This window comes from Phyllobates terribilis, unplaced genomic scaffold, assembly GCF_046119375.1.
Source record: "Phyllobates terribilis strain yellow unplaced genomic scaffold, ASM4611937v1 Scaffold_11__3_contigs__length_659146591, whole genome shotgun sequence".
In the NCBI taxonomy this organism is placed as follows: domain Eukaryota; kingdom Metazoa; phylum Chordata; class Amphibia; order Anura; family Dendrobatidae; genus Phyllobates; species Phyllobates terribilis.
In genome coordinates, this window is record NW_027362771.1 from 581,604,452 (window position 1) to 581,748,630 (window position 144,179).

Consider the following 144,179-nt stretch of genomic DNA (forward strand, 5'->3'; position numbering starts at 1 on the left):
AGGCCCCATACGGAATACTGGCCCCAATATAAGGCCCCATACGGAATACTGGCCCCCATATAAGGCTCCATACGGAATACTGGCCCCCATGTAAGGCTCCATACGGAATACTGGCCCCCATATAAGGCTCCATACGGAATACTGGCCTCCATATAAGGCTCCATACGGAATACTGGCCCCCATATAAGGCTCCATACAGAATACTGGCCCCCGTATAACACTCCATACAGGATACTGGTCCCCTTATAAAGCTCCATACAGGATACTGGCCCCCATATAACGCTTCATACAGGATACTGGTCCCCTGATAACGCTCCATATAGAATACTGGCCCCCATATAATGCTCCATGCAGGCTGTTACCCCCCACATAATGCCCCATACAGGCTGTCCCCCCCTTATAATGCTCCATGCAGGCTGTTACCCGCCACATAATGCCTCATACAGGCTGCCCCCCCCACTTATAATGCTCCATGCAGGCTGTTCCCCCCACATAAAGTACTATGCAGGCTGTCCCCCCCCCCCTTATAATGCCCCGTGCAGGTTGTTCCCCCCCCTTATAATGCCCCATGCAGGCTGTCACCCCTCCTCTTTATAATGCCCCATGCAGGATGTCACCACCCTCTCTTTATAATGCCCCATGCAGGATGTCACCCCCCTCTCTATATTATGCCCCATGCAGGATGTCACCCCCTCTCTTTATAAGGCCCCATGCAGGACGTGACCCCCCTCTCTTTATAATGCCCCATGCAGGATTTCACCCCCCCTTTATAATGCCCCATGCAGGATGTCACCCCCTCTCTTTATAATGCCCCATGCAGGATGTCACCCACTCTCTTTATAAGGCCCCATGCAGGATGTCACCCCCCCTCTCTTTATAATGCCGCATGCAGGCTGTCACACCCCCCCTTCATAATGCCCCATGCAGGATGTCACCCCCTCTCTTTATAATGCCCCATGCAGGATGTCACCCCCCTCTCTTTATAATGCCCCATGCAGGATGTCACACCCCCCCTTTATAATGCCCCATGCAGGATGTCACCCCCTCTCTTTATAAGGCCCCATGCAGGATGTCACCCCCCCATATAATGCCCCATGCAGGATGTCACCCCCCCATATTATGCCCCATGCAGGATGTCATCCCCCCCCATATTATGCCCCATGCAGGATGTCACCCCCCCTCTTTATAATGCCCCATGCAGGATGTCGTCCCCCCCCCCCCATGCCTCCATACATTAAAAAAAAAAATCAAATACCCACCTCCCTCCTCCTCACCTGCTGCAGCAGCTCGGGTCCGGACTCCAGCGTCGCCGGTATCTTCCCGCTCTGCGCTCCCTGTGACGGCTCAGGGGAGCGCGCGGTGGAAAGACGTCACCACGCCCTCTGACCTGAGACGTCACAGGGAGCACACAGCAGGAAGACAGCGGATCTGCGGAGGCATGGGGAGAGGTAAGTATCCGGCTGCCGGGGCCCTGAGCAAGCGGGAGAGAAGGGCGGGCGCTGGCACCGCTCTCCTCCACCCATAGCCCGGCGGGGTGCGCGACCGCCAGTGGGCCCCTCTGCCTGATCAAGGCCCCGGCACTTGTCCGGGTACGCCGGGTGCTGACGCCGGCCCTGGCAAGTGGGGTCCATACACACATTAGCAGTTGCCGTGATGAAATTCACAAATTGAATCTACTTGTGTTTTCAAATATTTACTTTGATTTTTTGGTGACACTGTTGGGGATTTATTCAAAATTGAAGGCATACTGAACCAGCATGGCTACCACAGCATCTTGCAGCGGCATGCTATTCCCTCCGGTTTGCGTTCAGTTGGACCATCATTTATTTTTTACCAGGACAATGACCCCAAACACCTCCAGGCTGTGTAAGGGCTATCTGACCAAGAAGGAGAGTGATGGGGTGCTACGCCAGATGACCTGGCCTCCACAGTCACCAGACCTGAACCCAATCGAGATGGTTTGGGGTGAGCTGGACCGCAGAGTGAAGGCAAAAGGGCCAACAAGTGCTAAGCATCTCTGGGAACTCCTTCAAGATTGTTGGAAGACCATTTCCGGTGACTACCTCTTGAAGTTCATCAAGAGAATGCCAAGAGTGTGCAAAGCAGTCATCAAAGCAAAAGGTGGCTACTTTGAAGAACCTAGAATATAAGACATATTTTCAGTTGTTTCACACTTTTTTGTTAAGTATATAATTCCACATGTGTTAATTCATAGTTTTGATGCCTTCAGTGTGAATGTACAATTTTCATAGTCATGAAAATACAGAAAAATCTTTAAATGAGAAGGTGTGTCCAAACTTTTGGTCTGTACTGTATATATATTATATATATTTGTGTGTGTGTGTGTATGCAAATGAGCGTGTATAGGAATTTCTGTACATACAGTACTGTGCAAACTTTTTAGGCAGGTGTAGTAAAAAATTATGAAAAGCAAGAATGCATTAAAAATAGAAATGATATTTTATTTTTATCAATTAACAAAATGCAAAGTGAATGAACAAAAAAAGAAATCTAAATCACAGCAGTATTTGGTTGACTGCCCTTTGCCTTCAAAACAGCATCAGTTCTTCTCAGTATTTGTCACTTTTCCACAGTTCTTGAAGGCGCTCGGCAGGAGGTTGTGCCAAACATCTTGGAGAACTGACCACAGATCTTCTGTGGACGTCACTTGCACAAATCCTTCTGTCTCTTCATATAATCCTAGACAGAAGGATGATGTGAGATCAGGGCTCTGTGGGGCCCATTCACCACTTCTAGGACTCCTTATTCTTCTTTACACTGGAGAAGTTCTTAATGAAGTTGGCTCTATGTTTGGGGTCCTTTTCCGGCTACAGAATACATTTCAAACTAGATGCTTCGCTTATGGTATTACATGATGGATAAATATTTGTATTTCTCAGCATTGATAACACCATTAATATTGGCCAAATTTTCAACTGTTTTTGCTGCAATGAAGCCCCAAACTTGCATGGACTCTCCCCTATACGTCACTGCAGCCGGCAGACCCTCATTATTGTATCGTTCTTCAGGGAACAAACATTTTGACTCGTCAGTCCAGAGCACCTGCTGCCATATTTCTGCACTCCGGGTCCTATGTTTTTGTGTATAATTGATTCGATGGTACTTGTTCATATGTAGAAGGTTAGGTTTTTGGCCATAATTCTTCCAAGAAGACCACTTCTGGCCAGACGCCTCTGAAGAGTAGATGGGTGTAGCTGGGTCCCCCTTGTTGCTGACAGTTCAGAGTTAATGGCACGGCTGGACATTTTCCAATTTTGAAGGGAAATAAGCATGGTGTGTAATTCATCTGCTGCACTAAGTTTCGTTGGCCGACCACTACTTCTATGGTCTACAACATTGCCTACATCTCCAAAAAATTTTGAATAACACATCTTGCGCTGTGGTTCTGGGCTGAAATCCCACCATGGACATCTACAAGGAGTTTGTTCTCCCCGTTTTTTCGTGGTTCCCTCCGGGTTCTCCAGTTTTCTCCCACACTCCAAAGACATACAGATATGGAATTTATATTGTAAGCCCCAATGGGGACAGTGATGATGATGTCTCTAAAGTGCTGTGTAATCAATGGCGCTATATAAATGAGTAAGAAAAATATTAATAAACCTTGAAACCCCAGTCTGCTTTGAAATCTTTGCCTGGGAGACACCTTGCTGATGCAGTATAACTACCTTGTATCTTGTAAGGCCATGTGCCCACGATGCAGAAATGAAGCAGAAAATTTCTGCAGCATTTCTGCATCTCCCTGGCAGAAAAAAACGCATGCAGATTGTGCATGCATTTTTCCTGCAGAATACATGCGGATCCACATGCAGATTCACATGCGTTTCTGCATGCAGATTGACAAGCGCTTTCCAGGCGATAGCATCACTTGGAAAGTGCTTGACAACTAGGTCACACTATATAATTCCATGCAAACGGCATGGATTTATACAGTGTGAACCGTAAAAATTAAAACAAATAAAGCTATACTCACCCCCGATGCCCGGCGTGGCTGCAGCGCTGCTTCCTGTCTGCCGGCATCTCGCGAGACACAGCGGTGAAGGGCCTGCGGTCACATGACTGTGACGTCACCGCAGGTCCTCAAGCGATGCCGGCATTCAGAGACAAGCCGCCGGACAGGTGAATATAAACTTTATTTGTTATTTTATTCTTTTTTTACAGGTACAATGGTACCCAGGTCTGGATGAGAGTCTTCTCTCCTCCAGAACTGGGGACCATCCGCACATAGAGACGCATAGAAGCCGCTTGTAAAAATGTACAGTCGCGGTTTCTATGCGTCTCAATGCAAGTCAATGGCGGGAGTTCCGCTGCGCTTCCGCAAAATTAAATGACATGCTGCGGATTTTTGTACGCAGCATAAACGCTGCGGAAAAATCCGCAGCATGTGCATAGAACATGCGGAATCCCCTTGGGGACCATGGGGTGCGGATTGCCTAGCGTTTCACAAGCGTTTATGCTGCGGAAATTCCGCAGCATAAACGCTTGAAAAACGCTACGTGGGCACACAGCCTTACTGTGCTTGTGTATGAACGGTGACATGAAACTGTTTTCCACAACCTCACCTTTGTAGCAGAGATTGGCTGTACCTCACCCAGTTTTAAGCCTACTTCACAGCTATTTCTGTTAATGACTGTGTTTCCACCTACATATGAGAATGATGATCAATATCACCTGATTGGAATAATTATTACTCATACAACTGTCACTCCAAACATTGATTATTTAGATTTCTCTTTTGTTCTGTATTTTTGTACCTGTAATTATATGCACACATCGTATATTGTGAGTTTGTGTGTCTAGTAAAATCTTGCACATTCATAGGCATCGGTGATACACGCAGGTTACATAAGCTCCTCTCTCTCTGCCGTATCTGTGACTAGAGAATATTATATTACACCCACACAGTCAGATCCATTGTGCCGCGGACAGATATAGGGTGTAGGCTTACCTGTGCTGAACCCATACTTGTGTGTTAGGGATTATAGGAGTACGACTTACCTACGTTAAGTCTATAAAGCCCCCTGTTTATGAGCGCTCTGATAACAGTCAGGCTGAGTTCCCATGAGCGTATGCACAAATAATCCGTTTTACGCCCCCTCCCCTAAAAAATGGCGATTTTTCATCCACATGCATTCATGCTGTACATCGTTTTTCTTCATGAACAATTTAATAGAGGTCAGGTTTCCAATCTTTATAATTGTAAGGTGTCCGTGAAATCCGCATGACCCGTATATGATCTATTTCTTTTATGCGCCAGTTGACTTATAGTCAGCCATTTTTTACACACAGACCATGGGCTCGTGTGTAATAATGTATATGTGAAATACCACAAAGACTTGCATTACAGTCTTTATTCTGCTAATAGGGACAATGAAAGGACTGCGATTTTTCCACCGCTGATGTTACTGGGTTACTGTAATGGGTCTGGGAGGCGGAACCTCTGAGCTACTATACAAGGGGGCGGTCCTTGTAAGGGAGCGGGTGGCGACCAGGGAAGAAGGGCAGGCAGTCACAGCAGGTGACCGGGACAGTCTCTGAGTGAACGGGCTGGAGGTCACGGCAAGTGACCGGGACAGTCTCTGGATGAACGGGCAGGAGGTCACGGCAAGTGACCGGGGCAGTCTCTGGATGAACGGGCAGGAGGTCACGGCAAGTGACTGGGGCAGTCTCTGGAAGAACGGGCAGGAGGTCACGGCAAGTGACCGGGGCAGTCTCTGGGTAAAGGGTAGGTACGACCTGTGATGGCTGAGCCTCCAGTTAGGCTAGCAGGCAGATGGTAGATGTGTGCTCCCAGGTGGGCAAGCGAGAGTCTCTGGATAAACGGGGGGTCACAGCATGTGACAGCGGAGCCTCCAGGTAGGCCAACAGACAGGCAGCAGATGAGCGCTCCCAGGTGAGCGGGCAGGAGTCTCTGGAATGGCAGGTGGTCACAGCACGTGACGGCGGAGCCTCCAGGTAGGCTAGCAGACAGGTAGCAGATGTGCGCTCCCAGGTGAGCGGGCAGGAGTCTCTGGAATGGCAGGTGGTCACAGCACGTGACAGCGGAGCCTCCAGGTAGGCTAGCAGGCAGGTAGCAGATGTGCGCTCCCAGGTGAGCGGGCAAGCTGGTCCATAGACAGACTGACAGGAGTAGGAAGGCAGACCGTCGGACCTCAGGCTAGCAAGCAGGTAGGAGGAATGTCAGGCAGGAAACAGACAGCAAACTGGCAGGTTTCTGGCAGGTAACTGGCAACAGGACCTGAGGGCTGAAGCAGAGTAGTGAACAGTGCAACAACATTGCTCGGGCACCTCCATTTTGGAGGAGGTGCCTTATATATGGTGAAGTCCTCCGGCCATTGGCCGGGGACTCCTTAGGACGGCGCGCCATAAGCACAGCGGCCGGGAAGGAGCGCGCGCTGCCAGCAGAGCGGGAGGAGGACGCCGGGCTCGGAGCAGAGGGGTGAGGGGAACAGCGTCCCTGCCTAGCAGAGGGCAGGGACGCCGGCGCTACAGTACCCCCCCCTTTAGGCCCCCCCTTTTTTAGGCCAGAGAGAAATTTAGCTAGGATGAGAGGGGCATGGATGTTCTCCCGGGGCTCCCACGTTCTCTCTTCAGGACCAAACCCCTTCCAATCTACTAGAAAAAAGGTCTTCCCTCTTACCCTTTTGGTGGCCAGAATGTTCTCTACCTCAAATTCGTTTTCAGCGGAAACCGGAGCAGGAGGCGTACCTGTAGACTTGGAAAAAGAGTTAAGTACCACAGGTTTGAGGAGAGATACATGGAAGGAGTTAGGGATCCGCAAGTTGGCCGGGAGTTTCAATTTATAGGCCACCGGGTTGATCTGACTGATGACCTCCAGAGGACCGATGAACCGAGGCCCTAACTTATAGGAAGGAATCTTGAGCCGGACATACTTGGACGAGAGCCAGACCTTATCCCCTGGACGGAATTGAGGAGGATCCAGACGTTTTTTGTCAGCATGTCTTTTCATACGCTCGGATGACAGAAGGAGTGCGGATCGGGTACTCTCCCATATGGAGGAAAATTTGTTAACAAGAGATTCCGCAGCCGGATTGTCCACCGAGGTGGAGACGGGAAATGGGATCCGAGGATGCTGACCGAAGACAACAAAAAACGGGGATTTGGAGGAAGATTCGCTCTCGTGATTGTTGTAAGAAAATTCGGCCCATGGCAGGAGATCCACCCAGTCTGAATGGTGGGCATTAACGAAGTGCCGGAGGTAACTGGTCAGGTTCTGATTGATCCGCTCCACTTGACCATTAGACTGTGGGTGGTAAGCGGAGGAGAAGTCCAGGGTGACGTCTAGCAGTTTACAAGTGGCTCTCCAGAAGCGTGAGGTGAACTGTACCCCACGATCCGACACGATGTGGAGGGGCAGGCCATGAAGACGGAAGATGTGGCGGATAAAGTCTTTAGCCAGCTCGGGTGCAGACGGGAGGCCTGGCAGGGGAACGAAATGAGCCATCTTGGAAAAGCGGTCAGCGACCACCCAAATGACCATACAACCGGCAGAGACGGGGAGATCAGTTATAAAGTCCATTGCTATATGCTGCCAGGGGGCAGCAGGTACTGGGAGCAGAAGGAGGCGACCGGCTGGCAGATGTCTCGGAACCTTGTTGCGGGCGCAGGACACACAGGCAGAAACAAAGTCTATTACGTCCTTGTGCAGGGTAGGCCACCAGTAGTGCCGGGTAATAAGCTGGAGGGTCTTTTTCTGACCGGCGTGGCCAGCTAGTTTAGACGAGTGACCCCAGTGTAGGATCTTCTCCCGATCAGGTACTGATACGAACGTCTTACCGGGAGGGAGACGATTTAGACTCACGGGAGCCACCTGCATTACTCTGGCGGGATCGATGATGTGTTTCGGTTCTTCCTCGAGATCAGACACCAGAAAGGATCAGGACAAGGCGTCCGCCTTGATGTTTTTGTCAGCCGGGCGAAAATGAAGAATAAAATCAAAGCGAGCAAAAAACAAGGACCACCGAGCTTGGCGCGGGTTAAGTCTCTGGGCATGCTGGAGGTAAGCCAAGTTCTTGTGGTCAGTGTAAATTATTACAGGGTGAAGAGCCCCTTCGAGCAGGTAACACCACTCCTCCAATGCCAGCTTGATGGCCAATAACTCTCGATCTCCTATGGAATAGTTGCGCTCAGAAGAGGAGAAGAGTTTGGAGAAGAAGCCACAAGTTACCATTCTCCCGGAAGATGATTTTTGGGTAAGTACCGCTCCAGCTCCAGAGGAGGAGGCGTCAACCTCCAGGAAGAACTGCTTGTTGCCATCTGGGCGATGCAGCACCGGGGCGGAAGAGAAGGCCTGTTTTAAGGAAAGAAAGGCCTCCTCTGCTTCGGGCGGCCACTCTCTGGGATTAGTGCCCTTACGGGTTAGCGGGGAAATTGGGGCAGTCCGGGAAGAGAAGTGCGGTATGAAGAGGCGGTAGTAGTTGGCGAAGCCCAGGAACCGCTGAATGGCCTTCAACCCCTCCGGTCGGGGCCATTTCTCGATGGCAGACAGTTTCTCTGGATCCATTCGTAGGCCGGTCTGAGAAATAATGTAGCCCAAAAACGGAAGCGAGGTCTGCTCAAAGAGGCACTTCTCATATTTAGCGAAGAGGTGATTCTGCCTGAGCCTGAGCAGGACCTGACGAACGTCTCTCCGGTGAGTCTGGAGATCCGGAGAGAAAACCAAGATGTCGTCCAGGTACACCACTACGCAGGAGTAGAGAAGGTCCCGGAAGATGTCATTGACCAACTCTTGAAAGACGGCAGGAGCGTTACAGAGACCAAAGGGCATTACCAGATATTCATAGTGGCCGTCCCGGGTGTTGAATGCAGTCTTCCATTCATCCCCTTGACGGATACGGACCAGGTTGTACGCCCCACGGAGGTCCAGTTTGGTGAAGATTCTAGCCCCCCTCAGACGATCAAATAATTCTGGAATGAGCGGAAGGGGGTACTTATTCTTCACCGTGATCTGGTTAAGGCCTCTATAGTCTATACAGGGACGGAGAGAGCCGTCCTTCTTTTTTACGAAAAAGAAGCCTGCTCCCGCCGGGGAGGTAGATTTCCGGATGAATCCCCTGGCCAAATTCTCCTCAATATATTCGGACATCGACCGGGTCTCAGCAGCGGACAATGGGTAAATACGCCCACGGGGAGGCGTAGCACCGGGTAACAGGTCGATAGGACAGTCGTATGGTCTATGAGGGGGTAATGTCTCTGCCTCCTTTTTATTAAAGACATCAGCAAATGACCAATAGGGAATCGGAAGTCCAGGTAGATTAGTTGGGGTAGGAGAAGGACGGGCGGGATGAACAGGAACCAAACAAGTCTTATGACAGTCCTGTCCCCAGCGAAGGACTTCTCCGGTCTGCCAGTCAAGCACGGGTGCATGTCTCTGGAGCCAAGGTAGACCTAGTAAGAGGGCGTGAGAGAGTCCAGGCAGAACATGAAAAGAGATGCTCTCAGAATGCAGCATTCCCATCTGCAGAGTTACGGATTCGGTGATGAGTTGGATGGGACGTGGTAAGAGGCCCCCATCCACAGCAGCGACAGATAATGGTATAGCCAGAGGTTTGGTGGGAATGCGGTATTTTTCTACCAGGGCCTGTGAAATAAGATTCCCGGCCGCTCCAGAGTCAAGTTGGGCTAGTTCGAAATAACGATTCTCCCCGCAGATAATTGAGACTGACAGCAGCAGAGATGGAGAGGATTTATTCTTGTCTAGGTCGACCTCTCTGAGCGAACCTAGACACAGGCGTTTCCCGACCTCTCCGGGCAGGTACGGATCCGGTGCTCCTTACTGCCACAGTAGAAGCAGCTCCCCTCGGCACGGCGTAAGTCCTGACGGGTTTTGACCATCTTGGTCTGGTCGACCTGCATAGGCTCAGGAGAGTGTACCTGGGGAGAAACGGAGGGAGTGACGGATTTCTGAAAAGTAGGAGCTAGACGTGGAAACCTCCTCTCACGGGTGACTTCTTTGGCACGCTCCTGGAACCGTAGGTCAATCCGGGTGGCAAGAGTTATTAGGTCATCGAGAGTGGTAGGAATGTCTCGACCGGCAAGTTCATCTTTAATACGGCCGGACAGACCCTCCCAGAAGACAGATACCAGAGCGTCGTTATCCCAGGCCAGCTCCGAGGCAAGGGTACGGAACCGTATGGCATATTGGCCCACGGTGAGACTTCCCTGACGGAGGCGTAGCAGAGATGATGCGGATGAGGTCCTCCGTCCAGGTTCGTCGAAGACTTTCCGGAAAGCCGTGAGAAAGGCAGGCAAGTCGGACACCAGGGGGTCTCCTCTCTCCCATAGAGGATTTAGCCAGGCCAGGGCCTCCCCGGTGAGATGGGACATGATGAAGGCAATTTTGGCCCGGTCGGCGTTAAACTGGTGGGACAGGAGTTCAAAGTGCAGGGTGCACTGATTTATAAAGCCCCGAGCCTGAGCGGAGTCGCCTCCGAAGCGAGGAGGTGCAGAAAGCCGGGGTCCGGGGTAGGATACCATAGTATTGGTGGGCAGCGGAGCTGCCGGATTGCGAGTCATGGCACTGGCGGTGGATGCTGGTGGAGCAGTCAGAGTGTCCAGGCGAGAATTGACATTCCGCAGGTGACCCAGGATGGACTCCTGTTGGGACCTCTGACGGGACAGTTCATGACACAGGTCCGAGAGTGAGGGAGCTTGTGTGCCACCGGGTTCCATGGCCCGAGCAAACTGTAACGGGTCTGGGAGGCGGAACCTCTGAGCTACTATACAAGGGGGCGGTCCTTGTAAGGGAGCGGGTGGCGACCAGGGAAGACGGGCAGGCAGTCACAGCAGGTGACCGGGACAGTCTCTGAGTGAACGGGCTGGAGGTCACGGCAAGTGACCGGGGCAGTCTCTGGATGAACGGGCAGGAGGTCACGGCAAGTGACTGGGGCAGTCTCTGGATGAACGGGCAGGAGGTCACGGCAAGTGACCGGGGCAGTCTCTGGGTAAAGGGTAGGTACGACCTGTGATGGCTGAGCCTCCAGTTAGGCTAGCAGGCAGATGGTAGATGTGTGCTCCCAGGTGAGCAAGCGAGAGTCTCTGGATAAACGGGGGGTCACAGCATGTGACGGCGGAGCCTCCAGGTAGGCCAACAGACAGGCAGCAGATGAGCGTTCCCAGGTGAGCGGGCAGGAGTCTCTGGAATGGCAGGTGGTCACAGCACGTGACGGCGGAGCCTCCAGGTAGGCCAACAGACAGGCAGCAGATGAGCGCTCCCAGGTGAGCGGGCAGGAGTCTCTGGAATGGCAGGTGGTCACAGCACGTGACGGCGGAGCCTCCAGGTAGGCTAGCAGGCAGGTAGCAGATGTGCGCTCCCAGGTGAGCGGGCAGGAGTCTCTGGAATGGCAGGTGGTCACAGCACGTGACGGCGGAGCCTCCAGGTAGGCTAGCAGGCAGGTAGCAGATGTGCGCTCCCAGGTGAGCGGGCAAGCTGGTCCATAGACAGACTGACAGGAGTAGGAAGGCAGACCGTCGGACCTCAGGCTAGCAAGCAGGTAGGAGGAATGTCAGGCAGGAAACAGACAGCAAACTGGCAGGTAACTGGCAGGTAACTGGCAACGGGACCTGAGGGCTGAAGCAGAGTAGTGAACAGTGCAACAACATTGCTCGGGCACCTCCATTTTGGAGGAGGTGCCTTATATATGGTGAAGTCCTCCGGCCATTGGCCGGGGACTCCTTAGGATGGCGCGCGCGGCCCCTTTAAGAGGGAGGGAGCGCGCGCGCGCCCTAAGCACAGTGGCCGGGAAGGAGCGCGCGCTGCCAGCAGAGCGGGAGGAGGACGCCGGGCTCGGAGCAGAGGGGTGAGGGGAACAGCGTCCCTGCCTAGCAGAGGGCAGGGACGCCGGCGCTACAGTTACATATGGCCAAAGGGAAAATCCTTTAAGTATAGAAGCAGGGCCGGCTTAAAATTGGTGGAAGACTCCATCATATCTCCAAGACCCCAGTTGACCTCCTAATTGGATGGGTGACCACGTATGGACATGGCTCTTTCCATTAACTATAGTTCTTTTATGGGGAAAGTGACTCCCTTATACTTCAATAGAGAGAGCCACATGGTTTCGGCTACACAGGGTCACCAAACATCCACCTATGTAAATCGTGACTACCAGCTCTACACGAAAATTAGGCTGCAAGCTAGAATTAGCCTAGAAGGTGATTGGCACATAAGGCAAAAGTCAAAACTGTGCCCTTTTCTTCAACACCTTACATGTTCCTACAACATACTTGCCACCTCTCTCTACACAGGGTGGAGGTTCTGGGATAAAGGGGTGAGGCCTCCAAATTTCTGGAAGAGTTGGCAGATCTTCTGAAAGCATGAGAAAGTCTACTAAAACCTCTGTCATGTGTCTGGGTTTGAACCCTTGATCCTGTGCTTTGTGGTCGGTTTCTCTCTCTGATGAGCTACAGCAGATACTCCTTTTCTCTGGGTGATTAGTTTCTGCTATCCTTGCTGCAGTCTTTTTAGGGTAACAGGTGTTTTCATTTACTCATTTGTCTGCCCTATCACCTTTCGGATGCGGCTTTATATACATTTCCCTTGCTGGTATTTTCTGCTGGTGATAATCTCTTTTTGATGTCCAGCCATACTGCTGTACTTTAAGTCAGTCAGTGAAAGACAAGCTAGGGTTTATATATCTGCTGTTTATGTTCTTTAACCTGCACCTATCTTCTATTTCTTTGGGAAGTAGGCGGTTTACTTTCTAACAGTACAGATTTAATCCCTTTGTATTTTTGGTTTGTTTTACTCACTTTGGGATATTTTCTTTTTTTCAGCACACTTTCCCTTCAGCAGGTGATTTGCACTCTGCTCTGCCCTCCGGTTCTTTAGGAGGAACGTGAAGTGCTCGACGGCCTTTCAGGCAGCATAGGTCCGAGTTGCCATCGTCTAGTCTGTGGTTAGGGCTATCCCAGCTCACACAGGAAACAATAGGGACTGCGGGGTCAGGATCTATAGTCTGTACAGGAGCCGGTAGGGTGAATGGCAGTTTTTAATGTGTTACCTATTTTCCCGAGTGAGTTGCTACACTATCATAACAACCTCCTTGAAAGCCACACTTCTGGAAAATTTCTTGTGTGCGACGCCAGGAGGCTTTGTCTGAAGACATTAAAACACGCAATTAGGGGGTCTAAAAGAAGCATAAAAGGGAGTGGAAGAGGTATTTAGAGGCATGGTCTAAAAAAGGGGCTACGGCTATTTGGAGAAAGAAAATTGACAGCTGCAATCAACAACCTTAAGGTAGGGAATTCCTTTAAGTGTGCACCCCAATACCCTGTGGTCCTGATCCTAGGAAGATGCCAGTGCAGGTGGAGATCCTCACAACTGAACTACTTGCCCCCATTTGAAAGTTAGATTGGACAATCAGGTATCCATGAAGAGGAATGGGCTATTTCCCATGTGTATCCAAATATAAATATTTTTGTCCACATAGAATTGGAGGGAGGGTCACTTTTCCATTTTTCTTCCAGAAATCCTATAGCACTGTGGCTGCCGTCAGCTGGTACTTTTACGGGCCCTTTTCACACCTTGTCCTGAAGACAAACATAGGGGTAACACAGGCGACTTTGAAGTTATTATCTCATTCACATTTTTGGACCAATTCACACATTCCTGGTGGTAATACATTGACTTTTCAAGGGAAGTCCTGAAATCCTGGAGTCGGAAGTATGAGAAATATAGGGACAATGTTGAGGTCCTCCTGGCCGTGTTAGAACATCAATGTTCCTCTTCACTTCTAATTGGAGAATGGCGGCATATCTTTATGCTAGACAACTCTCTTGAACATTTAAGAGGCTCTCGGGAGAAAGGTTCTCAATTTTACCAGCAGCCACCATAGTCTCTTTAAAGGGGTTGTCTGATATAGGGACAATGTTGAGGTCCTCCTGGCTGAGTTAGAACATCAATGTTCTTCTTCACTTCTAATTGGAGAATGGCATATCTTTATACTACACAACTCTCTTGAACATTTAAGAGGCTCTCGGTAGAAAGGTTCTCAATTTTACCAGCAGCCGCCAAAGTCTCTTTAAAGGGGTTGTCTGTTTAAGACAAGTTATCATCTATCCATAGGATAGGTGATAACTTATTGATTGGTGGGGGTCTGACTGCTGGGATCTGCACCGATTGTCAGACGGGAATTTTTATCTCTAATGAGTAACTTTTATATATGGAAATCATGCCGAATGTCGCTATATTGATTCTCTATGGGCTACAAGAAAAATTTGAGTGCATCGAACTGCTACTTCATTCTGCCGATCGGTGCTTGTCCCAGGGACCAGACCCCCATGATCAATTAGTTATCGCTTCTCCTGTGAATATATAACGTGTATAAACTGAACAACCCCTTGAAGAATATCTTGGAAATCAGCTCTTCCAGGTCTCCTGTATGATGCCGTGACGCTATGTAATCAGACAGAGCCCCAGCATGCACACATTTAGGGGCCATAAGATAACAGGTTCCCCTAGGTAAAGCAGAGGGCAACCTTATTTTTTTTTATCATTCCTTTTACAAAATGTAGAACCTAAAAACTAAGAAAAATGGGGATGTCTCCCGGACTTCTGGAAGAGGCGGCAGCATCACCTTTATTTTCTCCCTGGATGCAGTTGGCCTTCCCCGAAGCCAATTATAAAAGAAGGACTCAATATGGCAGCGGTCGGAGCTACAGAAAACCCTACTCTGCTGCGCTATAAAGGAAATGGCGTAATGATATAATTGCGCCCCTGGCATCAGATCTAGCACCAAGTGGCTGCAAAAAGTGCTGAGACTTGTTGTGCTTCATAAATGGAAGCAGGTGACAGCGGCCGCCTCATCTGCTCTAATTAAGAAAAATAAAGTGTTCAGGTGAAATGGATGTTTTTCTTAAATGCCACAGTCAAAATGGCTATGAAGAAGCATAGGAGGCAACTGACCACACAGGTCTATTGTCATTGGCCACATAATGTAAGTAGAGGCAGGGACTGTTCACCAGGACTCATCACATAAAGGGGAGAACATCCAGGAATTAATGACATCACAGAATACAGCCTCTCCAGAGGGATTATTACTGATTACTTGTGAAAGCAGAAAATACCTGGGGCATTGTGTAATGCTAACAACAGGAAAATGTATTTGCTGTAATAAACACGGCTGTCACTAGAAAGGAAACACATGTGCGTAAGAAGGCGACATCTCTACCACAAGTCACTGCAACTATAACCATAATACTGCCCCCCCCAGTACAAAAATATAACTACTATAATACTGCCCTCAAAGTACAAACATGTAACTACTATAATACTGCCCCCTATGTACAAGAATATAACTACTATAATACTGCTCCTATGTACAAGAATATAACTACTATAATACTGCACCTATGTACAAGAATATAACTACTATAATACTGCCTCTATGTACCAGAATATAACTACTATAATACTGCCCCTATGTACAAGAATATAACTACTATAATACTGCCCCCTATGTACAAGAAGATAACTACTATAATACTGCCCCTATGTACAAGAATATAACTACTATAATACTGCTCCTATGTACAAGAATATAACTACTATAATACTGCCCTCAAAGTACAAACATGTAACTACTATAATACTGCCCCCGATGTACAAGAATATAACTACTAGAATACTGCCCCGATGTACAAGAATATAACTACTATAATACTGCCCCTATGTACAAGAATATAACTACTATAATACTGCCCCTATCTACAAGAATATAACTACTATAATACTGCCCTCTATGTACAAGAATATAACTACTATAATACTGCCCCCTATGTACAAGAATATAACTACTATAATACTGCCCCCTATGTACAAGAATATAACTACTATAATACTGCTCCTATGTACAAGAATATAGCTACTATAATACTGCCCCCTATGTACAAGAATAAAACTACTATAATACTGCTCCTATGTACAAGAATATAACTACTATAATACTGCCCCCTATGTACAAGAATATAACTACTATAATACTGCCCCTATGTACAAGAATATAACTACTATAATACTGCCTCCTATGTACAAGAATATAACTACTATAATACTGCCCCCTATGTACAAGAATATAACTACTATAATACTGCCCCGGATGTACAAGAATATAACTACTATAATACTGCCCCCTATGTACATGAATATAACTACTATAATACTGCCCCCTATGTACAAGAATATAACTACTATAATACTGCCCCCTATGTACAAGAATATAACTACTATAATACTTCCCCCTATGTACAAGAATATAACTACTATAATACTGCCCCTTCGTACAAGAATATAACTACTATAATACTGCCCCTTTGTACAAGAATATAACTACTATAATACTGCCCCCTATGTACAAGAATATAACTACTATAATACTGCTCCCTATTTACAAGAATATAACTACTATAATACTGCCCCCTATGTACAAGAAAATAATTACTATAATACTGCCCCCTATGTACAAGAAAATAACTACTATAATACTGCCCCTTTGTACAAGAATATAACTACTATAATACTGCCCCCTATGTACAAAAATATAACTACTATAATACTGCTCCTATGTACAAGAATATAACTACTATAATACTGCCCCCTATGTACAAGAAAATAACTACTATAATACTGCCCCATTGTACAAGAATATAACTACTATAATACTGCCCCCTATGTACAAGAATATAACTACTATAATACTGCCCCTATGTACAAAAATATAACTACTATAATACTGCCCCTATGTACAAAAATATAACTACTATAATAATGCTCCTATGTACAAGAATATAACTACTATAATACTGCCCCCCATGTACAAGAAAATAACTACTATAATACTGCCCCTTTGTACAAGAATATAACTACTATAATACTGCCCCTATGTACAAGAATATAACTACTATAATACTGCCCCCTATGTACAAAAATATAACTACTATAATACTGCTCGTATGTACAAGAATATAACTACTATAATACTGCTCCTATGTACAAGAAAATAACTACTATAATACTGCACCTATGTACAAGAATATAACTACTATAATACTGCCCCCTATGTACAAGAATATAACTACTATAATACTGCCCCTATGTACAATAATATAACTACTATAATACTGCCCCCTATGTACAAGAATATAACTACTATAATACTGCCCCCTATGTACAAGAATATAACCACTATAATACTGTTCCTATGTACTAGAAAATAACTACTATAATACTGCCCCTATGTACAATAATATAACTACTATAATACTGCCCCCTATGTACAAGAATATAACTACTATAATACTGCCCCTATGTACAAGAATATAACTACTATAATACTGCCCCTATGTTCAAAAATATAACTACTATAATACTGCCCCTATGTACAAAAATATAACTACTATAATACTGCTCCTATGTAAAAGAATATAACTACTATAAAACTGCCCCCCATGTACAAGAAAATAACTACTATAATACTTCCCCTTTGCACAAGAATATAACTACTATAATACTGCTCCCTATGTGCAAGAATATAACTACTATAATACTGCCCCCTATGTACAAAAATATAACTACTATAATACTGCTCCTATGTACAAGAATATAACTACTATAATACTGCTCCTATGTACAAGAATATAACTACTATAATACTGCCCCCTATGTACAAGAAAATAACTACTATAATACTGCCCCTTTGTACAAGAATATAACTACTATAATACTGCCCCCTATGTATAAGAATATAACTACTATAATACTGCCCCCTATGTACAAGAATATAACTACTATAATACTGCCCCTATGTACAAGAATATAACTGCTATAATACTGCCCCTATGTACAAGAATATAACTACTATAATACTGCCCCTATGTACTAGAATATAACTACTATAATACTGCCCTCTATGTGCAAGAATATAACTACTATAATACTGCCCCCTATGTACAATATAACTACTATAATACTGCCCCTATGTACAAGAATATAACTACTATAATACTGCCCCTATGTACTAGAATATAACTACTATAATACTGCCCCCTATGTACAAGAATATAACTACTATAATATTGCCCCCCATGTACAAGAATATAACTACTATAATACTGCCCCTATGTACAAGAATATAACTACTATAATACTGCCCCTATATACAAGAATATAACTACTATAATACTGCCCTTATGTACAAGAATATGACTATTATAATACTGCCCCATGTACAAGAATATAACTACTATAATACTGCCCCCTATGTACAAGAATATAACTACTATAATACTGCCACTATGAACAATAATATAACTACTACAATACTGCCCCATGTACAAAAATATAACTACTATAATACTGCCTCCTATGTACAAGAATATAACTACTATAATACTGTCCCTATGTACAAGAATATAACTACTATAATACTGCCCCTATGTACAAAAATATAACTACTATAATACTGCTCCTATGTACAAGAATATAACTACTATAATACTGCTCCTATGTACAAGAATATAACTACTATAATACTGCCCCCTATGTACAAGAAAATAACTACTATAATACTGCCCCTTTGTACAAGAATATAACTACTATAATACTGCCCCCTATGTACAAGAATATAACTACTATAATACTGCCCCTATGTTCAAAAATATAACTACTATAATACTGCCCCTATGTACAAAAATATAACTACTATAATACTGCTCCTATGTACAAGAATATAACTACTATAAAACTGCCTACCATGTACAAGAAAATAACTACTATAATACTGCCCCTTTGCACAAGAATATAACTACTATAATACTGCCCCCTATGTGCAAGAATATAACTACTATAATACTGCCCCCTATGTACAAAAATATAACTACTATAATACTGCTCCTATGTACAAGAATATAACTACTATAATACTGCTCCTATGTACAAGAATATAACTACTATAATACTGCCCCCTATGTACAAGAAAATAACTACTATAATACTGCCCCTTTGTACAAGAATATAACTACTATAATACTGCCCCCTATGTATAAGAATATAACTACTATAATACTGCCCCCTATGTACAAGAATATAACTACTATAATACTGCCCCTATGTACAAGAATATAACTGCTATAATACTGCCCCTATGTACAAGAATATAACTACTATAATACTGCCCCTATGTACTAGAATATAACTACTATAATACTGCCCTCTATGTACAAGAATATAACTACTATAATACTGCCCCCTATGTACAAGAATATAACTACTATAATACTGCCCCTATGTACAAGAATATAACTACTATAATACTGCCCCTATGTACTAGAATATAACTACTATAATACTGCCCCTATGCACAAGAATATAACTACTATAATACTGCCCCCTATGTACAAGAATATAACTACTATAATATTGCCCCCCATGTACAAGAATATAACTACTATAATACTGCCCCTATGTACAAGAATATAACTACTATAATACTGCCCCTATATACAAGAATATAACTACTATAATACTGCCCTTATGTACAAGAATATGACTATTATAATACTGCCCCATGTACAAGAATATAACTACTATAATACTGCCCCCTATGTACAAGAATATAACTACTATAATACTGCCACTATGAACAATAATATAACTACTACAATACTGCCCCATGTACAAAAATATAACTACTATAATACTGCCTCCTATGTACAAGAATATAACTACTATAATACTGTCCCTATGTACAAGAATATAACTACTATAATACTGCTCATATGTACAAGAATATAACTACTATAATACTGCCCCCTATGTACAAGAATATAACTACTATAATACTGCCTCCTATGTACAAGAATATAACTACTATAATACTGCCCCCTATGTACAAGAATATAAATACAATAATACTGACCTCTATGTACAAGAATATAACTACAATAATACTGCCCCCTGTGTACAAGAATATAACTACTATAATACTGCCCCCTATGTACAAGAATATAACTACTATAATACTGCCCCCTATGTACAAGAATATAACTACTATAATACTGCCCCCTTTGTACAAGAATATAACTACTATAATACTGCCCCCTATATACAAGAATATAACTACTATAATACTGCCCCATGTGTACAAGAATATAACTGCTGTAATACTGCTCCTATGTACAAGAATATAACTACTATAATACTGCTCCCATGTACAAGAATATAACTACTGTCATACCGCCTCCTATGTACAAGAATATAACTACTATAATACTGCCCCCTATATACAAGAATATAACTACTATAATACTGCCCCCATGTACAAAAATATAACTACTATAATACTGCCCCCTATGTACAAGAATATAACTACTATAATACTGCCACTATGTACAATAATATAACTACTACAATACTGCCCCCTATGTACAAAAATATAACTACTATAATACTGCCTCCTATGTACAAGAATATAACTACTATAATACTGCCCCTATGTACAAGAATATAACTACTACAATACTGCCCCCTATGTACAAGAATATAACTACTATAATACTGCTCCTATGTACAAGAATATAACTACAATAATACTGCCCCCTATGTACAAGAATATAACTACTATAATACTGCCTCCTATGTACAAGAATATAACTACTATAATACTGCCCCCTATGTACAAGAATATAACTACTATAATACTGCCTCCTATGTACAAGAATATAACTACTATAATACTGCCCCCTATGTACAAGAATATAAATACTATAATACCGCTCCTCTATGTACAAGAATATAACTATTCTAATACTGCCCCCCTATGTACAAGAATATAACTACTATAATACTGCTCATATGTACAAGAATATAACTACTATAATACTGCCCCCTATGTACAAGAATATAAATACTATAATACTGCTCCTCTATGTACAAGAATATAACTACAATACTGCCCCCTATGTACAAGAATATAACTACTATAATACTGCCCCCTGTGTACAAGAATATAACTGCTGTAATACTGCTCCTATGTACAAGAATATAACTACTATAATACTGCTCCCATGTACAAGAATATAACTACTGTCATACTGCCTCCTATATACAAGAATATAACTACTATAATACTGCCCTCTATATACAAGAATATAACTACTATAATACTTCCCCCTATGTACAAGAATATAACTACTATAATACTGCCACTATGTACAATAATATAACTACTACAATACTGCCCCCTATGTACAAAAATATAACTACTATAATACTGCCTCCTATGTACAAGAATATAACTACTATAATACTGCCCCTATGTACAAGAATATAACTACTACAATACTGCCCCCTATGTACAAGAATATAACTACTATAATACTGCCCCTTATGTACAAGAATATAACTACTATAATACTGCCTCCTATGTACAAGAATATAACTACTATAATACTGCCCCCTATGTACAAGAATATAAATACTATAATACCGCTCCTCTATGTACAAGAATATAACTACTATAATACTGCCCCCTATGTACAAGAATATAACTACTATAATACTGCCCCCTATGTACAAGAATATAAATACTATAATACTGCCCCCTATGTACAAGAATATAAATACTATAATACCGCTCCTCTATGTACAAGAATATAAATACTATAATACCGCTCCTCTATGTACAAGAATATAACTACTATAATACTGCCCCCTATGTACAAGAATATAACTACTATAATACTGCCCCCTATGTACAAGAATATAAATACTATAATACTGCTCCTCTATGTAGAAGAATATAACTACTATAATACTGCCCCTATGTACAAGAATATAACTACTATAATACTGCTCCTTTGTACAAGAATATAACTACTATAATACTGCCCCCTATATACAAGAATATAACTACTATAATACTGCCCCTATGTACAAGAATATAACTACTATAATACTGCCCCCTATGTACAAGAATATAACTACTATAATACTGCCCCTTATGTACAAGAATATAACTACTATAATACTGCTCCTTTGTACAAGAATATAACTACTATAATACTGCCCCCTATATACAAGAATATAACTACTATAATACTGCCCCCTATGTACAAGAATATAACTACTATAATACTGCCTCCTATATACAAGAATATAACTACTATAATACTGCCACCTATGTACAAGAATATAACTACTATAATACTGCTCCTTTGTACAAGAATATAACTACTATAATACTGCCCCCTATATACAAGAATATAACTACTATAATACCGCTCCTCTATGTACAAGAATATAACTACTATAATACTGCCCCCTATGTACAAGAATATAACTACTATAATACTGCCCCTATGTACAAGAATATAACTACTATAATACTGCCTCCTATGTACAAGAATATAACTACTATAATACTGCTCCCTATGTACAAGAATATAACTACTATAATACTGCCCCTTATGTACAAGAATATAACTACTATAATACTGCCCCCTATGTACAAGAATATAGCTACTATAATACTGCCCCCTATATACAAGAATATAACTACTATAATACTGCCCCCTATGTACAAGAATATAACTACTATAATACTGCCTCCTATGTACAAGAATATAACTACAATAATACTGCCCCATATGTACAAGAATATAACTACTATAATACTGCCCCTTATGTACAAGAATATAACTACTATAATACTGCTCCTATGTACAAGAATATAGCTACTATAATACTGTTCCTATGTACAAGAATATAACTACTATAATACTGCCTCCTATGTACAAGAATATAACTACAATAATACTGCCCCCTATGTACAAGAATATAGCTACTATAATACTGCTCCAATGTACAAGAATATAACTACTGTCATACTGCCTCCTATGTACAAGAATATAACTACTATAATACTGCTCCTTTGTACAAGAATATAACTACTATAATACTGCCCCCTATGTACAAGACTATAACTACTATAATGCTGCCCCCTATGTACAAGAATATAATTACTATAATACTGCCCCTATGTACAAGAATATAACTACTATAATACTGCCCCCTATGCACAAGAATATAACTACTATAATACTGCCACCTATGTACAAGAATATAACTACTATAATACTGCTCCTATGTACAAGAATATAGCTACTATAATACTGTTCCTATGTACAAGAATATAACTACTATAATACTGCTCCTATGTACAAGAATATAACTACTATAATACTGCTCCTATGTACAAGAATATAGCTACTATAATACTGTTCCTATGTACAAGAATATAACTACTATAATACTGCCTCCTATGTACAAGAATATAACTACAATAATACTGCCCCTATGTACAAGAATATAACTACTATAATACTGTCCCTATGTACAAGAATATACCTACTATAATACCGCCCCCTATGTACAAGAATATAACTACTATAATACTGCCCCTATGTACAAGAATATAACTACTATAATACTGCCCCCTATGTACAAGAATATAACTACTATAATACTGCCTCCTAATAATAATAAAACTATTAATGAACTGGATATTTTGCATTTAGACCTTAGGTACGGTATAAATGTGTCAGGATAGAAGCTCCGGACCCGCTCGGTGGCGGTCTCTGACCATCTGCTGCCCGCCTCCTCACCTCACACACATGTAGTCACTCATGTATGACAAGTATTGGTTTAGGTTCCAGTTCTGAGTTCCTGTGCTGTATCCGCACTGAGTGCAGTACGTCCCCCGCCATCTGTATACTTTTGCCCTATTTTACAGAAAACAAGTTGATCAACATGATCAATGGCGTCCATCCGCGAGGTTCTCTGTAATCTGAGGACGGGGAGCTCAATCGTTGCTCCAGTCATTTTGCACAGTAGTGCCGTAGGTGGCCGAGTACATCCCTCAGCAGTCAGACTGCTATACTGATGTATGTAGGGTTGACTTCGTGACTGTATCAGTCAATAACGCTGCAGCCAATCACTAGTCTGAATGGTGTTGATAAAGTCAGCATAAGCTATTGAGCCCAGTGTGACGTCACCACTGCAGCTTGTCAGCAAAGACCGGCGAGAGCGGTGGACAGATATTACCGGAGCTGCGATGCGTGGAACATAGCAAAAATATTTGATTTTGGAAAATCCCTTTAAGCAGAACTCATGTTGGGACCTGTGGATGAGAAGCGTTGTAGACAGAGGCAAACACAGGAATCAGGGGTCCACGGTAAAGTCACAGTATAACGCCGGGGTCACGGTAAGAACAATCCTAAGACTCGGCCGGGGGATGAGCCGAGCTTTATTCTTACATTCACTCTGCGATAAAAACGCCCGAGGAGCTCGATCTACAGGATGGAACGAACTGCAAAACTGAACGCCAGGACCCGAGATACCAGCAGGCATCGCCCCATCACTCTGCCCCCCGGCTCGTCTGCCCCCACACGGCAGCCTGGTGTCATCTTTGCCGCAGGTAACGGAACCGGCCGTCCTCATCTCTGGGATCGGCAACGATGGAAAGGTCTTCACTGAGCAAAATATGCCGTACACTATGAGAGCCCTGCGAGAGCCGTATACCGGGAACATCCCACAAGACCTGCCGTATACCGGGAACACCCCACAAGGACCACCATATACCGGGAACACCCCACCAAGACGTGCCGTATACCGGGAACACCCCACAAGTCCTGCCGTATACCGGGAACCCCCCACAAGACCTGCCGCATACCAGGAACACCGCAGAAAACCTGATGTATACCGGGAACACCCCACAAAACCTGCCGCATACCGGGAACACCCCACAAGACCTGCCGTATACCGGGAACACCACACAAGACCTGCCGTATACCGGGAACACCACACAAGACCTGCCGTATACCGGAAACACCCCACAATACCTGCTGTATACCGGGAACACCCAACAAGACCTGCCGTATACCGGGAACACCCCACAAGACCTGCTGTATACCGGGAACACCCCATAAGACCTGCCGTATACCGGGAACACCCCACAAGACCTGCCGTATACCGGGAACACCCCACAAGACCAGCTGTATACAGGGAACACCCCACAAGACCTGCCGTATACAGGGAACACCCCACAAGACCTGCTGTAGTCACTGACAGCAGCAGAGGTGGTGAGGATGGTGATTAGAGCGATGCAGAGTGTATGTATGTATGTACAGTACAGACCAAAAGTTTGGACACACCTTCTCATTTAAAGATTTTTCTGTATTTTCATGACTATGAAAATTGTACATTCACACTGAAGGCATCAAAACTATGAATTAACACATGTGGAATTATATACTGTACAAAAAAGTGTGAAACAACTGAAAATATGTCTTATATTCTAGGTTCTTCAAAGTAGCCACCTTTTGCTTTGATGACTGCTTTGCACACTCTTGGCATTCTCTTGATGAGCTTCAAGAGGTAGTCACCGGAAATGGTCTTCCAACAATCTTGAAGGAGTTCCCAGAGATGCTTAGCACTTGTTGGCCCTTTTGCCTTCACTCTGCGGTCCAGCTCACCCCAAACCATCTCGATTGGGTTCAGGTCTGGTGACTGTGGAGGCCAGGTCATCTGGCGTAGCACCCCATCACTCTCCTTCTTGGTCAAATAGCCCTTACACCGCCTGGAGGTGTGTTTGGGGTCATTGTCCTGTTGAAAAATAAATGATGGTCCAACTAAACGCAAACCTGATGGAATAGCATGCCACTGCAAGATGCTGTGGTAGCCATGCTGGTTCAGTATGCCTTCAATTTTGAATAAATCCCCAACAGTGTCACCAGCAAAGCACCCCCACACCATCACACCTCCTCCTCCATGCTTCACGGTGGGAACCAGCCATGTAGAGTCCATCCGTTCACCTTTTCTGCATCGCACAAAGACACGGTGGTTGCAACCAAAGATCTCAAATTTGGACTCATCAGACCAAAGCACAGATTTCCACTGGTCTAATGTCCATTCCTTGTGTTCTTTACCCCAAACAAGTCTCTTCTGCTTGTTGCCTGTCCTTAGCAGTGGTTTCCTAGCAGCTATTTTACCATGAAGGCCTGCTGCACAAAGTCTCCTCTTAACAGTTGTTGTAGAGATGTGTCTGCTGCTAGAACTCTGTGCGGCATTGACCTGGTCTCTAATCTGAGCTGCTGTTAACCTGCGATTTCTGAGGCTGGTGACTCGGATAAACTTATCCTCAGAAGCAGAGGTGACTCTTGGTCTTCCTTTCCTGGGACGGTCCTCATGTGAGCCAGTTTCTTTGTAGCGCTTGATGGTTTTTGCAACTGCACTTGGGGACACTTTCAAAGTTTTCCCAATTTTTCGCACTGACTGACCTTCATTTCTTAAAGTAATGATGGCCACTCGTTTTTCTTTACTTAGCTGCTTTTTTCTTGCCATAATACAAATTCTAACAGTCTATTCAGTAGGATTATCAGCTGTGTATCCACCAGACTTCTGCACAACACAACTGATGGTCCCAACCCCATTTATAAGGCAAGAAATCCCACTTATTAAACCTGACAGGGCACACCTGTGAAGTGAAAACCATTTCCGGTGACTACCTCTTGAAGCTCATCAAGAGAATGCCAAGAGTGTGCAAAGCAGTCATCAAAGCAAAAGGTGGCTACTTTGAAGACCCTAGAATATAAGACATATTTTCAGTTGTTTCACACTTTTTTGTACAGTATATAATTCCACATGTGTTAATTCATAGTTTTGATGCCTTCAGTGTGAATGTACAATTTTCATAGTCATGAAAATACAGAAAAATCTTTAAATGAGAAGGTGTGTCCAAACTTTTGGTTTGTACTGAATATATATCTATATATATCTATCTATCTATATATATATATCTGTCAGCTGCTGTCACTGGATTCCCCCTGATTTACATGAGGTGGCTCCTGACATCATTACACGCTGCTCAGATTTAAAGGGCATGTCCAGCTGAGCGCACACAGGCGGGAATCCCGGGGGTGGAAGCTCCTCTCATCCCTTCTCTATAACGATCACGCTTCTAATTACCGCTCCGGTAATTCTTGTCAGATAATTCCCGGGACTTCAGGCTCCGCCCACACGGCCGGAAGACATCACGTGGTCCGCTCCTCCCTGGCCCCGTACCATGTGACCCATCCGCAGCTTTCCTTCATGTGCACACACCCTCAAGCCAATCATCAGCGACTAGTAGGAGGCCCCTGCGTGGTGATTTCTTATTGGTCAATCACTGGGCCAATCAAAACAAGCCATCTGGGTGCTTTGAATGGCAGAAAACTGTGTCCAATAAAATGCGGACACCGGTACTGGTTCGGCCAATAGAAACGCATAGGTGGGGCGGGAGCGCTGACAGCATATAAGAGCAGCGTCCGGCCACCGTTGGCCGCTCAGTGTATCGCAGACGCCGCTGTTGACAGGTGTCAGGGCATCATCATGGCCCGCGTAGCTCTCCTAGTCCTCCCGCTGCTGGCGGCTCTGTCCGCTGCTGACCCCACCATCCACTTTACTGAAGACTTCGCTGATGGAGGTAAAGCTTTGCGTAGTCTTTATTGACGCTGAACTAGAACTCCCAGCGTGCTTAGCTATGGATCTGTATGGCAGGGAATTCTGGGATTTGTAGTTACTTTTTTACAATTAAAGCTCTTTTCCTGCTAAATGACAGGGTGCTGCCTGGTGCTGGGTCCCAGGAGGGCATTGTGGGTAATTAGCAGTGTGATTCCTGCTAATGTGTCATTACTGTACATCCTGTCTGCAGGGCTCTGCTGGAGGCTTAACCCTTCACTGTCAGTAAGGTGCATGGATTAATATTTGCATTGCACCAAAGCTGCAGTGCAGCCACCATTGCATCAATCATCCATTGTCTATGGCTGCTCTAGTCACCCCCAAAGCTGCAAACGCCTATATACTGCATATACCAGATCAGTCTGGGGCTCCTGCTACATACAAATGGCTGTTGTCACTTTCCTTGGTGACACCTGGGGGTGTAATGGGTACTACAGCCCTCATCTGCTGTCCCTGTCATACTCGCCATTACTGTTCCAGCATAGGACAGTGTCACCCTCCAGCCTGTAACGAAGAGCGCCCCTGGGAGGGCTGGCCACCATTGTCTGGGGTAGCTCCTGACTCATCCTCGCTCTCCTCCTTCCTGACTGCCATGCAGATGTATGGAGCAGTACTGAATCTTCTGGAAGCAGGAAGGGGAGGGATGGAGCCGTGTCTTCCCTCCTCCCTCCATAGTCATATTGAAAGTGGAAGCGATGCTGGCGTGTTGTGTGCACAGCCATGTCTGCCTACAACGGGTGATGTGATGGGCACAGGATGGTGAGGGGTCTGTGAGGTAATCAGGTGGTGAATGATGGTAGTCTGCTCCGCAGACTCGTACTGTAACCCCCATCATGCCATAACTAACCTCCAGGATGTGATCTGTTGGGTGGCCCTCTTATTACAACCCCTATCATGCCATAAACCTCCAGGATGTGATCTGTAAGGTGTCCCTCTATCTACATTCCCCAGTGTGCCAGAGTAACATTCTAAGGTGTTAGCTGTAGGATTTCCCTTATACTACAGCTCCCATCATGCCCAGACCTCCAGGATGTCATCTGTAGGGTTTCCCTTATACCACAAACCCCCATCATGACCAAAGTAACCTCCAGGATTTGATCATCATACTACAATCTCAAACATGCCCAGAGTAACAGTAACATGCAAGGTATTACTTCAACTCCCATGGTGCAGACTAACATCCAGAATATAATCTGTAGGGTGTCCCTCATATTAAAGCACCCCATCGTTCCCAGACTCCTTCAGGAAGTGATCTGTAGGGTATCCCTCATATTGCAGCACTCATCATGCCCAAACTTGCCTTCAGCATATGAGCTGTAGGGTGTACTTCATACTACAACCCCCAGCATGCCAGAGTATCGTCCAGGGTGGTACCTGTAGGGTAGTCATTGTTTGCAGCGTCTTGCTTGTCGTGGGTTATTACGAGGTGGGGACTTTTACGAGCTTGTCTAACGCCATGTATCTTTCAGATGGCTGGAAACAACGTTGGGTAGAGTCGAAGCACAAGTCAGACTACGGCCAGTTCAAGATTAGCGCCGGCAAGTTCTACGGTGACGCGGAACAGGACAAAGGTGAGTCGTGACGCTGCACAGGAGCAGCCTGTGGCTTTCCAGCTCTTAGACTACAACTCCTAGCATGCCTTGGCAGCTGGAGGCCCCCAGACTGCAGACCTGTTCCTTGTACCCCACCACCATATTGGACTTCTCCCCTCGGTTTTCTTCCAGGCTGATAACACTGGTGTTGCTTTATCTCTGTCCAGGCCTGCAGACCAGCCAGGATGCCCGCTTCTACGCCCAGTCTGCTCGATTCAACTCCTTCTCCAATAAGGGCAAAACGTTGGTCGTCCAGTTTACTGTCAAGCACGAGCAGAACATTGACTGTGGAGGGGGATACGTGAAGGTCTTCCCCAGCACACTGGACCAGGCGGACATGCATGGAGAGTCCGAGTACAACATAATGTTCGGTAGGTGGCACGCAGAGGGTGTGATGTACCAGGACCTGCCAGCAGGGGGCACTATTAATGATGTAGAGCAAAAAACGCCATCCAATCCTACACCTGATGACGGGACTGGAGCCGTGTAACCTCTTGGGTTCCCTACAGTCACTAGTTGGGGCATAAGAGTGAAGCCATGATTGTGGGGCAGTTTTTGGTTCCCCTCTAAGGACCTTCCTGTCCCTTGAATGCTTGTATTGGAGTTGAGTGTCCTTAGTTGGTGTCTTCCGGTGGCACGTGCAGAATTTCAGGGAGGCTTGAGATGGCATATCTGGACTTTGGCCATGCCTTAAATATGCCCAATGTGATTTTTCTGCCCAGAGGCTCCTCCTCCTTGACTCCTGCCAACTATATGCAGATATAACATGTGGCCTTTTTTCACTTTTTTTTCATGCTTTCCTATTGACTCGGCCAACAAATTGGTGCAGAGTTTGCACCATTTTTGTCCCAAACATTGAGACCATCACACAAGCTAATGGGGGAGATTTGATATAAGCTGCCTTTCAGGTGGCAAATGCCCTTCAGTTTCTTGCAGCCTAGCGCTTGTCTGGGGTTTCCTGAATCCCTTTTGGCATGCTTTGCCCCCTCATTAGTGGTAGGAAGTTGTTAAAAAGAAGAAAAATTGGCTCCTTTGGGTGTTTTTAATAATTCAGATTAATCTCTTAATTGTGCGTCTTCCAGGTCCTGATATTTGCGGTCCTCCCACTAAGAAGGTTCATGTAATCTTCAACTACAAAGGAAAGAACCTGCAGATCAACAAGGACATCCGCTGTAAGGTGAGGAGAGGGTGGGGATCATGGGAAATGTGCCACTGTCGGCAGTCTTCCCGACTAGTGCAGCTCTTCATCCTCTGGTTCACTCCACAGGACGACGTTCACACTCATCTGTACACGCTGATCGTCCGGCCTGATAACACCTATGAGGTGAAGATTGACAACAGCAAGGTAGAATCCGGTAGCTTGGAAGATGACTGGGACTTCCTTCCTCCCAAGAAGATCAAGGACCCTGAAGCTAAGAAGCCTGATGACTGGGATGAGCGGCCCAAGATTGATGACCCAGAGGACCGCAAACCAGAGGTGAGTGCTGGACTCCATGTTCAGTAACTTTATATGTTCTCCTCAAACGTGTCCTGCTACCAGTGGAGATCTCATGTCTCATCCCAACCCTTGTAGGACTGGGACAAGCCCGAGCACATCCCTGACCCAGATGCAGTGAAACCTGAAGATTGGGACGAGGAGATGGATGGAGAGTGGGAGCCCCCTGTGATCCAGAACCCTGATTACAAGGTGAGATGTCCTTGACCAGAACTAGTTTAACCCTTTGTTCCCACTGGCTTGACAGTTGTGGTCAACCATGTGGTTTGCTGTAGATGTAAGATCTAACATGAAAGCTGTTACTAATCGGAAGATCTTTGTCTCAACAGGGAGAGTGGAAACCCCGTCAGATCGACAACCCTGACTACAAAGGAAAGTGGGTCCACCCTGAGATCGACAACCCAGAGTACACCCCAGACCCCAACCTGTATGCCTACGATGACATTAGTGTGATCGGCTTTGATCTGTGGCAGGTAAGGATAGACTTAAATAAATAAACATGGCTGCCTTGCCCGCCCAGCATCAAACCTCCTGATGAATTATCTGCTTTCTCAGGTGAAATCTGGAACCATCTTTGACAATGTCTTGATCACTGATGATGAGAAACATGCAGAAGACTATGCCGCAAAGACCTGGGGCGTCAGAAAGGTAATATGGCTCTGCCGTGGCACATGGTTGTAAGATGGGGGATTCGGGTACACAAGTGCTTGATGTCTTGGGGTGTTTAGGGCTTCTATGTCTTGGGGTGGGCAAGTGGCCAGGTCCCCTCAAAGGACAAGAAATGAGAGAAATATGGTGACCTTTATGAGTAACCCTAAAATTAGTGGTTGGTCTCGGATAACTGATTATCTGGTAATTGTTTGCTCCCTAAAGGGGACATTTCTACAGTTTAGCATGTTTAATTGCTGCCACATGGCATAGCAGCTGCAGAGCTGAAAAGTTTTTATATATATGCTAATTTCCAATGTAACAAAGGAGGCAGTGGCAAAGATTCATCTCTAGGGGCCTTTGAACTTCCTGTAACATTGACAAATCAGAAGTAGACAGCGTCGTGCAGGGAAAAATGCTGTCCGTGCAGAACATCATTGCATGAATCTATCCCAGCTATTGGGGAACAATCCAGAGATGTATCTGATGTGCTGCAGCTCCAATCTCACAGCATTGACAGTGTTGGGATAGGTGGAGAGCAGAGCTGGACAGTGCTGTGGGATGAGAGCTGCAGTGTCTCATTCACTGCTCTAAGTCTTTGCCAGCTAATCAGGATTTATTCCTAATGCCTAGAATAGAAGCAGAGGTTTTTGTGATGACACAGCTCTTCCACCTCGTAATCGGATGCCAACATTGAGATTAGTGACCTGGGGAGGAAAGCGGAGTTTGACTGCTGTGATGAGGTGTCGTGTCTTGTACACATCTCTGGATCCGTGTGAGCCATAAGGGAATTGCTCTGCCTGAAATATATGCAGAGGTGTTTGCAATAAAACACAGCTGATGCTTTCCTAACCTCCCATACTTGTAATCACAGTAGGTGCCAGCAGTGTGACCTGGGGGGAGACCAGAGCTGTCATATGACATGTATAACCAGATCAGAGAGGGCTTATCCTCAGCTTCTCTGCAGGGCTAATTTTTTAATTTTTTTTAACTCTGGCATGACTACTCCTGTTTGGTCAACATGTAGGGGAGAAGTAAATTCCCCTACCCACCAAAAATCTGGTTATACTGGAAACTGGCCTATATACTTTATCTCTGCAATGTAGAGAAGATTTAAAAAAAAAAACTTATTTAGCATCTCGGCCATGAATTATGTGGTCAGTTTATCGTGCTCAAACTGGTGAAAGTGCCTCTTTAAGGGAGAATTTTGGGGCATTATGGAGGAACCTGCTTTAACTGGGGTAGAAAAGCTGCAATTTTTGTGCCTTTTATCCCTTTTTCCAGCGCTTGTAAAAAGTAGAAATTTGATTACCAGAGGGCCATGGCCGCCCCGAAACTGGTATAAATTACAGCATGTGTGGCTCATCTGGTGCATTTTGCTCCAGCGTACTTCACTGTATAAGAAATCCCCTATAGTACCCTAATATTAATCCAAATAACATGACCGCTTGACTGTTATAAGGCAGAAAGGGTGGCTGACCAAGCTATTGTCTGTATGAGGAGTATATCGCCATATGGCAGTATGTCGTGTGGGCAATGGCTGCTAGGTGGGTACTATAGTATTTGGATACTGTGTATGTTTGTATTGGGTTTTGTCCCTAGAAGTGATGCCTGTGGCTGTACTATACACTGGCATCTGTCACCCATAGGGTCCTATTGTAAAAATGTATGTAGTGTGTACTGATGTGCTGAGGGAGCCCAGGAGCCAATCCTCTATAAAACCACTCTGGATCAGCATGTCAGAGGGGTCAGCCATAGAAAACATGGGGTCTGTGGTGTGGATGGTCCACTTACTACAGGGATGGGGATCGGTGCTAAATTCAGGATCTTCCTATTTGCTGACTATTTTTTTTTCCCCTTCCCCCTCATCAGGATGCTGAGAAAAAGATGAAGGAACAGCAAGATGAGGAAGAACGCAAGAAGCAGGATGAGGAGGATAAGAAGAGGAAAGAGGAAGAGCCGCAGGAAGAGGAAGCAGATGATGACGATGAAGATGACGATGATGAGGAAGGAAAGGAGGAAGAGAAGGAAGAAGATGAAGAGGAGGAAGAAACTCCCCAGAAGGATGAGCTTTAAAGTCTAAGGCTCCATTCTGTCCTCCCTACCAGCGCTCCCCTTCCCTGGGCGTCAAGTCTTAGATAGGAGAGGGGAAATGGGATCGTTCTGTCTCTATGAGACTCTAAATTTATATATATTTTTTACAGTTTTTGTTTTAACCCTTTATTTGGAAGACGGTCTGTCAATCCTCTCCCCTTCCATCTCCTCTCTCCTGACCCTCCCGTCTATGCCGGTCTCTGTGGTGTCACCACTGCAGTACTTGGTGGTTCTGAGGACTTCTGGTCCATAGGAACTGCACTCTTTACCCCTTCATACCTTTTTTTATTTTAACCGTCTGAGGGCTTGTGAGGCGCACAGACAAGTCCGGGCACCTGGCGTGCGCTGCCAAATTCCATACACCCTTCCAAGATCTGGGTCATCCATTGCAGTATCGGACTATTCAGTGTTCTGCCCTATATGCTGAATGCATTTGTCGGACTGACCCGGAGCCCGCCGCCTTCAGGAGGCCATTCTGTGCTGTGATGTCCGTCTAATCCAACGATGCACTAGTACCCAGCGAGGGCTGGTATTACAGCCCCAGAATGGCCCTGCCCATTAAGTGACGGGTCAGTTCCAGCGCTCCTGACTTTTTAGGTAGATGAGCCTTTCCTCTGTCGGCACGGCTCGACATTCGGTCCACCAGTTCCCGTCGTAGACTTTATTTTTCCGATCTAGACTTGCCATCTCCTGACATCTGACCACAAGTGTTTAAATTGACTTTGCCAACACATGCCCCTCGGTGTCCTGTGATGTGGTGAATGGGCCTCGGCCCCTCTGAGAATCCCCCCTGTTTCAAGCTGTACGCTTCTTATTTATATTGATGCAGGGCTCTTCGCCAGAATGTATGAATGATGGGTTATGTTTTGGGATGTACAGATGTCAAATTTCTAATTAAATACGTTGTGTCCAACCAGTGTCGGAATTATTAGTTTCTGATTTTTGTTAATGTAAGGTCAAATTAAAAAAAAAAAGCATCGAAGCTGGGAAGTACAGCAAGGTCGCTGCACGCCGCAGCAGCTCTTATTCCACTATCACAGCAGCTGTAAAGTGATGCTGAAATCTGCCAGCACTGTGCCCTCTGGTGGCATTTGAAAGTTATCCCTTAGCCTGAGAATGGGGCTTCAATAGAGGTGCAAAAACTTGACATCTGCACCATTCACTTCATATGGGACTGCTGGAGGAAGCAGAGTACGGTGTGCCACTGGTTCCTGCAATCCTAAAAGGAATGGTGTGGTTGTGGATGAGCACCTCCAACCTTTAACAATCAGGTTATTCAATGTTCTGTTGATTTTAAAGGGGTATTAATACTCCCTTTAACTTCTGTCCTTTCTCTAGATGCTCAGGTATGGACAGAAGTATCAAGAGCAACTAAACTTTTTGGTTAATTTGGATATAGGTGATTTAATTCAGAGTTGATCAGTAGGTGTGGATCCAGAGTCCCCCCGTCCCCCTTACCATTAGCGCAAGTAACCTTTAATGTGTCGGGTAATAACTTATAGGCTTTCTACTGACTCTGTACTCCAGTCTACAGTCTCAAGACCCAGACCCCAAATTATTAGGTGCCAAATAAAATTAACAGACCATATGTATTAAAGATCTTCATTGCCATTACTGGAGGGACCAGACATATCAATGCTCTCTAACACTGTATACCCAATATCAGACTATCAGAGGTCTGACTGCTGGAACATTCCCAGTCTTGGTCCAACTGAAAGACCAGTTCCCAGAAAACAATGTTTCCTCCTCAATGTAGAGGCAGAGCCATAGTGCTGAGGCTGCCAGTCTATTCAAGTATTGTGAAGTGCAGCTGCCAGGGTGTAAATAAATTAGGGAGGGTTTAAAGAATGTAAGTTTACATTTTTCCCAGTGAATATAGTGGATGACAGTGGCTCATGCATCTGATCAGAAGACACTCTTCTATGCTTTTTGAGCTCCAAAGAAGATTGGTTTTAAAAGTGCGAGTATACATCCTGCCACCAAGATGCTCAACCTTGGGTGAAAGTGTTGGCTCTGCTAGATAGGCTCAAAATCCTCAGTCATCTCAACTGAGCACTAAAAGCAGTGTGAGAATAACCCAAAAATGATGAAAATATTCATAATACACAAATAAGCAGGGACTGACAACTTAAACGTGTAGAAGGAAAAAAGCGTAAGACACAACCAACTGAGAAAACGAGAACAGCGTGGAAACCATGTCCCTTAATGTAGTGAATGAGGGACTTTACAGTAATGTTCTCCTTAACTGCACTAGAGCAGACACAGGGTGATGGGACTTTCTAGCAAAGTCCTATTGGGTGGAAAAATGGCTAACCATGCAGCCCCCGTATACCAAACAACCAGTGTATAAAAAAATCTTAACATTTTGATGAGGTTGTGGACAGTGGCTCAGGTGCTAGCCTGGAAGAACAGCCTTGATTGTCTACACAGGAGTCCCTGACTGCCCTGTGGCTACCCAAAAGAGATTTGTCCTTAACCTAGTAGAATAGGCAGCCTGATCCATTTGGAGATGTTTATTGTGGGCAGACACACACCTTTGCATGGTCCATTAGTGATCACAAAAAAGCATAAATCCTGAAAGGTTTTTGTAACCAAAAGGTGGGCCCTAATGACTAACGAGATCTAGATAGATGGACTGGAGGTGGGCATAAGTATGGGAATACAATGTCCTTGTTGATGTGGAGAGATCAACCATCCTTGTTAGAAAGGATAGCACTGAACAGAAATTTTTGATGGAGACCAAGGAAAGAAGATGTGAAGGAAAGTGCATTAAGAAGCCTAAACACTTAGGATATGGCCACTAAACAGGTCACCTTCCATGAGAGGCTCTTTGAGGAGCTGCTAAGGAGAAGATCACAGTGAGACTCTTGGAGCACAGACAGAACAAGGTTGAGGTGTCAAGATGCCATCAGATGCTTGTAAGGACAATGAGCCATCCTCTGCAGGAAGGTCTTATCCTGCCTGTGAAAAGTCTGTGTATACTGAAAAACAGTGGCAAGAGTAGAAGATCCGGTCCCTTTAGTGATGCAAGGCTAAGGTCTGTATCCAGAACAGACTGAAGAAATAAACCTAGGAATGGAGGAAACCGTGGGGTGGAAGTCCATCTGTACACATCATCGAAGGAAGGATCTCCAAGTACAGTGTAAACCGTGGGAGACTGTGGTTTACGAGCCTTCAGTATGGTCTGGACAACCAAGTCAGACAGGGAGGTACATTACTGTGGAGTGCATGTGACTCGCCCCCAGAGCCGTGGGGTACTCAGTGCCGTGCCTATAGATGCTGGGGAAAGGATATGTCACAGTGGCGGTGGCCCAGGGCGGTCAACAAAAAGGGGGATTGAATATATTTATATGGGATTTGTAGTTCTTAGGAAGTGTTTGTGACGCCACCTGTGGTTTCTGGTAATAGGTACCAGCGCTGCTTCAGACCTCTGGGGCGGTTGATAGGGCAGCTGGGTTGGAACGGCTCCCCACAGGTGGAGCGGGCCCCAGGGCAGTGTAGTAGAGATGGTGGTGGTGCCCTTCCAGCCGGCCTGGAGCAGTGTAGTGTTGGATCCAGGTGTTGGGGTTCCGGGCAGCACTCCCTCCTTACCTGAGAGAAGGAGACACCACACCTCTGGGTGAGGTGCAGTACCTTTGTGGTGACTGAACCCTCAGGGGCGCCACACTCCCCCCTGGCAAAACACAGCACGTCCGCAGGCTGGAACTGAGCAAAAACACGGTATTTTAGACATACAAAATTTTTAGATGCATCAATTAGAAGATTATAAAACATGATGTGACCTCCCCGCGGAGAAGAAAAAAGTCAGAGACCTCCACCCCACCTACCTAAGAAGCAAAAAAACTAGAGAAATCCTGTGAGAAGTGATGTCTACATCCTGTGACGACTAGGCTAAATCTGAACTCCCTGGTGTTTGAGGAAAGGGTACAGCCCACCAAGAGCCAACACTTTTTCCCCAGTTTCGAGCCTCCTCGCGGCAGGGACTATACCCACGGTGTCCCCCAATACATTAACAAAATACAACTGCACTGCACACGATCGGCCACAAAGGTAAGAATGGCGACTGAGGTCAGGGGTCATTTTAGACCCAAAGATTATTACAGACCTCAGATAAGAGGGAAAAAAATATTCAGTCCCCAAGTAATTGACTTACAGCTCCTCCTCTGTAGGGGCGCCATTACATTAGGTCCTCCGCCTCAGAGTTCACCCTCAAGCCAATTTTATCCATTCTATAACCTATTTAAAAACAATGAAATAAATGTATAATTTCAGGGTGTGTGGGGGATGTCCATGCCAAATGCCGTGAAGGAGATTATTCCCTATTTATTGACATGAGACTGGGAGAAGGGGAAAATATGATCCCCAGCAGCCTGATGAAGAGCGGGCAATGGCGGGTATAAACCTCAGAAACCCTCAATGCCCGTGTCCACCAGTATTCATGATTTGGATCATGTAGTGAGTGGAGTGGTCATCAAATAGGAGGTAGATTGCTGCCACCTGGTGGTCACATGCAGTACTTCATCTGCCATCTTTAGACAACATATCACATGCTCTCTGAGCCAGATCCAGAGGCTGCTGGCCTCTGATAGGCCGGCATCTGACACTGGTATTGCTGTGCAGAGAGCCGGTCTCTGCGCGGCACTACACTGAACTGAAGCGCAGCTGCCTGCAGTTCCTGGACCGGGCCGCGATCCGGGTCTATGGTGCCTGCGGGATACAGGTGCAGAAAGGACACCGAGGGAACAGAGGACAGGTGAGAAGAATCTTTTTTTTATACCTCTTGTATGTGTAGAACGGCACAAGGGACAGTCCTCCAAGATGGGGACCAGACTGGGGACAGTCCTCCAAGATGGGGACCAGGCTGGGAACAGTCCTCCAAGATGGGGACCAGGCTGGGAACAGTCCTCCAAGATGGGGACCAGGCTGGGGACAGTCCTCCAAGATGGGGACCAGGCTGGGGATAGTCCTCCAAGATGGGGACCAGGCTGGGGATAGTCCTCCAAGATGGGGACCAGGCTGGGGCTAGTCCTCCAAGATGGGGACCAGGCTGGGGACAGTCCTAAAAGATGGGGACCGGTATGTGACATTACGACAAGATGGGGACAAAGATGGGGGACATTACAAGACATAGACCAGGGTGGGGCAGATTACTACAAGATTTTGGCAGAAAAACTTCAAAATAAAGCATGAAAAAATATTTTGCCACTAAAAATTCTGCTTTATATCTAAACTAAAGTAAACAAAAAAAGTGCACATTTTATTATCGCCACATTCATAACGACTCAAGCTATAAAAAATAAAACAGCAAAAATGTTCAAAAGATGTATAGAAAAAAAATGGTATCACTAAAAATGTCACTTTGTCCTGCAAAGAATGCGGCCCCCCAAATTAATTTTTTTTCCGTGTGCGGCCCATGTACCCATCTGAGTTTGAGACCCCTGGTCTAAAAGGACCTGCCATTACGTCATTTAGTCATGTGACGGGTCACATGACTAAATGATGTCATGGCAGGTCCTTTTACACAACCGCGAGACACCGGGAAGGCCGGACACATCGGATAAGGAGACCGGGGACCATCGGAAGGTGAGTATAATTTTTTTGTTTTATTTTTTACCATTCTTATTCTTTTCTTTAACTAACTTGGTCACACTATATAAAATCCATGCCGGTTGCATGGATTTATATTGTGTGACCAAGTTGTCAAGCACTTTCCAAGTGATGCTAAAATCGCTTGGAAAGCGCTTGACAACCCGCATGAGGAAATGCATGTGAAGAACGCTTCACATCCGCATGTCCCTGGCAGGAAAAGGCATGTACAATCCGCATGTACAATCCGCATGCACAATCCGCATGCACAATCCGCATGCACAATCCGCATGCACAATCCGCATGTGCAATCCGCATGCACAATCCGCATGCACAATCCGCATGCACAATCCGCATGCACAATCCGCATGCACAATCCGCATGCACAATCCGCATGTACAATCCACATGTACAATACGCATGTACAATCCGCATGTGTTTTTTCTGCCAGGGAGATGAAGAAACGCTCAGGAAAAATCTGCATCGTGGGCACATAGCCTTAGCCTAAGAACTGATACATGAAATGGACCTGATAGTGATCAGAAGGGTAACGTGAAGCTCTTGGGCTCAAACCTAAAGCTCTTGAGTGATACAAACCAAGGGCATTGGAGGCTCAGACTGACTGCTACCTCTGTACACTAAGGTGTGACTGCTACCTCTGTACTCCGGGGTGTGACTGCTACCTCTGTACTCCGGGGTGTGACTGCTACCTCTGTACTCTGGGGTGTGACTGCTACCTCTGTACACTAAGGTGTGACTGCTACCTCTGTACTCTGGGGTGTGACCGCTACCTCTGTACTCCGGTATGTGACTGCTACCTCTGCACCCTTGGGTGTGACTGCTACCTCTGTACTCTGGGGTGTGACTGCTACCTCTGTACTCCGGGGTGTGACTGCTACCTCTGTACTCTGGGGTGTGACTGCTACCTCTGTACTCCGGGGTGTGACTGCTACCTCTGTACTCATGGGTGTGACTGCTACCTCTGTACTCTGGGGTGTGACTGCTATCTCTGCCCTCTGAGATGTGAGTGCTACTGTTAGAACCTTGCTCTTAGGTTTTTTCCTTTGCTGGTCACATGACCTTGTTGGCCTATTTAATCCTGCTCCGCCCTTCTGGCTTTGCTGGACTTCATTGTATATCTACTTTCTAGCTAGCCTGTGCTCTGTATCTAACTCTGTTAGTTTGCTTGGTCTACGGACCTCTATGTTCTATATATTTTGTTTGTTCGTCTGTCTGCTACTATTTCTGTTAGGAGGTGTCCCATTTTCCTCCCAGTCCTTAGTACTTGTAGGGATTCCTTCCCCACATCTATAGGTCTCCGTACAGACTAGCTTAGGACTTTAGCAGGTCTGATCGCAGGATCAGGTCCCCTGTTACATCGTAGGGATTCAGCTGAGTTCTATCGTAGGGACAGATCTCCTCTCTTTCCTTAGCTCTGGTAGCAGAACATAACAGTAAGTCCAGCCTGCAAATTCTCTAAGGAAAGATTTTTCTGTTCCATCATGGTGTCGGTTCAGGATTTGGCTCATCGCCTGCAGGGACTCTCTCTGGAGGTGGCCGAGCTCCGTCAGCACGTGAGTAACTGTCCTGGAGCACATTTCTTGGAGCCTAAGGTATGTTTGCCGGATTTATTTTTTGGTGAACACCGAGAATTTTTTTCATTTAAAAATGCTTGCTTATTGTATTTTCGTTTGAGACCCAAGTCCTCTGGGGATGAATCCCAGCGCATAGGGTTCATAATGTCACTTTTGCGCAAAGAGCCTCAGGAGTGGGCCTTTTCTTTGCAACCTAGTGATACATGCTTCAGATCAGTGGATAGTTTTTTTTCTGCTTTGGGACTATTATATGATGATCCTGACTGTGTCGCATCAGCTGAGACTGAGTTGAGACGTTTGAAACAGGGATCAGGTAATGTGGAAAAATATTGTACTCATTTCCGTCGTTGGTCTACTCAAACAGGGTGGAACGATTCTGCTCTGAAAAGTCTATTTCTTGCTGGGCTCAATGAAAGGGTTAAAGACCTGCTAATTGCTTATCCTACACCTGAAGATTTGCAACAGGCTATGCAATTAGCTATACGGGTGGATAGGAGACTGCGTGCAAGGGTTAATGAGAGCAAATCCTCTGCTATGTCAGTTTCTGGTCATGAGAATGTGTGTACTAACAGTGGTGAACCGATGGAGATTGGATCGGTGGCACCTCGCTCTCAAGAAAAAGACCGTCGATTTTCTGAAGGCTTGTGTTTCTATTGCGGAAAATCTGGTCATTTGATTAAAGGCTGTGAGCTTCGTATGAAGAAAGAAAAAAAAATGGTCAGTCATGCCCGTATTGCCTGTTTAAATTCCAAGGGTATATTTTTAGCTGCTTCCACGATTGCTCAGGAAAAATTAATGGAATTTCGGGTGTTTGTTGATTGTGGGTCTACTCTGAATGTTATTGATGGGGGATTCTTGGAAAGACTCAATTTAAAACCCGAACCTTTATCATCCCCATTGCTGTGGTTTCTGTGGATGGTTCCCCTTTGAAGAATATTACTCTCAAGGTCTGTGAATTTCCTCTCACTATTAATGGTGTTCACCATGAGAAATTGGATTTGGTAGTTTTGAATAAATTGCCTTCTCCAGTAATATTGGGATTGCCCTGGTTAAAATTTCACAATCCTGTACTGGATTGGTCTACCAGTGAAATTAAATCCTGGAGCCATAAATGTTATGACAAGTGTTGTAACGGGCGTATTGCAGCTTTGGATAGGGGAGAATTGCCTGTTCCTATTCAGGATTTTTGGAGAGTTTTTTCTGAGAAAGAATCGCAGGTTTTGCCTCCCCATAGAGACTATGATTGTTCTATTGAATTTGTCCCTGGAGCGACTCTTCCTAAAAGTCGTTTATTTAACCTTACTATTCCTGAGAGAAAGGCTTTGGAGGAATACATACAGACAAGTTTGGCCGCCGGTCACATTAGGCCCTCTAAGTCTCCTGTGGCGGTTGGATTTTTTTTTGTAAGAAAAAAGGACGGCGGTTTACGTCCTTGTCTGGATTTTCGTGAGATTAACAAAATTACTGTACGCAATCCTTACCCACTGCCATTGATTCCTGATCTGTTTAACCAGTTAATGGGGGCCAAGTGGTTCTCTAAAATTGACCTTAAGGGGGCATACAATCTGTTGCGCATGAAGGAGGGTGACGAATGGAAGACTGCTTTTAACACTCCTGTGGGTCATTTTGAGAATCTGGTTATGCCTTTTGGTCTTACTAATGCTCCTGCATTTTTTCAGAATCTGATTAATGATATCCTTAGACCTTTGATCGGCAAAAATGTGGTTGTGTATTTGGATGACATTTTGATTTATTCGCCGGATCTGGAGTCTCATTGGCGGAGCGTACGTGAGGTATTACAGTTATTAATGGACAATTCGCTTTTTGCTAAGCTGGAGAAATGTGAGTTCGCTGTACAGAGAATTAGTTTTTTGGGTTACATTATCTCCAGCGAAGGTTTTGAGATGGACCCGGTTAAAGTTCAAGCTGTACAGGAATGGCCTAGGCCTATTGGTTTGAAATCGATACAGAGGTTTTTAGGTTTCGCCAATTATTACAGAAAATTCATAAAAATTTTTTCTATTATTGTCAAACCACTGACCGATCTCACCAGGAAAGGTGCTGATGCGGTTCAGTGGTCTTCTGAGGCCATTGAAGCTTTTGTGTATCTCAAGGAGAGGTTCACCTCTGCTCCCATCCTTATGCAGCCTGATGTGACTAAGCCGTTTTTGGTTGAGGTTGATGCTTCCTCTGTGAGGGTTGGCGCAGTATTGTCTCAGGATAACGGGGATGGATTACATCCCTGTGCCTTTTTTTCAAAAAAATTTTCGGAGACTGAACTGAATTACGATATTGGTAATTGGGAATTATTGGCTATTAAACTCGCATTTGAACACTGGCGCCACTTCTTGGAAGGTGCGGAATTTCCCGTTCAGGTTCTTACGGATCATAAAAATCTGATATATCTTGATGCTGCCAAGCGCCTGAATGCCCGTCAGGCTAGGTGGGCACTGTTTTTCTCGCGGTTTAATTTCTCCGTTACTTACATCCCTGGTACTAAGAATGTTAAGGCGGATGCCTTGTCTCGCAGTTTTTCTCCCATAGTCGGTGCTGAGAAAGAGAACATTTTACAAGAAGGTGTTGTGATAGCTGCTTTGGACTCCGTTTTGGAAGATGAGATTCTTAAAGCTCAGGAGAATGCCCCATCTAACACTCCTCATGGGAGGTTGTTTGTGCCTGGGACCTTTAGGAGAGATTTGTTTGTTGAGTGTCACGAATCTCGGTTGGCAGGTCATCCCGGAATCTCTGAGACCAAGAGACTGGTGGGTCGCAGTTTTTGGTGGCCTGGATGGCAGAAGGAAGTCATTAAGTGGGTGCGTCAATGTACTATATGTGCTAGATCTAAGTCCTCACATACTCCTGCTGCGGGGTTGCTTTGTCCTTTGGAGGTTCCCAGTGCTCCTTGGACACATTTGGCTATGGACTTTATAACTGACCTTCCCCCCTCTGAGGGTTTTACTGTCATCTGGGTGGTCGTGGACCGTTTTAGCAAGATGTGTCACTTGGTTCCCGTCATCAAACTGCCCTGCGCTAAAACTCTCGCTAAGGCCTTTGTCAAGGAAATTGTCAGACTTCATGGCGTTCCTACTGACATTGTTTCTGATAGGGGTCCTCAGTTCGTGGCTCGTTTTTGGCGTGCCTTTTGTGACAGGTTGGGAGTTCATTTGTCGTTTTCATCCGGATATCATCCTGAATCTAATGGCCAGACAGAAAGGAAAAACCAGGATGTTGAGCAGTTCTTGCGTTGTTTTGTGGCAGACAATCAAGAGGGGTGGTCTGAGTTTCTGCCACTTGCTGAATTTGCTCTGAACAATCATACATCTTCTTCTGCTGGTTGTTCGCCTTTTTTTTGTTGTTCTGGGAGACATCCGTCGTTTGGGTCGTTCTCCAAGTTGGGATCTGCCGTGCCTGAGGAGGAGAATTTTTCCGGTGATTTGGAGAGAGTTTGGACGGATGTGCGTGGTAATCTTCAGGAGGCCAACAGAAAATCTAAAGACTACTTTGATAGGAAACGACAGGAGGTTTTGTTCGCTGTTGGTGACATGGTTTGGTTGTCCTCTAGGAATCTGCGGTTGAGGATTCCTTCTAAGAAATTGGGTCCCAAGTTTGTAGGGCCCTTTAAGGTGCTTCAGGTTGTCAACCAATCTGCTGTTAGGTTGGAGGTTCCTACCTCCTGGAGAATTAATCCGGTATTTCATGTCTCTCTGTTGAAAAAAGCTGTTGTATCGGATTGTGACGCCTCTGCCTCTGTTCCTCCGGTGGTGGAGGACGGGGAATATGAAATTTCTCGCATCCTTAACTCTAGACGGTATAGAGGTAGTTTGCAGTATCTTGTGGCCTGGAAAGGTTTCGGACCCGAGGATAACTCTTGGGTGAGGTCGGATGATGTTTCCGCGTCCAGACTTATCAAAGCGTTTCACAGGAGATTTCCTGATAAGCCTGGTCCTAGGGGATCCGGAGGATCCTCTTAGAAGGGGGGGTACTGTTAGAACCTTGCTCTTAGGTTTTTTTTCCTTTGCTGGTCACATGACCTTGTTGGCCTATTTAATCCTGCTCCGCCCTTCTGGCTTTGCTGGACTTCATTGTATATCTACTTTCTAGCTAGCCTGTGCTCTGTATCTAACTCTGTTAGTTTGCTTGGTCTACGGACCTCTATGTTCTATATATTTTGTTTGTTCGTCTGTCTGCTACTATTTCTGTCCATATTCCTCCCAGTCCTTAGTACTTGTAGGGATTCCTTCCCCACATCTATAGGTCTCCGTACAGACTAGCTTAGGACTTTAGCAGGTCTGATCGCTGGATCAGGTTCCCTGTTACATCGTAGGGATTCAGCTGAGTTCTATCGTAGGGACAGATCTCCTCTCTTTCCTTAGCTCTGGTAGCAGAACATAACAGCTACCTCTGTACTCTGGGGTGTGACTGCTACCTCTGTACTCTGGGGTGTGACTGCTACCTCTGCACTCTGGGGTGTGACTGCTACCTCAGTACTCTGGGGTGTGACTGCTACCTCAGCACTCTGGGGTGTGACTGCTACCTCTGTACTCTTGGGTGTGACTGCTACCTCTGTACTCTGGGGTGTGACTGCTACCTCTACACTCTGGGATGTGAGTGCTACCTCTGTACACTAAGGTGTGACTGCTACCTCTGCACTCCGGGATGTGTCTGCTACCTCTGTACACTAAGGTGTGACTGCTACCTCTGTACTCTGGGGTGTGACCGCTACCTCTGTACTCTGGTATGTGACTTCTACCTCTGCACCCTTGGGTGTGACTGCTACCTCTGTACTCTGGGGTGTGACTGCTACCTCTGTACTCTGGGGTGTGACTGCTACCTCTGTACTCTGGGGTGTGACTGCTACCTCTGTACTCCGGGGTGTGACTGCTACCTCTGTACTCATGGGTGTGACTGCTACCTCTGTACTCTGGGGTGTGACTGCTATCTCTGCCCTCTGAGATGTGAGTGCTACCTCTGTACTCTTGGGTGTGATGCTACCTCTGTACTCTGGGGTGTGACTGCTACCTCTGCACTCTGGGGTGTGACTGCTACCTCTGTACTCTTGGGTGTGACTGCTACCTCAGCACTCTGGGGTGTGACTGCTACCTCTGTACTCTGGGGTGTGACTGCTACCTCTACACTCTGGGATGTGAGTGCTACCTCTGTACTTTTGGGTGTGAGTGCTACCTCTGTACTCTCGGGTGTGACTGCTTCCTCTGTACTCTGGGGTGTGAGTGCTTCCTCTGTACTCCGATATGTGACTGCTACCTCTGTACTCTGGGGTGTGACCGCTACCTCTGTACTCTGGGGTGTGACTGCTTCCTCTGTACTCTGGGGTGTGACTGCTTCCTCTGTACTCTGGGGTGTGACTGCTACCTCAGTACTCTGGGGTGTGACTGTTACCTCAGTACTCTGGGGTGTGACTGTTACCTCTGTACTCTGGGGTGTGACTGCTACCTCTGCACTCTGGGGTGTGACTGCTACCTCGGCACTCTGGGGTGTGACTGCTTCCTCTGTACTCTGGGGTGTGACTGCTTCCTCTGTACTCTGGGGTGTGACTGCTACCTCAGTACTCTGGGGTGTGACAGCTACCTCTGTACTCTGGGGTGTGACTGCTACCTCTGTACTCTGGGATGTGACTGCTACCTCTGTACTCTGGGGTGTGACTGCTACCTCGGCACTCTGGGGTGTGACTGCTTCCTCTGTACTCTGGGGTGTGACAGCTACCTCTGTACTCTGGGGTGTGACTGCTACCTCTGTACTCTGGGGTGTGACTGCTACCTCAGTACTCTGGGGTGTGACTGCTACCTCTGTACTCTGGGGTGTGACAGCTACCTCTGTACTCTGGGGTGTGACTGCTACCTCTGTACTCTGGGATGTGAGTGCTACCTCTGTACTCTGGGGTGTGACTGCTACCTCTGTACTCTGGGGTGTGACTGCTACCTCTGTACTCTGGGATGTGACTGCTACCTCTGTACTCTGGGGTGTGACTGCTACCTCTGTACTCTTGGGTGTGACAGCTACCTCTGTACTCTGGGGTGTGAGTGCTACCTCGGTACTCTGGGGTGTGAGTGCTACCTCGGTACTCTGGGGTGTGAGTGCTACCTCGGTACTCTGCGGTGTGAGTGCTACCTCGGCACTCTGGGATGTGACTGCTACCTCTGTACTCTGGGGTGTGACTGCTACTTCTATACTCCGGTATGTGACTGCTACCTCTGTACTCCGGTATGTGACTGCTACCTCTGTACTCTGGGGTGACTGCTACCTCTGTACTCCGGTATGTGACTGCTACCTCTGTACTCTGGGGTGACTGCTACCTCTGTACTCTGGGGTGACTGCTACCTCTGTACTCCGGTATGTGACTGCTGCCTCTGTACTCTGGGGTGACTGCTACCTCTGTACTCCGGTATGTGACTGCTACCTCTGTACTCTGGGGTGACTGCTACCTCTGTACTCTGGGATGTGACTGCTACCTCTGTACTCTGGGGTGACTGCTGCCTCTGTACTCTGGGGTGACTGCTACCTCTGTACTCCGGTATGTGATTGCTACCTCTGTACTCTGGGGTGACTGCTACCTCTGTACTCTGGGATGTGACTGCTACCTCTGTACTCTGGGGTGACTGCTACCTCTGTACTCCATTATGTGACTGCTACCTCTGTACTCCGGTATGTGACTGCTAACTCTGTACTCTGGGGTGACTGCTACCTCTGTACTCTGGGATGTGACTGCTACCTCTGTAATTGTGATTTCTACAGTATACAGAGCTGAGCCCTGAGGTAATGCATGGGACGTGAAGGAGTTAATGCAGTGAAAGTCCTGTCGCCTGTATCCTGGAGAATCCGGTTGGGGAAGTTTTCTGAAAATACAATGATGGGCAGACGGTCAGAGGAAAGAGTCTGATACCGTCCGGAGTGCGGCAGAGAAATAGAGACGTGTCATGTATAGAACTATATGTATTGTACGGATTGCTGAGAATTATAGGAGGCTATGTGGGGGGCTCATACTGTATATAGGGGGCTCATACTGTATATAGGGGGCTATGAGGTGGCTCATACTGTATCTATATCTGTGGGGACTCACTCTGTATATAGGGGGCTGTGTAGGAACTCATACTGTATATAGGGGAGCTATGTTGGGGCTCATACTGTATATAGTAGTCTGTGGGGGCTCATACTGCATATAAGGGGCAGTGTGGAGGTACATACGATATATAGGGAGCTATGTTTGGGCTCATACTGTATATAAAAAAAACAGAATAAACAGCATGTGCGGCAATAAAGGCCCCCTAATGAATACTTGGTTGCCCCCCTAATGAATACTTGTTTGCACACCTTTTGGCATTGCTGACAGCCTCCAGACGTTTCTTGTAGCCATCTATAAGCTTCTTGCTCTTCCCAGCTGAAATTTTCTCCCACTCTTCCTTTTCAGTTTGTTCAAGCCAGGGGCAGACACTGACTGCTTGGGACCCCCGTACAAGAAATATGTCTGGGCCCCCCACCTTTTATGGCGACAAAGCTACAGATGTATATATAGCCACACACACATGTATACCTCTTACATAGCCTCCTTGATTATGTATATTGCCGTCCCTTATTACACAGTGCCCTCTCTTGTTATGTACAGCACCGTCCCTTACATTTTGGATTATCTATAGCGCCCTGTTCTTTATTACATGGCGTCCTCTGTTGTTAGATATATAATGCAATGACGGCTGATGGAGCAAGGGAAAGCTTCTTTTCTGATGGAGGAGCTGATGGACTGGTCTTCGGGTCACCGGCTGATCTATCAGCCGTCATTTTATATCTAACAAGAGACGACTATGTAATAAAAGAAGGCGCTGTGACTGACAAAAATAACAAGAATACGCTATGTAAGGGACAGCACTGTACATAACAGCAGAGGAAGCTATATAATAAGAGACGGCACCATATATAGCTAGAGAGGATGGTAGGTAATAAGGGAGGGTGTTATACATAATAAAAGAGGAAACTATGTAACTAATGACGGCACTATACATAATAAGTCAGTACACTATATACTAAGGGACTGTGCTATACATAATAAGGCTACAGAAGCAGGCCAGATTGCCCTCAATATTAACCGCCCTTCAAGGGCCCCCCTGCACCACCGCGCCCCGATGCAGTTGCACTGGCTGCACCGGCGGTAGATCCACCCCTGGTTCTAGCTCTTGAATGTTTGCAGGGTTCTTTTCCTCAATAGCAGATTTCAGCTCACCCCAAAGATTTTCAATGGGATTGAGGTCAGGACTCATTGCTGGTCATTTTACACCAGTCCATTTTTTCTTTTTCAATCATTCCTGTGTACTTTTGGAAGTGTGATTTGTGTCATTGTCTTGCTGGAGGACCCATGATCTGCAACTCAAACCAAGTTTTCTTACACTGGGTAGGACATTTGGCTCTAAAATCTCTTGATAATTCTCTGATTTCATGATTCCTGTGATACGGTCAAGGCCTCCAGTACCAGACACAGCAAAACAACCCCACAGCATTATGAATTTTCCACCATGCTTAACTGTTGGTAAGGTGTTCTATTCCTTATAAGCTTCATTACACTGTCTGTAAACAAACTGTTGCTTTCCATTGCCAAAAAGCTCTATTTTTGTTTAATCTGTTCACAGAACATTTTCCCAGAAGGATTGTGGTTTGTCCAGGTACTCTTTGGCAAAGATCAGTCGTTCCTTTTTATGTCTTTTGGTTTCTTCCTTGGCCTTTGCCCATAAAGCTCTGCTTGGTTTAGTGTGCGGCATATGGTACTTGTTGAAACCATGACCTCAGACTGTTCCAAGTTGGCCTTCAGGTCCTTGGATGTTTGACGTGGTGTCTTTCCACCATTCGCACCAACCTTCGAAGACATCTCTTGTCAATTTTCCTCTTTCTCCCACATCCAGGGAGGTTCTTGATGGTTCCATGCTTGGCAAACTTCTTAATAACATTGAGCACTGTTGAAACTTGGATACCGAGGTCTTTGGAGATGGCCTTGTACCCTTTGGAAGTCTTGTGTTTGCTAATAATAGCAGTTCTGATGTCTTCAGACAGCTCCTTTGTCTTCACCATTGTGACAAAGGAACATGGACTACCATGTGGCTTTTTAAAACACTGAAGTTATCATTCATTGGCTAATTCATGTTACATGGGTCCCGACAATTAATCACAGGTGAATCTCTTTTGTGATTTACCACAGGCGAGTCAAAATGTATTTCCATACTAAATTAATGTAAAGGGGCCAATACCAGTATCCTAGTAAGCTTTAGGTTTCTCTATTTGTCCCTCCAATTGTTTTTTTTTTTTAATTATTGTTTATCATTTGCTCTTTTGTATTTAACCCAAGTCTCTATCCAAAAAACTGTTTAACTTTTCAGATGTGGGGATTCATACTGCAAATAGGGGGCTGTGTGGGGATTCATACTGCATATAGGGAGCTTTGTGCGGGCTCAAACTGTATATAGTATTATGGGCACCACATAGTCCTCCATACAGAATAATGAGCCCCACATAGTCCTCCATACAGTATAATGGGCCCCACATAGTCCTCCATACAGAATAATGGGCCCACATAGTGCTCCGTACAGAATAATGGACACCACAGAGTCCTCTATACAGTATAATGGGCCCCACATAGTCCTCCATACAGTATAATGGCCCCACATAATCCTCCATACAGAATAATGGACACCACATAGACCTCTATACAGTATAATGGGCCCCACATAGTCCTCCATACAGTATAATGGCCCCACATAGTCCTCCATACAGAATAATGGCCCCACATAGTCCTCCATACAAAATAATGGGCCCACATAGTCCTCCATGCAAAATAATGGCCCCACATAGTCCTCCATACAGAATAATGAGACCCACATAGTCCTCCATACAGAATAATGGCCCCACATAGTCCTCCATACAGAATAATGAGACCCACATAGTCCTCCATACAGAATAATGGCCCCACATAGTCCTCCATACAGTATAATGGCCCCACATAGTCCTCCATACAGTATATTGGGCCCCACATAGTCCTCCATACAGAATAATGGGCCCCACATAGTCCTCCATACAGAATAATGGGCCCCACATAGTCCTCCATACAGAATAATGGGCCCCACATAGTCCTCCATACAGAATAATGGGCCCCACATAGTCCTCCATACAGAATAATGGGCCCCACATAGTCCTCCATACAGAATAATGGGCCCCACATAGTCCTCCATACAGTATAATGGGCCCCACATAGTCCTCCATACAGTATAATGGACACCACATAGTCCTCCATATAGTATAATGGGCCCCACATAGTCCTCTATACAGTATAATGGGCCCCACATAATCCTCCATACAGTATAATGGGCTCCACATAGTCCTCCATATAGAATAATGGGCCCCACATAGTCCTCCATACAGAATAATGGGTACCACATAGTCCTCCATACAGAATAATGGCCCACATAGTCCTCCATACAGTATAATGGCCCCACATAGTCCTCTATACTGAATAATGGCCCCACATAGTCCTCCATACAGTATAATGGCCCCACATATTCCTCCATACAGTATAATGGCCCCACATATTCCTCCATACAGTATAATGGCCCCACATAGTCCTCCATACAGTATAATGGGCCCCACATAGTCCTCCATACAGTATAATGGCCCACATAGTCCTCCATACAGAATAATGGGCCCCACATAGTCCTCCATACAGTATAATGGGCCCCACATAGTCCTCCATACAGTATAATGGCCCCACATAGTCCTCCATACAGTATAATGGCCCCACATAGTCCTCCATACAGTATAATGGCCCCACATAGTCCTCCATACAGTATAATGGCCCCACATAGTCCTCCATACAGTATAATGGGCCCCACATAGTCCTCCATACAGAATAATGGCCCACATAGTCCTCCATACAGTATAATGGCCCCACCTAGTCCTCCATACAGAATAATGGACCCACATAGTCCTCCATACAGTATAATGGGCCCCAAATAGTCCTCCATACAGAATAATGGACCCCACATAGTCCTCCATACAGAATAATGGACCCCACATAGTCCTCCATACAGAATAATGGGCCCCACATAGTCCTCCACACAGAATAATGGGCCCCACATAGTCCTCCATACAGAATAATGGGCCCCACATAGTCCTCCATACAGTTTAATGGGCCCCGCATAGTCCTCCATACAGTATAATGGCCCCACATAGTCCTCCAAACAGAATAATGGCCCCACATAGTCCTCCATACAGAATAATGGCCCCACATAGTCCTCCATACAGTATAATGGGCCCCACATAGTCCTCCATACAGTATAATGGCCCCACATAATCCTCCATACAGAATAATGGCCCCACATAGTCCTCTATACAATATAATGGCCCCACATAATCCTCCATACAGTATAATGAGCCCCACATAGTCCTCCATACAGTATAATGGGCCCCACATAGACCTCTATACAGTATAATGGGCCCCACATAGTCCTCCATACAGAATAATGGCCCCACATAGTCCTCTATACAGTATAATGGCCCCACATAGTCCTCCATACAGAATAATAGCCCCACATAGTCCTCCATACAGTATAATGGCCCCACATAGTCCTCCATACAGTATAATGGCCCCACATAGTCCTCTATACAGTATAATGGCTCCACATAATCCTCCATACAGTATAATAGCCCCACATAGTCCTCCATACAGTATAATGGGCCCCACATAGTGCTCCATACAGTATAATAGCCCCACATAGTCCTCCATACAGTATAATGGGCCTCACATAGTCCTCCATACAGTATAATGGGTATCACATAGTCCTTCATACAGTATAATGGCCCCACATGTCCTCCATATAGTATAATGGACCCCACATAGTCCTCCATACAGTATAATGGCCCCACATGTCCTCCATATAGTATAATGGCCCCACATAGCCCTCCATACAGAATAATGGGCCCCACATAGTCCTCCATACAGTATAATGGCCCCACATAGTCCTCCATACAGTATAATGGCCCCACATGTCCTCCATATAGTATAATGGCCCCACATAGCCCTCCATACAGAATAATGGGCCCCACATAGTCCTCCATACAGAATAATAGCTCCACATAGTCCTCCATACAGAATAATGGGCCCCACATAGTCCTCCATACAGTGTAATGGGCCCCACATAGTCCTCTATACAGTATAATGGCTCCACATAATCCTCCATACAGTATAATAGCCCCACATAGTCCTCCATACAGTATAATGGGCCCCACATAGTACTCCATACAGTATAATGGGCCCCACATAGTCCTCCATACAGAATAATAGCCCCACATAGTCCTCCATACAGTATAATGGGCCCCACATAGTACTCCATACAGTATAATGGGCCCCACATAGTCCTCCATACAGAATAATAGGCCCCACATAGTCCTCCATACAGTATAATGGCCCCACATAGTCCTCCATACAGAATAATGGCCCCACATAGTCCTCTATACAGTATAATGGCCCCACATAGTCCTCCATACAGAATAATAGCCCCACATGGTCCTCTATACAGTATAATGGCCCCACATAGTCCTCCATACAGTATAATGGCCCCACATAATCCTCCATACAGTATAATAGCCCCACATAGTCCTCCATACAGTATAATGGGCCCCACAAAGTGCTCCATACAGTATAATAGCCCCACATAGTCCTCCATACAGTATAATGGGCCTCACATAGTCCTCCATACAGTATAATGGGTACCACATAGTCCTTCATACAGTATAATGGGCCCCACATAGACCTCAATACAATATAATGGGCCCCACATAGTCCTCCATACAGAATAATGGCCCCACATAGTCCTCTATACGGTATAATGGCCCCACATAGTCCTCCATACAGAATAATAGCCCCACATAGTCCTCCATACAGTATAATGGCCCCACATAGTCCTCCATACAGTATAATGGCCCCACATGTCCTCCATATAGTATAATGGACCCCACATAGTCCTCCATACAGTATAATGGCCCCACATGTCCTCCATATAGTATAATGGCCCCACATAGCCCTCCATACAGAATAATGGGCCCCACATAGTCCTCCATAAAGTATAATGGCCCCACATAGTCCTCCATACAGAATAATGGGCCCCACATAGTCCTCCATACAGTGTAATGGGCCCCACATAGTCCTCCATACAGTATAATGGGCCCCACATAGTCCTCCATACAGTATAATGGCCCCACATAGTCCTCCATACAGTATAATGGCCCCACATAGTCCTCCATACAGTATAATGGCCCCACATAGTCCTCCATACAGTATAATGGCCCCACATAGTCCTCCATACAGTATAATGGGCCCCACATAGTCCTCCATACAGAATAATGGCCCACATAGTCCTCCATACAGTATAATGGCCCCACCTAGTCCTCCATACAGAATAATGGACCCACATAGTCCTCCATACAGTATAATGGGCCCCAAATAGTCCTCCATACAGAATAATGGACCCCACATAGTCCTCCATACAGAATAATGGACCCCACATAGTCCTCCATACAGAATAATGGGCCCCACATAGTCCTCCACACAGAATAATGGGCCCCACATAGTCCTCCATACAGAATAATGGGCCCCACATAGTCCTCCATACAGTTTAATGGGCCCCGCATAGTCCTCCATACAGTATAATGGCCCCACATAGTCCTCCAAACAGAATAATGGCCCCACATAGTCCTCCATACAGAATAATGGCCCCACATAGTCCTCCATACAGTATAATGGGCCCCACATAGTCCTCCATACAGTATAATGGCCCCACATAATCCTCCATACAGAATAATGGCCCCACATAGTCCTCTATACAATATAATGGCCCCACATAATCCTCCATACAGTATAATGAGCCCCACATAGTCCTCCATACAGTATAATGGGCCCCACATAGACCTCTATACAGTATAATGGGCCCCACATAGTCCTCCATACAGAATAATGGCCCCACATAGTCCTCTATACAGTATAATGGCCCCACATAGTCCTCCATACAGAATAATAGCCCCACATAGTCCTCCATACAGTATAATGGCCCCACATAGTCCTCCATACAGTATAATGGCCCCACATAGTCCTCTATACAGTATAATGGCTCCACATAATCCTCCATACAGTATAATAGCCCCACATAGTCCTCCATACAGTATAATGGGCCCCACATAGTGCTCCATACAGTATAATAGCCCCACATAGTCCTCCATACAGTATAATGGGCCTCACATAGTCCTCCATACAGTATAATGGGTATCACATAGTCCTTCATACAGTATAATGGCCCCACATGTCCTCCATATAGTATAATGGACCCCACATAGTCCTCCATACAGTATAATGGCCCCACATGTCCTCCATATAGTATAATGGCCCCACATAGCCCTCCATACAGAATAATGGGCCCCACATAGTCCTCCATACAGTATAATGGCCCCACATAGTCCTCCATACAGTATAATGGCCCCACATGTCCTCCATATAGTATAATGGCCCCACATAGCCCTCCATACAGAATAATGGGCCCCACATAGTCCTCCATACAGAATAATAGCTCCACATAGTCCTCCATACAGAATAATGGGCCCCACATAGTCCTCCATACAGTGTAATGGGCCCCACATAGTCCTCTATACAGTATAATGGCTCCACATAATCCTCCATACAGTATAATAGCCCCACATAGTCCTCCATACAGTATAATGGGCCCCACATAGTACTCCATACAGTATAATGGGCCCCACATAGTCCTCCATACAGAATAATAGCCCCACATAGTCCTCCATACAGTATAATGGGCCCCACATAGTACTCCATACAGTATAATGGGCCCCACATAGTCCTCCATACAGAATAATAGGCCCCACATAGTCCTCCATACAGTATAATGGCCCCACATAGTCCTCCATACAGAATAATGGCCCCACATAGTCCTCTATACAGTATAATGGCCCCACATAGTCCTCCATACAGAATAATAGCCCCACATGGTCCTCTATACAGTATAATGGCCCCACATAGTCCTCCATACAGTATAATGGCCCCACATAATCCTCCATACAGTATAATAGCCCCACATAGTCCTCCATACAGTATAATGGGCCCCACAAAGTGCTCCATACAGTATAATAGCCCCACATAGTCCTCCATACAGTATAATGGGCCTCACATAGTCCTCCATACAGTATAATGGGTACCACATAGTCCTTCATACAGTATAATGGGCCCCACATAGACCTCAATACAATATAATGGGCCCCACATAGTCCTCCATACAGAATAATGGCCCCACATAGTCCTCTATACGGTATAATGGCCCCACATAGTCCTCCATACAGAATAATAGCCCCACATAGTCCTCCATACAGTATAATGGCCCCACATAGTCCTCCATACAGTATAATGGCCCCACATGTCCTCCATATAGTATAATGGACCCCACATAGTCCTCCATACAGTATAATGGCCCCACATGTCCTCCATATAGTATAATGGCCCCACATAGCCCTCCATACAGAATAATGGGCCCCACATAGTCCTCCATAAAGTATAATGGCCCCACATAGTCCTCCATACAGAATAATGGGCCCCACATAGTCCTCCATACAGTGTAATGGGCCCCACATAGTCCTCCATACAGTATAATGGGCCCCACATAGTCCTCCATACAGTGTAATGGGCCCCACATAGTCCTCCATACAGTGTAATGGGCCCCACATAGTCCTGTATACAGTATAATGGCTCCACATAATCCTCCATACAGTATAATAGCCCCACATAGTCCTCCATACAGTATAATGGGCCCCACATAGTACTCCATACAGTATAATGGGCCCCACATAGTCCTCCATACAGAATAATAGCCCCACATAGTCCTCCATACAGTATAATGGGCCCCACATAGTCCTCCATACAGTATAATGGGCCCCACATAGTCCTCCATACAGTATAATGGGCCCCACATAGTCCTCCATACAGTATAATGGGCCCCAAATAGTCCTCCATACAGAATAATGGCCCCACATAGTGCCCCATACAGTATATTGGCCCCACATAGTCCTCCATACAGAATAATGGGCCCACATAGTCCTCCATACAGTATAATAGCCCCACATAGTCCTCCATACAGTATAATGAGACCCACATAGTCCTCCATACAGTATAATGGGCCCCACATAGTTATCCATACAGTATAATGGGCCCCACATAGTCCTCCATACAGTATAATGGGCCCCAAATAGTCCTCCATACAGAATAATGGCCCCACATAGTGCCCCATACAGTATAATGGCCCCACATAGTCCTCCATACAGAATAATGGGCCCTACATAGTCCTCCATACAGTATAATAGCCCCACATAGTCCTCCATACAGTATAATGGGCCCCACATAGTACTCCATACAGTATAATGGGTCCCACATAGTCCTCCATACAGAATAATAGCCCCACATAGTCCTCCATACAGTATAATGGGCCCCACATAGTCCTCCATACAGTATAATGGGCCCCACATAGTCCTCCATACAGTATAATGGGCCCCACATAGTCCTCCATACAGTATAATGGGCCCCAAATAGTCCTCCATACAGAATAATGGCCCCACATAGTGCCCTATACAGTATATTGGCCCCACATAGTCCTCCATACAGAATAATGGGCCCACATAGTCCTCCATACAGTATAATAGCCCCACATAGTCCTCCATACAGTATAATGAGACCCACATAGTCCTCCATACAGTATAATGGGCCCCACATAGTCCTCCATACAGTATAATGGGCCCCACATAGTCCTCCATACAGTATAATGGGCCCCAAATAGTCCTCCATACAGAATAATGGCCCCACATAGTGCCCCATACAGTATAATTGCCCCACATAGTCCTCCATACAGAATAATGGGCCCTACATAGTCCTCCATACAGTATAATAGCCCCACATAGTCCTCCATACAGTATAATGGGCCCCACATAGTACTCCATACAGTATAATGGGCCCCACATAGTCCTCCATACAGAATATTAGCCCCACATAGTCCTCCATACAGAATAATAGGCCCCACATAGTCCCCCATACAGTATAATGGCCCCACATAGTCCTCCATACAGAATAATGGGCCCCACATAGTCCTCCATACAGTATAATGGGCCCCACATAGTGCTCCATACAGTATAATGGCCCCACATAGTCCTCCATACAGTATAATGGGCCCCACATAGTCCTCCATACAGTATAATGGGACCCACATAGTCCTTCATACAGTGTAATGGGCCCCACATAGTCCTCCATACAGTATAATGACCCCACATAGTCCTCCATACAGAATAATGGGACCCACATAGTCCTCCATACAGTATAATGACCCCACATAGTCCTCCATACAGTATAATGGGACCCACATAGTCCTCCATACAGTATAATGGCCCCACATAGTCCTCCATACAGTGTAATGGCCCCACATAGTCCTCCATACAGTGTAATGGCCCCATGTAATGTCATGTCTTTATTGTCTATACGTCTCTAAAATGTACAGTGCTGCAGAATATGTTGGCGCTATATATATATATATATATATATATATATATATATATATATATATAAAATCAGTCCAGACAGATATCCCGCTGAGGATCTGTGACAGGACTGGTTATCGCTGGTCACAGTCGCCTCCATCCACTCTCGCTGACAGTGCGCCTGGGGGCAGCGATGTCCCCTTTACATGTGCGCTGCTGGTGGGGTCTTCACAGTGATGTCCGCGCACAGTGATACTGATAAAACAATGGAGACGTACAATTTCCGTATAATAATCTGCTGCAGTTTGTCGTCCGACCAGATTGGTCGTGGATTACACAGAGCAGAACTGTGATCACGTGATTCCGGAGGGACACGGACACACACTCTACATGTTTCCCCAGCAATTGATGTAGGCGTGGCCACAGATGATGACGTATAATTGGGCGTGTCCATGCGGTACCTCCGCTGAGTGGGTGTGGCTAACCTGTTTTCCTCCTGCACAGGTGTGTGTGGGCGGGGCTTGTGGTCGGAGCAGGAGTCGGGAGCAGGAGCCTGCGGGCAGTTCGGTGTAACGTACAGAGCGGGATGGGGCGGGAGTACCGGGAGTGACGGTCACCGGGCGCTCAGTAGTCACAGACCGAGCAGAGGCATCTGGGTCCCCGGTTACATCGGCTCTAGACCCGGTGTGTGGTCATCTGTGACCCGAGCCTTCAGCGGAGCACCGTCATAGTCATCCGGGTCTTCTGCTATGTCTCCTTCGGTTGCTGTGATGTTGGTTTGATTTTGCACCAATTATTCTTAGAGGGGTTTTCCATTTTGGGCAGAGCCGCCCCCGGGAGAGTCTAAAATCCTGGAGCCCGTGTGGAGGTCACCACCAGCTGTGATCAGCGTTATACCCGGCACTCCTGATAAATCTCATCTCATTGTTCATCTGTTGCACCTAGTTCCCATGTAGAAGTATATACACCCCGCTGTTATCTACACACCGGGCACACAGGGTGAGAAAGACTGCTGGTCACTAATAGGGAGGGATGAGAGCAGCCTCCCATTATACAGTAACCCCCCCCACCCAAAAATACAGTAACCTGGCTCCTGACCCTCTTATTACAGTAACCCGGCTCCTGATCCTCTTATTACCCCTGTAACCTCTTATTACAGTAATCCGACTCCTGATCCTCTTATTACCCCTGTAACCTCTTATTACAGTAACCCGGCTCCTGACCCTCTTATTACCCCTGTGACCTCTTATTACAGTAACCCGGCTCCTGACCCTCTTATTACCCCTGTAACCTCTTATTACAGTAATCCGGCTCCTGAGCCTCTTATTACCCCTGTAACCTCTTATTACAGTAATCCGGCTCCTGATCCTCTTATTACCCCTGTATCCTCTTATTACAGTAATCCGACTCCTGATCCTCTTATTACCCCTGTGACCTCTTATTACAGTAACCTGGCTCCTGACCCTCTTATTACCCCTGTAACCTCTTATTACAGTAATCCAGCTCCTGATCCTCTTATTACCCCTGTATCCTCTTATTACAGTAATCCGACTCCTGATCCTCTTATTACCCCTGTGACCTCTTATTACAGTAACCTGGCTCCTGACCCTCTTATTACCCCTGTAACCTCTTATTACAGTAACCCGGCTCCTGAGCCTCTTATTACCCTGTAACCTCTTATTACCGTAACCAGGCTCCTGATCCTCTTATTACCCCTGTAACCTCTTATTACAGTAACCCGGCTCCTCATCCTCTTATTACCCCTGTGACCTCTTATTACAGTAACCTGGCTCCTGACCCTCTTATTACCCCTGTAACCTCTTATTACAGTAACCCGGCTCCTGATCCTCTTATTACCCCTGTGACCTCTTATTACAGTAACCTGGCTCCTGACCCTCTTATTACCCCTGTAACCTCTTATTACAGTAACCCGGCTCCTGAGCCTCTTACTACCCCTGTAACCTCTTATTACAGTAACCCGGCTCCTGAGCCTCTTACTACCCCTGTAACCTCTTATTACAGTAACCCGGCTCCTGATCCTCTTATTACCCCTGTGACCTCTTATTACTGTAACCCGGCTCCTGATCCTCTTATTACCCCTGTGACCTCTTATTACAGTAACCCAGCTCCTGATCCCCTGATTACCCTGTGTTACCCCTGGTTCAGTTCTCAGTCTGGCTTGTATTGGGGATGTGATGACTTTTCATTAATCATTACAGTTATGAGCTTATTCTCCGCCATCAGTAAACACACAGCAGGGTGGCTCCCTCCGCAGTGCCAATACTGAAGCGCAGTGAGGTAGAGGGTGGTTATAGGTTTGTCTGAGAACATAATACCTTTATCTACAATACCCTTTATTTTCCCAGTTGTACTGGATGTTCCCCCTTTTACATTCTGATGTTCCCATAGATGGCAGTGAATACGGAGGGCATAGTCTCTCACTCTTAGCTCCTCTTTCCGGTACTGATTTTGGTTTCTTTGAGGCTCGGTGGAGGTTCTAGTTCCTATTTGTACTTATTTAATGTAAGTAAGCTTTTGTGGAGTAAAAGATCCTAAATATTTTAGTTTTTAGTACAGTTGCCCTTGAAGGTTAGCCTTCGATATGTGGTTTGTGTTTGCAGGTCTAACATGGACCTGTCCCGGGACCTCAGTGATTGTATGGACGCTCTGAACCTTTTTCTGAACAACGGCTTTAATGAAAGCTTGGGACTCCTACAACCAAGGTGAGAGATCTCCCCAAATCTTAAAGGAAATGTTTAGTCAAAAAATTGTTTAAGCACATTTTCTACTTTGAGTTTATATTTGTACATGTTTGGTGATGTTTCTTCTTCCGTTTTCCACATTGTTATACACACGTGGTCAAAATTGTTGGTACCCCTCGTTTAATGAAAGGTAAACCCACAATGGTCACAGAAATAACTTGAATCTGACAAAAGTAATAATAAATTAAAAATCTATAAAAATGAACAAATGAAAGTCAGACATTGCTTTTCTGCTTCCACGGAATATAAAAGAAAATAAAACTCATGAAATAGGCCTGGACAGAAATGATGGTACCCCTGAAAATAATGTGACAAAAGGGACATGTTTAATCAAGTTGTGTCCACTAATTAGCATCACAGGTGTCTACAATCTTGTAATCAGTCAGTGGCCTGTTTATAGGGCTACAGATACTCACTGTGCAGTTTGGTGACATGGTGTGTGACGCGTCCCCTGGGCCGTGTGTGGGGGAATACCCGGAGCCGGGTCTCTGTATAATGCTGGGGGTTGTAGTCTCCGTGGCGGCGACCCAGTCCCGTGGCTCAGGGTGGTCAAACCAGTGGCGTTTCTGTTTATTTGGTTTTTAATGTTTAAATGTCCGACTACGCCACCCGTGGATTGCGGTCACTGAGAACCGCCGCTGCGGGGCAGACCGCTGAGGATGATGTTGTGTGCGCAGCAGAGGGTAGTATAACTCCCCACGGGAGGAGTATAGCCTCAGGGCAGAGTGTGCAGATGGTGGGGGTGATGGTGCGCGGGAGCAACAGTAATGACTCAGAGTCCAGTGATGCAGTCCGGGGTCTTTACTCATAGTTTTACACTCCAAGCCACTTCTGCAGGTAATGGCTGCCCACTTCGTACTGTGCTCACCAGGTGAGGGGCTCGGCCAACTCCCAGGTACCTTTGGAATGCTTTTCAGGACCCCCTTCGTGTGTCCTTTCTCTGGCCCGTCGTACCCCACAATTGACCACGTTTCTGTCCAGCTGCCTCGGGCCTTGGCGGGCTAATGTACGTTCCGTTTCCCTGGGCCCTATATGGTGCCTTCCTAACGGGTGTAGTGAGGGCCGTAACACGTGCAATGCCACGGCCTCCGGTTACTAGCTGAGGGTAGTTGCTCTCCTCCACTAGATGAGGGATCCAGTTCCCTTTCTTGGCCTGACCCCCCCTACTCTGGTAGCGGCGGGCTTACAGTGGCGACTGGCCGGTCCGTACCCCTGGGGTCCCTTCACTCCACTCCTGGAGCCTCCTCCGTTCCTCTCCTCTCTGGCTGAACTCAGCAACTCTTCCCTTCTCTAGGCTCAGGCCTTGAGACTTGGCCTCCCTGCGGAGCAGAGCCCGTACAGAGCCCCTGCTCCCAGTCTTCTTCTCTCTCTTCTCTTCTTCCTGACTCCAAGATGGTGCCCACCTTATATACTCCTCCTTCCAGTGCACCCTGGATCTACTCTCCCCACCCACACACTACCGTGTTCCCTCCCCCCACTCCAGCCAGGGACAGGGGCAGTTGTGCTCACTCTTGGGAGCATTGTCGCCCTGCCCCCCCGGAAATGTGGTGTAGTGCATGTGGGTGTTAGGGTCCTGAGTCACACTCCATCCTTACCTGGAAGTGAGATATCACACCTCTGGGTGAGATGCAATACTTCTGTAGCGACCGAACCCTCGGGGCGCTACATTCCCCCCTGGTAAATCACAGCACGTCCGCGGGCTGGAACAGAGCAAAAGACAATTGATTTCAAGACATGCAGAATTAAAGTTTTTTTTTTTTTAACGTTACTTGTCATAAAACTTTTCTCTTTTTATCAACATATACAACATTCCTTTCATTTATGGTTACTCTTTCCTTGATATAACTTTCAATATACACATATAAAACATTCTTTTAAGTAGAAAATATGAAACATTATCAGTGACATTTCAACGGCGAAGTCTCTTTAACAGGCCACAGTCCTTGCCGCGACCAGGTGTCCATGTCACCCAACAAGGTGCAATTTTACTAAGTGCAAACTTTCAAACACCTTCAGGTATCTATTGAGGTAGGAGTTTATAAAACCAATAGGGGGCACTTTAAGAAGTGCAACTATTTACAAGGGTTGGCTGCTCCCAGTCCTCAACCGGATAGAAAGGGTTGGCTGCTCCCAGTCCTCAGCCGGATAGTTCACGGACCCTTTTCGGGTAACTTTAACAAATAAACGGACAACAATCCCGAACCGGGTGAACTTTTTATAATCCCCAAACGGGCATAACTTGAAACTCTCTTTTTCTTCTACTCTGACGGGTAACTATATACAGTTCGTGCTGCTGCTCTCTAGTAGCGGTGTCCCCCTGGTGGACGTTCCTGCTCATCAAATTCTTCAGACCCGTCCGGGTCCTCCGTGTAACAGGGTTCAGGGCAGCGCTGTTCTTCTACCCGCTGAACGTTGAGGGCGTACCATCCCCGCAGGCCTCGGTGTCGGGTGTATGACACCAGATCCCCCGGGAACAGATACAGTTTCGGGTGACCCTCGGGCAGGCGACTCTCCACATCCCTCCGGTTGACGAAGATGTCTGTGTTCGTCGTCGGGTCCCGAATGAACCCCCACCCCTTCTCCTGGTGGAACCTGACCACAATCCCGGTGACTTTGGGACCGCGTGCAGCCTGGGGGTCTCGGCGGGCCCGGGTCTTTTCCTCCGCGCTCCGGGCCTGTAGCTGCTCCTGTTTTTGGCGCCGTGCCTGCCTCTCCTTTTCCAGCTGCGCCATCTCCCGGCGGCAGAATTCTCGCCTGCGGGCTACGTCCGCCCGCGTCTCTTGCGAGAACCCCATCAGGTCCTCCCCGGTCTGATCCTACTCAATTTGGACCTCTTCATCCGGGAGCTGGAGAATGGTGATTGGCTGCGGAGCGGGCAGAAGCGGGGCTTTGGCCTCCGCAGACTTGTCCCTCCGGTGCCAAGGGTGAACCCATCCGCGTAGTAGGGGGACCGGTTCTCCATCAGGACCGGTAATTTGGCTGTACAAGTCCGTGCTCAGGGGTGGTAATGTTGGGACCAGGGGCGCTAGTTCGTGGAAGGCGCCTCGGGGCATCAGGCCTTGCGACCAGGCTTGGAGCGGGCCGCTTCCGGCCGCACCCGGGATCAAGGGGCACGGCGTGGGGCGTGGTCCGGCGGCTGCGCTCGGGGCTTGGGGCCTACGTGTAGGCGGCGGGAGCGGAGGAGGTGCAGCGTCTCCCGGGGCGATCGGCTCCGCGACGGGGTCCAGGGGCAGGCTAGTGGCATCAGGGCTGGTAGCAGCGGTGTCCCCCTTACCTGCTCCCATTGCAGCGCTGCTCTCAGCCTCCGGTTGTCTCTCTCTGTCCTCGGGGGCAGGCACGCTGTCGGGTGCTGGCAGCGTCACTTGCTGCCGGGTCGCGACCCGCCGGTCAATTTCCTCTTTCCACCCCGCGATGGCCTCCCGCTGCGCCTGGACCATCCTCCGGTCCAGATCCTCCAGCCCAGCCCGGAGGAATTCAGGGTCCTCTCTGGGGAGCTGGGCCATCAGCTCTGCGAGACTGCATGGAGCCGCTTCGGCCTGCAGCAGGCCACTGGTCAGGGTACTGGGGCTGGCGCTCCTCGCCATCTCCGGGTGTGGTCTGCCAAGACTGATCCAAACCACACCCTGCCCTTCTGTTTTCTTTCCCTTCCGCCCCTGTTAGGGGTGGTCCCGGGGCAACCTGCTGGAAATCACTCTCAGGGGCAGCCCCCCCACGTTGATGGACATCTCTACAGCTGCACTCATGGCCGTTGGGGGTGGGCTCCGTCTTTGGCGCCATTCTGGGACCTGGCCCACGATGGGACGTGGCTTCTTGTTGTCTTTTGTCGCGGACATAATGGCGCCCGTTCTTCTGGGGCGGGCGCCACATTCAATACAGTGAAACAGTCTCTAGGCACACAATACCCGATGATAGCGGGTTGGTTTCGAATCCTGCCGACTACGCCAAGGTTGACGCGCCCCCTGGGCCGTGTGTGGGGGAATACCCGGAGCCGTGTCTCTGTGTAATGCTAGGGGTTGTAGTCTCCGTGGCGGCGACCCGGTCCCGTGGTTCAGGGTGGTCAAACCAGTGGCGGATCTGTTTATTTGGTTTTTAATGTTTAAATGTCCAACTACGCCACCCGTGGATTGCGGTCACTGAGAACCGCCGCTGCGGGACAGACCGCTGAGGATGTTGTGTGCGCAGCAGAGGGTAGTATAACTCCCCACGGGAGGAGTATAGCCTCAGGGCAGAGTGTGCAGATGGTGGGGGTGATGGTGCGCGGGAGCAACAGTAATGACTCAGAGTCCAGTGATGCAGTCAGGGGTCTTTACTCACAGTTTTACACTCCAAGCCACTTCTGCAGGTAATGGCTGCCCACTTCGTACTGTGCTCACCAGGTGAGGGGCTTGGCCAACTCCCAGGTACCTTTGGAATGCTTTTCAGGACCCCCTTCGTGTGTCCTTTCTCTGGCCCGTCGTACCCCACAATTGACCAAGTTTCTGTCCAGCTGCCTCGGGCCTTGGCGGGCAAACTTATGTTCCGTTTCCCTGGGTTCTATATGGTGCCTTCCTAACTGGTGTAGTGAGGGGCCGTAACACGTGCAATGCCACGGCCTCCAATTACTAGCTGAGGGTAGTTGCTCTCCTCCACTAGATGAGGGATCCGGTTTCCTTTCTTGGCCTGACCCCCCTACTCTGGTAGCGGTGGGCGTACGGTGGCGACTGGCCGGTCCACACCCCTGGGGTCCCTTCACTCCACTCCTGGAGCCTCCTCCGTTCCTCTCCTCTCTGGCTGAACTCAGCAACTCTTCCCTTCTCTAGGCTCAGGCCTTGAGACTTGGCCTCCCTGCGGAGCAGAGCCCGTACAGAACCCCTGCTCCCAGTCTTCGTCTCTTCTCTTCTTCCTGACTCCAAGATGGTGCCCACCTTATATACTCCTCCTTCCAGTGCACCCTGGATCTACTCTCCCCACCCACACACTACCGGGTTCCCCCTTTCTAGGTGTTCCCTCCCCCCACTCCAGCCAGGGACAGGGGCAGTTGTGCTCACTCTTGGGAGCATTGTCGCCCTGCCCCTCGGAAATGTGGTGTAGTGCATGTGCGTGTTAGGGTCCTGAGCCACACTCCATCCTTACCTGGAAGTGAGATATCATACCTCTGGGTGAGATGCAATACCTCTGTAGCGACCGAACCCTCGGGGCGCTACATGTGTACCACACTCAACATGGACCAGAGGAAGCAAAGGAAAGAGTTGTCTCAGGAGATTAGAAAGAAAATTATAGATTAGCATGTTAAAGGTAAAGGTTATAAGACCATCCCCAAGCAGCTTGATGTTCATGTGACTACAGTTACACATATTATTCAGAAATTTAAGATCCATGGGACTGTAGCCAACCTCCCTGGATGTGGCCGCAGGAGCAAAAATTGATGACAAATCAAAGAGACGTATAATTTGAATGGTAACAAAAGAGCCCAGGATAACTTCTAAAGAGATTAAAGGTGAACTTCAAGCTCAAGGAACATCAGTGTCAGGTCGCACCATCCGTCATTGTTTGATCAAAAGTGGACTTCATGGGAGACGACCAAGGAGAACACAATTGTTGAAAAAAAATCATAAAAAAGCCAGACTGGAATTTGCCAAACTTCTTGTTGACAAGCCACAACGCTTCTGGGAGAATGTCCTATGGATGGACAGATGAGACAAAATTGGAATTTTTTGGCAAGGCACATCAGCTGTATGCTCACAGACGGAAAAATGAAGCATATCAAGAAAAGAACACTGTCCCTACTGTGAAACATGGAGCAGGCTCTGTTATGTTCTGGGACGGCTTTCCTGCATCTGGCACAGGGTGTCTTGAATCTGTGCAGGGTACAATGAAATCTCAAGACTATCAAGGGATTCTAGAGAGAAATGTGCTGCCCAGTGTCAGAAAGCTTGGTCTCAGTCGCAGGTCATGGGTCTTGCAACAGGATAACCCAAAACACACAGCTAAAAACACCCAAGAATGGCTAAGAGGAAAACATTGGACTATTCTGAAGTGGCTTCTATGAGCCCTGACCTAAATCCTATTGAGCATCTTTGGAAAGAGCTGAAACCTGCCGTCTGGAAAAAGGCAACCTTCAAACACGAGACAACTGGAGCAGTTTGCTCATGAGGAGTGGAACAAAATACCTGTCGAGAGGAGCAGAAGTCTCATTGACAGTTACAGGAATCGTGTGATTGCAGTGATTGCCTCAAAAGGTTCAACAAAATATTAAGTCAAGAAGAACCATCATTTCTGTCCAGGCCGATTTCATGAGTTTAATTTTTTTTTAAAATTCTGTGGAAGCAGAAAAGCAATGTCTGACTTTCATTTGCTCATTTTCATAGATTTTTAATTTATTATTACTTTTGTCAGATTCAAGTTATTTCTGTGACCATTGTGAGTTTTTCTTTCATTAAACGAGGGGCACCAACAATTTTGACCACGTGTGTATATTAATGTCTTCTGTAATAAGTTATACTAGTATTGGTTGGTGTATTGTGCGGGCTCAGGAGCTGAGGACGCTCCATACCAGGCAGCTGCAGCCTACTGAAAGCCTTAGGTTGGACTTTCTACAAGATCGGTAATTTTTCTGCAGTATGTACCTTCGATGGCAAGTTCATGTTCTCCAGAGGGGCTAAAAATAAAGTAAAAGTAACTTTAAAAAAATATATATAAAAAGGTATTTAGAAGCTTAAATTACCCCCCTTTTTCCTAATAAAAAAACCCCCAAAACATTTGGTATAGTCGTGCCCTTCTTAACATTCTTTGAAATGTTTTAAAGAAACAAAAATGGGGGCATCAGAAATATCACAAAACCTGAAAAATGGCTGAAAACTCTAAAACTTCATCTACAGTAGATATGAAAAGTCTGCGCACCCGTTTTTAAAATGTAAAAAAAAATCATACCAAGAACAATCATTTCAGAATTTTTTCCACCTTTAATATCACTGCAAATCCATTGAGAAACAAACTGAAATAGTTTTGAGAGACAAAATAAAAATGGAAAAACTAAAATAACGAGGCTGCATAAGTGAGAGCACCCTCTTATAATTGGCTAATTCTGAGCACAACCTCATCCCCAATCACATTTACACTCATGTTACATAGTAGTCAGTGCATGGCCGCCATCATTATATGGGGTTAGTCAGAATCCCTGTAAAAATTTTGCTTTTTTTAGGCTGTGTGCCCACTATGCGTTTTTTAGGCAATTCCGCTGCAGAAACGCTTAAACGCTTGGTAGAAGGTCTGCCATGTCCCCCAATGATAATCCGCATGTGCTGTGCACATGCTGCAGAAATTTCCGTGGCTTATTATCATTGCGGAAAAATCCGCAGCACTATCAATTACTTTGCAGAATCGCGGCATTTTCGCCGCCATTGACTTGCATTGGACCGCATCACTGCATTTACACATGTGGATATCATGCGGATGGTACCCGGGTTTGGGGAAGAGGAGACTCTCCTCTGGAACTGGGTACCATAGTATCTATAAAAAAAAAAAAAAAAAAAAAATAAAAAAAAAAAAAAATAAATATATATATATATATATATATATATATATATATATATATATATATATATATATATATATATATATATATATATATATATATATATATATATATATATATATATATATATATATTATACTTTTTGATGGCCCCCGGTGTCCTTAGCGATCCGTCATGGCAGGTCCTTTTAGACCACCGAGAGCTGCCGGCAAGCCAGGATGGATCGCTAAGGACACCGTGGGCCATCAGAAGGTAAGTATAATATTTATTTTTTACCATTCTTTCGGTCACACTATATAAATCCATGCCGGTTGCATGGATTTATATAGTGTGACCAAGTTGTCAAGCTCTTTCCAAGTGATGCTAAAATCGCTTGGAAAGCGCTTAACAACCCGCTTGCGGAAATGCATGTGAAGAACGCTTCACATCCGCATGTCCCTGGCAGGAAAAACTCATGTACAATCCGCATGTACAATCCGCATGTACAATCCGCATGCGTTTTTTCTGCCAGGGAGATGCAGAAACGCTCAGGAAAAATCCGGAGCATTTCTGCATCGTGGGCACATAGCCTTAGGAGGATTTTCCTGACTTTTTTTTTTTTTAAGTTTCATATTACAGTAAAACCCATGGTCCCTAAACAGCGGACAACACAGTAAAGGGATTTCAATGTTGAAAGTTATCAGTCAGGAGTACACAGAAATGTTCAAGGCATTAGATATATCATGAAGGACTGTGAAGATCTCAAGAAGTGGCTTGAATTTGGCACAATTGACATTACCAAGAACTGGATGTGCCGCAAAAATTAATGAAAAATTAAGAAGAAAATTTTGACTCGGAGGCTGCTAAGAGGCTAACAGCAACATTAAAGGAGCTGTAGGAATTTCAGCAAGTGCTGGTCGTTGTCAAATGTAGTAGACCATCTCCTGTGTTCTTCATATCTCTGGCCTGTGGGGTAGGGTGGCAAGACAGAAGCCTTTTCTCAGCCAGGCTTGGATGTTTTTCTTTGTATGTTTTGCCAAAACCTACATCAAGTCTGCTAAAAGCATGTGGGAAAACGTGTTCTGGTCTGATGAGATTAAGGTATGTTTGGTGTAAAGCCAAAACTTTGCATTATCAGAAGACCACCATACCCACAGTGAAGCATTGTGGAGACAGCATTGTGCTTTGGGGGCTGTTTTTTAGGCATATGGTACTGAGGTTTTAGTGAAGGTCGGGGGATTTATGAACATTTTAAAATATCAGTTAATTTTGCTACAAAATCTTCAGGCCTCTGCTAAAAGGATGAAGAGAAATTACACGTTTTGGTTCGACAGTAACGCTAAGTGACCTTCAAATCAGCAGAAGAATGGTTTTACCAGAATGAGATGATAGTTGTGGAGTGGCTGAGCCAGAGCCCGCACCTGAATACAATATAAAATATGTGGGTGACCTGAAGAGGGCGCTGTACACTGGTCAGATTGCAGGGTCATCACCTGTGTGGAGCTACTGCAAGAGGAAGAGCGGGCAAAGATTGCCAATTCTAGATGTGCTGCACTGATGGATTCTGACCCCAAAATTGAAAATCATAAGTTCAACGGGAACTGCAACAAAAGTAAGGGTGTGTATATTTATGCAACCACATTATTTTAGTTCATTATTTTTCTTTTCCCACTCAATCTTTGTTTTTAAACTTAATTGTACACATTACGGGTGACATAAAAGGTGGAAAAAGTTCTGAAATGTTTTTTTTTTTTTTTTTTCTTCCTGCCATGACAAAAAGGTAGTATTGTAACAGGGGTGTGTATACTTTTTCTTTCCATTGTATTCTCAACACTAGGAGTGCGAGGTATGGTATACTGTGCAATTAGGGCAAGCTAAAGATTCAGGTTACACTTTAGGAGCCCCCTCACAAGGAGGTGGCGACTGAAGCTTAGGACATAGGAAATTGCACTATTCTCCTATAAGGGCCCAGTATGGACAGAAGCTGATCCCTACACTTAGAGGACCACTCAACAGGGGCTCCCCTTTGATGCAAAGAAGGACCCCTACCTGATGACGGCACAACAAGAGCTGTAAGACATACAATTTACCTCTCTGCTGCTCAGCCGTGGTTTTGTAGATTTTCTGATGGACCATAAGGGTGGCTATGTTTAAAGGGGTTGGCCACCAATAAAATAGTAATGGCCAACCTCTTTAAATATGTTGCTGTGGTTTTCTTTAGGAATATTTTTCAAATTCTTGACTTCCTTCTAAACCAAAACCCAACAACGTCTTATTCCGGCACCTTCACTCTATGCTGGGGTTTCTTGCGCCGAGTAGGCCTCTGACATGATGACGCTCACGCCCAAGATATAGCCAGCAACTCATGTTGTGACGTCAAAATGTGCGTAGTGATGTTAGAGACCTACTCAACGTTGGGTGTTAAGATGCCAGAAGAGGACCTCACACGACGCAGACGGAGCTTAAGACCAAGCAAGGGGCGGTGAGACAGCCGATTGGTGGTGAGGGGATTATTATTATTTTTTTTTTTCTCCTTACATTTATTATTCTGAAGAGACCTCCGCGTAATGAGGAGCATCTGATTTCCAACTTAGAAATCGAGTTTCCTGGCCGAAGTCCAGAGAACGCTAATGTATCAGCATCCTTTCTAGTCAAATACAATAGTCCTTGTCAAAGTTTTAGGTATTTTTTGTTCCAAATTGTCACCTGCAGTGAAGTTCTACGATCTACAGTGATATCACACAGGGCAAAGTCTTTTCTTTCACTCCTAATCCCAAGATTATTTGTAGTCTCCGGGCTAAACATTTAGGATAAAGTAAATAACCGTCATCTTTAGGTCCATTGTCCTGAACTGCAGAGGAAAACGCATCACAAACATTATTTTTTGAAGCACAATACCAACCATGATAACGAGGTCAGATTACCGGTTATCAGTCACTGCACACATTCTGCTTAATCCGAGAAGAAGGGCACAGAGTTCCATTTACACTCTTGCACAGACAGACCTCATCATCCATCATCATAAGAAAGTGTATATGTGACGCCTCTACTCGTAAAGCCCGTGTTTTACCCTGGGTGTTCGGGGACTCTGTGTCGGGTCCTGTGATGGAGAGATGGGATGCAGCCGTGGCCCGGGCCCGACCCGTGCTCAGGGCCGTCACATTAGAAAGAGATGGTGTTGGCTTGTCCGGGTTGAGTGGCTAATTAACGACTACGCCACCTGTGGTGCCTGGTGAAGGGTCACCAGCGCCGCTACAGTCCGCCGAGGCCCGGTGTCATGGCGGCCAAAGTTCTCACTGCTCCCCACAGGCAGAGCAAGGCCTCATGGCAGGCAAACAGGATGGAGGGGGGTAGTAGTGCGAGGAGTACGGGCACCGCGTCGCATGGTATGGCGCATAATGAACAGTCCGGAGGCCATAGGGGTGAACTTCCAAGGCTTTACTCACTTAGAAATGATAGCGGGAAGGCGACTCCCTGCTCCCCGCGGAGTCCTGCGGCCACCAGGGACGGGGGTCCGACTACCTCCGAGAAAGTCCAGTGTTCGGTAGCGACCCTACACCAGAGTGTTCCTGCACTACAGACTTTACCCTTTCCCGTCTGTGCGTGTGTAGATAGGCCGGGTCTCCCTCTGAGCTCCTCTCAGGACTAGGGCACGGGTGGCAATTCCTCTCCATCCGATGCCCGGTGGGATCCTCAGGGCCTAACCGGGCTTTCCCGTCCAGGACGTAGAGTAGCAAGGTCGGGTATCGGGGGCCGGTACCCCTCTTGCAGCCGGAATCCCTCTGAATATATCAGCATGGCGAGGACAGGTGGCGTGCTCCGCTCTGTCTGCATCCTCCCCGGGACCCATTTGCTGGGGAGCCACACTCTAGAGCTCCCGGGCCTTCTTGATCCTGGTCCTCGGCCGGGTTGAGGCATTCCTGGTCTACAACCTACCTCTCGTCCCAAGGCCAGGGTACGAGGGCTGTGTCCCTTGCCGGTGCAGGCCCACACAGGATTTGACAGCACAGTACGACCACTAGAACAGACGACTTAGGACCAAGATCAAAGATGGCTTTTTATTAAATATGAAATCTGAAGTGTAACTAACTTGTAAGTCCTCCACCCTCACCCACTAACTGGTTCCTACCACTTTGTGTTCCTCAGTCTCCCTGTAACCAGGGGAGCAGCACCTAGTGCATACTAGCTCCCTCTGGTGGAGAAGTGTGGTGTTGGATGCAAAGGTTGGGTCACGACTATCACACTGGTCTTACCTCAGAGGAGGAACACTACACTCCATTAGAGAAGTGCAGCATTCCTGTGGCGGTCGAACCCTCAGGGGCGCCACATATATATGTATATACCACACACACACATTAGACTGTCGGCGGAACCAGTTGATATTGGCGTGTTCGGCCAACATTTGTCTTTTTATGGGGGGGGGGGGGGGCTTTACACTGTATTCCATCTCTCTATCTCTCTATCTCTATTTTTTTTTTTTATTAAGCCCCCCCATCCCCACCGCCATCCACGGGTCCGACCAACAGTGTCCTGTGTATGGTGGCCCCCCGACCAATGATGTTGGGGAAGGTAAGGATCCATCTGATTTCGGACTGCCGTTCCTTTTGTACTCTAGGGTTATGTGCACAAGACATTTTTCAGGGGCATCTTCTTAGTTACCCGCCTGAAAAAGTGCCAAAGAAATGCTCAAAAGAATGAACTGCAAAGTAAAAATGACCTGCTCATATCTTCAGTCTTTTGAGCTGCTTTTACCAGTTTCAGGTTCCCAAAGATGCTAAAAGGTTACGAGAGGTGACCTGACCATTCTTCAGGCTCCTTCCGAAGTTGTGCAGTTGTTTATACGATAAAAATAAAATAAAAAAAGAGAACAAAAAAAAGCTCATAAAATTTCCATAAAGAGGCCAAAAACCTGTCGGCGGCACTATCGTTCAGGCGGCAGCTACCTATTCTCCACTCCGCTAGGAACTGTAAACATTTGCGATCTTCTCTCTTTACACTTTAATTACATACTGTAACACAAAGATCTTCTTTTTAGCTAATCACAATCCAACCAACAGATCTTAAAAGCTCCTGGATCTAAAGCTAAAAAGACTTTATATAATTTCTTTACTATCATTTTGCTTCTATTTATATTTCAAAAACCTGTCACTTGTTCCAAAAATTTAAGACTAATACCTTGTAACAATCTGAGTTCCCCTGATTCTGTTGCTTTTTTCCGTTTTGCGCTGCGTCGCTCCATTGCTGAGATATTTACGTTTGTTGCTTTTGGAGCGCAGTATGTGAAATTGCTGCTTACAGACCAACTGGGATTTCCTCCAGAGTCGTATTTGGAGGCATGCACTTTTACCCTTCTTTCCCAGATGCTGCCAATCACAGCTCAGCAGCTGATCTGTGATAGGCAGCTTCTTTGAAAGAGTGGTAAAAGAGCACGCCCCCAGAGAAAACTCTGAAGAACACAGAGTTGGGCTCCAAGCAGAGATTTCACATGGTAAACTCCAAAAGCAATAAATGTGAATATGTCCGCAATGGAGCAACGCAGCTCGAAACGGAAAAGAGCAGCGTAATCGGCGGAGCTCAGGGATTTTTTGCAAGGTATTTAATCCAATTGTTTTGAGCAAGTAACAGGTCCTCTTTAAGACTTAAGGCTCCAAGCCTGTATACAGTTTTTTATGGTCACATATACATTGAAAAAATTCCTGTGAACACTTTGCCGGGTTTTCCACCCTGCTGTTAATGCTGTTTCGGGTCCGGAATTAAACTAAACCTATTTATGGTGGTCCATAATCATGGACAGAAAAGGAAATGGCTTCAGTTTCTGGGGGTGATGAGTGTATTTGTCTGATGCTATATAAATAAGGCTGGAAGCATAAAGCTAGCTTGTCACGAATTGGAATGAAATCTTCTCTTTCTTTGATCCCAGGGCTAAAGACAGCATGTACCACAGCCTTGTATATGGCACCATCCTGGAAATGCAGGCCATGATGACATTCGAACACGATGACCTCAGCAACGCTGGACAGGTGATGAAACAGGCACAAGACATCTGCCAGAGGTAACATTGCCTGGTTTATGGGAGAGATCCATTTTACGGGTTCCTTATAGTAAATTTAAGGAAATAATGAAATATGTTTTAATAACCGGAAAGGCTTTAGAGTAATTTATAAGAAGTGACCTGATGAGGGGTAAAAGTCTTCCATTGTGACTCCGTCCTAATAACTCCTGAAGCTGTGGAGTGGACATCCCCGTAACGCTCTCCAGACCGTGCCATACCCTCTCAGCCGCCATCAGATCAGCCTCATGTCATGCTATCTCTGCAGGTTTCGGAAGAAAACTTCCCTCATTAACAAATCCGGAGCGGAAATGTTTACAGAAGGTGAGATTACTATTATCAGTAAGTATTGTCTAGACTGGGTTCAAATGTAACAAAAAAAAAAAAGGCCGGAAAAGGGGCCCGCGGCGGCCACTGTGGCGGACGTATGTTCTCCCTGTGTTAACGTGGGTTTCCTCCAGGTTCTCCGGTTTTCTCCCACACTCCACTCCACAGACATACTGATAGGGAATGTAGATTGTGAACCCCAATGGGGACAGAGATGATGATGTCTGTAAAGCGCTTCAGAATATGATGCGCAATATAAGGAGGTAAAATAATAATTCTGCAGTGGAATGTCGCCAAATAACAATCACTGATTTTAGTTTGCTTTGAAATGGTGACCATAAGCACATTTTCCACTTGAAGTAAACCTGTCAGTATGTTTTTACATATGGAAGTAGTGGTACGGCTGTGTAGGGGCTTCTCCCTCAATAAAAATTATATCTTTTTTGTAAAGATCCGATGTGCCAGTCATGAGAAATATAGTGAGGAAGCCATGTGCAAATCAGGCTGGAGAAGCACTTGGGGCATGACAAAGCTCTTAAAAGAACTGACACGCCCCTGTGCACTTCCAGCCTCATCTACATATGACTTCTATAATTGATTTCTCATGATTTGGAGATCGGATTTCAACAAAAAAAGTATAGGTCACCTCTACTGGTCACTCACAGATTTTATTTTGGATTCAGGTCTGGGCTTTGGCTGTGGGTTATTCCAAAACTGTGATCTTCTTATGGTCAAGCCATTCTTTTGTTGATTTGGTCGCTTAGGTACGTAGTTGTGCTGAAAGGTGAAAATTAGGGTTGAGCGAGTATGTTCTGTCCGAGTATGCTCGTGCCGAGCTCCGAGTATTTACAGCTGCTCGGTGATATGGTTGAATCGCTCCCGTGTGCATGATTTGCAACTGTTTGACAGCTTTATTACATGTGAGGAATGTGTAAGAAATAGACATTCCTCACATGTAATAAAACTGTCAAACAGTCGCAAATCATGCACATGGGAGTGATTCAAACATATCACCGAGCAGCTGTAAATACTCGGAGCTCGGCCCGAGCATACTCGTCAAAAGGGTTAATAGAACATAATCGCTCAACACTAGTGAAAATTCTTTTCCTTTTTAGCAGAGGCCTGAAGGTTTTAATGCAAAATTGACTGATATTTGGTACTGTTCATAATTCCTCCTACTTGACTAAAGCCTCACTTTCAGCTGCTGAAAAACAACACCCAAAGCATAATGCTGCTTCCACCATGCCTCCCTGCAGGGATGATATTTTGGTGATGCTCAGTGTGGGCTTTGCACCTTTTGGAAATTTAGCCAAAAGGTTCAACCTTGGTCTCATCAGACCATAACACATTTCCACACATGCTTTTGTCAGACTTTGATGGTAGGTTTTGGTAAAACATAGTGGATTTGGATGCTTTTCTTTGTAAGAGCAGGATTTCCTCTTGCCATCCTACCCCACAGGCCAAACAAATGAAGAATAAAGGAGAATGTTGTCACATGCAGGACACAACCAGTAATTGCCAGAAATTCCTGCAGCTCCTTTAATGTTACTGTAGGCCTCTTTGCAGCCTCCAGGACCAGTTTTCTTCTTGTCAATTTTTGAGAGATGTTCGGTTCTAAGTAATGTCACTTGCCATTTCTTGATGAAGTCTTCAGTTTCCATGATATATCTAATGCTTGGGACATTTTTTTGTGCTCTTCTCCTGACTGATAACTTTCAGCAATGAGATCCCTTTGCTGTGTTGTCAGCTGTTGTGGCTTCTGCTGTAAAATGCAACTAAGAAAATGTCAGGAAAATCTTCCTAGAACAGCAAAGCTTTATATGGGGTTCATCAGAATCCCTGTAAATGATGGCAGCCATGCACTTGCTACTATGTAACATGAGGGTAAGATGTGCTAACACTTAGGCAATCTCTTTGTATTATTTTTGTAAATTTTATTTCCCCTTTTAAAAATGTTCTCAGCTTTTCTCAATGGATTTGTACAGATTACGGGCGACATTAAAGGTGGAAAAAGTTTGGGGATGATTCTGCTTGGTAGGATGACAAAATGACAAAAAATGTAAGTTAATTAGGGGTGTGTAGATTTTTTTTTTATCTAATGTATGTAAAAACTTTGACAGGTCCTGTCCCTTTATTAGAGGTGTTCATACACTTGTATGGCATCCTAGCAAACATTTCTGCAGTGTTTTTCTTTTTTGTTTTCTTTGTAAGGGGATGGTGGACACCCTTACAGACACAGCTCTGCGCCTTTAGCGTATGTTCACACTATATCTTTGTCAGGAGGTTTCCACTCTGAAACTCACCTGAAAAAGCATTCAGAAAACGCTCTCCATTTATATGTAAGAATGGTTTGTTGTTTGTGTCCAGGTTCCTGAGCATTTTTAGATCAGGAACATTCACCTGAGCTCATAGACCAGGACTGACAGTGCTGCCGTATATTCTGTAGTCCAGTAGTGTATAGCGGTGTGTATGTAACCTGATCGCTGCGGTGCGCGGAGCTGGCACACTGGTTATACTGGTGTCTTTCTTATTGCAGTTGAGGCACATGCAGAGGTTTGCTACGCTGAGTGTTTGCTACAACGGGCGGCTCTGATCTTCTTGCAGGTACGTCTGTCATCTCCATCTACCTATAAACTTCAAAGCCTCACACAACAGCGTACGACAGACCAACCCAGGGCTGTGTTACATCATCAGAGTCCTGAATATAAATTCTTCACATGAAAAGCACAGAATGAACCTATGTTCCCTATATACAAGAATATAACTACTATAATACTGCCCCCTATATACAAGAATATAACTACTATAATACTGCCCCCTATGTACACGAATATAACTACTATAATACTGCCCCCTATATACAAGAATATAACTACTATAATACTGCCCCCTATGTACAAGAATATAACTACTATAATACTGCCCCCTATATACAAGAATATAACTACTATAATACTGCCCCCTATGTACACGAATATAACTACTATAATACTGCCCCCTATATACAAGAATATAACTACTATAATACTGCCCCCTATGTACAAGAATATAACTACTATAATACTGCCCCTTATGTACAAGAATATAACTACTATAATACTGCTCCTATGTACAAGAATATAACTACTATAATACTGCTCCTATGTACAAGAATATAACTACTATAATACTGCCCCCTATATACAAGAATATAACTACTATAATACTGCCACTTATGTACAAGAATATAACTACTATAATACTGCTCCTATGTACAAGAATATAACTACTATAACACTGCTCCCTATGTACAAGAATATAACTGCTATAATACTGCCCCTATGTACAAGAATATAACTGCTATAATACTGCCCCCTATATACAAGAATATAACTACTATAATACTGCCCCTTATGTACAAGAATATAACTACTATAATACTGCTCCTATGTACAAGAATATAACTACTATAATACTGCCCCCTATATACAAGAATATAACTACTATAATACTGCCCCCTATGTACAAGAATATAACTACTATAATACTGCCCCCTATGGACAAGAATATAACTACTATAATACTGCTCCTATGTACAAGGATATAACTACTATAATACTGCCCCCTATATACAAGAATATAGCTACTATAATACTGCCCCCTATGTACAAGAATATAACCACTAGAATACTGCCCCCTATGTACAAGAATATAGCTACTATAATACTGCCCCCTATGTACAAGAAGATAACTACTATAATACTGCTCCTATGTACAAGAATATAACTACTATAATACTGCCCCCTATGTACAAGAATATAACTACTATAATACTGCTCCTATGTACAAGAATATAACTACTATAATATTGCCCCCTATGTACCAGAATATAACTACTATAATACTGCCCCCTATGTACCAGAATATAACTACTATAATACTGCTCCTATGTACAAGAATATAACTACTATAATACTGCTCCTATGTACAAGAATATAACTACTATAATACTGCTCCTATGTGCAAGAATATAACTACTATAATACTGCTCCTATGTACAAGAATATAACTACTATAATACTGCCCCCTATGTACCAGAATATAACTACTATAATACTGCCCCCTATGTACCAGAATATAACTACTATAATACTGCCCCTATGTACAAGAATATAACTGCTATAATACTGCTCCTATGTACAAGAATATAACTACTATAATACTGCTCCTATGTACAAGAATATAACTGCTATAAGTGTGTTTCTTTATGCAGGATGAGCATATGATCCATTTTATAAAGGGTGGGATGAAGGTTCGGAACAGTTACGCCATCTACAGGTGAGATCTGTGTGATGTGGAGAATGTGAATCCGTCCAGATGACTTTTTCCTCATATTATCGGCCTTCATCTGTTGCAGAACTACAACTCCCAGCATGCTCTGACAGCCTGATTATTTACAAATATATATTTTGATGTTTTTTATTTCCAGAGATCTTAATAGCTTCATACAGTCCAACGGCTTCCAGAAAGGAGAGTCTCACGCTCACCTCCAGGGCGGCATCTCGTTGGGTATTGGCGCTTTTAATTTGGTGAGTATAGTCCATACGGTATATACTGTCGGTGTCAATATGCTCCAATAGTCTGGAGACTGTATGATCACACGCCGTGTCGTTGGTCTCGTTGTGGATGATTTATTTGATGTCTTCATTGTACTTTTCTGTCTTCTTGCTGCCAGAGGACCTTTCTCCAGAGGTAAATGGATGTTTTTATCGTACATATGGTGGGGGAGGGGGATGGGGAAGTGCACCCACCATGGGTTCGTATTGGGGTAGTTGATAGGTGACCCTACTTAAAGGGGGTTTTCAGTCTTTCTCTGTGACTACTGACTTCTGGATCCCGACAGTGTGTTTTGCGCATGCTGTCAGGATTCTCCGGTGTTGTCAATGGGAGCGATTTTAATACTTACTGTCATGTGCCGACTAGTTGTGCTCGTCCTCTCTCAGCAGAAGCGCACTGAGACAGAACGAGCAATTCCCATACTCGCGGTCACATGACCACCCGCTCTCGCCATTCATACGGGAGAATCATGACAGTGTGCTCACTACACGCTGTCAGGATTCAGAAGTCTCCAGTCGTAGACTGATTGCCGACTATCATCCCAAGCCTGGCCTTCACCTTTCAAGGAGAACTAAAACTCTATACATCCTATTTTACTCCAGAGCTGTATTCACAATTCTGTTTTTTTTTCGTTGGAAACAGTCAGCAAGCTTGTGTCAGACACTCATCTAACAACTTAGCTCTGCTCCTATAATGCAGAGAAAAATGTATCTTCTGGCAGTGAAGACAAGGTCTGTGCAGACACTGAACCAGCAGGGCATGGAGGTAGATTTCAGATCTGAAGCTTGCAGAATTGTGAATGCAGCTCTGCAGTGCAATCCAGGCTGTAACTCTGTACAAGATATACAATGTGTGCACCTGTGGAAGTCGTACTCATGTACAGTAGCCGCCATGACTGACTTATCTTTGTTACCCTCAGACTTTATCCCTTTTTCCTCCGCGGATTCTGAAGATTCTGGAGTTTGCCGGCTTCTCTGGAGATAAGGTCTCTTTATATGATGTTATAGGGCTGTAATAGGGATGTAACTGGGCTGATGGCAACATAGACATTGTGGCCACATAGGTGCCAGCAGCGAGGGCTAACATGAGGTCTGCCGTGGCTCTGGTGGTCTTACCTTGTCTAATCACCCCTCAGGAATACGGCCTGACCCAGCTCCAGGAAGGGGCCACATCTTATAACCTGCGGTCCCTGCTGTGCACCATGCTCCTGCTGTGTTACTACACCTTCCTGAGCTTCGTCCTGGGTGAGTCTCCTCCTCATGGCTCCGGGATATGTCGTCCTCTGTGGCAGAATTGTAAATTGTCTGCCGATCACAGGACTCCCCCTGTGTTACCTGTACTTATGGGCTTCAGTGCAAACATTGGTCCAGGAGCCCAGTAACCCCCAGCAGGATATTAACCACATTGGCTGTTCTCTGCTCATAGACTATATCTCCAGATTAACTGAAGACCATGACTTGACCCCCACGTGAATTGCAGACCCACGACTTGACCCTGAAAAAAAAATTCCACCTAAATCACCAAATTATTGCAACCTCTCAGATTGCAGATTTTAAATTAATTTAGAACTGGAAGTAACACCCAGATTAAGTCAGACCTTAGACTGACACCCCAGAATTATTTCATTTTAGAAGTGGCAATTAGATTAACTGTAGAAACTAGACTTAAACCTCAAATTAAGGTAGTTATTAGAAGTAATCCCCCAAATTAAAGTAGACCATTTAAATTGGCCTCCTGAAATAACTTGAGAAACTAAACTAAGCCCACAAATTATTTAAATTAAATGATTGCAGATTCCAGGTTAGTGATCACTTGCCCCGCTGGGTGGATCTGCTGAGGGTCTCACACAGGGCCGGCTCCAGGTTTTTCTGGGCCCCGGGCGAAAGAGTCTCAGTGGACCCCTTTAACACATACCACGATTCATGATGCACAGATACCGCAGAGAAATATATATATATATATATATATATATATATATATATATATATATATATATATATATATATATATATATATATATATATATATATATATATATATATATATATATATAGTACAATGCAAAGATTTCACTTCATACATTACATGAGTGATATCTATTGAAAATTCCACAATAGCTCAGAAACCGGTGAATCGCTCCACACAGCATACTGGCCCCCATATAAGGCTCCATACAGCATACTGGCCCCCATATAAGGCCCCATACGGAATACTGGCCCCCATATAAGGCCCCATACGGAATACTGGCCCCCATATAAGGCCCCATACGGAATACTGGCCCCCATATAAGGCCCCATACGGAATACTGGCCCCCATATAAGGCCCCATACGGAATACTGGCCCCCATATAAGGCCACATACGGAATACTGGCCCCCATATAAGGCCCCATACGGAATACTGGCCCCCATATAAGGCCCCATACGGAATACTGGCCCCCATATAAGGCCCCATACGGAATACTGGCCCCCATATAAGGCCCCATACGGAATACTGGCCCCCATATAAGGCCCCATACGGAATACTGGCCCCCATATAAGGCCCCATACGGAATACTGGCCCCCATATAAGGCCCCATACGGAATACTGGCCCCCATATAAGGCCCCATACGGAATACTGGCCCCCATATAAGGCCCCATACGGAATACTGGCCCCCATATAAGGCCCCATACGGAATACTGGCCCCCATATAAGGCCCCATACGGAATACTGGCCCCCATATAAGGCCCCATACGGAATACTGGCCCCCATATAAGGCCCCATACGGAATACTGGCCCCCATATAAGGCCCCATACGGAATACTGGCCCCCAAATAAGGCCCCATACGGAATACTGGCCCCCATATAAGGCCCCATACGGAATACTGGCCCCCATATAAGGCCCCATACGGAATACTGGCCCCCATATAAGGCCCCATACGGAATACTGGCCCCCATATAAGGCCCCATACGGAATACTGGCCCCCATATAAGGCCCCATACGGAATACTGGCCCCCATATAAGGCCCCATACGGAATACTGGCCCCCATATAAGGCCCCATACGGAATACTGGCCCCCATATAAGGCCCCATACGGAATACTGGCCCCCATATAAGGCCCCATACGGAATACTGGCCCCCATATAAGGCTCCATACGGAATACTGGCCCCCATATAAGGCTCCATACGGAATACTGGCCCCCATATAAGGCCCCATACGGAATACTGGCCCCCAAATAAGGCCCCATACGGAATACTGGCCCCCAAATAAGGCCCCATACGGAATACTGGCCCCCATATAAGGCCCCATACGGAATACTGGCCCCCATATAAGGCCCCATACGGAATACTGGCCCCCATATAAGGCCCCATACGGAATACTGGCCCCCATATAAGGCCCCATACGGAATACTGGCCCCCATATAAGGCCCCATACGGAATACTGGCCCCCATATAAGGCCCCATACGGAATACTGGCCCCCAAATAAGGCCCCATACGGAATACTGGCCCCCATATAAGGCCCCATGCGGAATACTGGCCCCCATATAAGGCCCCATGCGGAATACTTTCCCCCATATATGGCTCCATGCGGAATACTGGCCCGCAAATAAGGCTCCATACGGAATACTGGCCCCCATATAAGGCTCCATACGGAATACTGGCCCCCATATAAGGCTCCATACGGAATACTGGCCCCCATATAAGGCTCCATACGGAATACTGGCCCCCATATAAGGCTCCATACGGAATACTGGCCCCCATATAAGGCTCCATACGGAATACTGGCCCCCATATAAGGCTCCATACGGAATACTGGCCCCCATATAAGGCTCCATACGGAATACTGGCCCCCATATAAGGCTCCATACGGAATACTGGCCCCCATATAAGGCTCCATACGGAATACTGGCCCCCATATAAGGCTCCATACGGAATACTGGCCTCCATATAACGCTCCATACAGGATACTGGTCCCCCTTATAAAGCTCCATACAGGATACTGGCCCCCATATAATGCTCCATGCAGGCTGTTTACCCCCCACATAATGCCCCATACAGGCTATCCCCCCCCCCCCTTATAATGCTCCATGCAGGCTGTACCCCCCACATAATGCCCCATACAGGCTGCCCCCCCCCCCTTATAATGCTCCATGCAGGCTGTTCCCCCCACATAAAGCATTATGCAGGCTGTCCCCCCCCCCCCCTTATAATGCTCCATGCAGGCTGTACCCCCCTCATAATGCCCTATACAGACTGCCCCCCCCCCCCCTTATAATGCTCCATGCAGGCTGTTCCCCCCCCCCCCCCCACATAAAGCATTATGCAGGCTGTCCCCCCCCCCCTTATAATGCTCCATGCAGGCTGTACCCCCCTCATAATGCCCCATACAGACTGTCCCCCCCCCCCCCCCCCTTATAATGCCCCATGCAGGCTGTCACCCCCCTTATAATGCCCCATGCAGGCTGTCACCCCAACTCTTTATAATGCCCCATGCAGGATGTACCCCCCCTCTTTATAAGGCCCCATGCAGGATGTCACCCCCCTCTTTATAATGCCCCATGCAGGATGTCGCCCCCCTCTCTTTATAATGCCCCATGCAGGATGTCACCCCCTCTCTTTATAATGCCCCATGCAGGATGTCACCCCCTCTCTTTATAATGCCCCATGCAGGATGTCACCCCCCTCTCTTTATAATGCCCCATGCAGGATGTCACCCCCTCTCTTTATAATGCCCCATGCAGGATGTCACCCCCCTCTCTTTATAATGCCCCATGCAGGATGTCATCCCCCTCTCTTTATAATGCCCCATGCAGGATGTCACGACCCTCTCTTTATAATGCCCCATGCAGGATGTCACGACCCTCTCTTTATAATGCCCCATGCAGGATGTCACGACCCTCTCTTTATAATGCCCCATGCAGGATGTCACCCCCTCTCTTTATAATGCCCCATGCAGGATGTCACCCCCCTCTCTTTATAATGCCCCATGCAGGATGTCACCCCCCTCTCTCTATAATGCCCCATGCAGGATGTCACCCCCCCTCTCTCTATAATGCCCCATGCAGGATGTCACCCCCCCCTCTCTTTATAATGCCCCATGCAGGCTGTCACCCCCTCTCTCTATAATGCCCCATGCAGGCTGTCACCCCCTCTCTCTATAATGCCCCATGCAGGATGTCACCCCCTCTTTCTATAATGCCCCATGCAGGATGTCACCCCCCTCTCTTTATAATGCCCCTTGCAGGATATCACCCCCCCTATCTTTATAATGCCCCATGCAGGATGTCACCCCCCCCCCCTCTCTCTATAATGCCCCATGCAGGCTGTCACCCCCTCTCTCTATAATGCCCCATGCAGGCTGTCACCCCCTCTCTCTATAATGCCCCATGCAGGATGTCACCCCCTCTCTCTATAATGCCCCATGCAGGATGTCACCCCCCCCTCTCTTTATAATGCCCCATGCAGGATGTCACCCTTCCCTCTCTTTATAATGCCCCATGCAGGATGTCGCTGTTATCTTCCCGCTGTGCGCTCCCTGTGATGGCTCAGGGGAGGGTGCGGTGGAAAGACGTCACCGCGCCCTCTGACCTGAGACGTCACAGGGAGCGCAGAGCAGGAAGACAGCGGATCTGCGGAGGCACGGGGAGAGGTAAGTATCCGGCTGCCAGGGCCCTGAGCAAGCGGGGGAGAAGGGCGGGCGCTGACACCGCTCCCCTCCACCCATAGCCCGGCGGGCTGCGCGACCGCCAGTGGGCCCCTCTGCCTGCTCAGGGCCCCGGCACTTGCCCGGGTGCTGATGCCGGCCCTGGTCTCACAAGATAGACTCTAGAGGATAGGCATAGGTGGAAGGCTGATGTAAGGGAGTCCAGTGGGACTACAGCTTGGGCTTTGTCGGGGGGTGGCCAATGAAAGTCCATGAACAGCTAATTTGGACTAGGATCTATGAGGTAATACTTGGAAGAAGCCGACCTCACAGTCCGGAGAGCTGCAAACGTCGATTGAATGTCTATGACCAGATGCATTCAAAGAACCAGGTGGGCACGGTCATAGGGGTCTTCCTCATGTCTTACAGGAATTGGTGAGGAAGACGTCACCGAAGCAGATTCCCTTCTTCAGCCGTATCTCGGCCGATATCCTAAGGTGAGGATGGATTTTCCGAGGAGGAATCATGAGAAATATGACAGTGTTCTACCTATAATGTCCATCAGCTGCTGGGGGCTCCGAACCTCCATTATCATGTATGGTGCTACTGTCCCCTGGCAGTGTTTACATCAGGTTTTTATGTAGGCTCACACATCTTGATCTTTACAGAAGGCTTTTCATCAGTCTCTTAATTATCGCTGTCAGGATAACAATGACTGATAACACCTCTATATACAGTAGATAACACAGGATCCACCATTCACAATAGGTGATGTCACAGCTCACCGCCTCCTCCTCCTGTACAATGACTGATAACACCTCTATATACAGTAGATAACACAGGATCCACCATTCACAATAGGTGATGTCACAGCTCACCGCCTCCTCCTCCTGTACAATGACTGATAACACCTCTATATACAGTAGATAACACATGATCCACCATTCACAATAGGTGATGTCACAGCTCACCTCCTCCTCCTCCTGTACAATGACTGATAACACCTCTATATACAGTAGATAACACAGGATCCACCATTCACAATAGGTGATGTCACAGCTCACCGCCTCCTCCTCCTGTACAATGACTGATAACACCTCTATATACAGTAGATAACAGGATCCACCATTCACAACAGCTGATGTCACAGTTCACCTCCTCCCCCTCCTGTACAATGACTGATAACACCTCTATATACAGTAGATAACAGGATCCACCATTCACAACAGCTGATGTCACAGTTCACCTCCTCCCCCTCCTGTACAATCACTGATAACACCTCTATATATCAAAATCTGCACAACAGAGAAAGGAAATAATAAATGAAAAAATGTGTTATTCAGCTCTTCGGCCTTTGTATTATAAAGTAGGAAGTTTAGTATGTAAAGTGTTAATAGATCCTTGGTCGCCAGGTGAAAAATGTCCAGCATTTGCTCTTATTTTATCCCCTCTGATCCCCTGAGTTTGTTGCTGCTGTGTTTTTGTTTTTTTCTTTTTGTTAATTTCCCCATACGGTTGCAGAGATATGAGCCTTTTATTTAGTGCAGATTATGGTCTATACAAGGGGGCGTGGCCGTCAGCCTTGGGGGGCGTGGCCGTCAGCCTTGGGGGGCGTGGCCGTCAGCCTTGGGGGGCGTGGCCGTCAGCCTTGGGGCGTGGCCGTCAGCCTTGGGGGGCGTGGCTGTCAGAGCCTCAGGGGGTGTGTGGGGTGTGGCTGTCTGAGCCTCAGGGGTGTGTGGGGTGTGGCTGTCTGAGCCTCAGGGGTGGGGGGGGTGTGGCTGTCTGAGCCTCAGGGGTGGGGGGGGGGGTGTGGCTGTCTGAGCCTCAGGGGTGGGGGGGGTGTGTGGCTGTCTGAGCCTCAGGGGTGGGGGGGGGTGTGGCTGTCTGAGCCTCAGGGGTGGGGGGGGGTGTGGCTGTCTGAGCCTCAGGGGTGGGGGTGGGGGGGTGTGGCTGTCTGAGCCTCAGGGGTGGGGGTGGGGGGGTGTGGCTGTCTGAGCCTCAGGGGTGGGGGTGGGGGGGTGTGGCTGTCTGAGCCTCAGGGGTGGGGGGTGTGTGGCTGTCTGAGCCTCAGGGGTGGGGGGGGGGTGTGGCTGTCTGAGCCTCAGGGGTGGGGGGGGTGTGGCTGTCTGAGCCTCAGGGGTGGGGGGGGTGTGGCTGTCTGAGCCTCAGGGGTGGGGGGGTGTGTGGCTGTCTGAGCTCAGGGGTGGGGGGGGTGTGGTTGTCTGAGCCTCAGGGGTGGGGGGGGGGTGTGGTTGTCTGAGCCTCAGGGGTGGGGGGGGTGTGTGGTTGTCTGAGCCTCAGGGGTGGGGGGGGGGTGTGGCTGTCTGAGCCTCAGGGGTGGGGGGGGTGTGGCTGTCTGAGCCTCAGGGGTGGGGGGTGTGTGGCTGTCTGAGCCTCAGGGGTGGGGGTGTGGCTGTCTGAGCCTCAGGGGTGGGGGGGGGGTGTGGCTGTCTGAGCCTCAGGGGTGGGGGGGGTGTGGCTGTCTGAGCCTCAGGGGTGGGGGGGGTGTGGCTGTCTGAGCCTCAGGGGTGGGGGGGGGTGTGGCTGTCTGAGCCTCAGGGGTGGGGGGGGTGTGGTTGTCTGAGCCTCAGGGGTGGGGGGGTGTGGTTGTCTGAGCCTCAGGGGTGGGGGGGTGTGGCTGTCTGAGCCTCAGGGGTGGGGGGGTGTGGCTGTCTGAGCCTCAGGGGTGGGGGGTGTGGCTGTCTGAGCCTCAGGGGTGGGGGGGTGTGGCTGTCTGAGCCTCAGGGGTGGGGGTGTGTGGCTGTCTGAGCCTGGGGGTAGGGGGGGTGGCTGTCTGAGCCTGGGGGTGGGGGGGGTGGCTGTCAGAGCCTCAGGGGGGGGGCGTGGCTGTCAGGGGGTGTGGCTGTCAGGGGGTGGGGGGGTGGCTGTCAGAGCCTGGGGGTGGGGTGGGGGTGGCTGTCAGAGCCTCAGGGGGGGGCGTGGCTCTCAGAGCCTGGGGGTGGGGTGTGGCTGTCAGGGGGTGTGGCTGTCAGGGGGTGTGGCTGTCAGGGGGTGTGGCTGTCAGGGGGTGTGGCTGTCAGGGGGTGTGGCTGTCAGGGGGTGTGGCTGTCAGGGGGTGTGGCTGTCAGGGGGTGTGGCTGTCAGGGGGGTGTGGCTGTCAGGGGGTGTCGCTGTCAGGGGGTGTGGCTGTCAGGGGGTGGGGGGGTGTGGCTGTCTGAGCCTCAGGGGTGGGGGGGTGTGGCTGTCTGAGCCTCAGGGGTGGGGGGGTGTGGCTGTCTGAGCCTCAGGGGTGGGGGGGTGTGGCTGTCTGAGCCTCAGGGGTGGGGGGGTGTGGCTGTCTGAGCCTCAGGGGTGGGGGGGTGTGGCTGTCTGAGCCTCAGGGGTGGGGGGGTGTGGCTGTCTGAGCCTCAGGGGTGGGGGGGGTGGCTGTCTGAGCCTCAGGGGTGGGGGGGGGGTGGCTGTCTGAGCCTCAGGGGTGGGGGGGGGTGGCTGTCTGAGCCTCAGGGGTGGGGGGGGTGGCTGTCTGAGCCTCAGGGGTGGGGGGGGGTGGCTGTCTGAGCCTCAGGGGTGGGGGGGGGTGGCTGTCTGAGCCTCAGGGGTGGGGGGGGGTGGCTGTCTGAGCCTCAGGGGTGGGGGGGGGTGGCTGTCTGAGCCTCAGGGGTGGGGGGGGGTGGCTGTCTGAGCCTCAGGGGTGGGGGGGGGTGGCTGTCTGAGCCTCAGGGGTGGGGGGGGGTGGCTGTCTGAGCCTCAGGGGTGGGGGGGGTGGCTGTCTGAGCCTCAGGGGTGGGGGGGGGTGGCTGTCTGAGCCTCAGGGGTGGGGGGGGGGTGGCTGTCTGAGCCTCAGGGGTGGGGGGGGGTGGCTGTCTGAGCCTCAGGGGTGGGGGGGGGTGGCTGTCTGAGCCTCAGGGGTGGGGGGGGTGGCTGTCAGGGGGTGTGGCTGTCAGGGGGTGGGGGGGTGGCTGTCAGAGCCTCAGGGGGGGGCGTGGCTGTCAGAGCCTGGGGGTGGGGTGTGGCTGTCAGGGGGTGTGGCTGTCAGGGGGTGGGGGGGTGGCTGTCAGAGCCTCAGGGGGGGGTGTGGCTGTCAGGGGGTGGGGGGGTGGCTGTCTGAGCCTCAGGGTGGGGGGGTGGCTGTCTGAGCCTCAGGGGTGGGGGGTGTGGCTGTCTGAGCCTCAGGGGTGGGGGGGTGGCTGTCTGAGCCTCAGGGTGGGGTGTGGCTGTCTGAGCCTCAGGGGTGGGGTGTGGCTGTCAGAGCCTGGGGGTGGGGTGTGGCTGTCAGAGCCTGGGGGTGGGGTGTGGCTGTCAGGGGGTGGGGGGGGTGGCTGTCTGAGCCTCAGGGGTGGGGGGGTGGCTGTCTGAGCCTCAGGGGTGGGGGGTGTGGCTGTCTGAGCCTCAGGGGTGGGGGGGGTGGCTGTCTGAGCCTCAGGGGTTGGGGGGGTGGCTGTCTGAGCCTCAGGGGTGGGGGGGGTGGCTGTCTGAGCCTCAGGGGGGGTGTGGCTGTCAGGGGGGTGTGGCTGTCAGGGGGGGTGGCTGTTCAGGGGGTGTGGCTGTCAGGGGGTGTGGCTGTCAGGGGGTGTGGCTGTCAGGGGGTGTGGCTGTCAGGGGGTGTGGCTGTCAGGGGGTGTGGCTGTCAGGGGGTGTGGCTGTCAGGGGGTGTGGCTGTCAGGGGGTGTGGCTGTCAGGGGTGTGGGGCGGGCTGTCTGAGCCTCAGGGGGGGGGGCTGTTGAGCCTCGGTGTGGGGGGGTGTGGCTGTCTGAGCCTCAGTGGCGGGGGTGGTGGCTGTCAGAGCCTCAGGGGTGGGGGTGTGTGGCTGTCAGAGCCTCAGGGGGGCGTGGCTGTGAGGGGGTGTGGCTGTCAGGGGGTGGGGGGGTGGCTGTCAGAGCCTCAGGGGTGGGGGGGGCTGTAGGCCTCAGGGGGGGGGCGTGGCTGTCAGAGCCTGGGGGTGGGGTGTGGCTGTCAGGGGGTGTGGCTGTCAGGGGGTGGGGGGGTGGCTGTCTGAGCCTCAGGGGTGGGGGGGGTGGCTGTCTGAGCCTCAGGGGTGGGGGGGTGGCTGTCTGAGCCTCAGGGGTGGGGTGGCTGTCTGAGCCTCAGGGGTGGGGGGGGGTGGCTGTCTGAGCCTCAGGGGTGGGGGGGGTGGCTGTCTGAGCCTCGGGGGGAGGGGGGTGGCTGTCTGAGCCTCAGGGGTGGGGGGGTGGCTGTCTGAGCCTCAGGGGGGGGGTGGCTGTCTGAGCCTCAGGGGGGGGGGGTGGCTGTCTGAGCCTCAGGTTGGGGGGTGGCTGTCTGAGCCTCAGGGGTGGGGGGGGTGTGGCTGTCTGAGCCTCAGGGGTGGGGGGGGTGTGGCTGTCTGAGCCTCAGGGGTGGGGGTGTGTGGCTGTCTGAGCCTCAGGGGTGGGGGGGGTGTGGCTGTCTGAGCCTCAGGGGTGGGGGTGTGTGGCTGTCTGAGCCTCAGGGGTGGGGGGGGGGTGTGGCTGTCTGAGCCTCAGGGGTGGGGGTGTGTGGCTGTCTGAGCCTCAGGGGTGGGGGGGGGTGTGGCTGTCTGAGCCTCAGGGGTGGGGGGGTGTGGCTGTCTGAGCCTCAGGGGTGGGGGGGGTGTGGCTGTCTGAGCCTCAGGGGTGGGGGGTGTGGCTGTCTGAGCCTCAGGGGTGGGGGGAGTGTGGCTGTCTGAGCCTCAGGGGTGGGGGGAGTGTGGCTGTCTGAGCCTCAGGGGTGGGGGGAGTGTGGCTGTCTGAGCCTCAGGGGTGGGGGGAGTGTGGCTGTCTGAGCCTCAGGGGTGGGGGGAGTGTGGCTGTCTGAGCCTCAGGGGTGGGGGGAGTGTGGCTGTCTGAGCCTCAGGGGTGGGGGGAGTGTGGCTGTCTGAGCCTCAGGGGTGGGGGGAGTGTGGCTGTCTGAGCCTCAGGGGTGGGGGGAGTGTGGCTGTCAGAGCCTGGGGGTGGGGGGGGTGGCTGTCAGAGCCTGGGGGTGGGGTGAGTGTGGCTGTCAGAGCCTCGGGGTGAGTGTGGCTGTCAGAGCCTGGGGGTGGGGGGGGTGGCTGTCAGAGCCTCAGGGGGGGGCGTGGCTGTCAGAGCCTGGGGGTGGGGTGTGGCTGTCAGGGGGTGGGGGGGTGGCTGTCAGAGCCTCAGGGGGGGCGTGGCTGTCAGAGCCTGGGGGTGGGGTGTGACTGTCAGGGGGTGTGGCTGTCAGGGGGTGGGGGGGTGGCTGTCAGAGCCTGGGGGTGGGGGGGGTGGCTGTCAGAGCCTCGGGGGGGGCGTGGCTGTCAGAGCCTGGGGGTGGGGTGTGGCTGTCAAGGGGTGTGGCTGTCAGGGGGTGGGGGGGTGGCTGTCAGAGCCTCAGGGGCGGGGGGCGTGGCTGTCTGAGCCTCAGGGGTGGGGGGGTGGCTGTCTGAGCCTCAGGGGTGGGGGGAGTGTGGCTGTCTGAGCCTGGGGGTGGGGGGGTGGCTGTCAGAGCCTGGGGGTGGGGGGGGTGGCTGTCAGAGCCTCAGGGGGGGCGTGGCTGTCAGAGCCTGGGGGTGGGGTGTGACTGTCAGGGGGTGGGGGTGTGGCTGTCAGGGGGTGGGGGGGTGGCTGTCAGGGGGTGGGGGGGTGGCTGTCAGGGGGTGGGGGGGTGGCTGTCAGAGCCTCAGGGGTGGGGGGTGTGGCTGTCTGAGACTCGGGTGGGGGGGGTGGCTGTCTGAGCCTCAGGGGTGGGGGTGGGGGGTGGCTGTCTGAGCCTCAGGGGTGGGGGGGGGTGGCTGTCTGAGCCTCAGGGGTGGGGGGGGTGGCTGTCAGGGGCGGGGGGCATGGCTGCCAGAGCCTGGGGGTGGGGGTGGTGGCTGTCTGAGCCTCAGGGGTGGGGGTGGGTGGCTGTCTGAGCCTTAGGGGTGGGGGGGGGTGGCTGTCTGAGCCTCAGGGGTGGGGGTGGGTGGCTGTCTGAGCCTCAGGGGTGGGGGGGGTGGCTGTCTGAGCCTCAGGGGTGGGGGGGGTGGCTGTCTGAGCCTCAGGGGTGGGGGGGGTGGCTGTCTGAGCCTCAGGGGTGGGGGGTGGCTGTCTGAGCCTCAGGGGTGGGGGGTGGCTGTCTGAGCCTCAGGGGTGGGTGGGGGGGTGGCTGTCTGAGCCTCAGGGGTGGGGGGGGGGTGGCTGTCTGAGCCTCAGGGGTGGGGGGGTGGCTGTCTGAGCCTCAGGGGTGGGGGGGGTGGCTGTCAGGGGCGGGGGGCATGGCTGTCAGAGCCTGGGGGTGGGGGTGGGGTGGCTGTCTGAGCCTCAGGGGTGGGGGGGGGGTGGCTGTCTGAGCCTCAGGGGTGGGGGGGGTGGCTGTCTGAGCCTCAGGGGTGGGGGGTGGCTGTCTGAGCCTCAGGGGTGGGGGGGGGTGGCTGTCTGAGCCTCAGGGGTGGGGGGTGGCTGTCTGAGCCTCAGGGGTGGGGGGGTGGCTGTCTGAGCCTCAGGGGTGGGGGGGGTGGCTGTCTGAGCCTCAGGGGTGGGGGGGGTGGCTGTCAGGGGCGGGGGGCATGGCTGTCAGAGCCTGGGGGTGGGGGGGGTGGCTGTCGGAGCCTCAGGGGTGGGGGTGGGTGGCTGTCTGAGCCTCAGGGGTGGGGGGTGGCTGTCTGAGCCTCAGGGGTGGGGGGGGTGGCTGTCTGAGCCTCAGGGGTGGGGGGGGGTGGCTGTCAGGGGCGGGGGGCATGGCTGTCAGAGCCTGGGGGTGGCTGTCTGAGCCTCAGGGGTGGGGGGTGGGGGGTGGCTGTCTGAGCCTCAGGGGTGGGGGGTGGGGGTGGCTGTCTGAGCCTCAGGGGTGGGGGGGGGGTGGCTGTCTGAGCCTCAGGGGTGGGGGGGGGTGGCTGTCTGAGCCTCAGGGGTGGGGGGGGTGGCTGTCAGGGGCGGGGGGCATGGCTGTCAGAGCCTGGGGGTGGGGGGGGTGGCTGTCGGAGCCTCAGGGGTGGGGGGGGTGGCTGTCGGAGCCTGGGGGTGGGGGGGAGTGGCTGTCAGGGGCGGGGGGCATGGCTGTCAGAGCCTGGGGGTGGGGGGGCGGTGGCTGTCGGAGCCTCAGGGGTGGGGGGGGGGTGGCTGTCGGAGCCTGGGGGTGGGGCGTGGCTGTCAGAGCCTCGGGGGGCGTAAAGACAAGAATGATTTAATAAAAAGTTCCATATCTCTGGAGTAGTTTGGTGGATTTGAAAAAATCAAAAAACAGAAAACTCCAGAGATTTGGGGGAATAAAATAAGAGTAAAAACGGCAAACGATTCACCTGGTGACAGATGCTTTTTGAAGCCGTCTTTCCTCTGCTGACATCTAGTGGTCAGTATAAAAACTGCAATAATTCCAAAATAAACCAAAGAACAAAGTGGGTATTAAAGTCCGTCTCTACTGTTCCCCTTTATATTGAGCTGATGATAACTTCATGGTGGTTGTGAGTTGACTCTTGGGACAGCGCAGTGATGTAGCAGAGCTGAGTGTTCAATTATTGTATGACAATTAGCAATCTTACATGGGACTGCACAGTCCTCGCATAACAATGCACGGTGTATCCTGCCATTGTCCTCATAGGCTGTAGTGCTAGACTGTTAACCAGGGGATCGTTTCTCCCATCAGAGCGCCATCTTCCTGTTTTTTGCTGGAAGGATCGAGGAAATTAAAGGCAACATTGATAAAGTAAGACATGGAGGGGAGACCTCGCCTCTACTGCGACTTATATGGAGTCCTGTTCTTTATGGTTCACATCAGGTGAGCTCACTGATGGGTTTCTCCATACTCTTCTTCTCGCCCCGTCCCAGGCCGTCCACTGGTTTGAGGTTGGGTGTTCGGCCCAGCAGTCCTGGAAGCAGTTTCACCACATGTGTTACTGGGAGCTGATGTGGTGCTTCGCTTACAAGGGGATGTGGAAGATGGCGTACTTCTATGCCGATCTCCTGAGCAAAGAAAACCGCTGGTCCAAGGTGCCGCAGACACTTCACTAATCCTCTCATCCCTCCGTCACCTGCCGCTTATAGAACTTATCCCGTCCGCTACTCACTTGTGACCGAGCAAGCTTCAGCTTCCATAAGTGTATACCGATAGCAAATCAGGACTTCACTTACTGATCCTGAGTTACATCCTGTATTATACTCCAGAGCTGCACTCACTATTCTGCTGGTGCAGTCACTGTGTACGTACATTACATTACATTACTGATCCTGCGTTACCTCCTGTATTGTACTCCAGAGCTGCACTCACTATTCTGCTGGTGCAGTCACTGTGTACATACATTACATTACTGATCCTGTACTGATCCTGATCCTGAGTTACATCCTGTATTATACTCCAGAGCTGCACTCACTATTCTACTGGTGCAGTCACTGTGTACATACATTATATTACTGATCCTGTACTGATCCTGAGTTACATCCTGTATTATACTCCAGAGCTGCACTCACTATTCTGCTGGTGCAGTCACTGTGTACATACATTACATTACTGATCCTGTACTGATCCTGAGTTACATCCTGTATTATACTCCAGAGCTGCACTCACTATTCTGCTGGTGCAGTCACTGTGTACGTACATTACATTACTGATCCTGCGTTACCTCCTGTATTATCCTCCAGAGCTGCACTCCCTGTTCTGCTCTCAGGACACTGATCTATGATGACATGGTCTCCTCCCCTTCCCCCAGGCCATGTACGTGTACATGAAGGCGGCCTTTCTCAGCATGCTTCCTCCCGATGAGCCGCGACCTTTCGATGAGAACGAGGTGGAGTTATTCAGGTACAGACTCTATAGCGCCCCCTTACTCCACAGACGTGTGAGGAGCCAGTAACCGCTCACCTTCTGTCACCCGCAGACTTGTGCCTTCATTAAAACAGAAAATAGCTGGAAAATCTCCCCCCACAGAAAAGTACGTGATCCGGAAGGCGAGGAGGTACCAGGTCAAGGATCCCGTCAGCCTACCGATTCCTGCACTGGTGGGTACATCGCTATTGTGATCAGTGCAGTGCGAAAGGGGGCTGGGTTAGCTATTAATATAATCAGCCAGCCCCCTCCATACACAGCGCTGGTACCATGCTGAGCAAGACCAATGGGTAACTTACCTTTTTCTCCTTCCCCAATGACGGCACCACTGAGAGAGGGGATCCGCCCTTCAAGGACAGGAAACCTACAGATAAAAGGTCGGTGCCTCTCTCCCGCATTAGTTGGTTTCCTGTCCTTGACGGGATCCTACAGTCCGGAGAGGCATACCTGCGGGGTGCCTGAAGATGCACGTCGTTGGATGCCAGGCTCAGCCAGTCCGATCCAGGAAGCGGGAGTCCCCTGCCTCGGCTGGTGCGGTGTCCTGATGCGCCACCGCTGGGGTCAGTGGGCCCTTAGGGTGTGCGGAGGGGGGTCCAGACGAAGAGGACGGGGCCTGTTGGGGCCGTCAAGGACTGTGCTGGACCCCCCTGGTTGCGGAGGTGAGAGCGCGGCGTGGCCCGGCGGCGTGTATTTGAGCTTCCGGGTCTGCTGCGCACGCGCGCCGGGTGCCCCTGGATAACGCAGCGCTGCAATGCATGACTGGGTAGCCAGTCTGCGCAGGCGTGAGCGTCCTCCTGCAGGTGCGGGGGAGGAAGGGGCGTCGGGTCACTACAGGCACTATGGGAGGGACTCCCAGTGCCTTAAAAGACAGCGAAGGATGCCAGTAGTTGCTCATCAGAGCTCTGGCACGCTGTGGAAAAAAAAAAATATATATATATATAATAATGAGTGACCAGGAGCTACCTGAGGAGCAAGAGCTACATCCTCAGTCGCCACCTCCACCGCCAACCCAACGAAAGAAGAGGCCGGAAGAGACAGGGCACCAGGACCGGAACAGTGGAAGCGGGCGCTCCGGCAGATCGTCGCAGCGCAGCAAGGATTCCACCTCGGCATCTTCCAGGAGGACTCCGTCTACAAAGATGGCTCCACCTCCTGAACCGGTACCCGCTCTTCCGTCTGGTTGGTAAGTGAGCTTCGTGAAAGTCCACTTTGTAACTAGGGGCCCTTGCTCTCTCTCTTTTGTCTCCTTTAGGGAAAAAAAGAGTACAGGGAAAACAAAAAATAGGACTTGTGCACTAAGCACTGAAGCCTTGCCCACTACTTGTGATAAGAGACTCTGCAGCTCCTGCATTGAGCAGACTATATGCGAGGGAACCCTGAGATTTGCTTCTGAACTTAGAGACCTAATTAAATCGCAGGTCGAAAACACCATTAAATCTTTTCAGGGGGGCAAAAGGTTAAGGAAAACTAAAAACATATCCCCCGAGTCCAGGTCTAGCAGTTCTGAGGATGGCGGAGATTCGGACACTTCCACCTCTTCCTCCTCCTCTTCCTCGTCTACAGATAGAGGAGGACGGAGCTGTTACCCTATCGAGGAAACAGCCTCCTCAAGGCTGTCAGATCTACCATGGGATTAACAGATCCCCGGCCCAAAAAATCCGTACAAGATGTGATGTTCAGTGGTCTAGAACAAAAAAAGAGATCTTTTCCACTCAATGAACATGTCCACTCGCTGATTAAGAAAGAGTGGAAAAGACCGGAGAGGAAGGGCTTCCTTTCCCCTAAACGAAAGTACCCGTTTGAGGACCCGGCATGTTCCTTTTGGGAGAAAGCACCAAAACTGGATGTTGCCATAGCCAAAGCCTCAAAGAAATACTCCCTTCCATTTGAGGACATGGGCGTCTTAAGAGTCCATGGATAAAAAGGCAGACACCTTCCTAAAGGGTTCCTGGGAAGCCGCTGGGGGGTTAAAGCCTGCGGTAGCTGCCACGTGTACGGCCAGGTCACTAATGGTCTGGCTGGATGAGCTTGAATCACAACTGAGGCAAAAAAACATCGAGAGACACAATCCTTGAATTTATCCCGATAATGAAAGGGGCAGCGGCCTTCCTGGCTGACGCCTCGGCGGACTCCGTCAGGTTAGGTGCTAGAGCGGCAGGGCTTGCTAACGCGGCTAGACGAGCCCTCTGGCTCAAATGTTGGCCCGGGGATTCGCAGACTAAATCTAGGTTGTGCTCCATCCCCTGTGAGGGCGAGTTTCTATTTGGGCCTGCCCTTGATGACATCCTGGATAAAGCAGGGGACAATAAGAAGCGGTTTCCTATCCTGTCTAACACTACTTACAGGAAACCTTTTCGGAGTAGTGTTTATACATAGAAAGCCCCCTAAAGAACAGGATAGGTGGGAAGACAGGAGAAGGAAGACCAAGGGATTTCTATTTAACAAGCCCGATACACAAAGACTCCCGGACATACAGAACGATTGTGAATCTAAAAAACTGAACAAACTGTTGAAGGTGGAAGCCTTCAAAATGGAAACAATAAAATCTTCAGTAAAAATGCTGTTTCCCGTTTGTTTCATGGCCGCCCTGGACTTAAAAGACGCTTATTATCACATCCCGATACACAAAGACTCCCGGAAGTTCCTCAGGGTAGCAGTCCCTATGGGCGGAGTGGTCAAACACTACCAATATACAGCCCTCCCATTCGGCATCGCCATAGCCCCAAGGGTCTTCACCAAAGTTGTTGCAGAGGTGATGGCTCATCTAAGGGAACAGAATACCCTGGTCATCCCATACCTAGACGACTTCCTGATAATAGGCAGCTCCTTCCTAGACTGCAAATCCCATGGATTCCTTGACTCACTTAGGATGGCTTTTGAATCTGGAAAAGTCCAAACCAGAACCATGCCAAATACAGGAATATCTAGGCATCGTGCTGGATTCAAAAGGTCAGGAGTGTCGTCTCCCCGAAGGGAAAATTCAAAAAATCTTAGGCCAGATATTACGGGCAAAGTCCCACCCGTCTATGTCCCTTCAGAAAGCCATGTCCCTTCTAGGTTCCCTGACAGCATGCTTTCCGGCTGTCCAATGGGCTCAAATTCATACCAGAACCCTTCAGTGGGAAATCCTAGAGGCAGAGAAAGCCCTAAAAGGGAGTTTAGAAGGGCGGTTAACGCGATCTGCAAAAACCACACTTTCCCTAGAGTGTTGGGGGAACATAGACAATCTAGGCCGGGGGATTCCTTGAACAATCCCAACACCGCAAATCTTGACCACAGATGCAAGTCCCGGGGGCTGGGGGGCTCACCTCAACAACCTGGTAGCACAGTGGGTCTGGACAGAACGCCTAAAACTAATGTCCTCAAACATGAAGGAGCTCTTAGCAGTAGAGTGGGCACTCCGGGAATTCATCCATGCACTACAAGGACATCACGTGAGGGTCTTTTCAGACAACCGAGTAGTAGTGGCGTACCTGAACCACCAGGGGGGTACACGGTCCCATTTCCTAATGCAGACGACAGAGGTCATCTTTCGCTTAGCCGAGGAGAACTTACAATCCCTATCAGCTCTACACATAAAAGGGATAGAAAATCGCACCGCAGACTTTCTGAGTCAGACACAGCTGAAGCAGGGTAAGTGGGAATTAAGTCAGGCAGTTTTTCGGCAGATTGTACAAAGGTGGGGCCGGCCCCACATAGATCTGTTCGCCAACAATCAGAACAAAAAAAACACGCTCTTTTTGCTCCCTAGATCCCAAAGGGAACCCCGTAGCCGTGGATGCCTTCATGATCCCATGGAACTACCCTCTAGCTTACGCTTTTCCTCCGACTGTTCTGATTCCAGCTGTTCTGAGGAAAATCAGAGAAGAGGAAGCGAGGGTAATCTTGATAGCCCCCTTTTGGCCAAAGAGGGCATGGTTTTCATGGCTGAGGAGGTTATCAATCTCCGACCCATGGGTTCTTCCGGAGCTCCCGGACCTTCTTTCTCAGGGTCCGGTCCTCCATCCTCGGGCGTCAAGCTTACACTTGACAGCCTGGAATTTGAGAGGGCTCTTCTGAAAGACAAAGGTTTCTCCCCAAATCTTATCACCACACTACTTCAAAGTAGAAAACCAGTCACCACCAAACTGTACGGGAAAACCTGGAAGAAATTCCTTTCAGTCTCAGGTTCCAGGTTGGGTGGGGAGGTTCCATTGACAGCCATCCTGGAATTTTTACAGAGGGGTTTGGAGCAGGGCCTGGCCACAAGTACCTTAAAAGTTCAAGTTGCGGCCCTGGGAGCGCTCTATAATTTTGACCTGGCTATGGATAGATGGGTATCTAGGTTTATTAAGACATCAGCTAGGTCCCGACCCATCCCATCCCGAAATACTACACCCTGGGATTTAAACTTGGTCCTTTCAGCTTTAACGGAGGCCCCTTTTGAACCCCTGTCGGAAGCATCCCTAAAAATTCTGTCCCTAAAGACAGCACTCTTGGTAGCTCTCACATCCGCACGTAGGGTTAGTGATATTCAGGCTCTATCGGCAGGCTCCCCCTTCACACAAATCTTGGAGGATAGGGTTATTCTGAAAACTGACCCTGCCAATCTACCAAAAGTGGCATCAAGATTTCACAGGTCCCAGGAAATCACCCTTCCTTCTTTCTGCCCTAACCCTAGGAACACGAAAGAGAAGGTCTTGCATACACTAGACGTCAGAAGGTGCCTAATCCAATATCTAGAGGCGACACAAGAGTGTAGGCAGGATAGTTCTCTTTGTTTGCTTTCAGGGCCCTCGTAAGGGGAAGAAAGCTTCTAAGGGCACGCTGGCCAGATGGATAAGGGAGGCCATCGCCCTATCTTACTCCTCACGTGGAGAAGCTGGCCCGGAGAAACTGAAGGCCCACTCAATAAGAGCGGTGGCAGCCTCCTGGGCGGAGAAGGCCGGTGCTACGATAGAGCAGATATGTAGAGTGGCAACCTGGTCTTCCCCCTCTACCTTCTTTAATCACTACCAGCTAGACTTAACCTCTTCTTCGGACCTTACTTTCGGGAGTTCTGGAAGCTGTGGTCCCCCCCCTAATGAGTCACTTCTCTGTAATTCTCTCCGTGGTGCCGTCATGGGGGAAGGAGAAAGACGTAGTTACTTACCGGTAACGGGATTTCTCAGAGCCCATGACGGCACCTGTACATTCCCTCCCTTCACGTGTGGGTGCGCACACTTATTAGTTACTTGTTGTAGCCACGTGCTGTGTCTGACGAGGTCTTAAATTGTAAAATTTCGTGTTACTAACCTGGTGGTCCTCTCATACTCTGTAAACAGCTGATGCGGGAGAGAGGCACCACCCTATTATCTGTAGGTTTCCTGTCCTTGAAGGGTGGATCCCCTCTCTCCGTGGTACTGTCATGGGCTCTGAGAAATCCCGTTACCAGTAAGTAACTACGTCGTTTTCCACTGTGTCTTGTCCACCACCTTCTTCCAGGTAGACAACACTTGTCGGCTCTGACAGCTTGGCCTTTGTCACAAAGATTTTATTTTTAACCCCTTAAAGATGACGCGTTACCAAGTCAAAAGTGGGCAGTCTTTGCCCTTCCTTACTTTCCCACAGATATGGGTGCATTAACTGACGAGACCCATTATACTCATTTATTAAGTTCTTTACTGAGGGGGCGTGGCTCACTGGGTTCCTTGGGGGTGTATCTTAAGGTTTATTTGCATAATTATCATGTGAGCCACTCCCCCTTGTGAATACCCTAAAATGTAGCAGTAAATAAAATGGCTCATATCTCTGAAACTGTGTGACGGATTAAAAAAATTGAGATTTCAGGGGGAGCAGCATAAAGAAAATAAAAGCAAAATCTGACACTTTTGACCTGGCGTTCCAAAGTAATCGTCCTGTTAATATATATTTTCCCCTCACCCATGACAGCACACCTTGAGAGAGAGGGATCCGCCCCACCAAGGACAGGAAACAGTCTGAAATAAAAGGGCGGTACCTCTCCCTCGCTTCAGTTGGTTTCCTGTCCTTGATGGGAACCTGTCTGAAGAAAGGTGTCCTACTTACCTGGGCCTGTTCCGGTATGGAAGAGCGGGCACCAGCCTGTGCACCGGGTTCCAGGTTCCAGTAGCGCCGTCCGCGATTCCCTGGAGCCGTGTCCGAGTGGGCGCAGGCGGTGAGGAGGGCTCCAGCTCCCCGCAGAGCTATCCTCTCCCTGCCGCAGGCTCCTGGCTGGTCGCACGCCGGGAGCAGCGTCTTCCGGGTGTGACCCGCCTGACGTCACGGCGCGGTGCACGCTGGGAGAGGCGTGCCCGATGACATCGGAGGGCGGCACCCGGATCTAAGATGACGGTGCCCTGTAAGCGCTTGCCGGCCGGCTTTTTTCTAACATCGGCCGGTGGGTGCCAGGAGGGGGGAGGGGGGAGGATACAAGAACCGGAGGAGGTCCGGATGTGCCCTATTTAAGGTGGGGGGGGGGGGTTGTCCTGGTCAAACGCTGCCTATTCTCTTGTGGTGTAGCAGCTATGGCAGACCAGGACTGCCAGGAGCAGCAGCAGCTGACCCCTCCATCTCATCAACGCCAGCAGAAGAAGCAGTCGGACACCTCTCACACGGACGACCGCTCCAGCAACCGCAGCGGCAGCAGGAGAAAAGTAAGGTGTCGGACGCTTCAGGGCCATCCAGGAGGGATTCATCTTATGTCCCGCCACAGCCTGTACCCTTTTGTGACTTTAGGGGTGAGTGATCTTCGTGAATGTCACTTAATAGTAATGGAAAGTTATTATGTGCTTCATTCCTTAGGAACCTAAGAAGAGTAGCGCCAAAAAGAAGCACAGGGTTTGCGCCTTATGCCAGGCCCCCTTTCCATAGATTGGCAGAAATCGCTTTATGCAAGCTGTATTAACCAAACCATAGCGGAGAGCACCCCGGATTTCGCTTCTAATTTGAGGTCCGTAATCCGTTCAGAGGTTCAGGATTCCCTGAAAGGCTTACTAAAGGGGAAAAAGAGAATCCATAAAGATATCTCCTCCGACTATGATTTATCCTCCAAGTCAGAGGATCTTTGCCTCAGTGATTCAGCATCCTCCTCTTCATCAGACAGTGGTAGGCCCTGTTTCCCTATTGAGGATACTGACAAGTTGGTCAGAGCGGTCAGATCTACCTTGGGGTTGAGGGAGGAAAAGGCAGCCAGGTCCCTGGAAGACATTATGTTCGCAGGCCTGGAGGAAAAAAAGAGACGCTCCTTTCCAGTGAATCCTAAAATTCAGACCCTTATAGACCGGGAATGGAGGAAGCCGGAGAAATCAGGAGTGTTGCCCTCATCCTCTAAAAGGAGGTACTCCTTCGAGGATAGTGTCTCTGGGTCCTGGGACAAAATACCTAAAATTGACGGGTCTGTCACCCGATCATCCAAAAGATCGTCCCTACCCCTGGAAGATTCGGGCAGTCTAAAGGATGCTCTGGATAAGAAGGCAGATTCCTTCCTGCGTCACACCTGGGAAGCAGGGGGTCTGAAGCCAGCGGCAGCAGGCACTTGTGTGGCTAGGTCACTTATGGTGTGGCTTCAGCAATTAGGAGACCAGCTCAAGGATAAAAAGATATCCAGAGATAAAATCCTCTCCAATCTGCCTTTGCTACAAGCAGCATCTGCTCTTCTGGCCGACTCATCAGCGGATTCAGTTAAACTCGCGGCCAGGTCTGCAAATTTGTCTAATGCTGCCAGACGAGCCCTGTGGCTCAAGGGTTGCCCAGGAGACCTACAATCTAAGCATAAGCTTTGTTCCCTTCCTTATGATGGTAAACTCTTGTTTGGCCAAAAACTGGACGAGCTTTTGGAGAAGGCTGGCGACAGAAAGAGAGGTTTCACGGGGGACACAAAAAGGTCCTATTTTCGGAGGAAGAGATTTAACCGGGGTCGCCCTCCGGGAGAAAGGAAAAGATGGGAGCCCATATCTAAAAAGGACTCTGGTTACATGTTTGGAGGACCATCCTCTAATACCAAAAAATCTCCCCAATGACGCGAGGCTAGAGGTCGGGGGAAGGCTTTCCCATTTTATCCCAGCTTGGGAAGCCTTCACTTCAAATCCCTGGGTGTTGAGTATCATAAAGAACGGCCTAAAGATGCGCTTCAGTCAGGTCCCTCACCGAACCTTCATGATCACCTCCAGGAGGAAGTCCAGGGAGGAGCAGATAGCCATAGAATCGGAAGTGTTAGACTTAGTCAACAAGCAGGTCCTTCACGAAGTTCCAGATTCACAATGGGGACGGGGATTTTATTCCCCCCTGTTCGTGATAAAAAAACCAAATGGGTCCTTAAGGACCATTATCAACCTCAAAAGTGTAAATCCACTGATAAACAACCAGACTTTCAAGATGGAATCAGTGAACTCTGCAGTAAAACTCCTACACCACAATTGTTTCATGGCAGTCATCGACCTAAAAGATGCCTACTATCACGTCCCAATCCATCCAGACTACCGGAAGTACCTAAGGGTAGCCCTGTTCATCCTAGGGCAATTGAGACATTTCCAATTTACTGCCCTACCTTTTGGACTCTCGATAGCCCCGAGAGTGTTTACAAAGGTTATAGCGGAGGTGACAGCTTTTCTCCGAATCAAAAACGTGGTGATTGTTCCCTATCTGGACCACTTTCTGATAATAGGGAAATCGTAGGACCACTGTTCCTCTCAACTTTTAGAGGTCAGGACAGCTTTACATCAGCTAGGGTGGTTAAAAAATATTCAAAAATCAAAACTATCCACCTCAAGGACTCAGATCTTTCTGGACTTGACCCTAGATTCCCAACTCCAATCCTGTTTCCTCCCGGAAGACAAGGTTTGCAAAATAATCAGCCTGGTCTCAAGGGCCATAAAGTCTCCCGTGATGTCCTTGAGAGAAGCAATGTCCCTACTAGGCTCCATGACTTCCTGTCTCCCGGCAGTCAAATGGGCCCAGAGTCATATGAGGCTTCTTCAGTGGGAGGTCCTGTCAACACAAAAATCCTTCAACGGACATTTAGAAAAAAGACTATCTCTTTCTTTGGAGATAGTAAACTCCCTCTCCTGGTGGACAAACAGGGAGAATCTGACCTCAGGCTTACAGTGGTCCAGATCAGTCGACCATACAATTACAACAGATGCAAGTGGCTCCGGCTGGGGGGTCATCTAGCAGATCTCTCAGTTCAGGGGCTCTGGCTGCGTCACGAGATAGGGACATCATCGAACCTAAAAGAGCTTTTGGCAGTAGAGAAATCCCTGAGAGGCTTCCTTCCCCACATACAGGGTCGTAATGTCCAGATCAGGTCCAACAATCGGACGACAGTGGCGTATATAAATCACCAGGGAGGAACAAGATCTCGCTCCCTTATGGTAGTGGCAAACAGAATCCTGCAACTAGCAGAACAGCATCTCCCATCCCTCAGTGCTCTTTACATCTGGGGGGTAGAAAACTCCAGGGCAGATTTCCTCAGTCTCCACACTTTAAGACAAGGAGAGTGGGCTCTAAACCCGATAGTCTTCCAACAAATTATCCAGCTATGGGGGTCACCGGACATAGATTTGTTCGCCACCAGGGCGAACAGGAAGGTGGAGAGGTTCTGTTCACTAAATCCAACAGAGAATCCCTATGCTGTGGACGCTCTCCAGATACCCTGGAAGTTCGGGAAGGCCTACGCGTTTCCACCGATAGTAATGATCCCGGCAGTTGTGAGGAAAATTCGGGAGGAGGGGGCGAGGATAATTCTGATAGCCCCCTTTTGGCCAAAAAGACCCTGATTCTCCCTGCTTCGCCTAATGTCGATCTCGGATCCCTGGGTCCTGCCGGACAGGCCGGACCTTCTCATCCAGGGGCAGATATTCCATGCACAAGCCAAAGGTTTCCATCTGGCGGCTTGGAATTTGAGAGGTTGTTACTGAGCAATAGGGGGTTTTCACCAGGCCTAGTTTCTATCCTGTTGGGTAGTAGGAAGCCCATAACAACTAAGTTTTATTCCAGGATCTGGGGAAAATTCCTGGATTTTATAGACTCCCCATTGTTGGATAAACCTCCAGTTAAAGAAGTCCTAGAATTTTTACAAAAGGGACGTGACCTGGGGTTGGCTACGGGAACACTTAAAGTTCAGGTGTCCGCCCTAGGAGTGCTCTATAATTGTAACCTGGCAGGGAACAGATGGGTCTCTGGATTCATTAAATCCTGTTCCAGAGCTAAGCCAGTTCGGGCTCGGAGTTCCTCCCTGGGACCTGAATTTGGTTTTAAATGCACTCTTTGGTGACCCATTTGAACCCCTGCAGGTTATCTCTCCAAAGCTCCTCACCCTCAAAACCATTCTCTTAGTGGCCCTAACGTCGGCCCGTAGGGTGAGTGACCTGCAGGCCCTTTCTGTTGATCCCCCATACACCCAAATTCATGAGGACCGGGTCGCCCTGCATACAGATCCGGCATACCTTCTGAAAGTAGTATCCAGATTCCACTGTAATCAGGAGATTGTGCTTCCCTCTTTCTGCAGTAACCCTAAAAACCCCGGTGAGGTTAGGTTCCACAATGTAGATGTTAGAAGGGCATTACTACAGTACATAGACATGACTAGTCAGTGAAGGAGGGACAAGTCCTTGTTTCTGGCCTTTCAGGGGAGTAGGAAAGGTCACGGGGTATCAAAGGGAACTATTGCTAGGTGGCTTAGGGAGGCCATTTGTCTAGCTTATACATCTACAGGTGTTCCGGCACCGGACGGTATTAAAGCTCATTCCACCAGAGCTGTAGGAACCTCCTGGGCAGAGAGAGCAGACGTCTCGATTAACCAGATATGTAAAGCTGCTACTTGGTCTTCACCATCCACCTTCTACAAGCACTATCGGTTGGATCTATCCTCCTCTGACCTCACCTTTGGGAGAAGGGTACTTCAGGCGGTGGTCCCTCCCTAGGGTGCTCATATTCTCCAAAATTCTCTGAAGGTGTGCTGTCATGGGTGAGGGGAAAACACCAAGGTTACTTACCGGTAGCCGGTTTTTCCTGAACCCATGACAGCACCCGTAGTTTCCCCCCCCCCTGTCTTTTTCACGCCCTTGTGAAGCACTTTACATTTTGGGTGAATATATATATATATATATATATATATATATATATATATATATATATATATATATATATATATATATATATATATATATATATATATATATATATATATATATATATATATATATATATTAGGTGTTGGTTATGTGTCTAACCTTTTCTGGAGGTCCTCTCAATGCTCTGTAATCCAACTGAAGCGAGGGAGAGGTGCCGCCCTTTTATTTCAAATGGTTTCCTGTCCTTGGTGGGGCGGATCCCTCTCTCTCAAGGTGTGCTGTCATGGGTTCAGGAAAAACCGGCTACCGGTAAGTAACCTTGGTGTTTTTTCATAAATAAATAGTGCACATTAAAATAGAAGACTTTGTAATATATTTTATCAGAAATTGACTTCTTTCTCCTCCTGGACTGATCATATTAATTCATGGGTAGAATCCATATTCAGTGAAGACAGAGTTTCCCTTTTCTCATAGGAGATGACAGTTGGTGCTCGTAAAGTTCTGTGGAAAACTGTAACCGTGGTTTCAAGAGAACTTGCAGCATAATGTCTGTATGTAGCTCCTCCCTCCTTCTCTCTCCTCTGTCTAGCTCCTCCCCCTCCATAGAATTTTATGAGCACCAACTGTCATCTCCTATGAGAAAAGGGAAAATCTGTCATCACGGAGTACGGATTTTACCAATGAAATGAGATTAAATGATCAGTCCAGGAGGAGAAATAAGTGAATTTCTCTGAAATATATTACGAGGTTTTATTTTCACTTGTACTAATGATTTATGATATAAAAATTAAAACGACTGTCACGCTTTAATGACCACCAATTTTATTTTTTTCCTCTTTATTTCCAAGATCCATAACAGTTATTTTTCGATATACATACCCGTATGAGTTCGTGTTTTTTTTGTTTTTTTTTACGGGACGAGTTGTAGTTTTGATGGACACCCTTCATTTTACCATATAATGTACTAAAAAAATGAATTTTTTATTTTTTATTTATTTATGCTGATTACGTTATAGGTTAATTTTACATTTCGACAAATTGGACTTTCCTGACGCAGCAGAACCAAATATTTTCTTTTTAAAAAAATTTCTTATTCTTGGATGTGGGGTAAAAAGCCGTACGAGTGGCGACTGAAACTTTTTTTTATTATTATTTTTTAATTCATTTTATAAACTTTTAAAATATAAAGGAAATTACTATTATTTTTTTTTTTAAAGTCTGCTCATGGGACTTGAACCTGTGATGGTTAGTACGGTATGCCGCAGTATTTCAGAATTGTGGAAAATGGAACAAATAACAAGCTTCTATGACACCAAAGTGGCAGCAACATGGCAGCCCATTGGCATCCTGTGACCGCGTCACTGTGTGCGGCACCAGAACGAAGACCACCATTGAGGTCGTACGGTTTAAATGCCGCTGACAGAGATTGACAGCAGCGTTCGCATTCTCAAACGGCAGCGATTGGACCTGGCTCTGATCGCTGCTGATGGAGGCAGGTGCCAACTGTGTAACACAGCCGGCACCCACCATGAGTGGAGTGAGCCCAATCAACTCCAACGTATCCTCTTCATGAAACACCATTACGTCCTGGGAAGGGAAGGTGTTAATGAAGTGTGTGCCCCGTGGTGACGCGTCTCCTTCCGTCCTGCAGGAGATGATGTACTTGTGGAATGGATTCTCTGTGATCGGTAAAGACGTCCACATGACCGAAGACGCCTTGAACACAATCTGTGCGGCTGAAAACCGCCTGCTACAGGAGCCAGGTGAATAATGTGCCAGCTGTAGTGCCGCCATCACGAGCGGCGGCGCCCTACAACAAACCGCGAACTGTATGGCCATAAGGACCCATCATCCTACAGATGACTCCATGTTTTCCCTTTACAGCCAATGACTACCAGGACGACGACCACTGCTCCATTTTACTTCTGAAAGGTCTATGTCTGAAGCATCGGGGAAGGCTGGGGCTGGCGGAGCAGTGCTTCACCCACATTTACCAGAGGTGAGCCATTCATGGAGAACTACACCTAGAAAAGGAATAAGGGAACAAAGGGGTTAATCTGCTAATCTTTCATTTTCGGATAGTGATCGGACGGAAGGGGAAGAAAACATTGCCAAAGTATAGGGCGGAATAGTTTTTTGTCCTACTGTATTCGGGGCAGAGGGGAGAGGCTCCTGCTGCAGCCAACAGTACTTCACCTACATGCAGGATCGTGAGGAGGAGGAAGGAGGGAATGTCTGATGTCCTGTCATACTCACATTTTGTTTTAGTATTTAGATTCTTACGCAATAGGGGGCAGTATTACAGTAGTTATATTCCTGTTCATAGGGGGCAGTATTACAGTAGGTATATTCTTGTACAAAGGAGCAGTATTATAGTAGTTATATTCTTGTACATAGGAGCAGTATTATAGTAGTTATATTCTTGTACATAGGAGCAATATTATAGTAGTTATATTCTTGTACATAGGGGCAGTATTATAGTAGTTATATTCTTGTACATAGGGGGCAGTATTATAGTAGTTATATTCTTGTACATAGGGGGCAGTATTATAGTAGTTATATTCTTGTACATAGGGAGCAGTATTATAGTAGTTATATTCTTGTACATAGGGGCAGTATTATAGTAGGTATATTCTTGTACATAGGGAGCAGTATTATAGTAGTTATATTCTTGTACACAGGGGGCAGTATTATAGTAGTTATATTCTTGTACATAGGGAGCAGTATTATAGTAGTTATATTCTTGTACATAGAAGCAGTATTATAGTAGTTATATTCTTGTACATAGGGGGCAGTATTATAGTAGGTATATTCTTGTACATAGGGAGCAGTATTATAGTAGGTATATTCTTGTACACAGGGGGCAGTATTATAGTAGTTATATTCTTGTACACAGGGGGCAGTATTATGGTAGTTATATTCTTGTACATAGGGAGCAGTATTATAGTAGTTATATTCTTGTACATAGAAGCAGTATTATAGTAGTTATATTCTTGTACATAGGGGGCAGTATTATAGTAGTTATATTCTTTTACAGAGGAGCAGTGTTATAGTTGACCACTGCCTCCTACTACAGATCCTCTCTTCCTTTGGCGTCAAAGACCTTGCCCTATCCTGGATCTCCTCATACCTTTCTAACCGCACATTTAGAGTCTCCCACTCCCACACTACCTCCTCACCCTGCCCCCTCTCTGTTGGAGTCCCTCAAGGCGCTCTGTCCTAGGACCCCTACTCTTCTCAATCTATACCCTTGGCCTGGGACAGCTCATAAAATCCCATGGCTTCCAGTATTATCTGTACGCTGATGACACCCAGATCTACCTCTCTGGCCCAGATGTCACCACTCTGCTGTCCAGAATCCCAGCATGTCTATCAGCCATGTCCTCCTTCTTCTCCTCCCGCTACCTCAAGCTCAATGTGGACAAAACTGAACTCATTATCTTTCCCCCCTGATCTTTCTATCACAATAAATGACATTACTCTTTCCCCTGTACCGACAATCTGCTGCCTCGGAGTAACCCTGGACTCTGCCCTGTCCTTCAAACCCCTCATCCAAGCTCTCGCCACCTCCTGTCGCCTCCAGCTCAAAAATATTTCCAGAATCCGTCCTTTCCTCAACCCTCAATCTACTAAACTGCTTGTGCATGCCCTCATCATCTCCCACCTCGACTACTGCAACATCCTCCTCTGTGGCCTACCTGCTAACACTCTCGCACCCCTCCAGTCCATCTTCAACTCTGCTGCACGACTGGTCCATCTCTCGCCTCGCTACTCCTCTGCTTCCCCCTTTGCAAATCCCTTCATTGGCTCCCAATTGCCCAGCGGATCCAGCTCAAACTACTAACACTGATCTACAAAGCCATCCATAACCTCTCTCCTCCGTACATCTCTGAACTAATCTCCCGATATATTCCCTCACGTAATCTCCGGTCCTCCCAAGACCTCCTTCTTTTCTCCACACTTATTCGTTCCTCATGCAATCGCCTCCAAGATTTCTCCCGACTCCCCGTCCTATGGAATTCTGTGCCTCAACACGTCCGATTATCCGCCACATCCGGATCCTTCAGACGGAGCATGAAAACCCATCTCTTCAAACAATCTTACAACCTGCCATGACCCCACTGCCTCCTCAACACCGGAGCTACTGCAACCCCCCAACCTACTGTCTCCGCCCCATTCCTGTAGAATGTAAGCCCACAAGGGCAGAGTCCTCCTCCCTCTGTACCAGTCTATCATTGTTAGTTTACTGTAAGTGATATCTGTATTTGGTATGTAACCCTTCCTTATGTACAGCGCCATGGAATCAATGGTGCTATATAAATAAATAATAATAATAATAATTATAGTAGTTATATTCTTGTACATAGGGGCAGTATTATAGTAGTTATATTCTTGTACATAGGGGGCAGTATTATAGTAGTTATATTCTTGAACATACGAGCAATATTATTATGGTAGTTATATTCTTATACATAGGGGGCAGTATTATAGTAGTTATATTCCTGTACATAGGGGGCAGTATTATAGTAGTTATATTCTTGTACATAGGAGCAGTATTATAGTAGTTATATACTTGTACATAGGAGCAGTATTATAGTAGTTATATTCTTGTACATAGGAGTAGTATTATAGTAGTTATATTCTTGTACATAGGAGCAGTATTATAGTAGTTATATTCTTGTACATAGGAGCAGTATTATAGTAGTTATATTCTTGTACATAGGGGGCAGTATTATAGTAGTTATATTCTTTTACATAGGGACAGTATTATAGTAGTTATATTCTTGTACATAGAGTCAGTATTATAGTAGTTATATTCGTACACATAGGGGGCAGTATTATAGTAGTTATATTCTTGTACATAGGGGCAGTATTATAGTAGTTATATTCTTGTACATAGGAGCAGTATTATAGTAGTTATATTCTTGTACATAGGAGCAGTATTATAGTTATATTCTTGTACATAGGAGCAGTATTATAGTAGTTATATTCTTGTACATAGGGGGCAGTATTATAGTAGTTATATTCTTTTACATAGGGGCAGTATTATAGTTATATTCTTGTACATAGAGTCAGTATTATAGTAGTTATATTCGTGCACATAGGGGGCAGTATTATAGTAGTTATATTCTTGTACATAGGGGGCAGTATTATAGTAGTTATATTCTTGTACATAGGGGGCAGTATTATAGTAGTTATATTCTTGCACATAGGGGGCAGTATTATAGTAGTTATATTCTTGTACATAGAGGGTAGTATTATAGTAGTTATATTCTTGTACATAGGGGGCAGTATTATAGTAGTTATATTCTTGTACTTAGGGGGCAGTATTATAGTAGTTATATTCTTGTACATAGGGGCAGTATTATAGTAGTTATATTCTTGTACTTAGGGGCAGTATTATAGTAGTTATATTCTTGTACATAGGGGGCAGTATTATTTATATTCTTGTACACTAATATTAATTGTTTCTCTGTAGTGAGAAGAAGATTAAGTATGATCACCACTTAGTCCCCAACTCTTTGCTGGAGCTGAGTCTCCTTTACATGCAGCAGCGCAGAGGAGAAGACGCCATCCCATTCCTACGACGTGCCAAGTATGTAGCTCTGTATCCGGGCGCCCATTGCTGTTATTATGCTGCACTCCCTGTATAGTCAGTATATTGGGGGCTGCTCTTTATATGATTCTGGCCGCCTGCAGCTACTATAATGTAATTACTGAGTATGTGTCAGATTTGCAGCATTTTCAGGTAAATGAAGCTCTGATTCTATAAAGATTTATGAAGAATGTCATTGACTCAGACTTTTAGATTTCATGGTCATTTCTCTAACCCTGGTCTCCTTTTTGTTTTTTTTTCCATTTTTCCTCTAGAAACAATTACAAGAATTACTCCATGGAGTCGCGCACCCTGTTCAGGGTCCACGCTGCCCTCTCGAAGCTGAAAGCCCCGGACTCGGAGGAGAACAGCACAGATGGCGCCAGCGGCTCCGGACTGCTGTACTCTCCTCCAGATGCCATATAGTAGCCAGCCCCGTTGGTTTCCCTTGTTGGCGCCCACGATCTGCTCCCATGTGACTGAAGAATTGTCTGTAATATGTTTTATACTAATTAATTGGTGCGGAAACTCTGATAATAAATTTAGTGATGACTGATCCTACAGGAGTCAGAAAAAGCAGAGGGCGCCGTACCCTACAGTGTGTCCTCTGCCGCAGCCAATCAGAGATTACTATTCATTTCCTCACCTTTGCTGGAAAAATGAGAGACAGACTCTGATTGGTTGTCACGTTATTTTATGAGGTCCAGTGACCGCAGCGCGTGAAGAATACAGGCTGTAAATGTAATAAATTATATAGTTGTTATAACATTTTGTCCGGTGTTCATTTTATAACAGTAGGTGACCAAATTGTGACCGACCACAGGGTAACTGGGACAAAACTGTGACATGGAGTCTGTTCCTCCCACTAGAGGGTGATTTAGGTTGGAGGAGCTAGATATGGAGTCTGTCCCTCCCACTAGAGGGTGACTCCGGTGGGAGGAGCTAGATATGGAGTCTGTCCCTCCCACTAGAGGGTGACTCAGGTGGGAGGAGCTAGATATGGAGTCTGTCCCTCCCACTAGAGGGTGACTCAGGTGGGAGGAGCTAGATATGGAGTCTGTCCCTCCCACTAGAGGGTGACTCAGGTGGGAGGAGCTAGATATGGAGTCTGTCCCTCCCACTAGAGGGTGACTCAGGTGGGAGGAGCTAGATATGGAGTCTGTCCCTCCCACTAGAGGGTGACTCAGGTGGGAGGAGCTAGATATGGAGTCTGTCCCTCCCACTAGAGGGTGACTCAGGTGGGAGGAGCTAGATATGGAGTGACAGCCCTGCTTGCTAGCTTATACTCTGAGGAAATAGTGAAGACACAAAAGATAAATGGTAAAATTAGCTTATATTGTATGGTACAGCCATAATATACTAACTAGGGCATGCACATAACACCACATGACCTGGTCGACAGCCAGTATGTGTACAGTGCAGACATCGGCTATTCAGTGCATGGAGGATATTGTAAGGTAGCGCTATTCATCATGTTGAGGGGCACTCACTTCACCGGGTCAATCAAAGCACACATGCAACGTTTACCGGTAATATGAAGTCCAGCAGTTTATTACACATCATAAACTGCTTATAACATCGTCCATCTCAGTGGCTCGAAGGAATGTTACACTGCCTTTTCAGTGGCAGCTATGCACGCTTGGCTTCAGATACAGACTTCAGCAAGGTACAACATCAATGTCCATATAAAGCACCGTTTTTACCTTTGCCGGGTCTTAGCTGCTTCTCTCAGCTCTGTTCTGCCGCAGCCGTGGTTTAAGGCTCCCCAGACGTGGTCTCCAGGCCTCGTGCCTTCCAGGGCTAATGGTGTCCCAGATACAGGGATCAGGCCTCTTGCCTCTCCCCTATTTCAAAACCACCAGGATCTATATATCCTTTTGTGCGCACAGGACCTGTGATGATGTCACCTGAAGGGGAGGTACGTGGTCAGCCAGAACACACCCCCTGGACATTTTAGTAATGCAGCAAGCCACTGCATTACATACCCCCCCCTCTGTTCAAACTTGTGGGGTTGAACACATAATACACACAATCACATAACTACTGTTGAGCGAGTATGTTCTATTAACCCTTTCGCCGAGTATGCTCGGGCCGAGCTCCGAGTATTTATAGCTGCTCGGTGATAAGGTTGAATCGCTCCCGTGTACATGATTTGCAACTGTGTGACAGTTTTATTACATGTGAGGAATGTCTATTTCTTACACATTCCTCACATGTAATAAAGCTGTCAAACAGTTGCAAATCATGCACACGGGAGCGATTTAACCTGATCACCGAGCAGCTGTAAATACTCTGAGCTCGGCCCAAGCATACTCGGACAAAACATACTCGCTCAACCCTAATTATATCCCACAGTTCACACAGAGATGTACTTGACATTTCCGCTGCTCAGCAACATTAGTCATCAACATTAGCCCATTCCTTAGGGACCTACCATCCGTCATTGTCTCCAACTTCGTCAAGTCACATTTCCTAGTCGTAACCTTGTCAGACCTCCCCTGCTCCCAGCGGTCAATACAGCAGTGCGACTCACTTGCGCTTGTATCTAAGGTCTGGTCCGACTCCGTACTGTCTTGTACTCTATTGGGACATTTGCATGGGCCTCTCAGACCTGAGTTACTGGAGGTCTCACTACCTCTAAACCCACGCCCACTACTCTCAGGACATCCTGAAAGGTCTCTTAAGTTCTGCTGTAGCTGTTCTGTTATTTAGGGGGCCCTTTCTCTGTCTGGTCTCACAATTTATAGACTGCTGCCATGTTCTGCTGCTCAGGCAACGCTGTCTTTCTATTCACAGTCTGGCGAGATTCAACTGTTCTACCTCTCGCAGGTAGGTCACTCGGTACTCCATCAGCATGCGTATATATGCAAGATTTTCTTCTGTGCCTACAGCAGTGAATGACACGATGCCATCTTCATCCGGTATCCAGTCCTGATGATCACGTGGACTGCTTACTTTCATCACGCCAGACTTCTTTACCATCATCTGCATGGTTCGGCCATTTCTCCCAATGAGCTTTCTTACCAGAGCCTGAGGCACCCGGATGACCTCTTCACGCAGACTTTGAGCTTTTCTCATAAGCTCCAGTTGTCTAATGGCTTGTTCCGTCTTCAACCGGACAAACCGCTTCGTGCAAACACATCGCCAGTGCATGTCACTTAGGACAGCCACCCTCTTCACTGTGACTTTGGTTGTGGACAGGACCAGCAGCTGTTTAGCTTCTGAGGTCGAGTACACCTTACAGGCTCCCACAGCCTTCTTAAACTCTTCATGCACTGACTCGCTGGTGCATTCTTCTCTCAAATCTTCGGGTACATCTATGAGGCACTTGTACCGAGAGGTTTCTGTCTCACCAGTGGTCTCCAAACGATCATCTGGCTCAGGATTCAGGGACAACTGACTTTCAGCTTCTTCACCCTGTATGCTTCCCCTGAGCTGACTGACAGCTACAAATTCAAGAATTCTCCTCCGGTCCACCTTCTCATGGTATAAAGGATTAAGCGCAACTTGTTTGCCCTTTCCCTTCTCCAAGGCGGCCTCGTTCACTGATTGGTACTTTGCCAGGTGACCTTTGAGCTCGAAAACTTCTTCCTCTAGCTCAGCTACTCGCCTCTCAGCAGCCCATCTCTGAAGCTCTTCCTGCTTCAACTGCTCCTTTATCAGTAGAGTTCTCTCAGACCTCTCTGTCTCCAAAGCGCCCACTCGGCTCTCGACAGCCAGTCTCTCAAGCTACTCTTGCTTCAAATGGGCTTGTAGCGTCTTTTTGATCTCGGCTCTTACATCCCCCGAATCATCCAAGCTCGCATTATTCGAGGTAGTATTTACTTCATACCTCCCTTCTCCAGTGGCAAACTCCTGACCCTGGTCTGTGGCTTCTCTGATAGACTCCTCCATCTTTTTCCGTTCAGCATCCATCCTGCCGATTCTATCCTTAAGGCACGTCTCTGCCCTCTGGAGATCATCACAGAACGTCTGCAGCTCCTTCACCTGAGCTTCCAGTCCCGGGATCTTTCTGCGGAGAGCATCATTCTCATCATGGGTGTCCTGTAGAGTGGTCTCAATCACTTGGCGCATGTGCTCTGCATCCGCCTTATCATCCTCTAGTTTTTACTTAACCTTGAAGAGATCCTCATAGTCTCTTGGTTTGTTGCAGTTCCCTATTGAATTTTTCATGCATCTTTAATGCCTCACGGTCATGACCAGACACTTCATCTTTTAATGCCCCTTTTAAGGCAGATAGCTCCCTATCCCTCTCGTGTAGACCCTCAACCAGCCTTTGTTTCTCCTGCATCAGCTCTGACTGCACCAGGGAGAGACTATTTTTCATCTCGTACAGCTCATCTTCATACTCTAATTTCTCAAGCTTCAACTGAAAAACCTCCTCTTTGGTTTTGCGGCAGTCCTCTTTATTTTTCTGGAACATTTCCTTCCATTTGTTGATTTCCTCGCTGCTTTCCTCCAGTTTTCGCTGCAAGTTCCTTACAACCTGGTTTATTTTCTGTCGTTCAGACTCCAGGCTCATCTGGTCCTGGGACACGTTCTCCATGTTTTTCCTTAGTTGCTGCACGTCACTCTGATACTGCTGCCTGATAGGCTCCAGCTCTTGGTCATGATTGGCCCCCTCCTCTTTCAGCGCCCCTTTCAGGGCTGCAGGTTCCTGATCCTTCGGTCTCATGTTTTGGGAATTATTGCTGCGGCCGACCAGACGGACACATCCACTTTAAAGACCATACCTCGTCACTTTAAGACCCATCATAATTGTGATACCTCTGGGTTTAAAGTGAGGGGTATTGATTGCATTATACCCAACATACGAGGTGGTAAAATGGGAGTTAGACTTGCCCAAATGGAGTCCCGCTGGATCTGGACTCTTGATACCTTGCACCCCAATGGATTAAATGAAAGTATTAGTTATTCCCCTTTTCTCTAGTCAGCCTACATGCTCGTGGATATATGATATACAAAATATGTGTATGTATCTATGTGTATGTTTTTGTAGCTTTACACTTATAATCGGCCCAATATGTTTGAGGTTTTTTGTTTTTATTTTTGTGTTTTATCATCATTTTTTACTTACTTGTTTTTTTCTGTGTCATTTAGGACCTCTTTTCTTCTTATGTTATCATATTTCTTATCATTGGGATCTTCGCCTTTGTTTTCATCGAATCTTTGTGCCCTGAAGGGACTACGAGAGAATATACACTATGGATGAATATGGATAAGAGATTAATATGTACCAATATTTTATGTGGTTTATATATGTATGGCCTTTTTGGATATTTGTCTCAATGTATAATGTTGACTTAATGACCTGTATGGTATGTAAATAGATAAATATGTACATCTATATCTATGTAAAGTAATGTGGTTACATTCCCAATGTAAATGTTGGTGACTGTTTATATGTATATCTCTGTATTTCATACTTAGAGAGGGATTCTCTTTGACCTATGCATAGGTTAACTGTAGGTGACCCTAAATATACTATATATCTCTCTGGTCCATTGTGATGGTTAATTCCAGCGCATATATACTCTTTTCCATTTGTAGGTAGGTAGTATGTGATCCTTTAAGTTGATTATTTCATATTAATATCGTGCATAATGCAATGGGCGTTAAATTCTGGTATCACACTACTTTTGGTTGGAGATTTGGTGTGATGTGCTGAGATCGATTACCGCTTTGATAACAGACCCTGTGGTTTAAATCCCGTCCTTTTTACTATGAACAAAGTCCTATGTTTATTTTTATTTTCATTACTTGAGACCAGGCACGCATGCGCACTATGTGGGTCTCGGCGCCTTCCCGCTCTACGTGTCTTGATTGACGTGCGGCGCCGGGGCTTCCTGCCCCGCCGCCGGATGTCATGTGACGCGGACGCCGGTCGGCGTCTTGTACCCCATGGTGACGCATGCGTCACTTCCGGTCCTCGGTGCCATGCGGCGCCTATAAATTTTGACACACTTGCTTCAGTTACACGCCCCCTGACTAAGGGAAGACCGAAACGCGCGTCGGGGTATTCCCTGCTCCTCGTGTGCACCCTCTGACAGACCTGTGATCTCTCCTTGACTGCCCTGTGATCTTTTGATGTCCCTGGTATGTACACAGCGGCTGTGCTATGAATGACTGTAGATTATAGTTTGAGGCAGCAAAGGGCAGCAGGAGTCATTATGTGCATCCATTTATGAAATTAGGAATTAGTATTGATATATTAGGTTTCAAACAATTGTGCAATAATTTGGTCATGCCCATTATTATATGGACATATAAATGGATACACAATGTGGATCTTCCTTGCCATAGTGATTACTTCATTACAGATATGCTAGTACAAATATATGATCTCATCTGGTGGAATATAGGATCGGTCTTGAGGTTATGCCATGTGGGGTGGGTTATTTTAGCTTCGCATATTTTTTGTAGTTACCCCTTTTTGTATGCCTATTTATAATAAACTTGTGAATTTAATATTTTCAAATATTTTTGGTGGCTCTGGTTTCGTTTCTTTTTATTTTTTTGTTTTGTATACTTTCCTTGACGATGGAGCTTATTCAGTCCACCATTTGGTAGTATTAACTATAATACTTATGATAGTTTATATATATATATATATATATATATATTCACATTGTGATCTATATACTACCTGGTCCATGAATTGTGTTTATTTCCTTCTGTCTCAGTAGATCATCCTGCTTGTAACGAATCTGCAGAACTGCATCCAACTCTTCCACCTGATCTTCATTGTTGTCTGATACTGTTCCGGAGGTTGCTACTGGCAACGTCACCTCCTCTGCTTCTAAAGGAGGATCCACACTCGGAATAAAGGCACACAGCATTGCATTTTCTTTATTTACCCTTTCAGCAAAGGCTACAGGAGCAACTTTTTTGTGGCCCTTGCGGTTTCGACGACGAGAGGGGGACTTCTCACCTCGTTTAGCTCCTCCTGACCGAACTCTATTTCTACTTTCGTAGTGTCACCGTCAGCTGTGGGGTCTGTCACTCCCCATGGTGTTGTGAACCAACAAGTCACCTCCCACTTTGATGTCAACCCCTTCTACTGGAGCTACCCAGTTATCAACGGTCGAATTGTCATTTTTAGGCGGTACCAACACACGATCAGTAACCAATTTTGGTATTCTATGTTCCACCCTCTTTTAAGACTCCACCCCCTTTTGGACAACCACACCTGTAGGGTTTTTAAAAAAAACAAACAAAAAAAAAAAAACCCATGCGATAGTCTTATGACCCAGTTCACAACCCAGTTTACCACCTCCCCGGGCACTCTGTGACAGCATCGGTGCCACAGGAGAACTCAAGGAGTGGTCCGCTGCCGCCCTTCTGTCCAACTGCTCCTGCCATTCCTGCACCAAGTCCAGTTGTCGTTTCTCAAATGCCTGCTGCTGCGATTTTTAACCGGCACTTTAATCGCTCAATAGCTTCAGACTCATCTGCTGCTCCCTTCACAGCCATCTTTATCTGCTCCTGCACCTCTTCAGGACATTCCATTTTGCTGCAGAACGTCTGCAGCCGGTCATCCAACCACTTCTCCATTCCGTCTAGGGATACTGCTCCATTCATAGCCATCACGGTACGCTGTTCACGCTAGACACTTCACACCGCTCTCCCCGGAAAATCTTTGTGGCCCCACCAAGCCACAGCAAACCAGGTTTGAGTGCGATGACAATTTTCGCAACCCCACCGAGTTACTGCCAGATGCTTTAATCTTCGTGGCCCCGCCGAGCCACAGCCAGATGCTTGCATCCACATTCGTCGTCCTGTGCCATTACCCCTTGCAACCAGGCTGCAGTTGCCCGCATTCTCTAACCAATTGTAAGGTAGCGCTATTGATCATGTTGAGGGGCACTCACTTCACCGGGTCAATTAAAGCACACATGCAACGTTTTCCGGTAATATGAAGTCCAGCAGTTTATTACACATCATAAACTGCTGATAAAATCGTCCATCTCAGTGGCTCGCAGGAATGTTACACACGTAATATCCTAAAGCCTTTTCAGTGGCAGATATGCCCGCTTGGCTTCAGATACAGACTTCAGCAAGGTAACAACATCAATGACCATATAAAGCGCCGGGTCTTAGCTGCTTCTCTAAGCTCTGCTCTGCCACAGCTGTGGTTTAAGGCTCCCCAGGCCTCGTGCCTTCCAGAGCTAATGGTGTCCCAGACACAGGGATCAGGCCTCTTGCCTCTCCCCTGTTTCAAAACCACCAGGATCTATATATCCTTCTGTGTGCACAGGACCTGTGATGATGTCACAGTCATGTGATCAGTCACCTGAAGGGGAGGTACGTGGTCAGCCAGAACACACCCCCTGGACATTTTAGTAATGCAGCAAGCCACTGCATTACAATATGAACAAGATTTTGAAGGAAATTTTGTATGGGCTAAAAGGGGACAGTTAGATAAGTGTGTTGAGGCGATAGGCCAGTCTAAAGAAATGTTTTCTTAGGCCACGCTTAAAACTGTGGGTATTGGGAATTAATCGAATTGTCCTGGCTAGTGCATTCCAAAGAATTGGCGCAGCATGTGAGAAATCTTGGAGACTGGAGCGGAAGGTTTGGATTATTAAGGATTTTAGTTTTAAGTCATTAGCATAACGGAGGGCATGGGAAGGGAGGTAGGAGATGTAGGGTGGTGCTGAATCAGGGAGAGCTTTGTGGGTGAGAGTGATAAGTTTATATTGACCTCTGTATTGGGTGGGCAACCAATGCAATGACTGGCACAAGGAAGAGGCATCGGTGTTGCGGCTGGAGAGGAATATGATGCAGGCTGCTGCATTCAGGATGGATTAGAGAGAGTTTAGAAACAGGGAGACTGATTAGTAGAGAGTTGCAATAGTCCAGACAAGAATGAATAAGCGTGACAGTAAGAGGTACCGAGTCAAAGGTAACAAAAGGTCTAATTCTAGAGATGTTTTTGAGGTGTAGTTGACATGAGTGGGCGAGCCATCAGATGTGAGGAGTAAAGGAAATATCTGAATCAAAGATGACCTCAAGACAGCGGGTGTGTTGCTCGGGAGTAATGGCAGAACCACACAACATCTGGATATGGCAATATCGGGAATAGGTAGGTTAGTGAAGGGAGGAAACAGGAGGAGTTCAGTTTTTGACATTCGGTTTTAGATAGAGGGAGGACATAGAGTTAGAGACAGTGGACGTACAATCCCGGGTAGTTTGTAGTAATGCAGGCAGTAGTGTACCGCCAATGGCGGCAGGCCACGCCACTGCTATGGGGCCCATGAGCCAGGGGACCCTGAAGCAGCTGGGTAACGAGGAGGATAGGTGAGTATTGGGGGGGGGGGGTGGGAGGGAGGGAGGTTGCAGAGGAGCAGTGCACACACAGTAGCCGCTGCTGCAACTACCATGTGTGCCCGCTGCTAAAGGGAAATAAATATTCCCTCTTCTCTACTCCCATGGGTGTGGAGAAGAGTGAATATTCATTCTCTTTAGTAGCGGGCACAGAGGAGCGCTGAGCTGCGGCTCCTGCTGACAGTGCCCACTACCTAACAATGTATATTCATGCTTCTCCACGCCCATGGTCCCGGTGTGGAGAGGAGTGAATTTGCCAGCAGCAGCAGCTCACATCAGTGTCTGAGAGCGCGCGCTGCTCAGATGCCGACATGAGCTGCCGGCAGACAGGACACCGCAGCGCTGGAGCAGAGGCGAGGAAGGAAGGGGAATATCAGTGTTTATTTATTTTTTTTATGTGTAACGTGATTGGGACACGCGTTACAGGATTGGGGGAAGAGGGGTGCCACGCGTACCAGGATTGGGGGAAGAGGGGTGCCACGCGTACCAGGATTGGGGGAAGAGGGGTGCCATACATACCAGGATGGGGAAATTTACCATTAGCTGCTGCATTTCCCACCCTAGGCTTATACTGGAGTCAATACGTTTTCCCAGTTTTTTGTGGTAAAATTAGGGGCCTCGGCTTATACTCGGGTTGGCTTATTTGAAATATACAGTATTTTAAAATCAGTGAGTACGTGGTGCCCATAATACTGCAGGACTGTGGGGTGCATTATACTATATGGGGGCTGCATTTTACCCTATGGGGTGTGTAATATACTGTATGGAGGACTATGGGGAGTGCATTATATTCTATGGAGGACCATGGGAAGTTCATTTTCATTATACTATATGGAGGATTATGGGGGGCGCATTATACTATATGGAGGATTATGGGTGGCGTATTATACTTTATGGAAGACTATGTGGGGCCATTATACTGTATGAAAGCAATTATACGGTGTGAAGTTTTGTGTGTGGTCCATCATACTGTTTGGAGGGCTAGTGCGGGCCATTATACTATATGGAGGGCTGTGTGGGAGTCACAGTTGGGGGATCATATACTGTGTTGGGGTCACAATACTTTGCCTTGGGAGTTGAGGTGGGATACAGTAGGGTCATTATACTGTGCATGTGGAGGAATGCACCATGGGGGTATCCTACTGTGTTTGGGGGGCACTTTTATTGACATCATACTTTATGGGGCAATGAAAGGAATTTAGGACTTAAGCAGGAGGAAAATTACTATGTAGAGGCTGGAAAGTTGTGAGATCTGCTCTTCTGTGACACAGACAAATATTTGTTTATTTTTATTTTTTTGGGGGGGGGGGGTTGGGCAATTAGAACTTCTGCTATGGGGCCCCATGATTTCTATGTACGCCCCTGAATGCAGGGTTAATTTAATTGGACGATGAGTATAATTCGTGTCATCGGCATACAGATGGTACTGAAAACCAAATCTATTGATTGTTTCTCCAGTAGGGGGAGTGTATAAGGAGGAGGGGGCCTTGGACTAAGCCTTCAGGAACCCCGACAGTAAGGGGAAGGGGAGAGAAAGAGGAGTCGGCAAAAGACACAGAGAAGGAGCAGTCAGAGAGGTAGGAGGAGAACCAGGAGAGAGCGGTGTCCTTGAGGCCTATAGAGCGGAGCATAGTGAGGAGGAGCTGGTGATCCACAGTGTCGAATGCTGCAGACAGATCCAGGAGAATCAGCAGGGAGCAGTGATCATTGGATTTAGCCGTTAGTAGATCATTAGAGACTTTAGTGAGGGCAGTTTCAGTAGAGTGTGAGGCTGTGTTCACACGATGCGTATTTCATGCGTTTCCGCGGCGTTTTTGCAGTTGCGTAAACGCCGCGGAAACGCATGAAAAACGCATGGTAGAAGGGCAGCAATGTTCCCCAATGGAAATCCGCATGTGCTGTGCCCATGATGCGGATTTTTCCGCAGCGTTAACGCTGCGGTCAAAAATCCGCAGCATGTCAATTAATTTTGCGGAAACGCGGCGATTTCGCCGCCATTGACTTGCATTAGAACGCGCCAATTCCGCAAGACAGCATTTGTACTTGCGTAATTGGTGCGTTCTAATGTGCGGATGGTACCCGGGTGTGGAGGAGAGGAGAGTCTCATCCACACCCAGGTACCATTAAAAAAGCTGTAAAAAGAAGAATAAAATAAAAAATAAATGTATTCTTACCTTCTGTCGGCCCGCGCAGCGCTCCCGCTTGGTTCCCGGCACTTGCAGTGAGTTGTAGGACCTGCGGTGACGTCAGAGTCATGTGACGGGTCACGTGACGCTGACGTCGGCAGGTCTTTCAATTCAAAGTTGCCGGCAGCCGGGAGAACGGAGTGAGCAGGACAGCGCGGGCCATCAGAGGTAAGTATATACACTCTCTCGGTTCACACTGTATAAATCCATGCTGTTTGCATGGATTTATATAGTGTGACCTAGTTATCAAGCACTTTCCAGGTGATGCTAAAATCGCCTGGAAAGCGCTTGTCAATCTGCATGCGGAAACGCATGTGAATCTGCATGTGGATCCGCATGTATTCTGCAGGAAAAACGCATGCACAATCTGCATGCGTTTTTTCTGCCAGGGAGATGCAGAAATGATGCAGAAATTTTCTGCTTCATTTCTGCATCGTGTGCACATACCCTCAGGAGCGGAAACCAGATTGTAGAGGATCGAGGAGAGAGTTATCTGAGAGATCGCGGATTAGACGGGAATGGACCAGGCGTTCCAGGAGTTTAGAGATGAAGGGAAGATTAGAGACCGGTCTGTAGTTAGCAGCACTGTTTTGGTCGAGGGATGGTTTAAGTAATGGATGCACAGTATGAGTCAAAATAATAGCAGTGTGTTCAAAGACATGAGTTAAACACAAAATCTTTATACTAGTTTTTATTTCCATGCATTGGGAACATTGCACTCTGTTTTCAATACAAAATATAAAGAGAAATGTATATATTTGTAACTACTTTACAGAAAATAACAAAGTAACATTGGGCTGTTTTAAATAATAGCAGTGTCTGCATTTGTGTTTACAAACTCACAATATGTACTCTTTTTTTTTTTTTGAGGATTTAGCGTTCCTGTGAATCATTACCATAATATTTAGTTGTGTACCCACAGTTTTTTTTTTTTTTTAGAACTGCTTCACATCTATGTTGCATAGAGTCAACCAACTTCTGGCATCTGTCACCTGTTATTCCAGCCCAAGAGGCTTTCACTACATCCCACAATTTTTTTGGGCATTTGCTGGCTTTTCCTCAGAAACGGCATTTTTGATGTCACCCGACAAGTCTATCGGATTAAGGTCCGGGGATTGGGCTGGCCATTTCAAAACCTCAATTTTGTTGGGCTGGAACCAAGATTTTGCTCATTTACTGGTGTGTTTAGGGTTGTTGTGTTGATGAAACACCCATTTCAAGGGCATATCCTCTTCAGTGTAAGGCAACATGACCTCTTCAAGTATTTTAATATGTGCAAACTGGTCCATGATCCCTGGTATGTGGTAAATAGGTCCGGCCCCATAGTAAGAGAAACATGCCCATATCATCATGGTTGCACCACCATGCCTCACTGTCTTCAGAGTGTACTGTGGCTTGAATGCAGAGTTTGGGGGTCATCTGATGAACTGTCTATGGCCCTTGGAACCAAAAAGAACTATTTTACTTTCAATAGTCCACAAAATGCTTCTCCATTTCTCTTTAGGCCAGTTGATGTGTTCTTTGACAAATTGTATCGGCTTCAATACATGTCTTTCTTTTAACAGTGGGACTTTGCGGGGACTTCTTGCTAAGAGATTAGCTTCACACAGGCGTCTTCTAACTGTCACAGTACTTACAGGTAACTTGAAACTGTCTTTGATCATCCCGGAGCTGATCATTGGCTGAGCCTTTGCCATTCTGGCTATCCTTCGATCCATTCGAATGGTAGTCTTCAGTTTTCTTCAATGACTCTCTGGTTTTGCTTTCCATTTTAAAGCATTGGAGATCATTTTAGCTGAACAGCCTATCATTGCCTGCACTTCTTAAAGTTGATTGGAGAGGGTAAAACTTATAAATTAAAGTACTGTTCTTCTGAACAATGTTGACCCATATTTCTCAGACTTTCAAGGAGAAATGCATGCACAACATGTGCTGGCTTCACCCTTACATAAGGGCCACCTGATTCACAGCTGTTTCTACACAGAATGATTGACCTCACTAATTGATCTTCCCACTGCTATTATTTTGAACACACTCCCTTTCAATTAATTATTCAAATACACCGACTCAAAAACCTGCAGATCATGAATGTGGAGTCTGGTGGTTTTCTTAGAATCTACTGCACCAACTGGAAAATTGTTTGACACGTGGTAATATAATTTATACCAAGAACAGTGATTAACTGAACATTGTATGACATGATGTGTGGCAGGAGATTGCATCTTTGATCTGAAACCTATTATTTGCTCAGTGTGGTCAGAGTATCATCTGTTTTTCTTGTACATGGTGAAAAAAAAATTGTTTCTCCACCTTCTCCTATGTAACAGTCTGTAAAAATCAGACCGTACTCAGATGTCATCCAGTGCGGTGCGATTTTATCATGGACCCATTGACTTGCATTGCCGATTCTAATCCAACCCTAGGATCAAAATCAAACATGTCTGTGATTTTCGGCAGACCTGAAAAAAAGCTTTTTTTTTTGTCCTTTTACCTTTTCTTTAGAGCAGTTATTGTCAACCTTTTTTGAGCCGCGGCACACTTTTTATACTTAGAAAATCCTGGGGCACACCACCAACCAAAATAGCACAAAATGACACTAAAACAGTCATATTATACATATAGTTAATAATATAGATTCTAAATTTATTTTACTCACTCAGTGTGAAACCTGGGCCTGTTTCGATAAACACAAAAGGGAAATCCTGGCAGGAATGGTGGAAAGACACACACGAAGCTCTTCCTCAACAGTTCTCAGTTTCTCCCTGTTTTTAGTTTTTATCGCAGTCAAGCTTGAGAAGCCCAGCTCACATAGATATGTGGTTGAAAATGGGAGCAATGTCAAAATAGCTTTGTTGGCCAGAATGGGGAACTCCTTGGCAACAGATAACCAAAAACTGTCCAAAGGAAGATCAGCAAACTTTAGCTTTAAACCGCGATCTTGCTTCAGTTCAACGAGTTCCTCTTGCTCCTTTAAAGTCATGTCCTTTCCAGCAACGGATAATGAGCTGTATGGGTCCCTAACCCAGTCAAGGCATTCTGTGAAGGCTGAAGAGAAATAGAACGATAACTTCTCCTCAAGAGTTTTCAAATGTCTGCCAATCGCTTCGCACATTGCAGCAGTATTGTCATCATGCAGTTTCTCGGTGAGTGGGAACATCTGAAGGTTGCCACCCTGCACATGTTGTTGCCAGAGCTGCACCTTTAAACGGAATCCGTTCATTTTATCAGTGCTTGTAAGCAGGTTTTCATTTCGACCTTGCATCCGTGTGTTTAGTTCATTCAGATATTGAAATATATCAGCCAGGTATGCCAGCTTTGCACACCACTCATCACTTGCAAGCAGCTTTGAATAATCGGACCTCTCGTTTGTAAGAAATATTTTAAGTTCCTCTCGCAACTCATACACACGGGCCAGCACTTTGCCGCGTGACAGCCACCTGACCTCCGTGTGGAGCAATAAGATTTTATGTTCCGCTCCCATTTCTGTACACAAAGACGCAAATAAGCGACATCTCAAAGGTCGCGTCTTTACAAAGTTCACTATGCGCACAACATCATCCAACACAGGAGCTAGATCTGCTGGTAAGGTCTTTGCAACGAGGGCCTCACGGTGCAAGAAACAGTGGGTAGCAATAACATCTGGGTTTCTTTCTTTAACCCTACTTACAAAGCCTTTGATGCGCCCGACCATGGCTGCGGCTCCATCAGTGCAGACACCTGTGCAGTTTTCCCATGTAAGTCCACTTTTATCAAGATATTCCGATGTGACTTGGAATATTGCCTCTCCTGTTGATTTTTCTGTCAGTGCCTTGCAAAATAGGAAGTTTTCTCTAATGGCTTCACCATCCACAAAACGCACATTGGCCAACAACTGACAATGTCCACTGATATCCGTCGACTCATCAAGTTGCAAGGCAAATTTCTTCCTGATGCGCACCTTTTCCAAAACAACTGTTTCAATGTCCGCAGACAAGTCATCAATCCGTCTGGCAATTGTGTTATCAGAGAGAGGCACTTTAGCTATCTCTTTAGCTGCTTCAGGGCCAAGCATCTCATTTACAATAGCTTTACAAGCTGGTAGTATTAATGTTTCTGCCACAGTGTGGGACTTTTTTGATTTAGCTATGAGTTCAGCAACAAGGTAGCTAGCTTTGAGGGCTCTCTCATTTACCTTTGTGCTTTTTCTCAAAAAAGTTGCCCCTTTCTCATTGTTTGTACGTAAGCGTACAAAATACTCCATCGGTTTATTTTGAACGGAAGGGTGTTTCGTTTGGAGATGGCGTTTAAGTTTGCTTGGCACCATAGCGCTATTGGAAAGCTTCTCACCACACACCAAGCACAGTGGTGTTGGTGCTGTCGCATCCCCAGTGGAAGTAAATCCAAATGAATGACAGCTTTCACTGTATTGCCTTGAGCTCACCGTCTTGTCTTTTTTCTTTTGTCGAACTCTCATACTAGGGCCTTCATTTGGGTTAGAATTGTGTCCAGGGTCCTGTTTGGCATTTGCCTTTTCCATTCTCAAATACTTCTCCATCACTGCTGAGATAGTGTGCGCAGCCACACACTAAAATAGAAGAGTATTACATTATCTGCCACACTTAAAGGACCTCTGCCAGGCATATTTCATTCCTGAGGGCTTAAAAAGCAGCTCTCGTGGTGACAAGAAGCTGATTTAAACCCCCCAAGAGTGAACCCCCTCATATATTCAATCCCATGTAACCTCATAAATACAGTCCCACGTATATGAGCACATGATTATCAGCATCATATACTGTAGTGATGTGCACTGTACAGCGCCACAGTATATGGTGCTGATTATTATGTGGCTCATATACTGCAATATAAAGGGGTACAATGAGAAGTACTATGGCCATGAGGCCAGAGTACAAGTGCCAGCTCATATACTCAGCATATGAGCTGGTACTTGTAGTACTCCAGCCTCATGACTATAGTATTTCTCATTTTACATTTCTCATTGTTATATGCAGTATACTGCTGGAGTACTAAAAGTACCAGCTTATATGCTGAGTATTCTGCCAACAGTTCATATACTCAGGCAAAAGCTCATATAGTCAGCATTATTGGCGGGCATTACCTTGGCGGCGGGCAAATGCGAGAGTCTCTCCGCTCTCAGGATGACGCGCCGGCCTCGGTGACGTCATTAAGTCGCGCGGGGTTCAAAGCTTGCGCATGTGTTATTGTACACGTCTCCTACATTGTAAGAAGGCGTGACAGCGCATCGAGCGCATTGCCGGGAAACAAAACACAGGGGGCACCATAGTTTGGGGAACTTTCCCCGCGGCACACCCGACCATGTAGTGTGCCGCGGAACACTGGTTGAAAATCACTGCTTTAGAGCAAACAGTCACCTGCTTGTTTTTTAATATTTAAGTAAAATATTTTGGTGTACAAAAACCCTCAATGGAGGAGAACTGGAGGACATTTGCGCAAAAATTGTGACATTACTAAAATACGTCCACAACAGAGAAAAAACAGACAGAAAACACTGTAGACTTCAACATAGGCGCAACGTTGAAGGATAAGGGGCAAAACAATAAAACTGTAAAATCTAGAAAAAAAAGAGACGGAAGTGAAGTAATGAAGGTCTTTTTTTTTTTACAAAAAAAGTACACCTTAGCACAGAATTTTTTTTTTTTTTCCTGGTTTAATAAATGTAACTTTCTAAATAGTCTTCACTAAACCTTACCATTTTGTTGCTGTAGAAAGCCTGTTAGTCTCATATCCATCAGTGATCTGTAAAAATGTCACCTGTCCGTCAGAGCTCCAGTTCCTCCTTTTTCGAGCTGTTAGATGTTGCAGGAGAAGAAGGGGTGGTACACAGATTTCCACACCATGGACAGGAGAGGAAGTATCTCAGGGAAGGCAGAGAAAACAGTCCACAGTAAAGTAAGTACATGAAGATGAAATAAATGCAGGATAGAAGCTGTGCTGATGTATTAGCTAATGAAGACCTCAGCATTCTGGATACACACAGCTCGCATCCAGCCTATATTACTGGGAGAAACACTCCCACAAGAGAAAAATCTGAAACTTTGATCAGACTGCAAACTACATATGAGGAGGTCTGACAATGAATGAAGAAATTAAGATTGGAGACTGAAACATTATTACCTTTAGGCCACATTCATACGTTCAGTATTTTACATCAGTATTTGTAAGCCAAAGTTAGGAGTAGGTGAGAAATACAGAAGTGGTGGTGACGTGTTTCTATTTTACTTTTCCTCTAATTGTTCTACTCCTGGTTTTGGCTGACAAATACTGATGTAAACTACTGACCAAATACTGAACGTGGCCTAGGACGCTGCATATAGCAAATATGTAGTAAAAAAAATCATCATGGGAACTTAACCTGTTCATAACCTTGGGATTTTCCATTTTTGCATTTTCACCTTTTGCTCCCCTTCTTCCCAGAGCCATAACTTTTTTTTTATTTTTCCATCAATATGGCTGCGTGAGGGCTTGTTTTTTTGCAGGACAAGTTCTACTTTTGAACAGCACCATTGATTTTACAATATATTGTACTGGAAAATGGGAAAAAAAAATTCCAAGTGCCGTGAAATTGCAAAAAAAACAAACCTGCAATTCAACAATTGTTTTATTATTTACCATGTTCACTAAATGCTAAAACTGAACTGCCATTATGATTCTCCAGGTCATTACGAGTTCGTAGATACCAAACATCAGATGTCATGTGCCTGAAAAGATGAAGGCTCAGTGCAGGAGCCTGCATCAAATGCCGGGACACAAACTATGACGCATCTATAGGTCATAGGTCGTAAAGGGAATCTGTCACCACATTTGACCTATTTAAATTATTAATATGGGCATACAGGTTATAGGCTGCTGAGGACGGCGATCACTGTGTGTCTGATATCAGATGTCTTGTTGTCGATAAATCAACTTTTATCACTTTATATAAATGACCTCTTCCAGTCTTTGGGGAGCGTTCATAGGAGATTGTGATGTTCTCTATACATAGTAGTGCTGAATCCCTGCTATGTATAGCACAGGTGCTCAGACGATCGCAGCTTCAAGTCCCCTAAGGGGACTATTCAATACAATAAAAAGTGACAAAAATGTGAACCCCCCACAAAAGTTCAGAACACCCCCTTTTTCTCTATTAAAAATAAAAAAATACATATTTGGTATCGCTGTGTTTGTAAGAGTTCGATTTATCAAAATAAAAAATAAATTAATCCGATCAAAAAAATAAATCGAAACGCCAGAATTATGGTTTTTTTTTTTACGCTGCAACATTGCAATAAACGCAGTAACAGGCGATCAAAACATCGTATCTACCTCAAAGTGGTATCAATAAAAACGTCAGCTCAGGACACAAAAAAATGAGCCCTCACCCAGCCCCAGATCCCGAAACATGAGAACGCTACAAGTCTCGTAAAATGGCGTCATAAGCCAAAAAAATGTCTTATAAATCTGATTTTTTTTTTTACTCCACTCAAAGAACCTATACATGTTTGGTATCTGCAAACTCATAATGACCAGGAGAATCATATTACCAGGTCGGTTTTACTGTATAGTGAACATGGTAAATAAAAAAACCCAAAAAACATAAGTGGAATTGTACTTTTTTTGCAATTTCAAAGCATTTGGAATTTGTTTTCCGCTTTCCAGTACACTTTGTGGCAGAATTAATGATGTCATTCAAAGGTACAACTCGTCCTGCAAAAATCAGGCCCTCGTACGGCCATATAAATGGAAAAATAAAAAAGTTATGGCCCTTGGAAGAAGGGGAGAAAAAAAAACAAACTCACAAGGTCATGAAGGGGTGAAAGAGACTGTCTGCACAGAATGACTTCAAACCAAGCACAGGCGCTCGGTGTTTCATGGTGGGGCCAATCATTTAAATACACCTTCCCCACCGGTAGTTTTCCCTCTCCATCTTCAGCCTTGGCTGAAATCATACCACCACACCGAATACGTGCTGCTCGTATTGGGCATCGAGTATCAGCTGTCAGGTTCCCTCTATGTCCAGCCATTGCTGATGGACTTGGTGTACGTCCATCACGTTGCGGCTGCTGCTCGGTAGTGACATCGGCTCTTATTCACATGGCTGCTCTACAGTCCCAGCAGCAAGAGATCAGTGGGGTTTTGCTCCATACATGCTGGAGTCGATAACTGCTGATCTGTGTCCGTCTCTCATGGATCTGATAGCGATGACCTTTCCTTTCAAAGAATGCAGCTAAGGCCACGGCCCCACTATCAGTGTTCGGTCAGTATTTTTTCTCAGGAGTGGGTGATAAATTCAGAATTGGTGACTTGTTTCTATTATACCTTTTCTCTGATTGTTCCTCACCTGGTTTTGGCTCCCACTCCTGAGAACAAATACTGACCGAATACTGATGGTGGGACCGTGGCCCAAAGGTGTAATTTTTTCCCTTCATATTAAAATTTATTTTCTTTTTGCATACAGTACAGACCAAAAGTTTGGACACACCTTCTCATTTAAAATTTTTTCTGTATTTTCATGACTGTGAAAATTGTACATTCACACTGAAGGCATCAAAACTATGAATTAACACATGTGGAATTATATACTTAACAAAAAAGTGTGAAACAACTGAAAATATGGCTTATATTCTAGGTTCTTCAAAGTAGCCACCTTTTGCTTTGATGACTGCTTTGCACACTCTTGGCATTCTCTTGATGAGCTTCAAGAGGTAGTCACCGGAAATGGTTTTCACTTCACAGGTGTGCCCTGTCAGGTTTAATAAGTGGTATTTCTTGCCTTATAAATGGGGTTAGGATCATCAGTTGTGTTGTGCAGAAGTCTGGTGGATACACAGCTGATAGTCCTACTGAATAGACTGTTAGCTGCTTTTTTCTTGCCATAATACAAATTCTAAGTAAAGAAAAACGAGTGGCTATCATTACTTTAAGAAATGAAGGTGTCAGTCCGAAAAATTGGGAAAACTTTGAAAGTGTCCCCAAGTGCAGTTGCAAAAACCATCAAGCGCTTCAAAGAAACTGGCTCACATGAGGACCGCCCCAGGAAAGGAAGACCAAGAGTCACCTCTGCTTCTGAGGATAAGTTTATCCGAGTCACCAGCCTCAGAAATCGCAGGTTAACAGCAGCTCAGATTAGAGACCAGGTCAATGCCACACAGAGTTCTAGCAGCAGACATCTCTACAACAACTGTTAAGAGGAGACTTTGTGCAGAGGGCCTTCATGGTAAAATAGCTGCTAGGAAACCACTGCTAAGGACAGGCAACAAGCAGAAGAGACTTGTTTGGGCTAAAGAACACAAGGAATGGACATTAGACCAGTGGAAATCTGTGCTTTGGTCTGATGAGTCCAAATTTGAGATCTTTGGTTCCAACCACTGTGTCTTTGTGCGACCCAGAAAAGGTGAACGGATGGACTCTACATGCCTGGTTCCCACCGTGAACCACGAAGGAGGAGGTGTGATGGTGTGGGTGTGCTTTGCTGATGACACTGTTGGGGATTTATTCAAAACTGAAGGCATACTGAACCAGCATGGCTACCACAGCATCTTGCAGCGGCATGCTATTCCATCCGGTTTCCATTTAGTTGGACCATCATTTATGTTTCAACAGGACAATGACCCCAAACACACCTCCAGGCTGTGTAAGGGCTATTTGACCAAGAGGAGGGAGAGTGATGGGGTACTACGCCAGATGACCTGGCCTCCACAGTCACCAGACCTGAACCCAATCGAGATGGTTTGGGGTGAGCTGGACCGCAGAGTGAAGGCAAAAGGGCCAACAAGTGCTAAGCATCTCTGGGAACTCCTTCAAGATTGTTGGAAGACCATTTCCGGTGACTACCTCTTGAAGCTCATCAAGAGAATGCCAAGAGTGTGCAAAGCAGTCATCAAAGCAAAAGGTGGCTACTTTGAAGAACCTAGAATATAAGACATATTTTCAGTTGTTTCACACTTTTTTGTTAAGTATATAATTCCACATGTGTTAATTCATAGTTTTGATGCCTTCAGCGTGAATGTACAATTTTCATAGTCATGAAAATACAGAAAAATCTTTAAATGAGAAGGTGTGTCCAAACTTTTGGTCTGTACTGTATAAAGCCAATTAGGGGCCTTTATTTGGCCTCTAACACGTCAGCACCCCTTGATGGAGTCTCTGATACAACAATGTGGGCGACGGTGAGGGGGCTGCTCTACTACCGTGAGAACTAACAGTGGGTGCGAGTTAGATAGCGCGGGTATAACTGATCCTGGCTATCAGTGTAAACTACTATTACACCAGTTTTCGTTGTAAGGCATGAAAAAAAAAACCTTTGGATAAAACTGTGACAGAGTCCTCTAATATCCACTCTATGAAGCGTACAAAGTGGAAATGAGAGAATGGCTCCTGGTCCAGCAGCCATAAAAGTAGCTCATGGCCAGGAGACCTGTGATTCTCCTCTTACCCTCCGCACACATGACGTCACACAGAGACGCCGGCACCTATGAGGATGTTCGCAGGCTTCGGTGGTACGTGGCAGCTGATCAAATCAATCCGATCTCTAGTGAAGGGTAATGCACCACATGTTAGCGTCCATACTGTAGACCAGTCCCTGTCTGATATTTGGGACGATTAGTTTTGCTCATCAGACCCGCAGTTGGGTCAGGACTTGCAGGCTGAATACAAATACTAAAATTGTCGCCCCCTCCCCCGCACTAACAAGATGAATAAAGAAATTTTAAGTGCTTGTTTTATTACAAATCACAGATATATACAGAAAGATAATGATACAACACTGATGTTAGGAGAGTTGGCGCCTGTGCTCATCAGTCATGTGTCTACACAATAGTCCCATCCACGCTCCCTCCCGTGTGACCAGAAAACTGAGGAACGCCACCCCCTCTGGCATCACCCTGAGGTATCAGACGCAGGACGCGCCGACTGTGCGCCTGACGTGACTGTATTTAGAAGCTCCGCCATCGCTGCCCTCTCTTCTTCCTTCTGCTTCTTTTTCACAGCCTTCATTTTCTTTTTCTCCTCCTTCTCCAGCTCCTTCAACATCTCCTGGAACTTGGTACTACGGAAATCTATTTGGACGCCAAACTTATCACGGGCGAGGGCCAAGAGACGTTCCTTACGGGCTTTGTCGTCTCGTTCTTTCTGTTTTGCTTCCTTCTTTGCTCTGCGCCACTCCTCCACCATCTTGGGCATTTTTGCCATGTTAGCTGCAATCAGCCGAACCCTTAAAGAAACAAAGATATGTCAGATACACACACAATAAAGACATGCGTGATTTGTCAGGGGGCAGGGTTGGTGGGACCCCACCTTGTGACACCTCAGACTTCAGGTGATGAATGAAAAGTTACATGTCGACCAGACGCACAGTAGTCCCTAGAATATAAAGCAAAGTCTGATAGAACCTGGCTCCTATAGGTTCTCAATATGCCCTAATAGACCACATGGACAGGGGTCTCCTTAAGCAGACCACCCATTTAGGTCCTAGCCTTAATCCCTTTCCGACGAGGTCATTTTCTGATTTTGCGCTTTTTCATCTTGAGAGCAGTAACTATTTCATTTTTTGTCTGTCCAAGGGCTTTTTTTATGGAACGTTTTTATCTCAACATTTTACCATATGATGAAAGGGGAAAAAAACCCTCAAGTGTGGTGAAACAGCGAAAGAAAAAAAAAAACCCCAATTCAGCCATTGTTTTTATGGCATTCCTTGTGCGGAAAAAAATTGTCTGGAAACTTGGTTCTCCAGCTCAGTAAGAAAACGACCATCACAAACTTGCTTAGATATATAATTTTTAAGTGGTGAATAAAAGGGAAGAAAAATGGTTTATGTTGACATTTTGACACCGTACCACTTATTTCCCCATTGCTGGATCCGAATGAAATCTTCATTTTGCATCATCAGCTGGCATTATTTTTTATTTCCGCCATTCTGGGGTAAGTACGACGCTTTCATCACTTCTTATTGAACCTTTAGTTGGAGTGATGGCGAACAGAAAAACTGCAATTCTGATGTTTGATTTTTTTTGTTTCTTTGCAGTTTTTACTGCCGTGCAGGTCACCTCACCTCACCTCACTTTATATTTTGATAGATTGGAACATTACAGATGCGGCGATAACATAGGATTTATTTCTTCATTTATATTTTTTAGGACTTCTTTATTCTCTTGTAGGGATCTTGGCCTTACGGTCGTCCGATCACTTGTAATATATTCTGCAGTCTCCTATGAAGCCTGGGCTGCGGCTTCACGAGAGGTGATGTAGCGAGCCCTGACATCGGAGCCAGTGACCGCGTCGTGGTGGATGAGGGGAGAGGAGCGCACCCTACACCGCACGTCCTAAATGCCTGTCAGTGGTAGACAGCGGAATATAAGGGGGTTACAGCAAGGACTGCGGCTCAGATCCGGAGTTGGCGCCTAACTCAGGTGGCCGACATTGCATCTAATGAGGGTAAGGGGAGAACGTGTTGTGCAGTGCCTGCTCCTCTCACTCCGGTCCGGTCTGACCAGCAGGTACCATGCACTCGCCCTACTAATAAGACACGTGCCCCACACCCGAGGGGTCTGATAGAGAGGGGCTGCACATCAGACCTCACATCTGCGGCAGTTCCTGGTCTGTCCATCAGTGATAAGACCCTGACTTATACATATGAGGCCGTCTGTTCTGGCTACGAGGTCTGCAGTCGCTCCACAATACGGATGAGACTATGTCTGCTATATGGGCTTGTGAGATGCCCTGGAGTCAGGATGAGCACTAGGTGGCGAAGCAGTATAGGACCCCAACATATGGCCGCACAGTGTATAACAGCGCCACCCAGTGCTCAAAGGTGTGTGGTGCACTATACAAGGCTGCACTCTGGCAGCTCAGTCATGCTGGGCCTTGTGGTTCGGGTTGCTATGGCGACCAGCGCTGACCTCTCCTTCTCCTGCCGCTCCAGCTCCCGGTCTGCCGCCTCCAGCCGCTCCTGCATCTCCCTCAGGCTCGGGCACCATGCCTTCTCCTCCTCCTCCACAGCCCGGAGCTGCTGGGGACTCGGCCACAGACTCTCAGGCTTCACCCCAGAGGCGCTGCCATGGCGGCCGTACAGCTTGGCCTCATACGCCGGCCCTTTATGCCAGTCCTTGGTCTCTGGGTCATTGGGGTCGGGCTTATAGATGCCCCCTAGCCCCCAAATCCTGGGCCTGGCATGGTAACCGGCCGCCGGCCAGGGTAAGGTCAGCGCACGCAGCCCGGCCCAGCACCTCTGCACGGGCAGCGCCATCTTTGAACACCCCGCTCTGACCTCAGAAGGGGGCGGAAGTCTGGAGGCCGCGCTCGTCTATGTGGGTCCTTCCATAGCCGGCAGCGATATTGCCTGCACAGAACGCTGACACGGGGGCGTCCACGGCGATGCCTGTCTCATTAGCCCTAATTAGAGCGCTAATTAGCTATAACAAGCCATGGTGGGGCTGGTACTGTGTCAGGGGTGATAAGGAGGCTGTGCTGCGGGTGTGGATGCTGTGCAGCAAGGGGGACAGTGCAAAGGTCCAAAAGAGGTGAATTAAATTGCTTTCTAGCTGTATTATTGTCAGTAATTAGTGTTACCCCCTTATAATGTGTTGTGAGGGGTCACCGGTGCAGATTGCACTAAACCTGCTCAGAATATATTGGTAAAATAACAAAACCAAGTATCTGTGCCCTACTCATCCTTTCTGGGTCCAACACAGCTCCCGCTGCTGTTCCCAGTGTCTTGTATTGTTGACAGCGCTGCAGCCAATCCATGAGCTCAGCGCCTCTGCCCATGTAAGTGGAATGCTCCTCTCAGAGCCGCTGAGCTCACTGATTGCCTACAGCGCTGTGAGCGCTGCGGACAATACCAGACAATGGGAGCAGCGGAGACTGGTGGACCTGGGGAGGGTGAGTAAGAAAAGTCCTGTCTTTATAACAAACTGCAGCTGGGAGATATGTTTTCTGAAAGCTGATGGCCCCCTTTAACCTTTTTAGAGCAAGTGACTCTTGCATTTTGTTTTTTTTCCTCCTGATTTTCTAAGAATCATCAGGGGGTGAATCATCAGGGCATAAAACACCTTGAAAAGTTGCAAGATGTTTGCGATGTGCACGAATGTTGTGAGTTTTGGTGTTTTCCTGACAGCTGAAGAAGCGGGAGAGGTGCAAGGACTGAGCCCCTACACCCGCCCATCACATTCACTCAAAGTGGCGAAATACGTTACTCCAGTTGCTGACTGGCGAGGCGTATGCCCGAAATAAGATGAGCCAAATTCATCATGTCTCGTGTGCCTCTTAATGAATTCGGCTCATCTTATTCTCGCACGCCCCTCACTAACTCTGGGGTACGAAACTCTGGTCTTAATGAATTGGGGCTATAATGTTTTATTTTTTTTATTGAACTTTTTCAATTTTTTACAAAATAAAATAGGGCCATAATGTTTTTGTCCTTCCATCAACGTAACCGTATGACGTCCTGGGGTGTCTGTCTGGTGTCGGTGGAAGAACTGTAGTTTTGGAGGACACCATTCATTTTACCATATAGGACTTTATTCACACATCAGTATCTGTATACCAAAACCAGGAGCGTCTCCAAATCACAGAACAGGTGTCAATCTTTTAATTATAGGTTTTCTCTGGAAGTTCCACTCAAAACCCTGACGTGTGAATGAGCCCTTATATACTGAAGAAAATAAGTTGCAGTAATGTGATTCTACCTTTTATATTTTGTCTTGTTTTTTTTTAATGGTGTTAATTATGCTGTCAAAATGACCGGGTAACGTGGTTCTTCAGATAAGTACAACTACGGCCAGACCAAACTGGTATCTTTTAAGTGGTGAGGGCAAATGCTGATAATTTTATTTTTAAGATTTCGTGACTTTATTTTCCTGTAAATGGAGCTGGATGAGGGTTGGTTTTAGTGTTTACCCTTCAGGTTAAATAATTTTATGTTCTGATACCAGCTATGGTGCTACCAAAATATTTATTTTTAGTTTGTTCTTTTTCTTTTTTCTTTTTGAATTTTGGGAAGAGTGGGGAATTTGAGTGTACGTGTGTATATTAAAATAGCCCTCCTTTTGGCCAATTCAAAAATAAAGAAATTAAAAATGTGTTTATGTATAATTGTACATTTGTAAAAATCACCTAAGGCATACAGATCAATCTCTGGCTTGTGGGCCAAATCTGTCCCGCAGGGTGATTATATTTGGCCCACGACACCAGAACCACCACCACTTTGTGGGGCCCATTATTCTGTATGGAGGACTGTGTGGGGGCCCGTTATTCTGTATGGAGGACTGTGTGGTGGCCCGTTATTCTGTATGGAGGACTGTGTGGGGGCCCGTTATTCTGTATGGAGGACTGTGTGGTGGCCCGTTATTCTGTATGGAGGACTGTGTGGGGGCCCGTTATTCTGTATGGAGGACTGTGTGGGGGCCCGTTATTCTGTATGGAGGACTGTGTGGGGGCCCGTTATTCTGTATGGAGGACTGTGTGGGGGCCCGTTATTCTGTATGGAGGACTGTGTGGGGGCCCGTTATTCTGTATGGAGGACTGTGTGGGGGCCCGTTATTCTGTATGGAGGACTGTGTGGGGGCCCGTTATTCTGTGTGGGGGCCCGTGACTTAGTCCAAGTTTTTCATTTTGGCCCTCTGTGTTTCAGTTTGACATCACTGTCCTAAGGTGACTTAAAGGAAAAATCGAATAATAATTAGTAGAAATAATAATTACTAAATTAAGATATTATAAATTTTTGTGTTATTATATCATTTATTATTAATAATAAGTCCCCTTAGGAGATTTGCACCAGTGATGTTGGCCATATGTACAGTACTGTAGTATTGCAGTATTTAGTAAAATCCCTGATCACCAATGAATACAAGTACCAAAATGGCGGCAACAGGGGCAGTCAGCAGACCCACGACGCCATGCACACCCGTCGCCTCCTTGTAATCGCAGAAGGTGATTCTGGACAATCAGAATTTCCAAACCATCAGATGTGAGGCTGCGGGATCTCCTGTCCGGGGGGCACAGAGCAGTGATGGTGACAGCTGAGTGACACCAGGGGTCAGACACAGGTGTGCGTCCTCTTTACACCCGGCCCTGTATACACAGCCCCACACACGTAGGTGACAGTTTCATCCTGTATCCCGGTGTCTCGCCCCCTATCTCCTCCATAAGGCCGATAATGCATCAGGCAGATTGATAACACTGTCTAAAACCAGTTGCCCATAGCAACCAATCACAACGCGGCTTTTATTCTTCAGAAGCAGAATATGAAATGAAAGCTGCTCCGTGATTGGTTTTTCTGAGCAAAAAGAGACGCAGAGCACAACTCCAATCTATAATGGAGCGGTGTGTGGTTGTGTGCACAAGTCTACCACCAACACGAATAGGGTGCAGTGATGACGATGCCAGCCCAGTGGTCAGCTAGTCGCTGAGGGCTCAGGCTTTTGGGACCCCTTTAGGTTGTGGTTGAGGAAGAGTATTCTACATCCAGAAGTCTTTAAAGTTAGGGCGGCAGGGTTATATCGTTAAAACAGTGCCACACCTGTGCACAGGTGATGTGTGGTATTGCATCTCAGCCCGATTCACGCCACAGGAGCTGATAAGCAATACCGGACACAACCAATGTGTGGAGCAGTTTCTGAAGACTGCGCACATATTACTGTGCCTGGTTCTGCCGTTAAGGGCCGGGCACTGACACAACCATCGCCATGATGGCCTATGCGACGACGTGGCTCATCATGGACGACTTAGAAGTGGAAGAAACGAGAAAACCTTCCACCATAATCCGCTACAGTGCTGCAGCTCTGACAGTCCCCACTGTGTCCGGGGGTGATAAGTTCCTGACGTGACCCCCACAGTCAGCGTCCACAACAGTCGGTCCCTCTGGTGGTCGTGACGACACTTGTGGAGACTGTCAGAGTGTGGTCGTACGGCTCATCTCTTTAGCATCCTTAAACTCTGGGAAAAGTAAAAAATAAAAAAGCAGACAACCTCTTTATAAAGGAGTTATCCACCTTTTGGGACTACCATAATTTTTTATTCTTAAATGCTTGTATGTTTGGAAAAAAAATAATTTTTGTAGTTGGGTTTCATTAAAAATGTTGCACCATTTGCCTTCTATAGCCTCTGCATTGCGCTACCTACCTCTGGCTGCAAAATGAGTTAACTGAGGATCCATAAGTGAGCCTGCTAAGAAAATCTGATGGGAGTTTGTAACTATTGTCTTTTTATAAGTTCCTCTTCACAGACCACATCAAAGTTGAGTGTAGGTTCTCGGAGAGCCTGTAAAATGTTATAATTAAACTCATTTGCAAAGATGATTTTTATCTCCATTATATGTATTTATGAACAAAAAGTTCCCAAAAGTGTACCACAACTATTAGTTGGTGGTCAGAAAAATTTGCCTCCGCCATTAGGTGACATGTACGCCTTTGCCAGTCTTTTGGTGACTTGGCACATCAATATCATGTGCAGGTGTCCTCTGGGCAGTGGAGATCTGATTTCAGAGTGGCCCATACAGAGCGAGGTCTCTGATCATTGCCTTGAATGGGGGTGATTTGTGGAGCAAACGTGTGACCAGTAAGGTTGTATACAGGCAGTGGTGTAACTTAACACTTGTGGACCCCAGTGCAAGGTCTTCAACACGGCCCCTAACTACACAGGTTTTTAATAGTGGTTTTCTCAGATGGGCCAAAGACATTTTGGGTCCATCCAGCCTCCAGGGTGCGACTGTAACCCCTGCACCCACCATAGCGATGCCCCTTTTAAATTAGAAGTTGTCTTCATATAAAAAAAAATATATATCTTCCAAGATATGAGGAAATACTTGTGAGGTCTGTGATCTGGGTCTGGCACTGACTTCCAGATTAAGCAGGTGTAATGAAGTTTAAGGGGATGTTCCCATCGTCATGGATGAATATTTTGTCAGATGGTGTTTGTAAAAATGAGCATTTTTGCAGCTTAATAAAATTTGCTGCCATTTTTGAGATATTAACTTTTTTTGTTTGCAGCTCGTTGCCCAGGAAACCGACCACCTCTGCTGTCTAGCTCGTACGCACTGTGCTGAAGTTGACCGGGATTACGAGATAACGGTGAGCTCCAGCGATCCTGGCCTTCTTCATTACAGGCTCAACAGAAAAGAGATTTTAAGCACTTCGTGTGTTCTGCTGTCTAGCAGCAGTGGTCGTTTTCCAAGGCAACAAGGTGTAAACAAAATAAATGTCAGAAATATCTCAAACAGCTAACAAGCGCTATCAGATGATACGCATTTAGGGAGATGGGAATAACCCTTTTGTCACTGGTCTGTCTCAAAATCTGACAGCCGTCCATAAGTATCAATGTGTAGCATCTTCTCGCCCTACTACCAGCACCAGTGACCCTATTCCCTCACATCTCCTTCAGTCCTTCTCTTCCCCAGCAGTCACTACCTACCTAACTAAAATATTTAATTTCTCATCTGGTATCTTTACCTCCTCATTTAAACATGCCAGCATACATCCATTACTTAATAAACGATCCCTCAACCAGAACTGCTCTGCCAGCTACAGACCTGTCTCTAATTTGCCCTTCATCTCTAAACTCCCGGAACGCCTGGTCCATTCCCGCCTAATCCGCTATCTCTCAGATAACTCTCTTCTTGACCCTTTACAATCTGGTTTCCGCTCTTTACATTCTACTGATACTGCCCTCACTAAAGTCTCTAATGATCTACTAACAGCTAAATCTAATGGTCACTGCTCCCTGCAGATTCTCCTGGATCTCTCTGCAGCATTCGACACTGTGGATCACCAGCTCCTCCTCACTATGCTCCGCACTATTGGGCTCAAGGACACGTCTCTCCTGGTTCTCCTCCTTTCTCTGTGACCGCTCCTTCACTGGATCTTTTGCCGGCTCCTCTTCCCTTTACTGTCAGGGGTTCCTCAGTCCTAGGCCCCCTCCTCTTTTCTTTATATACTGCCTCTATTGGACAAACCTTAATAGATTTGGTGTTCAGTACCATCTCTATGCTGATGACACCCAACTGTACACCTCTTCACCTGACATCACCCCTACCCTCATACAAAATGCCAAAGCTTGTCTGTCTGCTGTCTCCAACACTATGTCCTCCCTCTATCTAAAACTGAATCTCTCCAAAACTAAACTTCTTGTCTTTCCTCCCTCCACTAACCTACCTATACCTGATATTGCCATTTCCGTGTGTGGCTCCACCATTACTCCCCAGCAGCATGCTACTGTCTTGGGGTCATACTTGATTCAGATCTTTCCTTCATTCCCCACGTCCGATCACTCGCTCGCTCTTGTCATCTACACCTCAAAAACATCTCTACAATTAGACTTCTTCTTACCTTTGACTCAGCAAAAGCCTCTTACTGTCGCTCTTTTTCATTCTCGTCTGAATTATTGCAACTCTTTACTAATCGGTCTTCCATTTACTAAACACCGCCCGCCCCCTCTCCAATCTGTAATGAATGCAGCAGTCAGGGTCGTATTTCTGTCCCGCAGTTACACCAATGCCTCGACCCTGTGCCAGTCATTACAATGGTTGCCCATTCGCTACAGAGTTCAATATAAACTTATCACTCTCACCCAGGGGTGGATTAGGAGTAGCAAGGGCCCCGGGCAGTTTAGAAGGCGTGCCCCCCCCCCCCACACACACACACACACACATACACACACACACACACACACACACACACACACACACACACACACACACACACACACACACACACACACACACACACACACACACACACACACACACACACACACACACACACACAGACACACACACACACAGACACACAGACACACACAGACACACACATACATACACACATACATACATACATACATACATACACACATACATACATACATACATACATACATACATACATACACACACACACACACACACACACACACACACACACACACACACACATACACATACACACACACACATACATACATACATACACATACACACACACACACACACACACCTGATTTATCATGTGACATGTCACATGATCCCCTGTGATAGATCATGTGATAGTTCACGGGAAATTAATTTGGCACAATATTAATTGTGCTGCCCCATCTGAGAGCAGCACAATATAGGGGCAGATACCCTGATTCCAGCGATGCGTCACTTTTTCAGCTGCTTGTTGTCATTTTGAGAAAATCACCGTTTTATCTGCTGCAGATCTAGCAGCTCTCTGAATGCTGTGCTCTGTATAGCCCCGCCCACACCACTGATTGGCAGCTTTCTGCTCATGCTCAGTGTACACAGAAATCTACTGATCAGTGATGGGGTCCTACAGAACTTACTAGTCAATTACCTTCTAACCCTACATTATGCTGCTCTCAGATTAGGTGGCAAAAACCTGATGACAGATTCCCTTTAAAGGAGCTGTAAAGACAAAAAAAAGTTTGTATTAAAAAAAATACAAGCCATTTGTGAAATTAACTTTTTTTCATTGTTAATTCACATTAGACTGTATCTTCAACACTTTTGTCAGCAGGTCTTATTACAGACTCTGAATAGGGCAGCTCTCTCCCTCTCCCTCAGCAGAAAGTCACAGCATGGTTAAAAAACGGGATCTTTTATGATTTTCTCATAATAAATAAAAAAGGACATGCAAGTCCTCCAAACTATTTTCCGTTTCTGTATAGGGGAGGTCCTAAATCTTTCTTGTTCTTTAGTTGATCACATGTCAAAAAGGCAAAGCATTTACTATGAACTCGCTTAAAAAAATATACACTTGGAGAGTAATATCATCATCTGCATGTAAATATTCCTTGACTCTAAGGGCTCGCTCACACTGTCGTATAACACGGCCGAATGCTATGTGATGTTTTATCGGATAGGACTCGGCCCTATGTTATACTATGGGACAGTGCAGATCTGCGATTATTGGCATGAGAAAATAATCTCATTCGATATTCTTACCATGTGCACCCATACAAGTCTACGGGTGCACGTAAAACATTGGACTGCACTCGGATGTCATCCAAGTGCAGTCCGATGAACACTCACAAACTATGGAGAAGATGGAGAAATTAAGTTCTTCATCTTCTCCATATCTGTGCTGCGAGAGAATCGGATCACACTCAGCTGAAGCTCTGACAGAGTTTGAGCTGAGTGTCATTAGCATAATTGGCCCTATTCTCTTGCATGAGAGAATATATGGCTTAGTGAGTGGACCCTAAAACTGAATAGTAGTGACGGACAGGCACCTCACAAGCGGGATTCATGTAGCTCTCAGATGTCATGTAGGTAGGGCTTCATTCCATGGGGTAGGGCTTAATTTCAAGGTATATAAAAAAAAAAATGGACTTCAAATA

At 47.0% G+C, this 144,179-nt stretch overlaps 4 protein-coding genes across 8 annotated transcripts in view; 3 read left to right on the forward strand and 1 right to left on the reverse strand.

Annotated features, from left to right (window-relative positions):
• Positions 1 to 27,377: 27,377 nt before the first annotated feature.
• On the forward strand, positions 27,378 to 34,328 carry CALR (calreticulin). The gene is made up of 9 exons (XM_073654240.1): positions 27,378 to 27,551; positions 29,056 to 29,157; positions 29,346 to 29,549; positions 30,261 to 30,355; positions 30,446 to 30,655; positions 30,752 to 30,865; positions 31,003 to 31,146; positions 31,229 to 31,321; positions 33,194 to 34,328. Exons 1-9 carry the CDS (start codon positions 27,458 to 27,460, stop codon positions 33,395 to 33,397), a joined length of 1,260 nt encoding a protein of 419 aa, XP_073510341.1. The 5' UTR covers positions 27,378 to 27,457; the 3' UTR covers positions 33,398 to 34,328.
• A 3,690-nt stretch (positions 34,329 to 38,018) lies between these two features.
• On the forward strand, positions 38,019 to 112,111 carry LOC141166984 (tetratricopeptide repeat protein 39A-like). Of its 5 annotated transcripts, XM_073654244.1 has the most exons (20): positions 58,664 to 59,160; positions 60,381 to 60,476; positions 60,571 to 60,684; positions 60,783 to 60,884; positions 74,336 to 74,467; positions 74,733 to 74,788; positions 77,328 to 77,395; positions 79,044 to 79,108; positions 79,260 to 79,359; positions 80,307 to 80,372; positions 80,523 to 80,631; positions 85,441 to 85,508; positions 93,526 to 93,585; positions 93,708 to 93,869; positions 94,586 to 94,677; positions 94,754 to 94,874; positions 107,401 to 107,512; positions 107,634 to 107,748; positions 111,229 to 111,345; positions 111,621 to 112,111. In XM_073654244.1, coding segments are annotated over exons 3-20 (1,698 nt in total). In that variant the 5' UTR covers positions 58,664 to 59,160; positions 60,381 to 60,476; positions 60,571 to 60,682; the 3' UTR covers positions 111,772 to 112,111. The 5 variants fall into 5 exon arrangements, with proteins under 5 accessions (XP_073510347.1, XP_073510343.1, XP_073510345.1 ...); XM_073654245.1 differs by lacking the exon at positions 60,381 to 60,476; XM_073654242.1 differs by lacking the exons at positions 58,664 to 59,160; positions 60,381 to 60,476; positions 60,571 to 60,684 and adding an exon at positions 38,020 to 38,168.
• Positions 112,112 to 133,558: 21,447 nt separating this feature from the next.
• On the reverse strand, positions 133,559 to 136,151 carry GADD45GIP1 (GADD45G interacting protein 1). Its single transcript, XM_073650955.1, has 2 exons — positions 135,749 to 136,151; positions 133,559 to 134,064 (listed from the first exon to the last, which is right to left on the reverse strand). Exons 1-2 carry the CDS (start codon positions 136,093 to 136,095, stop codon positions 133,731 to 133,733), a joined length of 681 nt encoding a protein of 226 aa, XP_073507056.1. The 5' UTR covers positions 136,096 to 136,151; the 3' UTR covers positions 133,559 to 133,730.
• Positions 136,152 to 136,255: 104 nt separating this feature from the next.
• LOC141165360 (DAN domain family member 5-like) overlaps positions 136,256 to 144,179 on the forward strand; it is an 18,894-nt gene continuing 10,970 nt past the window's right edge. The window contains exon 1 of the mRNA XM_073650956.1: positions 136,256 to 136,369. The gene's annotated coding sequence lies outside the window, so the exon portion shown is untranslated. The remainder of the gene's footprint in view (positions 136,370 to 144,179) is intronic.

Excerpts from the sequence above, each read along its gene's own strand:
- CALR (XM_073654240.1), top strand. The coding sequence starts at position 27,458 with ATGGCCCGCGTAGCTCTCCTAGTCCTCCCGCTGCTGGCGGCTCTGTCC. Across the intron at positions 30,356-30,445 it reads ACAAGGACATCCGCTGTAAG|GACGACGTTCACACTCATCT; the intron begins GTGAGGAGAGGG and ends TTCACTCCACAG. Across the intron at positions 30,866-31,002 it reads TCCAGAACCCTGATTACAAG|GGAGAGTGGAAACCCCGTCA; the intron begins GTGAGATGTCCT and ends TTGTCTCAACAG.
- LOC141166984 (XM_073654242.1), top strand. The coding sequence starts at position 38,116 with ATGGTGCCTGCGGGATACAGGTGCAGAAAGGACACCGAGGGAACAGAG. Across the intron at positions 93,586-93,707 it reads TTAAAGGCAACATTGATAAA|GCCGTCCACTGGTTTGAGGT; the intron begins GTAAGACATGGA and ends GCCCCGTCCCAG. Across the intron at positions 107,513-107,633 it reads CCGCCTGCTACAGGAGCCAG|CCAATGACTACCAGGACGAC; the intron begins GTGAATAATGTG and ends TTCCCTTTACAG.
- GADD45GIP1 (XM_073650955.1), bottom strand. The coding sequence starts at position 136,095 with ATGGCGCTGCCCGTGCAGAGGTGCTGGGCCGGGCTGCGTGCGCTGACC. Across the intron at positions 134,065-135,748 it reads GAGCGGCAGGAGAAGGAGAG|GGTTCGGCTGATTGCAGCTA; the intron begins GTCAGCGCTGGT and ends TGTTTCTTTAAG.